The sequence below is a fragment of the Alligator mississippiensis genome, chromosome 1 (assembly GCF_030867095.1).
Source record: "Alligator mississippiensis isolate rAllMis1 chromosome 1, rAllMis1, whole genome shotgun sequence".
NCBI lineage: Eukaryota > Metazoa > Chordata > Crocodylia > Alligatoridae > Alligator > Alligator mississippiensis.
Window position 1 is genome coordinate 175942709 of NC_081824.1, and position 144179 is coordinate 176086887.

The 144179-nt window shown below is 45.5% G+C and overlaps 1 protein-coding gene across 1 annotated transcript; it reads left to right on the forward strand.

Annotated features, from left to right (window-relative positions):
- The first annotated feature begins 4630 nt into the window (after positions 1-4630).
- PLB1 (phospholipase B1) lies at positions 4631-101603 on the forward strand. Its single transcript, XM_014597985.3, has 47 exons — positions 4631-4704; positions 5387-5491; positions 7168-7263; positions 13868-13936; positions 15464-15544; positions 17213-17279; positions 21227-21285; positions 24009-24082; positions 26026-26069; positions 27120-27228; positions 29012-29063; positions 31712-31792; positions 33368-33433; positions 34191-34291; positions 37393-37474; positions 38371-38475; positions 42024-42119; positions 43486-43557; positions 44351-44455; positions 44805-44865; positions 45562-45620; positions 47513-47586; positions 48569-48612; positions 50500-50608; positions 56347-56398; positions 56542-56622; positions 57469-57534; positions 57898-57998; positions 60727-60808; positions 61311-61415; positions 62471-62566; positions 63771-63842; positions 66914-66970; positions 69016-69076; positions 69763-69821; positions 77247-77314; positions 78424-78467; positions 79834-79933; positions 80733-80784; positions 83300-83380; positions 84788-84853; positions 85928-86019; positions 91879-91960; positions 93607-93711; positions 95702-95797; positions 99220-99294; positions 99824-101603. Exons 3-47 carry the CDS (start codon positions 7180-7182, stop codon positions 100037-100039), a joined length of 3603 nt encoding a protein of 1200 aa, XP_014453471.2. The 5' UTR covers positions 4631-4704; positions 5387-5491; positions 7168-7179; the 3' UTR covers positions 100040-101603.
- The last annotated feature ends 42576 nt before the right edge of the window (positions 101604-144179 follow it).

Sequence of the window (144179 nt, forward strand, 5' to 3'; positions counted from 1 at the left end):
AGCAGGGGAGGGGGAGCAGGGAGGGGAGGGAGCTTCAAGCTGCTGAATAGCCAGAGCTGGGGGGGCGTGGAATAGGCCCCCTTGTCTTTTACCCTGGCTGGGGTACTGGGGGAGCCAGAGGGGGCCTGTGATATGAAGGAACTGAGTTCCACTCTGCCCTCCCCCCAGCTCTGGCCATTCAGCAGCCCAGAGCAAAATGCTGTCTGCTCCTGGAGGTGGCGGTGGGGGGCTTCGCCTTGGGGGCCTGACCTAGCTACCCCCAATACTTCAGGTGAGGTAGCTGGGGGGGCGCATAAGGCTAGGGGGGGCCATCCCCTCACCCTCCACCCCCCCCCGGGTCTGGCCATTCAGCAGCTGGGAGGTCCCTGAAAGCCTGGGGGATGGGGATGGGTACCACTCTGAAGGGAGCACAAGTGTCCTAAAAAGTTCTGCTTTTGAGCACCTTAATGTAATACCTGATTTAACCAGGGTTAATTTTTCGTGTGATCAGCTGTTTTAAAAGCACTTTGTAGCTGTACACATGTGTTATGACAGGTGTGGAGCTCTTACAGGGGCTAGATTGCTTGAAAAATGTCACTTCTGTCTGCACCCAATAAGACCAAGGATGGTGTAATGTGTTTGTTTCATTTCTAAGTCTCTAGAGTCTATTTCCATTTGTTTGAGTCTATGCTTTCCCATGTTTAAATTGGCTAATCATAGCCAGATAAATCAAAGTATTGGTTCCTTGATTCCTTTTGCCCCTAAGTGCTGGATCATGCTGAATCCAGAATGTGGCTATCACTGGCAGCATCTAGTATATTGGCTCAATAAGTGGAGCCAGTCATGGCAAACATTACTTTCTGTTCTCCTATGGGTTTAATGGATGCTTGAATTTTCTTTCCAGTTCCAAGAGATGTGCACATGTGCCTTTTCACACCCACTTTCTAAACTATTTTTTATTTATTTTTTTTTAACAGGGGACTCGCTCACTGGACAGTATGGAAAGACTTAAAGGAATTTTGGATTTTTTATATGAAGAAGTAAGAACTATTCATTGACTTTAAGCAGGACCTAATTCCAGCACAAGTTTCATTGTCTTTAATAGGAAGTTGTTCTAAATAACTAGATGCTTTTGCAAATGCAACCCATTGTCCTTAAGTGCTTTATTTGCGTATTTTCAGATTTTATAGATGAAAAGACATTTTAAAATGGTGACATAAGCAAATCAAAACCCCTTTTCATTTTCATCCTAAAACCTTTTGATTTCCTAAGGGCTTTTTATTGCCTGAGCTATGGACTATCAACTGATCATTATCTCTGGGAGATGTCCCATTTCCTGGACCTTATTGCTGTATTGCTTACGTAGAATTTATTGGCATGTATCGATGGTAAAACAGGCCCTTTCTCCTATATTTGTTTATCTTATCTAAGGAATGTCAATAGCATGAATCAAGGACTTTTTTCCTGTAATTACTTGCTGAAATTCCATTATTTTGAATGCACTGGGCCAAATCCTGAATTCTTAACTCATTTTTTTTCCCTTCAAATCTTATTCCAAATCTCACCTCTCATCAGTCTCAGTGAGCATTTTGCATGAATAAAGTCTCATTAACTCATTTTGTTTGGAGTTTTCCCATTCCTGCAAGCCTTCTTTTGTTTCTGTACACACACACACACACACACACACACACACACACCCGTAACCCCAGTGCAGATGCAGTAGGAAGGCTGCATCCTGATTTAGAAGTAGGAAACATATGAGGCTGGAACTACAACTTGCATCACTACATAAATAGCAGACCACCTGTTCAGTTCCAGTTCAAGTCAATAGTCAATGACAGGTATTATTGCATGGTGGCTAGATAGTGATATATGCAAAATGAGTTCAGGGGTCACTGCTCTGGACTCCATGCCATAACTGTCCTTCATGAGCTACTGCTAACATAACACTGGGTGGCGGTCTCAAAAATAGGGTCATGGATGAAGTTAGCTAGGACTGAGGTGACTGATTCTTTGAGGTGGTCCTTCCAGCTCAAGGATGATGCCCCTGTTCAGTAGATTAACAGAAATCTTCACTTGCCAATATCAGTCAAAAAGTACTATTTAAATCAATGAATAAAAAATGTATAGTATTTGCAATGTGAGTTTTATTTTTTGCTGTTATCACTGTAGCTCCCGAAAGCCTTTGTGAACCTGGTGGATTCCACTGAGCTCATGATCTCCTCTCTTGTACATGGAACTCAGAATAAAACAAGGTAAAAAGATGTTCTTGTATCTGAGAAATGAGCATTAGTCTCCTTCTAGTAGTCCAGAGACATATGAATGATAGCCTAACTCTCCATACATTAGGGTTTTATGAGCAGGGAGTTTTAAAAAATTTTAGCATTTTGTTTCTGATAGAACATCTCTCCCATCAATAGCACATCATAGCTTAAAATACTCTGACTGGAGGCATGGATGGGTTCCTTGCCCCAGTGAACAAGAGGGGAAAACTTCAACTCATTCTCCTTGCAGTTACTCAGAGGCAGGGCATGAGAAGAGTGGCTACTTAGGAAGCAGAGTGGGGGGAATGGTATTAGCAAGGCTGTGTACTGCATGCTGTAGCTCATTGGAGCGGGTTGGAATACTAGCTGTGGGGTTTTCAATTTATAATTTTGCTGTCTAGTTTTTTGCTTTCTAGTTGTCAGCAACATGATGTAGCTCTGTTTTTCCTGCTGAATCATTCCACTGATTTACAAGCTACTCCCACTCCTCCCTTCTTTTTGGAGCTTTGTTCACTTGCTGTGGTATTCATCTACACTTTGAGTTGAGTGAGATTTTCATAGCACAATGTGTCCACAAAACACAGGTGCAAGCAGAAGTTTATAGAGATGATTATAGGTCTGGACTAAAGAGGTGTAGAGATATCTACACCTGCAACCCTCCAGCAGTGCTCAGCCTGGCTGAGTGAAACTGACTCCTGCTTCTGTTGATATTGCTGCCCACAACAACCCAGGAAGAAAGGGCCTTAGTCCTCATGTCAAATTCAGGAATATGTAGCATGCATATCCAATCACCCACTGGGAAACTCAGCTGGTTAGTTAAGTCTCCTCTTATATCTGGCTACTCCTTGGCAGACACCAGCTTTGAGGCTCCCATTCAGGTCTCTAGCTTAAGGGCTCCTCCAGTTATTAAGGCAAAAGTTCCTGTGGAAATGATTGCAACAGAGTTCAGTTTTCCCAAGTGACTGTGGAGATAGAGGTAATTGATTGGGTGTGCAAAACAGACCCTATTTGATTCGGATTCGGCCCGAATCAGGGGCCGTGATTCGATTAATCGATTCAGATCACTGTCCCCAATTCGATTTGGCTGAATCCGAATCCGAAAATGCGATACTGATTTGGAGAATCAGCGATTCAGACATAGACACAGCTTTGAATGTTTTTTCTACATACCTCAAGGTACCAGGCAGCTTGTGAATGCTGTGATGCTGGGGTGGATGGAGTGTCCCACGGGAGCATAGCGGGAGGGAGGGGCCGCGTGCTAGGTGGCTTACCGGGAAGTGGACCAGAAGTACTTCTGGTCCACTTCTGGGTCTACAGGGGAGCATGCTGCCCCCCCCCCCCCCCAGCACTTCCCCAGCTCAGTGATCAGCCGTGAGGGGACCCCAGGTGGCCCCCCAGACCCTGGAGGCACCACTTGCTGAGCTGGGGGGGCACAGGGGGGCCCCCTGGTGTGCTCTCTGGCAGACCCAAAAGTGGACCAGAAGTGCTTCAGGTCCACTTCTGAGTTTGCTGCTGAGCATGCTGGGGAGCCCCCCTGCGCTTCTGTGGGAAACTCTGTGTACCCCAGAATTGCAGCACTCATGAGCCCCTGCTACCTAGAGGTATGTAGAAAAAAATATTTAAAGCTGTGTCTATGTCCAAATTGCTGAATCTTTCCAAATCTCTCTGAATCGATTCGGAGAGATAAAGGGTCCTCTGATTCAATTTGGATTCGGAGATTCAGCCACCGAGTTGGGCCGAATCTCCACCAAATCAAATCAGGGACTGAAGCTTTGCACAGCCCTAGTAATTGAAAACTAATGCTAAATTATCTGAGACAATCGTTTTGAGTAGGAGAATGCTGCTGCTTTGTATGACCCTGAACTATATGAAGCCGGCTGTATTTGCCAGCTTTGAAAGCCAAGAAGCTGCCCAGTGTATGGGACATGGAAACTGATATCGTTCTGTGATTAAATGGAAGATCCAAGTGCTACATGTGGTTTCTGGTCCTTGTCAATATATACAAAATTTTTCATTAGTGATTTGTGGATCTTCAGACATGTCCTAATACAGAGGTGGCCAACCTGCAGCACAGGTGCCACAAGTTTCTAAGTAACCCAGCAGATTGGGAAGGGGACTAGAAAGCAAAGCACACAGGGAGCATCAGGGCTGAGAGCAAAAAGCAGAGCAGCAGATCAGGCAGGGGAAAGGGATGGGAGTGGCCCTTAGGGAGGGTGCGGGGTAATTTGTGGCATGCCTGCTAGAAAGGTTGCCCTTCACTATCTTAAAGCATGACTGTTAATTGCTTATTAAAATGCCATCCACATCTTAATAAAGCACAGATTATTACTTGAAACGTTTCTAATTTTTTTCTGGTTATTTTTGTGTTGTTTTATTCAGTAGTGATACATCCAGGAAGCAATGCAGCTGTTCCAATGAACATTCCAGACTTGATGATGTCATATTGAGATGGTCCTATCGGGTACGGCTAATCTCATATTTTGTTTTTGTCCTAGGGCAATAAGGGTAGTGCTGTACTTGTGTGCACAGTTAAGCATAGGTAAGGTGCTAGCTATCTAATACAGATAACTGTCTTACCCAAGATCACAGCTTCTCTACATTCATCCTGGCATCAGGAACACATGAGATTAAATCCACTGTGTAATTTAGCACTCTCAGCACCTGCTGTAGATGTTAACAATGGTATTGCTCTTAGCAACACAGGGTTTGCCACTTCTAGTCAGAGCACTGTTCGGTCTACTCCAGTATTCTGCCTCTGGTACTAACTAATGCTGGAGGAGTTAGGAGAAGGCAGAAATTAGCTAAATTGTAAGTGTCCAGTTGTGCTGTGATTCCTTCCCAAAGCTACGAAGCACCAATTTGCATCCTTAAGTGTGAGGTTTGATTACATTGCCTCACTGTTACTCCTTCTGAGAATATGGTGTTAATTGAATGTTCTCTAATAGCCACAGGGACATTAGGAATTATTGCAGAAAATGGCTTCATTAAATTACTACTTTTGTCTTTGTTTATGGAATTTGATTATGGTGGTATACTAGGGGTGAGGATGAGCTTAAATTCATCCAAGCTGTAGATAAACTGGACATATATTATGCTCTCTGTGTGACCGATTCAATCTCATTAAATGAGTATCTATCATTCAGGATGCCTGGAAAAAGCTGCTGGAGTCAAGGAGATATGATGTGAGGGATGATTTCACTGTTGTTCTTCAGCCCTTCCTGCAAGACATAAATCTGCCATTTAGAACAGTGAGTGAACATCAAGCTTTCCATGATTTCTGGATTACTCTTGGTGACACAAAGTGCAATGTTCAGCTGGTTCTTTTCTCTTCTGAGCTGCTTAGCTCCTCTTCAAGTCAATAGGAGTCAGGCATGCCTCTGAATCAGTTGCTAAGGGCCAGATGGTTAATCTCCCTTAAAACAGTTGTTCCTCTGCAGTAACCCTGCTCTGCTCAGTGGTGGGTGATATTACTGTAAGTGAGGCAAAAGTTGGCTCAGAATGGCCCTACAGATGTGGTTGTCCAGAGGTGCTGGGCACCATTGCTCCTATGGAGGGAGGCAAGTCATGGCATTTTTGCAAATTAGGCCATAGGCATCTGAAAACAGGGCAGGTGGCTTGGCATATACTTGTTTTGCATTTATGTGCTGACATCCCTTGCTGATCCCTGATTGCACCCATGAGTGTTGCTAATTAGAACTAAGGGGGGAAATATGATTAATTATTTTTTTAAAATGGGGAACAGAGATATAGAATGGGCAGTAAGTGTTGAAATCTTAAAAATAGGGTTGGGAGGCAGAATTATGAGATGAATACAGTCTGGGTCCCTCAGAACAAATATTGTCTTGATGTTTTAATCCCACAGAGCCACTGGGATAAATAAATATAGGTTTTAGATCCATGAGCTTACAAAGTGTATGAGTAGAATTTAACCCTTTGTGATTGTAAAGTAAGCTTTAGAAGGGCTAGAAGGCTCACTGGGAAAGGTAATAGGAAATGAAAATGTTACTTCCTAGGTAACTGGTCTGAAAATAACTCAGATCAAGTGCACAAAATCTATTAACACCTCATTTTTGTTTGTTGGCTACTGTAAAATGAGTTGATGGGTCTTAGTAGTTTAGGGTATCACCAAGCTTCCAAAACAAGCACTACCTTCATTGTTACTGTGTGAGCACAGCTAGCAAAAATTGAACAGAATCGAGAAAAAGAAATTGTCCTATATCCCATGTCAGTGCTAATGTGTGTTAGTAGAGGGGCCCCCTTCCACTGCTGTGGCATATGATATGCTCATTTTGTTGATAAATAATTTATATATATTGTGAATTTCAGTTTTCAGGACTGTCAGGCCTGGTTTTTCATTCATGTTAAAATAACTATTTCTGGTTGTCCACATAAAACTGTCTTGTGCTCGGGTGGTTCTTGGATACAACAGAGCTGTTAAGAGTGACTTGCAGGGTGAATGCTACTAAGCTCTTTCATGTGCTGTCATTTTTATTAAAAAAGTGTGTATTCTATGAACTTCCAAACAGGTATGATCAAGTTCTTCAAGCCAGCATTTTTCAAATGCTTTTAAATGGCAGCTAAAGCAAGGCATCCTTATTCCTAATGGGGTTTTTAATCCCATCTGTTATATTCCTCTTCAGCCTACTCCTGTAACAGTTGTTGTTACTGATCTCCATGCCATGTAATAGAAATGTTGCATCTTCACTGTTGCCCCACAGAATATGCTACAGCAGTCACTTCTCTATGTGGTACCTAAGTTGAGGCCATTCATGAGTGGGTTTATGGGTTACTTGTGCAGATCAGTTTACAAATGGGTCTTTCCAGCGCTGACTAGCTCTTCTGAAAAGCACTTGTTCATGGGCTTATGCATAAATGACACAAGACCATTCCACACTGTTGTGCTCTAAAATGCTTTCTCTTCCAGGGCAAACAAGTTATGGGCAGTTCCATATCCAAGATGCAGGTGGAACTCACTGAAGGGGAACATGCTGCCTTGGGTGTGATCCTCTGGAACAACATGGTGAGATGGACTAGAGGTGTTATGCTGCGCAGACTGAACACAAATGCCTGGCACATCCAAGCAAGATAGTCCTTTAGTAGACTGGGTTCTCTTATTAGCTGTCCTATCAAGAAATGAAAGGAGCAAGGAGTGGGAAAAAATGTTTCATAGCTTGCCTCTTCAGACAGATAGGGAGACATCTGTGTACACTTAAAAGAGCATTGTGCAGCCCTGAATTATGCATCTTTATGATCACAGAGTTATGGACACTGTAGTAGGTCCCCAGATAGTCTCCATTCAACAACAGCATCTCCCAAACAAAGAGCAGGGAAAAAACATCTTATGAATCAGAAAATGAAGCTAAGCTCTTTTTCCTTTAGTCAAGCTTGCTCCTCTTGCAGGGTGACAGCTCAACAATACAGAACAACCCTCAGGCAAACTCATCAGGATCTTGGCCATATCCTAAACTGAGGTTATAACACTTATAGTACAGGGCTTTGTTGGGTAAACAGCAAACCATGAGTAATACTGCTGGTAACTACTACATTATTACTCTAGCTTATTTTCACTGAATTGCTCCTATTATGATTGTGTCAGGTCAGGTTCACCTGCTACCATAATTTACAGTAGATGTCAACACTGTGACTGTGAACACTGAGTGTTGGGTGGCAGTTAAATAACCTGGTAACCTCTAGGGTACCAATGGCTTCAGGCAGAAGCGGGTACTAATCTTACCTGTGATGGAGGAGATGCCACCAAGAAGTTGTGGAAATAAAGAAGTCTACTCCATGACAGGGTAGACTGGGGTCTTTAATCCTGGATGGTAGCCAGTTTAGGAGTGGAGCCCTGCTAGACCAGTGGCTTTCAACCTTTTTTTCATTTGTGGACCCCTAAAAAATTTTTAATGGAAGTGTGGACACCTTTGGAAATTTCAGATGGAGGTACAGTTTTTTAAATTGTAAATATGGGTATTCACTAGGGTTGTGGAAAGCTTCGAGTGGTGATTCAATTCGGAGGAAATTCGGCCTGATTCGGTGGCCAGATCTCCAAATCCAAATCAAATCAGGGGACCAATTTAAAGGTCTGAATAGATTCAAAGCTATCCGAATCTTCGGCAAAGATATGGAGAGCTTTGATTCAGGCAGTCCCCAGTGGTTGCATCAGGGAGCTGCAGCCACTCCGAGCTGGTAAGTACTAGGGGCGGGGGAGGGAGAGCCTGGGGGAGGGGACCATGGGGGACCCCTGCCAGCCCCCTGACTACTCCCCCAGCCCTGCCATGGCTGCCCCGCCTGCCAGGGCTCTGGCCCTTTAAGGAAAAAAAAAAGCCGAGAAAAGCCCTAAGACTCACTGCTCCTGGTGCAGCCCCGCGGTTTTGGGGGCTCCTGCAGAGCCCCCCACGTGGTGTGGGGCAATGGGGATCACCCCCACCGGCAGCAGCGGTGCGTCCTGGGGTTTCTTCAGGTTTCTTTTTCTTAAAGGGCTCAGGTGGGGTGCCCATGGGGGAGCAGGGGGGTGGGGAGGGGGTTGGGGGCTTGTGCAGAGCCCCCAATGCAGCTGGGGCAGTGGGGGGCAGCGGGGATTGCCCCACGCCTGGCAGCACCTGCTGAGCTGGGGCTTTTTTTTCTCTGAAGTGCTGGGAGCTGGGGCAGCCATTGCTGGGCTGGGAGAGGGGCGGGGGATGGGCCTGGCCTGGCTGATTCAGAGATTCGGCTGTTGCTGAATCTCCAAATCAGATTCGGTCAAATAGAATCAGGACAGTGATTCGAATCACCAAATCGAATCACTGTCCCCCAAATCGGCTGAATCCGCTTCTGAAGCAAATACTAGCCATTTCACACAGGCCTATTCACATACTTTGGATTGATCCTGGTCATCTTTTGCAGACCCTAGGTTGAAAACCACTGTGCTAGATGGACAAATGGATGTTCCTCTTTGTTCTGGGTGTTCCTGCAGCCAAGCTCTTTCCAAATGTACTGGCAACTGCCTTTCCCTTGGGTTAAACAAGCAGTGTCTCTCCTCTCCCCCTCCCCCCAGGTATATGGGGGATGAACAGGGTGGAGGTCCTCCATTTCTGTATCAGAAGCTGTGCCATAGATCTAGGACAGAATCCTCCTTCCCATCTGAGCAGGGCTGAAAATGGCATCCCCTGGGACTGATACTTCAAAATATGAACTGTCCTACTTGCAGGACAAAAGACAAGTTTTTAAAAAGGGAGCCTTTTTCTCTGCTGCCCACACATTTGTGTGAACACACATGGCCAGCTCAAGGTACCTGTACCTCTTAATATCAGATAGTAGGTTCAAAAACATGAGCTGGGGGAGGTCAAAGCACTCCAATTTGCAGCTGCAGTTAAATTTGTTGTAAAAATGCAGGCGTAATTTTTGCTCTTGTCCAGAGAGATGCTAATGGGAAGTCAGTACTTTGTGTGTGCAGTACCGGGGGGGATGGGACATGCTCTGTTATCAGAGTTTCAGATTCAGAAATTTATCTTTTTTCTTTTTGAATTTAGAAATCTACACCTTGCCACTGATTTTATTGTTTTTGTTTCATTGGCAGCTACATTTCAAAACATGGTTAAAGAAAAGCAATTAATTAAAAAAAAAAAGTGAAGCGATCTTAAAAAAAAGCAGTTTTGTTCTTGTTTGAGACAAATATTTACAGTTGCTTTCCCTTTATCAAGGCACTTGTCCTTTACCTTTCAGGGCAGACAAAAAAGTTAACACACTTAACAAAAATCTATGCCCAGCAGCACTCTAATGAAAAATGATAATAAAAATATCCACACACGTTTCTATTCTTTGTAACCAGAAGGTTACAAAACTGATCCTCAATCCAAACTGTAACCTTGGGACAAAAGAGCTGAATCCGGTTATTTTGATCTTACTCTCTGTTATCAATGTACACTCCTAAAGATAATTTCAAAGTTCATGTCTGGGTTCTCCTTTTACAGGCATGGCAGATGCCATGATAAGATACATTTGTTCCTTTGTCATTGCTTTCAGCTCTGTGACCCTATATGAGGTAGGGACTAAGAACCAGGGGCTCTTGAACTCTAGTATAAGCTTCCCCTTTCTTTGAGCTCTCTGCAAAATCTGCAAGTCACTTAAATTGCCTGTGCCTCCGTTTCCCACTCTAGAAATCAGGGTGATAATTTTTGGTTTGCAAAACTGTTACCACTGTCAATAAATGATTTGTAAAATATTTTGAAGAAGGAAGGTAGGTAGGCAACGTTTTTTGGCCGGAGTGCTGAAAACCCCATGATGCCTACCTTGGAAGGTGCCTGAGTGCCGGCATGCCAAAAAAACAAAATGAGGGCAGGGGGTATATGGCAGGATGCCCTGCCCCCTACCCCTGCTGCTCCTTGCCCCTCACCCAAAGCCCCTGCCCCTCAGCCCAGGCTCTGTGGCTGTCAGCAGCTCCCCAGAACATGGGCCAGCTGCAAACATCTGCTGCCTCTCCGCCCCAGACCCAGGCCCGGGCTCCAGTGAGGCAACACAGACTGGCAGTGCTCCCTGCTGTGCTGCCCTCACCGTTGCTGCAAAGCTGCGTTGGAACCTGGCGCGGCAGGAAACAGCAGGGGCCGCAGAAAGCTGCCTGCTCCCAGCTCCCCTGTCACACTTCCCCTGCAGGTGGGGGCAGTAGCGAGGGGCATAACCCTGCGCTGCTGCCCATGCTGCTCCCGTGCACATAGGGGAAATGCGGCAGGTCAGCGGGGAGCTGGGAGCAGGCAGCTTTCTGCAGTCCTCGCTGTGCCAGGTTCCAATGCTGCTTTGCAGAAGCGGCGAGGGCAGCACAGCAGGGAGCATTGCCGGTCTGTGCTTCCTCCTGGGCCGGGGCGGAGAGGCAGCAGATGTTTGCAGCTGGCGCAGGTTCTGGGTAGCTGCTGATAGCCACGAAGCCTGGCTTGCAGCAGGGCTTCCATGGGAGCACCTCGGTCTCCGTGGCTGTCAGCAGCTATCCAGAGCCAGGCCTGGCTGCAGCTGGGAAGCTAGAAACAGCTGCTCCCGCCCTGGCCCAGGGCTCCGGGAAGGCAGCAGGTGCTGGCACTGCGCCCATTGGGGCTGGGGCTAGGGGCCAGGGGTGGGGAGGCAGCAGCTGTTTGTAGCTCTTGGCTGCAGCCGGCCCTGGCTCTGGATAGCTGCTGATAGCCACGAAGCCTCGGCTGCTCCCAGCAGGACTTGCAGTGTCCCAGCTGCCTGCTGGGAGCAGCAGCTCCCTAGAGCTGGACCCAGCTGCAGCCTGGAGGCTGCAAACATCTGCTGCCTCCCTGGCCCCAATGCATGCGGAGAAAAATGGCCTTGTGTGCCATGCTTGGCACGCATGCCAGGGGTTGCCAACCCCTGCTTTAGATGCTAGACATTATTAACCTGACTGTTTAAAAGTAGAACTTCTGATTTCAGTCGTACAATTGTAAAAGGATCCAATTTAGGGCAGAAATCTCTTTCCAGCTGCTAAGCACAGTTACTTTTCAATTGAAACCTCTATGGAAATGATGCATTATTTCACCTGATGCAGATAGTGAATTTTCTGGTATTTGAGAAGGAGCAAAATTTTGCTGATTTTGCCACCAAAAGTTGCACATTGCTAGCAGAAGGCATAAGTTGGGGATATAACTCTGGGAGCATCGTGAGAAAACTGTGTGAATGTATGAGACGCTAAGCAAAATGAAATTTTACTGTCAAAGACTGAACTTTCTCAGGATGGGCTAATGGTGATGATACTCCTTACCTTTTTTGGAAATGCCAAAGAACTGACCTAAGGAGGAAAAATAATACTTGATTTGTCTTTTGTATTATTTTGTCATTATCTCTTTGCTTGCCATCTGCATGTTGCTCTTCTCTTTCTCAGCTGCATTTTCTTAGAGCCAGAGGTTCTCAGAAAGCTATCTCTGAGTATATTTCTTTATCTGTATTGTGACGGCATGCAATTGTGCAAGACCAGATGATAGGCAAGATACTTTGGAGTTTAAAAGACATGGGAAGATTGCATTATCTGATCCAAATCTTTGGCAAAGGAAAGCTCCTGCTCTCACCACAATAACACCCAGCAATATCTGCTAATTTAATAAATCCTTAATATGGGTAGTTGATATGAGATTTAGATACTGGTGACTGAAGCAAGAAACACTGAGCAGAATTAGAAGGTACCCACACTCTTGTGTGGAAAATATTTCACTTCTGTTTGTTGCATAAATTCCAGCAGTATATTGCTGGTTAAGAGGTCATCTTTGTTTTTTGCCTTTTTTTTTTTTTTTTTTTTTTTTTTTTTTTGCTTTTCTTTTCTGGATTGTTTTTGCTTTGCTTTTTGCCTGCCCACTGACCAAAGAGAAACTTTAAAGATGTCAATAGTACAGTATTAGCAAGTAATATTAAACTTCTGTCTGGTTGGGTAGAAGATGAAGTGGCAAAAAAGGATTCGGAAGCTTTACAAAATATTTCATTGTAGGTTGGGGCCAAGATTTCCATATTTAGAGAATTATCTGTTAAAAAACAGTAGCTAGTTGAGGGAGGCAATACATGGTTATGTACATACTTATACTGTTTTGGTATTTAACCAGAATGATTTGATTAATTTTGACAAGTGCTTGCAACTGTCTCTGGAAATATACCCAGGGACCAAGTGCGTTTTGTTTGTATTAAAGAAATTAGACAGATGCTTTTGCCATTGTTTTCAGCTGTTTCCAGTGTAACAAAAAGTGCACAAAAATCCAGTACCACAAAGCACAGGAAAAACAGAGCAGAAGGATGAGAACTCTAACAGATACAAAACCCACAGGGGGACATATTGTATGTGTATTATTCATTAAATGGTTCTCATTAGCTTAGGAACATCGGAAATGTCATGTAGGACCAGATCCATTCATCTAGTCCAATATTCTGTCTCCAGCAATGTCCACTACTAGAACAAATGAAGAAAATGTTGTCATGTGCTATAAGGAATTATTTGCACAGTGGAGACATTTCTTATCCTTCATCAGTGAGGGGTTAGCTTGTCTCCTAGGGACTGGGAGACTTGAGCAGTTGTGAACTGGATCAGTCTTCTAAGGGAGACATATTTTTGGTCATGCGGCCACATGAGCATACACAGATCATAGGAGAAATAAGATCTGAGCCTTTGTATCCTATGAATTTTTGGTCCTTCAAACTTGTACAGTTTTCTGGCACTTACTTCCCCAAATATTAGCCAGTGTGATTTTCACAGTTATGTGAATAGGTAGTGTGAGAGAGTTGAAGACTAGGGCACTGATGGCTGTTTATGGACAGAGGGAGTATGAGGAAGGCAAGGTGGAAGCCTGGCATTTTTAAGGAACAGATTCCAGGTTGTGTTGTGTGGTGGTAGTTTTTTCTGATGGTGAAGTATTTGTCACTAGGTGAAAGAGTAAAAGGTAGATCATATGACATGCTTTGTTTTCATTTCCTTTCTTTTGTAGTTTTATATAAAGTATGTACCAATGCAATATATAAGGTATGTATCTTATACCCAATGCAACCTTAAGTCACCCACAAATTCAATTTTTGCATAGCAATACGCAATACTTATGGATCTGAAATAAACTTTAAATACTAACACCACTGAGCTACTGTTCCTTCTGTACAAGTGGTGCTTATATTCTTTTTCCTTCTAGATGGAACCAGTTGGGCAAAAGGAACCTGATCAGTTCACAGAAATGCTTCAAGCACGGTGCCCATCTCAGGTAACAGGACTTCTTTTCAATCAATACGAGATTTTTAGCTACTCCTCACAGAGTTTCCAAACTATTTCATTGTCTACATACATGTGCGTCCACTTTCAAATACTGTTGCTTAAATGTAAGAGAATGCTGACTTCCCAGGAGATTTTTCCCCATAAAGATTTAGATTACAAACTGCTTCTCAAACTCTCTTTCTAAGGTTCTTTAAGAAAAAGTGCTGAAACCACTGAACATTTTTGTCTGAAAATGGAATTCTTGATTGTGTTTAGTTACACTTCCATTTTTTAATTTTCTGGCTGGGGATCCAGTTAATCTGAATTATCGTATTTTCGCGCATATAGCCCGCCCATGGGGATAAGCCGCACCCACGTATAACCTGCGGAAAATTGTATTTTTGTAAATTAGTCTGTGTATACGCCGCACCCATGTATTCCCTGTGGCGGCGTATACATGGGTAGGCAGTGCAGCCGAGCCCGCCCAGGCCCCAGCCCCCGCGGCAGTGGCAGTGGCGGCGCAGCCCAGCCCGCCCAGGCCCAGCAGGGAGGCAGTGTAGCCTGCCCTGGTCCCGGCCCCCGCAGCAGCGGTGGCACAGCCCGGCCTGCCCAGGCCCAGTGGGAAGGCGGTTCAGCCTGCCCCGGCCCCGGCCCTCACGGCAGTGGCAGCGGCAGCGGCAGCGCAGCCCGGCCTGCCTGGGCCCAGCGGGGAGGTGGCGCAGCCCACCCTGGCCCCCATGGTGGCGGTGCAGCCTGGCTTGCCCCGGCCCTGCGGGGGAAAAGAGTCCGTCGATAGTCCGCACCCCCGTATAGCCTGCAGCCATCCATTTTTTTGGTAAAATCGTGCATACCCCATGGGATATGTGCGCAAAAATATGGTAAATAATAATGAATTATTGTTTAAAGAGAGAGCACTATCTGCATCGAAATTATTATATCTATGTTATATATATATCTATCTATTATATATGAAATAATGTATTTTTAGCTTCTTTCCAAGCTAAACTTTCCAAGTCCAACTTCTAGCGGGCAATAAAATATCATGTGATTTCTACCTGGGTCTCCCATCTCAGACTGTCACAATAATTCTTTTTTCAACATTCCAGTCATCCCACATGGTTAAGAAAGTGTAAGAAGTCTTAAAAGGAGTGGGGATGGCTTCTGGGATTGGTATTAGCCTCTTAAGCCTTTTGCATCTAGACCACCATTTTTGGTCTGACCCCAGTTCTCAGTGACCAAAAGTTCTTAACATCTGAAGACTCTTCAGTGAGCATTAATTGAAAGCAGCATCAAAACTGAACTATCCTCTATTCTTTAATCAAGCCTCTTTCCCTGTTAGTGCCTCTGCAGTTGCAGACAAACAGGATATCAGTATTCAGGCTGTTCGATGTGGCATATGTCGTTAGCTTTGTTTTCATTAAATACTTGGAGTGTTGTAATGTTTTTTCTCCCTCTTAGAAAATCTACCCAGCTGATTTCAACATCAGCTAATTGTCTTTTTGTTACTGACAGTAAATGTACTCTCTTATCTCTGCAGGAGCATCCCTATTTTTTCACGTACAAGAATAGTAACTACTTGTCTTTTCCTGTGACCTCACATACTGAAGTATTGTCTCAGGTACAGAAAGCCTTAGTGTACCATATATGTGAATATGTGTGCTTAGCGGGGGGGGCTAAGGCTGGTATAGGAGAGCCTTAATCTCATGAATATTATTGTATGTGGGAAAAACGTGAACCCAGAATATTAACACCTTTTCCTTCTGATGCTTGTATTGCTGCCACACCTTTTCCTGAGTGGACCTTGTGAAGTGTGAACCAAAGTTTGCTTCTTTTCATTCACTTTGTCTTCACTGCCCAAAAGGGAGTGATTACTTCTTTTTATATTGAGGTGTCTAATGACCACAAGATGTCCCAAGATTAAATTATGGTAGAGGCAAAGCACTTTCTTTTTTTGTGAAGCAAACTGGTTGAGGCCACCACTATATCATTGTCTTGGGTTGACCTGACCTCATCTCATGGTAAAAACAGCAAATGCCACATCTTTGCTGTATGTTTACTTCAGATCACAAGTCCTTAGTTATTCTGAGGTTAAAAAGTAGCTTTTTAGCAATGAAGATGAAGCCTGAATGTGGAGTTGTTGGACAGTGTACTATAGCCCCGAACAATAAAGAATCATGATACCCATCTTGGAGCAAGGGTAGTGTGTCTGTCTACCTAGGGTATAAGAGTACCCCTTGTGGCCCTCTTGCTGTTTAAGATAACACTTCATTCTCTGGGTCTGATTTTCATCTCATTTGCATTAGTGTAACTCCATTCATTTCATTAGTTAGTCTTGATTTATGCTTATATAATGGGCAACAGAATGAGGCTGCTCACTTGTCAGATTTTCAGGAAGGGCTGTGCTGTGATGGTGGGGCAGGAACAGTATGTTAGGATGAAAAGGAAACCTGGAATTGAGCAATAGGCCCGTTCACAGGACCAGTGTCTTCCCTTTCAAAATAGATAATTTCTCCTTGGTCACTGGCTTGAAAAGAAGTAGGATAGTGAGGGCCAACCTTTTTGGCAGGTGTGCCACAAATTAGCCCCACACCCTCCTCAAGTGTCACTTCAATCCCCTTCCCCTGTCCAATCTGCTGGTCTGCTTTCTTCTCCCATTCCTGTAGTCCCTGCCTGATCTGCTGCTTCGCTTTCTGCTGTCTGCCATGTCAGCTGCTGTGCTGCCTGTCCTCTCCCTGGTCTGCCATGTGCCTCTCAGAGGCTGCCCGGCTACTTGTGACACCTGTGCCTCAGGCTGGCTACCCCCGATGTAGGCCATACCCATGCTGGTGCTCAGGCAAATGCTCCCATTTAGATGCCAGTGGCCATTCTCTACAGACAATGTAGCTTGGAAATATTTGTGTCAGTATTCTTCTCCTGACGGAGGCCTGGATAACAGTAGCAGCAGCTGGGCCAGTGGTGGCATTTGCAGTGCAAGGGCTAGCAGTGGTGGTGTCCGCTATTCTTGCGCTCCCTCGAAGTCAGAGCCCTGGGTCGGCGCCCCACTTGCCCACCCTAGTTATTGATGTTGCATGGAATTCAGATTTACATTAGGAAACTTACATTATATTACATCTTTCCTTGGGGAGATCTGAGCTTGTTTATAATACACAATCAGATTTGCTATCATCCATTTACCAACCCCCCGTCTCCCCCCCCCCCCCCAAAAGGAAAAGCCAACCCAAACAAACCCCCAAACAAACACCAAAAAAATCGTCTTTGTAATGCACTGTGTTATGAATACTTCCAGGAAAGAAGCTATGGGACAAGCATTCCCTGTCCAGACCACAGACCCTCTAATTCAGTTCCTGTTTCAGGTATGGATATGTCTTTATTGGAGAGGTGTTTCAGTGCATTATAAAGGGGTACTGTCATCTAGTTTTAGGCACAACATTTAAAGTTTTATATTTTGAAAATGTAAAGTTACATTAGTTTGGCACCAAAATGTAAACCTTTCCTTGTGGTGTATAAAGCCATATATGCACCTGTGTTAGACTTACATATGCCTGAAGAGGAAAGCAAAGCTAGCATATGCAGAAAGTTAAACTAATTCATCTAAATAAGCTGTTCAAGTAGAACTACATGCAACAGTAATAAAGCACTACATGTCCATTAGGGGTGTGCAAAATGGGCCATATTTGATTCAAATTTGGATTTGGCCCGAATTGGGGACAGTGATTTGATTTGTTGATTCAGATCACTTTCCCTGATTCGATTCGGCTGAATCTGAAGATTTGATCCTGATTCCAAGAATCAGAGATTTGGACATAGACACAACTTTAATGTTTTTTCTACATAGCTCGAGGTACCAGACACGGCTCAGTGATCAGCCGCAAGGAGACCCTGCACGCTCCCCGCCCCCTGCACGCTTCCCGGCGGACTTGGAAGTGGACCAGAAGTGCTTTTGGTCCACTTGTGGGTCTGCTGCTGAGTGCACTGGGGAGCCCTCTGTGCTTCTGTGGGACGCTCCATTCGCCCCAGCATCACAGCATTCACAAGCTACTTGGTACCTTGAAGTATGTAGAAAAAACATTTAAAGCTGTCTCTATGTCCGAATCTTTCTGAATCTCTCCGAATCGATTCAGAGGGTTCCAATTTGATTCAGAGAGATTAAAGGGTCTCCTGATTCGATTCAGATTTGGAGATTTGGCCACCGAATTGGGCCGAATCTCCACTGAATTGAGTCAGGGACCGAAGCTTCACACAGCCCTAATGTCCACAGCCATGTTCAGTCAATGATTTTGAAGTTCTGTGGGTATGGACAAGTGAACAATTATACCTTTTTAAGGGTGTGCAGTTTAGGTGAATCCACTGTTACTGTTCAGTCTGTCTGCTCCTATTCTGTGTTAAGTAGAAGTTAAACTGGTACATCTTATCCCTGATTTTAACACAATAATGTAACCCTGTTTCACTTTATGTACCTATGAGATGGTCATGGACTGATTTACACTGAGTCTGCTGGTGAGTCCTCACAAGTATTAAGTCTTTCCTTCACATTTTATAACTGTGTTAATTGTTCATTTGTCCATACCCTATAAACAGTAATTAAACCATATGACATGCCAATGATTACCTCATTTAACAGATGTGGAAACTGAGGCATAGGTGATTGAAGGAGAGAACACTACTAGGTCTCTGACAGCCCAGTTGCATTTTAATCCTAAACCCCTACTTCTCCCAAACTTAAACAAAACTGAACACATGATGAAACAGAAAGTTGGATATCTACATATTTTGTCACTTCTAAGCACCCTAAAATAAAGGAAAACCCTGGGGGTGGGGTTTTGGCAATATCTTTTATTTCACCAACTATATAATGTAAAGGAAATGTGTTTGAAATGTCTTCATGCTGGCAGAATCTCTAAATTAAGGAAACAGATTTTTTTCCCACAGAAATATATCCCAAATACAAAAAGCTTTGTGAACAACAGAATACTCTGAGCTTAGCCCTTAACATGTATTCAAGAGTTCCCTTCCAGAAACAAAATTAAACCATATCAGGGCTGGCCCCCAATAAAGTTCAAGGTTAGGGTGGGATTTCTGAAGTGGTGCTTTTAGTTTCCATTTGTTGCTCTCGTTGTATAGAAGACAATTTTCAAGTCTATGCATCAAGTCTTTCGGGTATTTTTTTATGACTGCCAAAGACATTTTGTTTTCTGTAGGACGATAAATCTTCAGGTAAGACTGAATGATTCCTTAGTTAAATTAGCTTACTATCAATCATTAAGTTAGCTTACTATCAATTATTCCTTAGTTAAGTTAGCTTCTTTTTAAACTCATTTTAATGTACTCTTTCCAATGACACAGTTTATAACCACTCCTATGCATTTCATTCTGTAAACTACCTCAGCAAGTGTTGATTATAGATGGCAATATTATCTAATAATTAGTTCTTCTGACCTGGACATTTGCCTCTCTTTCAAAAGTTAGATATTTTCTGAGATTGTAGAGAAGTCTAGAATCAACACCATTTTGAACATATCTGTTTAAGAAGCCTGCAGTGCTTTTCTGAAAATCAGACACTTGCATTCTTGTGGCAATTAAAATTTTATACACACTTTTTCATTACAATATCTTTTAATAGGTAATTTTTCAAAGTAGATCTTTGTTACCAAAGAACTTAACTCAAAAGCGGCTAGATATAGTGAACCAATATACATAGGCTTAAGTAAATAAAGCAATTAGAATTGGTATTTCTTCTCAAAGAGTAAACCTTGTTTGTACAGAACATATCCAGCCGAGCAACATCAAGATACGAGTACTGGAGCAATGCCTTTGCATTCTAATGTGATTGTCTCGTTACTAATGTACTCGCCACGACTTGCAGCGTAGTTTGGATTTCCAGTGGATCAATTTATGAAGTGCTCAGTGCTCACAACTGAAGTTAGGTTTGCAAGAACTCAGTTTTCCTTCAGGCATATAATTATGGGACAGATTTTAAAAGTGCACAATAACTCTTATTGTGATATTTATGGCTAGATTTTCAAAAGAACTGAGTATCAAAATACTGAGGGTTGGTTGGCTGGTTGTTTTGTTTTTAATTTGAGTGGTTACTTCATCTAAACAGCAGCAAAGCTCTTGAAATTTGGACCCCCCACCATCATCTATTTAAAAATGCTCTTCAGACCATAGGAAAAAGTATGTTTATCTGGGTACTCTTGTAAATCAAGTCTGGAACTAAGGACTACATCTAAAGACACTTGTGTGTTCTGTCTCAAGTAAATTTTGGTTTCTTTTAAGAAGTGGTGGCAATACTAAGCATTCTGCTTTTTGCAGTTACCAAAGCAGCCCCCTTGGGCAGCCAAAAGAAGGGAAATGGGTGGGGCCAGAAGGAGCACAACACGTTAGTGTGTGTAGCTCAGTGACTTGGATGCTGCTCAGAATGAGAGAGGACCTAGCCCTTGCTCCCAAAGGGCATGTTTACACAAGATGAGCTGTGGCGATGTAGCTCCTCGCTATGGCGTTACAGTGTTGGCAGGCACGAACTGTGATGCCGATGCTACTGCACAGTAGCTCATTGCTACTGTGCAGTAGGGTCAGAAACAACCCATGTGCTGTAGTGTGCAGCTGCTGAAGCAAGGACAAAATGACTGAGCAGTAACAACTGTACAGTCAGGTGCACGTGTAGACATACCCAAAGGGGCAGAAACTTCTCTAGTGCTCTCTACCCAATGAATGCAAATACAAAGTACTGTGGTCAGATTGAGAAAGAGGGCTAGAGAAGGGGCTAGATGAGGTCTAAATGATGGTCTAAAAGTCAAAGTGCTTTAAAAAGAAGCAGGAGATGTAGATTCAAATGACTTCTGGGTGAGGGGCTCTAAAACCTGAGTCCCCGGCTCCGTCGACAAGTGCCTAACCACTAAGCTATTGGGCTCAAACATGGGAGGGCTCTCTGTTAGTCATGGGTTTATACTTGGCCTTATGCGTGTGCCTGAGTGATCCTCATTCTCCTTGTGCCTGCTAATCATGGGCTTTTTACTCATCCTAATGTGTGTATCTGGGCCATTCTATTTCACCATGCATGTGCATGGCCAGAACGCAACTCTACTGAGCATGCTCAGTGGGTAAGTTCACTTAGACCTGAATTATAGTAATGCCAAAAATTTGCATCTGTGTGGCTGTGCATGTGCCTTTTAGGCACACAGAGTGAAATAGCATTCACCCCAAAGACTCTGGAACCCTATTGTTTGTCCCAGAGAAAAGGTTTCCTTAATAAACAAAGTGATTAGAAATTTCCCTTCTTCCCCAATTTTTCTTTTCCTAGTTCACAATTTGAGGCCTGCAGACATTAAGGTGATTGCCGCCCTGGGAGATTCACTCACAGTAAGTACAGATCACTGAATAACCATTGTAGATATAAGTGATATAAGGACGCTTCTGATTTCTTTTTTTAACTTTAGTTATTAAGGAATCCGACTTATCAAATAACAGATTTAACATTTGAAGATGCATCTAATCCCCTAAAACAGGGGTGCTCAATCCCCAGGCCAGACCTGGCCTGCTGTGCCATGTCATCTGGTCTGCAGGGCTCCCCACAGGTACAAAAATATGGCAGCTGGGGAGCAGTGACACTGGACCTGTAGGGAGCCCTGGGCCCTCTGTGCTAGATCAGGTGCCCGATCCCAGAACAGAGGATTGGGCAGGGGTGGGCCTTCAGGCATGCTTTGGCCTGTGGACCAGCCCCATGCCACTCATCTGGTCTGTGGGGCCAAAAGGTTGAACACCACTGTGCTATAATATACATAAAGACAGATACTTATCTCTCATCAGCAGTGCTCTCTTAACCTAGACACTTCTGATTTCTAATGAGGGAGAGAGCAGTACAAACACTGATGTGCTCCCTTGGGTCAGTCATATTCTTGATACTGTCTTCTACCATGGTTCAACTATGACCAGGAATGATCCAACTTTAATGAGCTTAAGTTTGATCTTTGTGTTTGCATTACTTCAGTTTATATCAATGTGAGTGCAGCACCCAGAGGCTCTGTGGGATTGGACTGTGGATCAGATAGAAAACTGCCAGCATAAATTTAAAAGAATTGTAAATTCTCATTGATCGTAGCCATTCTCCCTAGATACTTGCCTTTATAGCCGTTGTAAGTAACATAAGCAAAATGCATCAGATCTTCAGCTAATGCAAACTGGTACAGTTTCACTAACGTCTATAATACTGTGGCCATTTATGCCAGCTGAATATTTGACTCACAGGCGGCAGAGCCAAACTGATGTGTATCATTAAATATTGTATATACTGCCCATCTAGAGAACTAGTTTCCCTACAGAGGTCAACTCTATGCTAGCTGTGATTTCCCCTGATCTGTGAGTAGTGTTCATAGAATCAGAGAAAATTAGGGTTGGAAGGGACCTCAGGAAGTCATCTAGTCCAACCGCTATGTTGCCCTGTTAATACTATGATTTAGCATGTCCTGTATGTCCTGAACTAGTTATTACATGAACCCTTACTGGGGGATGATGCAGCATAATGTATCATGAGATGTAACAGTGTAACATAATAGATTTTGAATACCTTTAACCAACAAAGGGCAAATTTCTCTCTAAAAATGCTCCTGTTTTTCAATCAGCCTTTCCTTAAAAGTCAGCTGGCCAAATGGGGGATACATCTTTGCATTATACAAGCAAAAAATAGGATGGCAATGATTTGCTAGAAAAGAAATCATACCTTCAGCCTTTAAATGTTTTAAGAACAAGGATTTGGAGTCTCTTGGGGAACTGTTGTCGCTTGGTCTATGAGCATCCTTTTCTAATCGTTTTTATTAGGATCAGTCAGGCTAGGGACAGAAACTACACATAAACCAATATAAGTGATTGGAAACCAGTTCAAATCTGTAGCACAATAGAAGTTCATGGTCAGGTCATGGCTGACTTGGGGCTCTGCCTCCCTTATACCCAGTCCACTCGCCAACCATTGATGTCAATACATTACGGCCTGTGGTAGCTGCTTCAGCTCTCCGGCCCCGCTCATCCATCACTGACTGGATCTCTGTCATCCAAACCCTCATTGGGCAAACTCAGGGTACAGTGAGGGTGTACCTGGCATCCTCTTTGCCACCTACCCTCACCCTAATCCCAGGGCTCCCTGTTCTGGGCTTTCCCCTCCCGGGAGAGAGCTTTTACTTCTTGACCCAATGGGTCCTTAAAAAAAAATAAACAAGGTCAAAAAGGAAAAGAAAACAAGAAAAGGGCTGCCTATGGGAGGCTCAGACAAACCCCATCAAGCTACCTCCCTTCTAAGTCTCCCTTTTTGGTAGTAGGAAGGTTGCTGAGGGAGGGTAGGGAGTCAGAGAGTAGCTCACTGTCTTCTCCTGGCCCTATATCAGTGGGGACCTAGCAGCTTGGGTGCCCCAGAGCGGTGTTCCCCATACATGGGCTCAATCTGCTCAGTGTCGGGTCCCTGCCCCCTTCCTCCCTCTTTGGCACCATCTGTGCCTTCTAAATTTCCCATGGTGGTGCCTGTGGCTGATTGACAGTGAGCTCAAAAAGAGGTGCTGTAGCACCATATGTTATACTGGTCCAGGCTCACTCCCCCTTGCTGGTGAGTGGCCCTAATCCCCGATGCTCCCTGCCCTTTCCCCTCAGGGTTAGGCAGGGCTCTCAGGGGTTTGGGCAGGTGTACGTGGTCTTTGCTGCCACACTGTTCCAGATCCCCTCCAGATTCAAGTTGACTCAGAGTCCCCCAGCATCCCAGGATGCTTTGCATCTACCCCACAAACTCCCCCTTGTAGGGTGGGCAGGCTAGCCTTGGCCTAAGCTGTTTGCTCCAGCTGAGAACGGAGGCATGTTCTGGTGCCTCCCAGCTTTGGGCCTGGGCCACTGCAAGCATGTGGCTCCATTTCCAGAATCAAAAGTGAATGTCTGTTCACTTGCTTATCAGTTCAATCTGTGCAGCTTAGACTAACCTGCAAAGACTGAATTGATTCAGCCTCTGGCTTTTTGACTGTCTGTACTTGGCTTTAGGGAGCAAGTTATGGTAGAAAGTGTTATGTGGAAGGTGCCTTTAACTTCTGTCCTCTCTCCCTTGATCTCAGGCAGGTAGTGGGGCAGCAGCCAAACCCAATGATGTTCTAGATGTTCTTACTCAGTACCGAGGTCTTTCTTGGAGGTGAGTGCCACAATTTTATTTTACCTGACTGTGCACTTTGTCCCATGGACATTGGCCCCTAGGGCTGCTGTAGAAGCACACTCAACTTTATTGTCCTGCCTCAAATTCCAGTGACTTTATGACCTAAATACAAAGGAAGAAAGCATTGCTTTCTAGAGAAGATATAATGGGAGGCTTGAGTGCACTTGAGACTTATCCCAACTTGGGGAGAAGATTTAAGCTAAACTTCAAGTTCTTATTCATTTCATTGTTAATCAAGCCAGACTTCAGGAGAGGGCAAATTAGACTTTTAGGCTTTATAGAAAGCAAGATAGAGGTGCACCTTATACTTATAGAATAACTGAAGATGCATAAACTTTTGTGACTTCACATTAACATGGCTAACTTCCTCTCTGCTCTTTAGACTTTGGGTTAAGTTTACTGTAGAATAGGTTGGAAAAGGTCCCTGTTCACATTGGGATTTTCAATACAGAGTCCCTTCAACATGATGTAAACCCAGATTAAGGAAGGCTTCAACCCCCATTCTCTAATGCCAGTCTGAACTGCTCCTTTCCGATCCTGCGGTTCTTGCATGTTTGTCGATAGGAGTTCTCCTGACAGAAGGGCTGCAGAATGAGGCTGTTTTAGTTTCTATCTTCCCATCCAGCTGTACTCTCCTGATCCTCTTCCTATCTTAGTTATATTGTACAAGGCCATCAGCAGCTACAAATCAGTACACACCTAGACTTTAAATCTGGCAATAATATTTACTGTACAGGTAAAGAGAGTCGATATAAAAGGAAGTAACGATCATTATTTTTTTCTGTAACTACAGACAACTTTGTTATTTAACTGTAACTTTATCAAGTTGATTCCACACCCACCCCATTATGCGCTATTTCTCATGCATGTGGATTGTTATTAGAAACTTCAACCATATAGAGTTTTAAAGAGGAATCATAATGCCTCAGATTAAATGAGCACTGTAAAAAAGGAGGAAAGAACCAACCCTGAGGCTTTGCTTTTTTGTTTAAAGAGGGCTTTCAAAAGGAAGGCTTTACAAAAATTTAAGAAGATTAAGCATGTCTTTAATATATTTTTCTAGTGCAAATGCTTTTTAATAATGTAATGTTCTACTTATGTTATTAGAAGCACAGTTACATGATAATTACTCTAGTACCAAAGAAAGGGTAAGTGGAAATTAATCAGCCTAGTTCCAGTCTTTGTATTGCAGAAAGAAAAACAAATATATTTGTTACACCTTAATCTTTATAATTGCATCTATTTCCTAATTAGCATAACTAGTGTATGACTACAGGGAATCCTGTAAATATAATGACCACCTTAATTACACAGGATGGGTAATGATAAAAATGTTAATAGGGACAGAATAGCAGATAAGATAGAAACTATGCTTAGTCATTAAAAAAAACCCTCTAATTTGTTACACCTCACTTCTTAATATATGCCAAAGCATAAAACCACGCAATGGAGTTAAACTACAAGGTAGAACTGGGATGTACAGCCATTACACTATGGGACAGGGGAAAGAAGGAAGGTTTTTACTGGGATTGTGTTGATTTTGATAATGTCTCTTTGAATATGATACCTGTGGCACTGGAATGCAGATGTGTAAAAAGGCATCTGGGTGCTCAGGGCAACACGGTGCACAGAGACAGTGGCAACTTCTGGCTCCTGCTACGCTGCTGGTGTGACTGTATGGCTGTTATGGCAGCAGATATTTCCCCTCACCACCACATCCAATCCTAGTTATGCTACTGAAGCAATGGGAAGTAGAAACACAGCTTGCCTTTACTTCACTAACATCCATCAGGAAGAACATTCCATAATTAATGAGCATCTGTGTAGAAACACCATTAGAGGGAGCTCTATTACTTATTCCCATACCTTATGAAGTAAATGTCAATTTGAAATACTTTTGCTTGTTTGTCTCCATTTAACAGTATTGGAGGAAATGAAAACATAAGCACAGTCACCACTCTATCAAGTAAGTGCCTTTTCTACCCCAAACTTGTCATATTTCTAGAGCAGTTTAATAATTTATAGAAGAGACGTGAAGAAAGGTTTGCAAATTGCAGAATGGCAGACTGATCATGTTGTATTCAGTATCCAGTACTGAATAGAAGGTTTTTAATAGTTTATGCTGTAATTTGCTGTGCATGACTTAACGGTGTGTTTTATAATTCCCCAGGGTTTGGGTTGATTTGCTATTCTTCTTGGTTTTTTATTCTAAGATGCATTCAAATGGATAAATGAAATGTAGGTACTTAATAGGAATTAGGTGCAATTAGGGCATCTAATTTGAAAAGAAGCCATCCATGTCAAACCCTATTTTAGCAGCCACAGAACTGTTCAGACCCCTAGATTCTTAAGTGCTTCCTGTCAGCCCCAAAACTCCCTAGATGTCTAAATACAGGCCTCTGTACATGCTCAGAAATGATCCAGATCAAATTCCTAGGTTCCACTTAGGTGATCCAGATCAGAACTGGGAGGCAACTAAACTTCACCTAATTCCCCAGTCTGCTAAGCATCCACAGAGCACAATTAATGCCTGATTGACACCAACATCAGGTCAGTGCAAAATGTAGCATGGACAGCCACTTTCACTACTGAACATGGCTACCTTCTGTACAATAGCCTAGGGATCAGAGTAGTTGCCCAGAAAGCTGGAGACCTGGATTTTAGGCTCTCAGCTTGAGGAGACTCAAACTGTATTGTCCCCTTCCCAGGAGAGTGCTCTAACCACCAGGCAATGGATAGGCTGTGTGAGAATGCTCTCTGCCTTTCATGTTGAGACAGGGCCACTCTGCAGTCAACAGTACAAGGAGTACAGCAAATAAGAAGGAGCTTGATTCTAGCCCAGTGAAGAGGGCCTCTCTGGATGAGAGATTTGGTACAAATCCACCTCAAATTTTATTGTGAATACACATGAGTTTGCCACTTGACTTTGCAAACCGACTAAAATAACGTTGTCAGGCCAGCTGCTTATTGCTCACTGCAAACCAGTTGCATTTCATGGGTGCTTCTTCTTTTTCAGATATTCTTCGTGAATTCAATCCTTCCCTTCAAGGGTACTCCACTGGCTCTGGTGGGCCGAATACACCGAATGCATTCCTCAACCAGGCTGTGATAGGAGATCGTGCAGAGTGAGTGAGGACAGATTGGAGAGCAGGGAGGGGTTGTTTCTAATGTGGAGCAGATTGTTTTAATTATGTTCCAGTTAAAGATGGACCAGACCTGGATCAGGGTGGGGGGCTACCAAGTCTGCGGGGGATTCCTGAATCTATAGGAAGGTGGGAGGGGAGGAATAAAAATAGCCCACTCAGGGTCAGTGTGGGAACAATGCAGCCCTAGGGCTGGGATGAGCAGCTAGGCTTTCCCAGCACAGGGCATGTACTGTGAAAGTGGTATGGCATTCAGGAGATGGTGTTAACTCTTTCCTAGATAGGGTTAACCCAATCTTGATCTAAATTAGTGCACTTCCTCAGGTGACCTAACTTAGATTGGGCATGCCATTTTTTGCCTGCACAAATGGGCACTTAGGGTGCAGGCAGAAGTGTAGCTCCCCACTGTGACTGAGAAGGCTTTGCAGGAAGTGTTCTGAGTTACAACGATCTCTTGGAACAAACAGAAGTTCACTGTTGGTTCCAGGGGACGGGGAATCTACCTGCTGGCTTCAGCCTACAATCAGTTGCAATGGCTCCTCCACCCTGCTAAGTGCAAAGTTTTCAGAATGGGAGGAGGGAAAGGAGCAGAGGAAACTCATTCTAGGGGTTCCCCAGCCAGCACTGGAGGGTGGGGTGAGTGAATTGGAGTCCCCCGCCTTGGGGGGGGGCAGGGCTCCAATACACTTAACCCACCCTCCAATGGGGGCTGAAAAAAACTCCCAGACTGAACTCCCTCTGCTCCCTTTCCCCCCTCCTGCTCTGAAAACAGCTTGAGGCTGGCAGGCAGCGCAGACAGAAGTTACAGTAGATGAACTGTTTTGAAATGTCTTCATCTGACCCCTCAAGCAATAAGGGGTCAGATCCATTTTTGTAGCTGTCTGCAGCTGTGCACTTGTGTTTGGTCATGGCTATAAACTGCTTTCCTTGGCCAGATCGGGTGAAAATTGTCCCTTCTGTCTGAGTCCTCTGTTTAGCAGCTTTGCTTCCTGCCATCTCTTCACAGCATCTGATGATGTAAGCCCTCTTCTTATGAAAACTTATGCTATACATCTCTGATTTAGATGGCTCATAAAGGTGCATATCTATCCTGACCTTTGCCAAAATGATGAAATCCTGGCTCTGTTGAAATCACTAAGGTTCTTGTCTAGTTGGCAGTGGGAACAAGATTTCATGCAGAAGCTGAGATAGACAAGGCCAGAAGCTGCTTAAAGTTAGTCAGTGGACCACATTCAGTCATCAATGAAATGCATGTCAGCCTTTCTTGTGCAAACATATCAGTGCTACTGTGCTTTACCAGGTTGATGCCATGCAATATCTTATATAATAACACTAATCTAGTAAGGATAGGGAGAGGTCTTTATGACAGTTATCACTGCTCTGAGAGAGATTATCCTGATAAGCTGCATCCTTTCAATTGTTTATACTGTGATACAAATAAAACAACAAGTGAAAAGAGATGATTGTTTTCTAAAGCATAATTACACGTAAAAATCTGCTGTGTTTGTGTGTGATTCATTGGCAGACCCATATTTCCCCTGAAGCCTGCACTGCATTGATTCCTCATTCTATTGTAAAGGTCCAGTTCCATCTCTAGATGTGGCCTATTTCTGGAACCATATTTTTAGGAGCTGAAAACTGAAGTTTTCCATTTTTTACCATATTCTTTTAAGGGCTTCCATAAAGTCTGCTTGTTCATCTGCTTTCCTTAATGTCCCATTTCCCATGGAGTGTTACAGATGTGCCCCTCTCTTTCAATGTTTAGGGATGTCCCTGCACAGGTTCGGAAACTAGTGGACCTGATGAAGAATGATGTGGTGAGTCTCAGCCGACAATGAATATCTTTTAAGTAAGATATGGTAGTGTTGACGTGTTGTTGTGGCTAGGATAGCCCAGGAATTATGAGAGGCAAACATTTCTGCAGGCGTTATCTCTTATTGGACCAACTGTATGGTTGGGATAGACTTAGACAAGTTTTTGAATGCAAGGCAGAAAATTATGGGTAGGGCAGTGGTGAATTAGATGGAGTACAGCATCTGCTGGTGAAGAGTCTGGTTCAGCATGCAGTCATTTGGGCTTTCTCTTACTGCTGAAAAGATAGGAGTTTTACAAAGGTGTGATAGTTATCTCACGGTTAAACCCCAGTGGAGATGAGCTTGCTGTAGTTTTTACTGCAAGGTAGCTAGACAAGTCCAGTACAATATCCCCAGCCTGTAACTGGCCTTGCCTCATTTACCTGAAAATCAAAATACAGAACCTTGTTTCCACTAGGATTTTACTGTGGCATATCTAAAATTGTTAATTTATCCTCGTGTTCAACATAATTTATCCTATGTTGAACATGCATCTTTTGTCAGCAAGCAGAGTCACTTGACCATGTTGAAGACAATAGTTGCACCCAATGACACTCATTTCCTGTTTAGTGAATTTCTGAAGCAGGGTAAGGGTGATCTATGTCATATTTTTAACCAAGTAGTCACTATTTTTGTTTGTAAATTAACCATAAATTATTATTGACTTTTTACACGTTTGTTGTTCAGAATTATCTCATTAATGGTTTGTGAAACTTATCTACTTATAGGTCACATGTCAGCTCACAAACTTTTCACCTCAGCTATTGCTTTGAAAGTTTGTCATTTGTAATTCAATAAGTGTGCCTCTGAGATCAGTAACCTAAGTCACATGATGCTATTTTGGCTTCCCAACTGTGAATCCGAGAGGCATCCAAACAGCTTTCAAGATAATTACATGACATGTCCAATGTAAACCCGCTGGTGAATACATATTTGCAAAAATATTTATCGTGCCTTCTTTCTCTGTGCACTTTCTTGTAAACAAAATTTTGTTTCACAGATGTTTCTGAAACATGATTAAAAGGGATTGCAGTTAACAATGAAATAATGTGACTGGTTTTATTCAAACTAGTGTTTGCCATCGCATCTAATCAGTATTCTCCCACCCCTGTGAATTTCCTGTTATACCTATTGACTTGGCAACATTACACAAGGCAAACAATTGCAAATACTTTTTTCTATGAATACTTAAACAGGAAGCAGCATATTTTTATCAGGCTTCAGAGGCAATTCAATTCTAGAGTTCCCTTTTCTTTTACTTAAACCTTCTTTTAAGATAACTATTTAGAACGTGGAGGGACTTTTCTGATCAAACTGTGTCAATTTTGAGACCAAACCATGTGGCAGTATCTAAAGCAGAATCTCTCATTTCCCAGTCACTAGAGATGAACTGGCAAATTTCATAACTCCCTGTTAACCAGTTGCTGCTTATCTGCCATCCTGCCTTCTTTATTGCACTAATATTGAACTGTTAGGCCATTTATAGACATGCTGTTTTCTAATCCATGTTAATTGATTCACATCACACAGTTCGAATTAAATTTAAATTTGAATTAAGGGTTAATGGATGATCATTGGTCATTAGGGAGGTTTTTCTGCACTTCTCCACTTCTGCAGTAGAGATGGCAGGGAGCGGGACACTGCCCACCACTCACAATCAGGGTCACAAAACTGTGCTCACTTGCTACACCTGGTGGTGGGTACAAGCAAGAGCAAGCCCTAGATACCTGCCATATATACGTATTAATTGATACAGTTTAAATTGCCTAATTTGGACTGCCCTAGTCTGCATTAACTTTAATCATTATTCAATGAGAATTATTTAATTCAGACTGGAGCCAATTTAAATTCAGACTACAGACGCCTAGCTGTATATAGTGATGGCTATAGTCCAAATGAAACCTAAAAAAACATAACGCCTATAAATGGCCTTAGTATTCACCTGTGGACCAGGTCTATTTGACTAAGGCATGTCTGAACCCTGTATCTTCCCTGCCAGAAAGCTGTATTTTCACTAACTAACACGCCTTACCTTTCCCAATGTAAAAATCCTAATAGAGAAAATACACCATATTTTTTTTACTATGGCATAATGAAATGAGGTTAGCAAAATATCCTATTTCCAGTTGACTTTGCCTACTTTTACCTTATGGTAAAAACTCAAGTGCCTTGTCTCCACTAGGATTCTACAGCAGGTCAGCTACAATAGCTTTTATCTTTCCCACTATTAAAAAACCGTAACAAAACATCTCTTATTGCAATGAAGACATAGCCTCAGAGCTCCTGGAACAGTCAATCTAATTTTTATTGATTTATAATGAACGAAGTCATCAATGGAGCTTCAGCAAGAGCTCTCTGAAGCGTCTGAGAGATATCACTGAAATGGTAAACCTGTAATTATAATTGTATTTATACTGTGATGGGACCTAAAGCCTTGCAGTTGTGACTGGAACATCTTATTGCTATACAGACACAGGAAAGGATGTAGCCCATGCACCAAAGAAATATTTATTTCCTGTTAGCTTATGGTTGATCCATTTCTTCTTTCATGTTTATCATTCTCTCTCTCTCTCTCTCTCTCGTTGGTTTTTTGTTTTTTTTTCTGAATGCAGAGAATAAATTTCCAGGGAGACTGGAAGCTCGTAACACTTTTTATAGGAGGAAATGACCTGTGCAAATTCTGCAATGATCCTGTAAGTCACCAGGGATCTTAGAGCTGCCTGCAGCATGAGCAGACAATGGCATTGCTGTTTGGTACTGTCTGCATTCCAGAGAGTGGGGTACTGGAGTTCAGCTGGGCATATATGGTGAACTAAACCTCAAGTGGCTGCATGAGTGTTGTTCCCCGCCCACCTCTGAGACCTGGAGGTCGTTCAACCTCAGCTTTAGATAAAGCGAAACAGTATCTTTAAGAACAAGCGTGAGCTATGAGATTGGGGCTAATTTATTTTGCGATAAAGTATGATTAACTTTCTCTTGATCTAATCAGATCTTTCTGTACATAGGCAAAATAAACTGCCAAAGGATTCTTCTGTCTCCTTCCATCCCTCAGATTGCCAGCATCCAGTATGGCGTGTCTGCTATAGCTACAAGAGCATGGGTGTGGTTCCATCCATCATGCCAATGCTGTCAAACCACCTGATAGCAAGCTTGCATTCTACACGTGTCCTGTAATGTCACATCTCCCTCATGAACTTTTCACACAGTGATAGCACCTTGTTGCCTTCCCCACATACAAATAGCCCAACATATACTTTTTATTCTAGATTTCTGATTCTCTGTAAAAAACAAAAAACAAACAAAAAACAGCAAAGAAAGAGCCATTACAAAGTCCCCATGAGAGAGCTAGAGAGTATGCAAGAGCAACTCAGTCCAACCCTCTGAACCTAGGAGAATTGGCACGAATTGAGGCAAGAATTATGGATGAACTTCAAGGCAAGAAACATTTCTAATGCTGAGGTCTATTTGACCATAGAATATTCTCATAAACGAAGGGGGGAAAGGCTAGTTATGTAAGATAATTATAGCTACAATATAAACCACTCAGATATACTGTAGGGAAAGCCCTTGCCATGTACAAAAGGATCGTATCCCAAATAAATTCCTCAGTTCCTATGAGGAGTATAAGTTGCAGCCATGTTGGTCTAAGGACATAGGCAGACAAGGTTCTTTGGGTAAACCTATCTTTTATTAGACCAATTCAAATAGTTGGAAAAATTCTTTGCAAGCTTTCGGGTACAAATACCCTTTGTGAAGCTGAGGAAGCAACTGCGGTTGGTCTGTTCTCTTCCTGATACATTTCTTTACATGGGGCGTGCTTTGTAATGCAATATTCATGGGAGGCATGTTACTAATAGTCCTCACACCTCGGTTAGAATTACAAATTTACTTTTTTATATTGGATTATCTGTGAATGTTTTTCTTCAGACTGATCTCTCTTGATGGCAATCCTGGTTAGTGATAGGACTGCTTTGCTTTTCATACTGACTGTAAACAAGAATGAAGAGTCGGGGAAGCTGGACATCTGATAATTCCAGCAGAAGGTACTCCATTAGTGGCATCCTGTGGTTGCCAAGCCCTATGGAGATTACACCCATAGAAATTGCTGAGGCAACCAGAGATCTCCAAAACAACTGATGTGGCAGATGCACTTAAATCAAGAGTTAGGAGTTCAGCTGCTGTTGTTTGAGACCCTAACAAGCAGCTACCATGCCTCCCTGACTAAACTACAATGAACACACTGAAATTCAACCTTTTTGCTTCAACAGATAACTTTTTCTCCTGAGAACTTTACCAGAAACATACAAACAGCTTTGGATATGCTTCATAAAGAGGTAAAAAGCAAAATTTTCTATTAATCTACCTGGGGAAACCCAAAATCTAGAACTTCAAAAATTAGTTCTAAAGTGGTGATGTATCATCATAATAAGCTTCCTGCTGGAATATGGGCAGAATTGCTGTGCCCCTGTGCATGCATATAATAATCTGTGAGACACGTAGAACCTATTTTAGAAAAGCATTTCATAGTGAGAGAGGTGAGGAAATGGACTACAATCAAATCATGGAAAGAGATTTTAACAATTGGGACAAATATATAGTATTTAATAGCCAGACAATTGCAATGCCTGGAAGTCATTTCTTTGCTCATTCATTAAACAGCACAACACCATCCCTATTTTTAATAATTATTAAGTAAAATAGTCTGATATCCCACTTCATGCTGAAATCAATTAGATTAATCAAAGGTTTAAAGAGCTTCTGAACACTGGGAAGAGAATCAGACTCTTGTAATCAAGAAGGAGACTCAGGATCTTTTTAGAATCATTAGCTTCAGTAGCCAAAACTGTATTTGATAGGACAAGGCAGCAGTACCACAATTTAGGATCTCTTGGGGTTGAGGTTAGCCACTCAGACAGCCTTTTGAACACTGTGGATAACAAAGCCTGTTTGGACCTGTAAACTAAGATGTTTGTTATAGTAGCAATAGGATGATGTGGCTAATTCCAGGTCTGCTTGGCTGCCCTGGAAAGAGCAGAGGTAGCACTCTTGGTCTCAGTAAGCTTGCTTTGGATTTGTCTATTCTCTTGGCAGGTACCTCGGACATTTGTGAATCTGGTGACAGTGCTTCGCATAATAACCCTACGCGAGCTGTATCAGGAGGCGAGCATTAATTGTCCAAGGGCGCTCATGAGGTTTGAAAATGGTTATTATAGCGCTCACCATGGTCGAGGAAAAGGAGCAAAGTTGTCTTCTTTAAGGGATAGGGCTTCAATAGTTCAGAGAGTTAAACACTACTCTCTCACTCTCTCTGTGTATGAATGCATCCCTTTGCAGAATACATTCTAACTTCACTTCTGGATTTAGAAACATCTGTCTGTCTTTCCCCTTCCTGCTCTCTTTTTCTGCTGAATCATTGTAATGATTCCTCAGTAAAGTGGATCTCCAACTGTGAAACAGATTAACACACAGCAGATAGAGCTCAGCATTGCCTCATTTGATAAAGGCACCACAGAGTTTCAACAGTATTAAGGTACTGATTTTTTTTTTTTTTGGGGGGGGGGGGGGGGGACTAATCAAATTAATCCAGTTATATTTACATCTTAGAACATTCCTATTCATAGCTTTAAAGTCTCTTGATTTTCCCCATATATTCCCTAATAGGTATCATCTGTCTCGCCAGCTGGTGGTTAGTAGCTGGGTTGTTAATTAGTCTTTCAATTAGTTTGGCAGGATGTTTAGTCACCTCCCTGTTGCTTTTTAGCTGCATGTGTTTCATCATGGCACCACGTGTGACTCCTGGACAATACACAGGTCCACGCTGTGTTCATCTTGAACCTCATGCAGAGTCAGTGCAGTCTGAAATGTCAGTAGGCTACCCATGCTGTCTGGGACAGAGGATGCAGTATAAGCAACTCTGGTCTGACTGACACTGTGGCAGCTTTCTTTTTCCCAACAGCAGGTAGGAAAGGTGAGAGTGAAGGACTGAGTAATATCTTCCTCCCTTCCATCTGTAGGAGGAAGAAGTGAGAGATCTCTCCATTTTCCCATACGCAGAGCAACCTTTGTAATCATTTTTATTAGCACACAAGCCAGGAGCTGGGGAAATCCTGTAGTAGGCAGCACAGACTGTGATGATTAGCTTGGACTTGGGGACATAGGGGAGAACCACAAAGTCTCTTCTGGGCTCAGCAGCCTCAATAAAAATCCATGTTGCATTCCTCACAGCTAGATCCTGTATCTCTTCTGTTGTGAGGGACACTGGAGACTGCATGGCAGTCTGACAGTAGCCATGGGTGGGAGAGGGGATGCATGGAAGACCTGGAGGGCCCTATTGTTGAATGCACAGAGGGAGCAAGTACAAGGCAGACCTTTTGCTGTGATTTAGTTGCTCTCTGTTACTTATCAGTAGGAAAGCAGTTCTTCCTCTCCCAAAGGCAGGGCACTCCAGGCTTAGAATATCTTCTGTATTTTGCTGCAGTTTCCCTTTAATACAGGTCACTTGTTGTACAGCTGCAAACTTATCCCAAGATTTTAATCACCAAACAGGGGCAGGATGAAAGCCTGTGAGATTAGAAATGAATTTCTCTGCTCCTTTTAGAAACATGATTATCTCACGCTATCTGTAACCTTTGCCATCCTTTTCAAATGCTCTGCTGTAGTCATTTTATATATACACGCACACGTGTATGTGCCAGAGACAGAGAAACTGTAGCGTTTATGTCAACAAGGGGATGAATTGCTCTAGCAATTTGAACAAGCACTGCATGGAAGGATAATGAACAGCATGTTACTGACACACAGTTCAAAATACAGCATAGCTCTGTACACAAATGGCATGCAGAGGTAAATTTCTCTGACATAGCTGCTCAGTAGGCCTGTGCAAAGCGGCTAGTATTTGCTTCAGATTCGGCCAATTCGGGGGACAGTGATTTGATTAGGTGATTTGAATCACTGTCCTGAATCAATTTGGCCAAATCTAATTAGGAGCTGAATCTCCAAATCAGCCAGGTCCATCCTCCTCAGCCCTGCAATGGCTGCCCCACCTGCCCCAGCTCTTTGCACTTGGGAAAAAAAAAGAAAAGCCCTGGCTCACCGGGTGCTGCTGGGTGGGGGGCGATCCCAGCTGCCCTCCACTATCCCACACTGCATGGGAGGCTCTGCACGAGCCCCTCTCCCCTTCTTCCCCCTCCCCCCCATCCCAGCCTGCCCTGTGGCTGCCCTGCCCACCACAGCTCCAGCTGCCCCAGGCTGCATGGGGGGCTCTGCACGAGCCCCTCTTCCCTCCTTCCCCCCCTGCCCCCCAGCCTCCCCATAGCTGCCCTGCCCACCGTGGCTCCAGCCCTTTAAGAAAAAAAAAACTGAGAAAAGCCCTGAGACTCACCATTCCTGCAGCAACCTTGGAGCTTCAGGGGCAGAGCCCCCCACATGGCACAGGGCAGTAGGGGGCAGCGGGTATCCCCCCTGCAGGGCAGGAATGGTGAGTCCAAGGGGTTTTCTCGGGGGTTTTTTGTTTTTCTTAAAGGACCGGAGCTGTGGTGGGGGGTGCTAGGTTGGGGCGGGGAGGGTTGGGGGGGCGGGAGGCTCTGCACAAGCCCCCATGCAGCATGGGGCAGTGTGGGGCAGCAGGAATCGCCCCCTGCCCGGCAGCATCTGCTGAGTCAGGGCTTTTTCTTTCAAACAGCTGGGAGCTGGGGCAGGCGGAGCAGCCATTGCCGGGCTGGGGGGGATGGGCCTGGCTGATTCAGAGATTTGGAAGCAGCTGAATCTCTGAGTCAAATTTGGCTGAATTGATTCGGGACAGTGATTCAAATCACCGAATCGAATCTAAGTCCCCTGAATCGTCTGAATTTGAATCCAAAGCGAATATTATCTGCTTCGCACCGGACTAAACGAGAAGGTTTTCACCCCAACTGAGATGAGGGAAACTGGTGCCAGCCTGTGGAAATTGTGTTTAATTACACCTGCACTTTCCCACTAAAGTGAATTATGCTGCATGATGTGCCCAAGAATGCTGACTGCAGTGGTTTATCTTCTACGGTAACCATTTCCTCACCTTACATTAACAACTTTGCCCATAATAACTGTGATTAACTTTCAGTGTAGCCATATTCGTTGTGCAAAATACAGAAAAGGGAGATCTGCGTTATTATAGATGAGCCTTTTGGTAAAACCTACCTTTTGAGAAGCCTAAAGCTCTGTGGGCTTTTCAATCAGTTTTTGTATGTCTGGGTGTGAAAGAAAAAGGTCCAGCAGAAATTCAGCAGAAAGATATAGGATTTTTTTCATCCCACAGGAGTCTGTGTCCTTGTCTATTGAAGTATGATGCCAATTCCACTGAAACTGAGATGCTAAAGTCCTTTAATAGAAGATATCAGGTAAGGCAAAGGGAAATATTAAGAGAGTTAGTGTGAATTGCTTAATAATCCTTCTGTGCTTTTCTCCTAGCAGTAGTCTCATTTAGCTCTGCAGGGAATAATAAGCAGATGGTTCTCACAATGATACTGCTCAAAGTGACTGACCAAGGCATTAGTTAATGTCTAATGTCTAGTAAAGATGGTGGAACAATCCTGTTGTCACATACTATAGGATACGTTGGTTTATTGAAGTCACCCTGAATTGGTCTGGCAGGGGCACAAGTGAGGACAAGGAAAGGGATGTAGGGAAATACATTTCTGGAGGGCGCTAAAAATGCAATTCAGAAAGTCACTGAGCCAAAGGAGGAAAATAAAATTTGAGCGTACCATGGAAACTGGCATTATTTCACAGAACCAGTGGAAGCCACAACCCTGGTTACCTCTCTCACTAAGAATCAGATTAAATCAGGGAGCCCTGGTAATTCAATAATGAACCCCCATGATGGGAAGGCAGCGTAATTTACAGCATTTCAGTAGGTCCAGGAGAATCTCTGCTACCTCTTGCTGTGTGAACTTTAACTAATGAAAGTGAGGCCCTACATAGCTGAATGGATTGATTGATTTTTTTTTTTTTTTTTTTTTTTTTTTTTTTTGCCCAAGAGGTCATCTGCAGGCCACACAGTATTTTTTTTTTTTCTGCTAAGGAATATGAAATAATTGCTCTCTAACCTGTGTTTTTGCAAAGCAGTTCTTCATGAAGCCCATGTACTTTTTGCTTTGCATAGCACAAGATGGGTAACATACTTAGTTTAGGCTTTCATTTAGAATAAAGAGACTAGAGGAGATGGAGGCTGGCATGTGGCTTAATATACAGAATGGAAGAAAAGGACCAGTCATTACTTTTCTTGCTTCTTCAGGAGGGAACCCACCAACTAGTTGAAAGTGGAAGGTATGACACAAAGGAAGACTTCACAGTGGTTGTGCAGCCATTTCTGGAAAAAGTGTCAATGCCCAAGACCAAGGTAAGAATAACAAACCAAACTCAGACCTGGTGAACCTTTGCTGAATCACTAGAATTGCATCTTGCTTATATTTCATAGATTTCATAGACATTAGGGCTGGAAGGGACCTCAGAAGATCATCGAGTCCAGCCCCCTGCCCAAAGGGCAGGAAATCAGCCGGGTTCATAGGATCCCAGCAAGATAAGCATCCACTTTGCTCTTGAAGGTGTTTGATGTGGGCGCTTGAACCACCTCTGGTGGCAGGCTGTTCCAGACCTTGGGGGCTCGGACAGTAAAGAAATTCTTCCTTATGTCCAGCCTGAAACGGTCTTGTAGTAGTTTATGACCATTCGACCTAGTCATCCCTTGGGGCGCTCTGGTGAACAAACGTTCCCCCAGATACTGGTGGTCACCCCTGATAAACTTATAGGTGGCCATCAGATCACCCCTGAGCCTGCACTTTTCCAGGCTAAAGAGCCCCGGGGCTCTCAGCCTGTCATCGTAGGGTCTGCTTCCCTGACCTCTGATCATGCGCGTGGCTCTTCTCTGGACTCTCTCAAGCTTCTCCACATCCTTTTTGAATTGTGGAGCCCAAAAATGGACGCAGTACTCCAGCTGCGGCCTCACTAAGGCCGAGTACAGGGGGAGAACGATGTCCCGGGATTTGCTTGAGAAGCATTTATGGATGCAAGCCAGCGTTTTGGTCGCTTTACTAGCCGCAGCATCGCACTGCAGGCTCATGTTCATCTTGTGATCAATGATGACCCCCAAGTCTCTTTCTTGCATAGTGTTGGCCAGCATAGCACTGCCGAGCCTATAAGGATGCTGCGGGTTTTTCTTCCCAAGGTGGAGAACCTTGCATTTATCAGCGTTGAACACCATCAGATTCTCGTCCGCCCACTTGCTGAGCCTGTCCAGGTCAGCCTGGATCATCCGCCTGTCTTCTGGTGTGGATGCTTTTCCCCAAAGTTTGGTGTCATCAGTGAACTTGGCCAGTCCGCTTCTGACTCCAGTGTCCACATCATTAATGAAGATGTTGAACAGTATGGGTCCAAGGACAGAGCCTTGGGGGACCCCACTGGTCACAGGACACCACGATGAGTGACTTCCATCAATTACTACCCTCTGGGTCTGACCCCGGAGCCAGTTTTCCAGCCAGTGGATCGTGGAGGACCCAAGGTGACAAATGGCCAGTTTCTCTAAGAGGTGATTATGGGAAACCAGGTCAAAGGCTTTTTTGAAGTCAAGATATATGACATCAATCTCTTCTCCCTTGGCCAGGTGATAGGTCACCTGGTCGTAGAAGGAAATGAGATTGGTCAAGCAAGACCTACCTGCAACAAACCCGTGCTGGCTATCCCTTAAGATGTTGGCGTCGGCCAGTCCATTAAGGATGGCCTCTTTGATAAACTTTTCTAAGATCTTCCCCGGGATAGAAGTCAGGCTAATGGGCCTATAGTTAGCCGGATCCACTTTCCTCCCTTTCTTGAAGATAGGCACCACGTTGGCCTTCTTCCAGTCTTTGGGCACTACACCAGAGCGCCAAGAGTTTTCAAAGATCCGCGCTAGAGGCTGGGCTATCATGCTCGCCAGCTCCTTGAGTACCCTGGGTTGAAGATTGTCAGGGCCAGCTGACTTGAAGGTATCCAGCTTCTCAAGATGTTCCTTCACGAAGTCAGCATCAATGGAGGGCAGGGGATCACCCTCATCCGGACTTCCCGGCCCTGTAGCGGGCACGGGCGTCCCATGGGGCTGATGAAAGACCGACGCAAAGTACCTATTTAATAGGTTGGCTTTTTCCTGGGCGTCAGTTGTCAGTTGCCCCATCTGGTTCAGCAGGGGTCCAACGTTGCCCCTGCTTTTCCTCCGGCTCCCCACATATCTGAAAAAGGACTTTTTATTGTCCTTGATGCTCAAAGCTAGTTGGAGTTCAGTTGCAGCCTTGGCTTTCCTGGTCTGCTCCCTACAGGACCGGACCAGTGCAGAATAATCCTCCTTGGAGGTGACTCCCATCCTCCATCCTTTGTAGGCCTTTCTTTTTAGCCTCAGGAGGTCTGCTAGGTCCCTGGAGAGCCAGGGGGGCTGCTGTGCCCTCTTGCTGCCTTTCCTCCGAGATGGAATAGACTTAGTTTGTGCATTGAGGATCGCTCCCTTGAGGAGCAACCACTCTTCTTGAACTCCCCTCTCCCCATGGTCATGGTCCCTTAGGGCCTCACTGACAAGCCTCCTGAGCTTGTCAAAGTCGGCTTTCCTGAAGTCAAGGACTTCCGTGTTGCTGACTGACTTGCCAGCTTTTCGGCGGATGGTGAAGGTGATCAGCTTGTGGTCGCTGTCACCCAGCTTCCCATCGATCACTAGGTCGCCGACTAGGCCATCCCCAGTAGCCAGCACCAGGTCGAGCAGCGCTTTGCCTCTCGTTGGCCCATAGACTTCTTGAGTCAGGTAGAGGTCATCCACGCACGAGAGGTAGCTCTGCGACTGCTCAGATTTTGCTGAGCGATCCTCCCACGAGATGTCCGGGTAATTGAAGTCACCCATGACAACCATGGTCCTGGAGCATGCGGCCTCAGCCAGTTCCCGGGCAAACTCCTGGTCAAGCTCAGGACTTTAGGTGGGAGGTCTGTAGTAGACTCCCACCATTGTGTCCCCTGTGCCGTGTTCCCCACAGATTGTAACCCAGAGGGTCTCCAGCCGTCCACCCTGGTCACCAATATTGGCTTGCAGGGATGTGTAGCTTTCCTTAACATAGAGAGCTACACCCCCGCCCCTTTTCTCTACATGATCCCTCCTGTACAGGGTATAGCCATCTATCCCCGTGGTCCAGTCATGGGTGGAGTCTCACCAGGTCTCCGTTATCCCTATGACATCGTAATTGTTTGCACTGAGCAGGAGGATGAGTTCCTCCTGCTTATTCCCCAAGCTCCTGGCATTTGTGTACAGGCAGGCAAGTGCCCCCTGGGGGGCTCCTTCCTTGCCCACAGATTTTGCCAGGGCTGGGGCAGGGGTGGGCTCCTGCTGAAGCAGCAGCTCTGGTTACCTGTCCTGGGAAATCAGATAGAGTCAAAGAGCCCTGGTAATTCAAGAGCAAACCCCAATGACAGGAGGTCAGTGTAACAGAAAGGATTCCAGTGCTTTAGGGAGAGTCTCTGGTGTCTCTTGCACTGGGAACTTTGGCCATCAGGACTCCGCTATGTTAATTTGTCCAACATTTAAGCTTCAATTGATCCTAGATCTAGAGTGACCAGAAATGCTTTTGAAGCGGGGAGAGATCATGGGTAATATTACTGAGGGCCTACCTAACCCTGGTCAGTGACTCAGCAAATGGGATAAATCATAAGGCTGTAAATCATATTTCTAAAAACTCCACACACCTTTTCATTCCCTAGGTAAGCAGCTTGATCTGATCTATGTTTGTAACAGTGTTGGTTTTGGAGGCCTTCCTGGCTGCTTTTAAATTCTAGGGTAACTGGGAGTTTTATTTGGGAGAGGAATGTGATAATGCGTTGTTGTGCCAATGTTTTTGGTCCTATTCTTACCCCTCTTGTGACAGCAGGTGTCTCTTTCCTTAGGAAGGATTGCCTGATGCCTCATTTTTTGCCCCAGACTGTTTCCACTTCCACCAAAAGGCTCATTCTCAGGCTGCCCGTGCCCTGTGGAACAACATGGTAAGACCATGGAAAGCACATCAGTCCCTATCCTGTCCTTTAGCAGCAAAGCACAATGAGCCACCACGAAGACAGTTCTAGCTCTGCTGAAAATGGAACTGGGTTCTAAAGGGGAAACAATGTTTATTTAAAGTAAATCTACCTGAACACAAACCAACTCTATTAAAAGATTGTATCCCAGGATCTGTTAAGGCTGAGTATATTCAGAAGATAATCAAAGTGCCAGGTTTTGCATTATTCTCACCACTCGCCTTACACATATCATAGAAATTCATCACTTTATATGTAAACTGTAATTTAAAGCAGTGATTCTCAACCAGGATGCTGCAGGTACCTTGAGATCTTTTCAAGGGTGCCTCATGGTGCTATGCAATGTTATCACTGTTAGGTTTTCAAACAGGATTCATAAGATAAACCCAGAGATTTCAAGTAGGAATACATATACAGGCAGTCCTTGACTTACAACATGTCAAGTTACAACATTTCGCACTTACATTTATAAATTGACACTCTGTTTCAACTTTCTGACGTCAGTTTCGACTTTACAACACTTGATCTGATGTGATGCCATGCCAGCGAAGAAGTTCGCTGTGTCACTCATCTCCTTGGAGAACATCTGTCCAAACTTCCTTGGACGTTTTCTTTAAGAAAGCAGACAAGACTCCAGAAAAACCTACAGCCAAGACTCCTGAGAAGACTCCAGCCAAGATCCCTTCAAAAAGTCCAACCAAGAGCACTTAAAAAGTCCAGTAAAGTGACCTCAAAGAAGTCCTTCCAAATCAATATGATTGCTATTTACAATATAAACACATTTATGTAGCTATATTACTCATCTATAATTGATCAAGTACAAAATCCTGGGGTATTTTTCATGAAAACAGGGTATCCGGCCTTGGTTCAGAAACCAATCCCCCATTTATAACATTGTTTCTTATGAGAAAATTGGTTCTGAGTTACAATGTTTCAGCTTAAGATGTGGTTTTCAGGAACCAATTGTGTCGTAAGTCCGAGGACTGCCTATAATGTTAAATACATTCTGACCTGTTGTGGGTTTTCTGAGTTCTTTGCAGCAGAAAAATGGCTCTAATATTTTTCCATAGTCAAAACATGAGTGAAAACTAAGCGCTAGCATTTTCTGAGCGGTGCCTGGAATCTAAGTGTTGAGAAACACTGCTTTAAAGGCAAGATTCTTTAGATGGATGTTTCTGTGGGTAAAAAGGGTGATTAATATACATGCAATGCACAGCAACGTTCCTGGAGTTCTTATGGGGATAGTTCATGAAAGCTGATAATAAACAGCTCCTTGTGCTTTTCCATATCAGCACTCATCATTTCCTTTGTCCCCTTCTTCCTTTCTGGTGTGCAGCTAGAATCCCATGGAGAGAAGACGGATGCACAGGCTCTTGAAGAAGTGATAACCCTCAAATGTCCAAGCCAGGTATATGTGCAACATTACATTACTGTGGTTTGTGTAACAGAGCATTGTTGTGGTTTGCATCCCCACAAGGTGGTCTGGTACAGTGAATGATAAAGTGGTATTTCTGCTACCTCCAGATACTTACCAGATACTCCATGTCCTTTCCCCTTCCCTACCTTTTTGTTTATAGTTAGCACCAACAGGGATGTGCATAATTCCCAGTGATATTCTGGCTGGCCTCTTCTCAGGACTGCAAGAAGGAGGAAACCTCCTTGCTTATTTGCCTTGTATCCCTACACACAAGGCCTGGTTCTAGTACAGCTGGGAATTGGGCCTGCATAGCCAGACCAGCTTAGTTTCAGTCTCCAAACTGAGTGAAATATGAAACACAAACAGCATCAATGGAGAGTGAAAAATGAAAGGCCAGTGCTTAGGTTGGTAAGAGTCAGTATAACTCTGCTGAATTCAGTAGAGCTTCTTTGATGATTGCTAGCTGAGGATAGTCACCAGCTGTTCAATGCCTTTGGCCCAAATAATCAGAGATGCTATTAGTCAAACAGGTAAAGACACTGAAAGTGTCCTCTAGCTGTTTACTTTATGAAGATGGTACTAGAGCATTGCTTGGATATTTTAGATGTTTGGATTTTAGATTTGCATGCTGCAAAGCTTGTTGGAGAGCAGCAGGGCCCCTTGAAGTTCTTGAGAATAAGTGATTGCTTTCAATTTTTATGTGACTGGATTGAGGCCTAGTGAATGGAAAGCTCCAAACATTCTTCTGCAGCTTTGCATTGACTCAGATTTCCATATTGCATAGGCTCAGCCATTTCTGAAGACCTACAAGAACAGTAATATTACATACTCCAATGAAACGACACCACCACTGCCTTCAGCTGCTCCCCCAGGGCAGAGACCAGATGAGGTACAGTTTGCACAATATATGAAATTGGTCACTGGAGGAGCCTCCTAAGTTGGCAACCAGTTTAGGAGGCTGTGAGCTGTACATTGCAAAAAAATCTCTCAAACTTTCCACAATGCTTGCATAATAAACTGCAGTTGCATATATTTTGCAATGCTGCTGTCAAGACCAAGAATCATTTTTATGTGTGTGACAAATTGATTTTCATGGCCAAGGTCTGTCTGATGTATTACAGGCTAACAGGGATATGTTTTACTCTGCTTGCCTCCTCCTGGAGGACAGCTAATTGACTTTTCTACATGTCTGTGGCTAAGATTATTCAGGTTCTTTCACCTTTCCTCTATTCCTTTAGAATCATGGAAGCCAGCTGCTATGTGAGGGCCAGGCTCCTTCCATCTCGTATCCCACTTCAGGTAGGCTGACCTGTTTGGTCTCAGAGACTTTTTCTTTCAACTGCACTTTAAGGGAAGTTTTATTTTTTTGTATTTAAGTAATTCCTGAAATGTGAAAAGGTTTACATCCAGCAAAGTTATCACTTTCTATTAAGGAAGTGATGCCAAAACCATGCTTGTAGGTAATCTTCCAAGAGAGCCTAAATTCCTGCAATATCTAAAATTTCCAGGATGTGGAAACCCTTAAATGGTATCATCTGTGCCTGAGGACAATGGGTTGGGAGCCTGGCCTTCTCTGGGTTCTACTCGAATACCTAGTAGTGTTTACTTGTCAATGAACACATGCTCTTTTTTGCAATCCTGTTCTTGCAGCATTTAGTACCATCATTCCTGCTCTGTAATAATATATTGTTCATTTTGGTCTTTCTAAGGTTAGAGATGTGCTGTTTGTTTTGGGCAACATGGGGGATATTTGCTTTTGCTTCGTGTGTTTTTTGCTAACTGTCTTAAGCAGTAAGAACTTTTGACTAACACACATGTATTTTTGAACCTATGCTACTGCTAACCTATAGTAAGATGAGCTGGAGAGAGTTTTTTGTTTCATTGCTTAAGCACTGTAACATGGGTGCTGCTCAGTGCAGAAATGCACATCTCATAACCCTGTGAAGGCCTAGTTCTTCCTCCTCTGCAGGCTTAACTGCATCTCTTGTCTTACAGTGCATGCCTTGAAACCAGCTGATGTGCGAGTGATAGCAGCCCTTGGGGATTCTTTGACTGTAAGCAGCTTTGTGCTTTTACTGTTGATTTCTTTGGTGGACCAGTATCACATTTGATTGCTCAGGTGGAGCTGAGTTCTTGTGCCTGACAGTGAAAGTGTCATTCATGGGAAGGGAACAGAGGTCTAACAGCTTAGAACAGGAGACAAGGTCTCTGGTCTCCTGGATTCTAGTTCCCAAAGTTGCCTTGGATTTTGGCAAATCACTCAAGCACGTGCTTAAATGGTTTGCTGAACTAGGGGAGTAAGTACCACTGACCTCGGTGAAACTTAAGTGCATGTCTGAAGTGAGCCACATGCTTAAGGCTTGTGCAGAATCTGACTTCTGTGCTTCAGTTCTTCCATGGTTAAAATATGGCTGATAATTGGAGGAAAAGAGAAATGGGTAGTGGACAGGTAGGTTGTGGATTGGGCTAGTTATGTGAAATGTTGTTTGCCATTTTTAAGATATTAATGTGCAAAGAAAGAAAACCCTCTGGCTTTACCCTTTTCAGAAAATACTCAAACTCTTTACTATGCTTGGTGAAGTCCTAACAAGTTCCTTTATCAAGATATAGTCCTCACTGAGGATGGTGTCCTTCCCTTTGAAATGTTAAAAGGAGTTTGATTCCTAAATAATAAAACCATAAGAACATATTGTATGTACATAATGCACAACTTCCTGGTAGGTCTGGTGTAGATTTCTGTATAGAGGCACCCATTGCAACAAATAGATTTGCAATGAATATTTGATTAAAAATATACTGTACTGATTAAAATCAGCTATTCAGCATACAATTATAATAGTTGCCATATGATAGTATCTGTGATACTGCTGTTGTTTCCTGTTATGAATACAGTGTTATATTAGTATCTCAGATACCACTGCTTAAGGAACTGTGGATATATTCTGTCGTCTTAGAAATACCAGCTGTGTGTACATATCTGAGGGCAAAACTGGGCCCAGTGCATAGTTAGCGGAATGCTCTGTTGACCTTGTATTTGACAGTACTCACATACAGGCAACTATGCAGTGCTGGGGTTTTATTGGCTTGAGCTGGAGGTCTGTATTACTTCAGAAGCCCCAAATGAACTGTACAGTTTGTCCAGGGTTGTTTCAATAAAACCTCTATGCAGTCTGCCAAACAATTGTATATTTTGTCTACCACATCCAGAATTAATTTCTTAGAGCAGGGATGTGGAACTCACCTTATGCCCTGGGCTGGATCCAGGCTGCAGGGCTCCTTGTGAGCTGGATCCATCTTGGGGCATGAGGAAGCTGTGGTGGTGGTGGTGGCAACAGCTTCTCTCTGACATGGAGCATGCAGCAGCAGCTCCAGCTCCAACCTGGGACACATGGCAGTGACTCTAGGCCCCACTGTGTGCCCCATGCTGGACCTGGAGCTGCCCCGCTGCGTGTTGTGTGCCGTGGTGGCAGCTCCAGCATAGGAAATGCAGCAGGGGCTAGTGGCTGGGGAGGCAAGGCCACAGGAGTGCAGATGGGTGAAGTGGCTGGAGGGCAACTGGGGCTTTATCAACCCTCACTTGCCCTCCTGCTGCTGATCACCATGTCCACTGAGCCCCAAGGTCTCCAGACTCTGTGGCAGGCCCCTCAACCCAGTGTAGTTTGGTGGGCTGGATGGATTGGTCCATGGGCCAAATCCAGCCCTCAGTTGAGGTGTTTGACACCCCTATCTTTGAGTTTAAAAAATGGCTTGAGTTTTGAAGCTCTTGCTCATAACCCTCTTCCTGAAAAGCTGTGCGCCAAAGAATCACAAGCTTAAACGGGACAGACTGTTGAGGAAAGACTGCCTAGAAAATAAACAACATCACCACATTATATATGAATGACCAAATTGTTAATGGTTCAGTGTTACACCTCCCATTTGTGTGTGTGTGGGTTTTTTTGGCAAGGCTGGTAATGGAATTGCCTCTGGACCAAACAACCTCTCCGATGTGGATACAGAATATCGGGGGCTGTCCTGGAGGTAAGTCACAAGTAAAGATGGTGAGAAAATGTGTTCCATTTCTCATGGGAAGACTTTGGTTTTCTTCTCAACTTTCTTTTTTGGTGGTGGTTGGGGAGAGAGGGGGAGTTGATTTCAATCTTCAGTCTGTGACATTCCATTTTGGGTTTGGTAGTTTTTGTGACAGCTTCTGGTTTTGTAACAGTTTTCATGGAAAATATTATCAGCCATGCATTTTTAACCAGCTCTCCCCTCCTTGAAGAAGTTACTTGATACTAGCCAGCTTCCCAGCATCTTTATTTTTCTGCAGTTCTACAGCTAATTATTTCAACCCATGCTCTCAGCTACAAGACCTCCTCATGAGCCCTTGTGACAGATGTCTCCAGTGGTGGCACATAGGGGGTGCACAGGGGTGCACGTGCACCCCCTGACTGGCCACACTCGCCACTTAGGCGACAGGCAGAGGGGGCAGGCGGGACACTGGTGCCCCCCTGCAAGTGCCAGCTGGGGAGTGGAGTACCAAGGTGCTCCCAGAAGTGGCCTCAGCCACTTCCAGAAGCAGCTGCAGCCACAGCGATCAGCCATCCCATCTTGTGATTGGCCATAGGGAATTTTCTGCCCCCCCCGGTCGATGGAATCGGCTGTGGGGGACCCCTCCCTCCCCCAATGAAATGGGCTGAGGGGGGACCTGACTAAGGTGGCACCAGTTGCCCATGGATGCCTCTGTTGCCAAAACTTCAGTCAAGCTCCTAAATGAGTCCTTTCATTCCTGACCCTTCTACTTGATTGTAAATACGCATAGCTTCCAAGCATCATCCATCCTTCCTACTTTCCAGGCAAAGAGAAAAGAATCTGAGTGGTTTGTCACCAATTGTCTTACTAAGCAGAAGGCAGGGTAGAGATGCAGCTTGTGGACTAACTAAATCAGAAATGCGTAAGCTTTCATGAGCCTGAGCTTATTAGAGGCCACTGACTTCGTCTTTGTTTCCCCATCTTATTGCAGTGTTGGAGGGGATGCCTCATTAGGAAGTGTGACAACTCTGCCGAGTAAGTAGGTGTTTTGCTGGCCTGTCTAATCACCAACATGTGTGAGAGAGAGAAATGATGCATGACAGTGGTGATTTGGGCAGTGTGTTTACCATGAAGTTTTCCTATGCTTTTAAAAAAATCTTGGGATAATTCACAAGACTTGCCTTTCAAAGAAAGAGTATATATTTTATTTTAATTTAATTTCATACAATCAGTGAAGCTGGGGACAGACAGGAAAAAAATCACTCCCTTCTTGCAAATGAGCTTGCTGTGACTGCTTTGTGACTTGATTTGTGTTTGCTTTTAGCAAGTAGTCAATAAGTCCCTTTCTGTATCAGACTGTTTACCAAGACTAGATATCTTAGGTGAATATTGCTAAGTATTTTCTCATGTATGCATTAGGAATTGCTAACATTTCCTTTTGATCAAAATCCAGACTAATGATATTGCCATCCACTACAAAATTTCAGCATATTTTTGAGTCACATTTTTTATATTTGGATACTATTACAATAATTAACCCTTTTTAAAAATATATATTAATCAGTTATTGATTTTGTATGAACTGTTTTATAATTGGAACTATATATATAACCATACATATAAAGTATAACATTGCTTTCCGTAGCAACATACTTTCTTCTCTCTGAGAGATGCAAAATGTAAAATCATTTTTTTTTGCCTCATTTTGAGCATCTGTGCTAAGATAATGAGTGAAGAGGGGCTGGAAATAATTCACTGCTATGCATCTAAGCTCTGACAGAAGTGGCATTTACCACATAATTGACCCCCTGAAAGTGCTCTACACCCATGCCATGACATATGTATATGGCTGCAGGACACTTTAAAAGTGGCCAATTGCATGAAAAATTAACTTAATCTAATAAGGAATCAGATGAAGGCACTCCAAAGTGGAGCACCTTAGGGAACTTGTGTTTCCTAGGGTCAGTCTGTCAGTGTGATACAGGGCTGGGCTGATGCAGCCGAGCCCCATCCCTAGTGCAAAGGAAGGGGGAGGAGTGGGGGGAGAGAGCTGCAGGCTGGGATTTGCCCAGCCTGAGCTGGAGGTGGGGTGGATAGATTTTGGGGCCCACCCCAGCCCCCTCCGCCTCCAGCTCAGGTTGGGCAAACCCCAACCCACAGCTCCCTCCTCCTTCCTTCCTACAGACAGCACAGGAGCTGGGAGGAGAGGGGTAGGACTGCAGGGGGAGAGGCTACACACAGGCTCCTCCTCTGGATTGGCTCCAAAGTGGAGCTCAGTTTTCTCTCCCCCTGCCCAATCCAACAGGTAAACATCTGTTGGGTTGTGGGGCTTGCTTTAACTTATGGCACTCTATGTGAAGTGCTGTGAGTTAGAGTGGAGACCTGCATGTCTGTCAGTGCCCTGAATGTACAGATCTGCGATCAGTATGTGATGCATACTTATTAGATAAACGCACAGCACTTCCAGCTAAGGGAAACTTGTCACAGCTCCTCCCAGACCAGTCAAGCTGAGATCTCTTCTGGATCTCCTGATGGTCACTGCCAGTTGAGCATGAGAGTTCTCATTCAAGCTTTAGCTGCTGTATTATGAAGGAGGATCACAAACCATGATCCTTACTGTGCTCAACATCTTAACTGTGGCTTTTCTTGAAACCAGTGAGATTGTACAGTGTGTGAATTGGAGCAAGAAATTTTACCCAGGTCTGTCTAAGTCTCTACTAACTGGTTAAACTATTTGTTTGGTGTTTGGCACTACTTGTCATGCACAGAAGTGCCCAAAATAATGCTTCCCCTGAGTGCATGTAGGTGAGTGGAGAATGCCAATAACCTAGGAGTAGAGGGTGTGTACAGTGCATTGGTCTTCTCCCTTTGGTGGGAAACAGGTACAGTCACTTCCCTTTCATTTTCCTCTTCATTTTTCAGATATCTTTCGTGAGTTCAATGTTAACCTCACGGGTTACTCGACTGGCATTGGGAATGCAAGTGAGCCAAACGCCTTTCTCAATCAGGCCATTCCTGGAGCAGAGGCTAAGTATGTTGGGTTTTTTTCCCTCCCCAATTAGATTGTAGGGATGTATGCTGATGTGGCTGCTTCAGATGGTTTCTTTTTTGCCCTCTCATGCTGTTTTAACTGTGTTAAAAATGAGCAAAACTAGGCCAGTGGATGCTTGACCTTTGCACCCAAATTGGGCTGCCAGGGCTTATGCTCTGTTCAGTCTATAGTTTCAAGCTCCACTTGAATTTTAGAATGAAACCAGGATATGTTAGTATGTGCCCAAGGAGTGAGGAAGCACAGAGATTGTTTTCCTTTATGTGAGTTACAACTTGAAGCACAAGGGGCTTTCAGAAAAATGGATAGCATGGGTTACAAAATGAAAGTGTGGGGGGTTTGCACAGATCAGCCAGGAAGGAATAGCTGAATTCTTCCATGAAGGAAGTTTTACACATTTGGAAGTGTTGGGAAGAGTATTTGAAAGAGAAAATAAAAAAATAGTTGGAGACCTGTGATGTCCTATGTAGTATTGTTATTGGCCAGACAAACTTTGTACCAATTTCAGACCTGGGGGGACATGACTGTAACTTCACTAACTGAATGGTGGTTACAGTAGCTTGCACTGGGTTTGAATATGGTTCTTTAGCTTCAGCCCTGTGTGGGAAAGACAGCTTAACACTGGAAAGACTTAATAGATTAATCCCTTGTGTGGTTCCCTTTTGGAAGAGATTCCAGGTGGTTCTTGTCCTAAAAGTACCAGGCTTTTTAGTAAAAGATGCTGTCAGTGGGAGTGGCCTGTCTAAATAAAAAAAACCAAACAGCTAGCTACTGAGTTAGTTGGGAGTAGCCACAGTTTGGTCAGGAGTTCTGGTTGATTTGTGCTTGTTGGTGGTTAGAAATGCTATGTTAAGAAAAAGCCCTCTAGTTCAATCTCTCTCTCATTTAAAAAATTCCTCATTATTTCCCCAGCAGCTTCACCTGGCAGCTGAATCTGGAAGCCAGGAGAGCTCTTTGCATTCACTGTGACTGAGCAATGATAGCTAGGGTTTTATCAGAGGTTGTTTATTACTCTCCTGCAGGCTTTGACTCGTTTCTGACTCATCCTAGTATTTTCAGTAAATTCCTGGTTTTCCTTGAGATGACTGAGCGTCATCTGTTAGCTAGATGCTGTGAAATACTGCTTTCCACCCCACCTCCCCATACTCTCCCTCTCCCAAGAAAGGGAAGCATTCTCATTTTGTAGTAAAGACTGAATTAATTTGTGTTTCCATGGGAAGCAACTCCTCACATGAGCAGCAAAATGCAAGCAGGGGTTAGGGGCACTAAAAATGTCCTACACTGACTCAATCATACAGTGAGCCTAATTTTGGCACATGTATGATAGAGTATGTGACTATATTAACTTCCTTCTGTTTGCTTCAGTAAGAATGACCACTAAAACTGTTACCTCAGTCTTATTTACTGTAAAATGCATGACAGATTGACTAGGCACCGCAGTGTTACTGATACAACCCCACCTGAAATTGTCAACCCCACTGTGTCAAAAATTGAGAGACAAAATCTTAAAAATCAAGAGATTTGGAATGTAAATCATGAGATGCTATTTTTGAAGTGTGTGCATGCAGTTCCTGGGGCAAAGGCAGCAGGGCACATAGCCTCAGCCCACAGCAGGCAGCCTGCCTTTGCCTGATGCACAAATCTGTGGGGCATGTGCCCCCATGTCTCCCCCAGCCCTGGGGCCCTATTCACCCCAGCCCCTACCCCACTCCTTCCCTCACTGTGGGGGCCTCTATCTGCCTGCCACTGCCCCTTCTCCTCCACAGACTTACAAGCTTAGCGCTCTCTAATTGTGTCTGAAGAAAAAAATCCCGAGATCAGATCTCTCTATCAGGAGATCATGAGTCAGAGTTAATCTGACTTGGAAATCGGGAGTCTCATGATTTTTTCATGAGAGTTGGCATTACTGCAGCAAAACTCATTGCTCTTAGATTGCTATTTGGTAGCCCATCTGAACTGAGCTGATGGGTGTCAGCGTAAACCCTATGAGACAATTATCCAGATGACAAAACAGAGGTAGTTAGCCATGGTAGTCCAAAGTCAGGCAGAAGGCCAAGTAAATTATATCATTCTCTAGTTTAGTTAGTCTATTAGGTGCAAATCTGCCTGCCTTTTTCCAGATGACAAAAGCCAAGAGTCTTCTCTCACCATCTCTGAGGACCTGGTTTGGACAGACACAAGGAAAAGGAGCTGTTCTACTTTCCTCAGCAATGTTATTTTGTGAATATTCAGCAGTGTGGGAAAGAACACAGTGCCAACCCCTTGTGGAAAGGCCAATAAAACTAATAGAAAGCACTCCATGGGCACACGTGTGTTTCCCTGGGGACAAATAGTAGCAGCACATAGTTGTGCTGCTGCTACTTGTCCCGGGGGAACACCCCTGCACGCTTGCTCTGGTGCATGGCAAATACACCCAAGTGGGGTAGGGTACGCTGAGGCCCACACTTGGGCTGGCTCCAGCAGCTTTACTTGGAGTCTGGCGGGGGGGGGGGGGAGGCCTCCTAGGGCTCCAGCACCAGTGATCCAGGAACACCGAGCCTGGCCAGCAGCTGAAGATGTGGCTGCTTGAAATAGTTGGGCAGTTCATGCTGCAGCCATATACACTGCCTGGCTCTTTTTTTCATGTTTTTTTTTAGATACCAGGATTCCCCAGTATCTAATTTTGGCTCCATGCTGCAAATATGCAGAGTGGAGAACATTTTGATGTGCACCGCATGTGTTTTGCAGCACCTCAAAAGCCTTTGAGGTGCCACAAAGTGCACGTTCCTGGTCATCTGGACATGCCCCATGAGTTTTTTTCCATCTAAGCAGATACTGTGGTAATGTCCCTGAACTCTTTGCTCCCTTCCTCAAGTTCATTTCTGTCACAGGATATTTATAGTCTTATCTGAGGAGATAAACTTATCTCTGTGTGGTTCTTGAATTTCAAGGCACCATGGGGAGGGAGGAACTGTTTCTCTTAGTTCAGATGTTTGGCTCTGTATCAGTATGCTATCAAGAGTTCATTCTTTATGAGACAAAGAAATCCCTCTTCGTTTTACCCAGATGATAAAAATATAGTCTATAAGTGAAAGCTGAGGCCAATGTTTTCAAAACTGATCTATTTGGCATGTCTCTGTTTTGATTGCTCAGGTCAAGACTGTGTACCTAGTGGTATTAAATACAGTTATAGGTGCTCACAGTGTTTTCTCAAGCCATTTATGAAATGTTGGGTTTGGGGTTTAAGGACCCGTTGGATATATGGGAGTCGAAATAATTTGTAGTCCTTCAGCTGGCAAAGCTTTTAAGCATGAGCCTCACTGTGAGCACATTTTGAAGGACATGCCTGGTCACCCACAACATATAAATGTGTGCCTATAGTAAATCCTATGCCTAAAGCTATGGACAAATGTAACTTTTTAAGTGCTTTAAATTGATAGCTGCCCCTTAGGAGTCACATCAGCTGCCATAATGCAATTATGTCTGTGTGCTGCTGTGTAACTTTAGCTCTGAATAAAACAAGTCTATAAGTTGTGATGTTTTTTCTACACTTTTACCACTATAGCAGGATATGGAGGTGATAGTTCTGTGGTAACAGCTTATGTTGGTATCATAAAAACTTTAAGAAGAATCAAGGCAAGGATGGGAAAGAGCTGACGTAATGAGTTATGTCTCTCACCCAACTAGCCCATTTCTGAAGAATTTAAATTGAAATCTGCCTTGGAAACAAAAAAAGGAAATGTGTGTAGTCGGTTTTTCTTCAGCTGCAATCTGGTCTGATCTTTTCAACCAGGCTGGCTCAGGTTGGATAAATACTTGAAAGGCTCTACAGGAAATCCAGGTTGTTGCAAAAAGGGGCATAGGTGAGATTTAATAGGTAGTTCCTTTCTAAGTCAACATTAAAGCCTATATGCCTTGCTTGATGGTAGCAGGTGCTAGGTGAATGGAAGTGCCATCTTCCAAAATGAGACAAAAAAAAAATAAATCCTGACCCTTTGATTACAAACAGACATTGCATTTGTCTGGAGAGAAATCATTTTACCCCAGGACAAAGTGGGATTGTTTAGACATCCATATCTGTTGTCCCAGGACAAACCCTAAAAAGTTTCACATGGCCAGTAGCATTAACAGTTTGTCCCAGGCCTTTGGAAAGTGCATCTGAACAGTTGTCCCAGGATTGCATTATTTAATCAATCAAAGATAAGTTGTAGTGCATTTAGCCACTTGCTACACCCTGATTGGAAGGGTGATGTGTGTACACACCAATCCCAGGACATTTCTGTTCCAGGACAAACACACACACAACTTGTCCTGGGACTAATGCAATGTTTGTTCCAAGGGTAAAAATGGGAGGTGTATAAGCTGCTTGTGGCATTGGTCAAGATTAACCAGAAGCAGATAGGAGAAAAATCTTATATGCTTATAAGAACATTTGCCTCACAAATAAATGCAGAGCAAGGCAATTCTCAAGTGAATATATTTGTGTTAATATTTGGCCTGTTTGCTGATAGGGAGGTGAGGGCAAATTCCTCCTTCAGTGGCTTATTTAGCACAGCACAGGGTAGCAAAGCTTTTGTTTCCATACAAACCATAAGCATGTTGGGCTCATTAATGTCAGTAGATGTACTCCATGAAATGATGTCAGTGATTGTTTTTCTAAAAAAGACCCAGAGGGAAATACAGTTCAGTCCAAAACTAGAGAGCTGCCTAGAAGGGCAAAACTTTCCATTCAAATTATCTTTTTCAGAGGATGTCAGGGCAGCTGAACAGTGGTGATCAGTTTAGTCTAAGTAACTTGGAATCCATGACAAAGATTGTATGGCATTTGCCAGACATACAGAAAGCAAGCCGGTCTGTTTAGTCTCTGTCAGAGTGATCTGATAAGTAGCTTCAGTTTTCATTTGCCTGAAGATCTTTGCAAAAATCTCTTTGCTGTAATTGAGAGTGAAGTGCTAACTCTGAGCAGTAGCCCCAGGAATGTAAGCAGTTTGTTTCAATATTTGCTGGGCACATTTCCTTAGAGTCACGGCAGGTTTGAAAATATTCAGTGTACACAGAGATGTTGATTAAAGGGATTATTTAGAGCCTGAGATTTGAAGCTTCATTGCAGTTTCAGTAGATTTATTCCCCAGTTCTAATCATGCTGTTTGCTAACAAGGATTTTGCTGTATCTGGCATTCTAAAAACTGTAAGGTTATTCTATGTATTTATTTTTTCCTCTGTTCTAGGAATTATACAGCAAAGGAGGATTAAGGCATGGGACAGATCTGAGATCCTGTCTATGACATTGATTCCCCATGCAAACTTAGATAAGTCACTTGGCTTCCCTGTTAAATGGGGAAGGCTGTGTTGCCATACACCCCAAGAGTGAGACGTACAATGGCAAAGTGATTAAGGTGTCTCTCTCTCCATTTCAGAGAAATTAGTTCTAGCCTTATTCCAGACTTGTGCTACTGGTGCCCTCAGGGAACATGGCTGTAACTGGACACATGGTCATTCAGGCTGGATAGCCAAGGGCATGTTGCTGGTCACATTGTTCTCCCATGTGCTGTTCTCTGCAGAACTTAGTAAGCCTTAGCCCTTTGAGTTGCCAAACTCAGGAAGGCCTTTGACTTTGTGACAGTAGCATGGATTTGAGAAGGTTAGGAGTCATGTAGGTAACTGAATAAACATTCTCTCCATGGATGCTCATATTCTGCAAGGTAGTATTTCCATTGCTCATGGATTGTCCTCTTCCACAGGGGATTACCAAACCAAGCAAGAACTCTGGTGAGACTAATGAAAAATGATCCGGTAAGTTGTCTGGGACTTTGTTCCTTTTCATGCTGCAAGATTAAACAACGTCACTTCACATAACAGATGTGCCTTCCAGGACACAGGGTGCACATCAGTCAGGAGTGTAGTCAACTTGAACTTCTCTTTTCTTTGTTATACAGAGAATTAACTTTAATGTCGACTGGAAGATCATCACTGTGTTAATTGGAGCCAATGATCTGTGCAACTATTGCAAAGACCCTGTGAGTAAAGGGATTGATTTTAACACATGTTGCAGTGAGCAGCAGTATGGCTGTTTAAAAAAAAAACAAAAAAAAACTGATTTAAAAGGACGACCAGAGTAGAAGTGTATGAGAGAGGCTACCTCTTCTGTCTTTCTGAGAGAGAGAGAGATTCTTTTCTCTGCAGTCTGGTGACATGTAGGTGCCACAGAAGCCCTATAACTGCCAGCCAGTGAAGATGTATACTGCATTGAGCCACCATTAGAAAACCTATGCAGCTCACCCTGCCATCCCCCACAGGTCCTGGAGCAGGAAGGTTCTTAGAAGCAGGGTTGTAGGCTGCTTTAGACTGGAGGAAAACCTTCAGAAAGCTGCTCTGAGGAGAGCTTGGGGGAAGGGGTTAGAGGCCTCCAGTTTTAAACCCAACCCCGAATCTCTTGATTCTTACATACATACACCTCTACTGTGTTCACTACCATGAGCACCTTGAGTTCATCTGCACCCAGTATGCAGCAGAGAGGTAGAATCCTAGTGGTATGATAACTTAACTGCTCTTAAACAGGCCTAGCCAAGCTCCTGTGGGGCTGGCCAGGGCTAGCACGCTTTTGCCTAACAATGATTTCAACTATTAGCAGCAGGACAAGGCATGAATGAAATGGGTTTTCAGGCTAACCCATTTAGCACACAGTCACATAGAGTTCCTTCCAAGGTGGCTTATGTAGAGCTGAAAAGAGCAGGATCATCCACTGAAAGCAGCTGAGCAGCAAGGTAGAAGGAAGGGGAAGGGAATGAATGCAGCATCTCTTCTTCTGACGCCACTTGTGACCTTCCATTGATGGCAATTCCATTCTCTTCTATGTCTCCTAGAATCACTATTCAGCTGTAAATTTCACTAGGCACATTCAAGAAGCCCTTGACATTTTGCATGCAGAGGTAAGTGGTGTTATTTTGTCAATGCACTGGCCTGTGTTAGGGCATAAATCAGTGGTATGCAATTTTTTCTCCTCCATAAGTTCTGGTTGCAAATGTCTCCTACTGTTGTATAACACATCCTGTTATTTCTTTAATTTCAAACAATGAGGTATGGCCTGGAATGACAGGCACCAATGTAGTCATAGACAGAAAAAGGGAAAAGTCAAGGCAAATGAGATGGGGGAAGGAGCAAGAACAGCAATTGGGAATTCATGGTTAAGTCAGTAACAAGAAATGAATGAACAGCTGGACACTGTCTTTAAATAAATATATTGCTGTCTTATGACCCACTCCTGCTAAACCATGCTCTGACTTTCTTTTCAGGTTCCCAGAGCCTTTGTGAATCTGGTTGAAGTAATGGACCTCATCCCTTTGAGGCAGATGTTTCAGGATAGCCAAGGACAGTGCCCCACACATCTAGAAGAGTAAGGCAGTTTTGGCCTCCTCTGGCGTCCACACTGACTGTTAATGATGATAATGCACGATTTCTTTTCCATAATTCCCCACAGAGGCAACCTGGTATCCACTGACCACATTAGATCCCAGTAGACACCATGTGCAGTGTTCACATTGAACTCTTCTGCCTGATGAGGCTATCTAGTGGTGGCTTTGCTATAGTACAGTAAAGGGATTACAAGAGCAAGTGTCCCAAGTCTTCAGTTATCCCCAAGCAGCTACCTGGTCCTGGGTTATAGTTACAGAAGAAAGATTTGACCCTTGCCAAGTTAGTGCTGGGATTGCTGGGAGTCCCTTTGCGAATCTGTGGTTATACATGGTTAAGCACATGATCTTAAACCACAACCCCAGTCCTCGTGTACCTAATGATTACCTATACAAGAGCTCCTATACAAGGATTACCTATACAAGAGCTCTCAGGAAAACTAATCCAAATTAACTAAAGGTGTGAAATTCATGTGGATTAATTAAACCACATTAATTCTGAAGCGAATTCAAACAAACTGAATAAAAGCCACTTTAATTCAGAATAAGAGAGCTTCCAAGAGGTGGACTGCTGTGTTTTATCTAATCTACCTTAAATACACATCTTTAGTTAGTGGATTTAGCAGTGGATTCCACTGCTTACTTTACTCGAAACAGGAGAACACTCCCAGACTTGACCCAAATCCTACACTAGTAATAGACTTAGATTCGGATTAGGTTTGGCAGGGCTCAGCAGACAAAGCTTCAGGTGAGTGTAGGCAGAGCTCACTGTTATTAGGGTTGGGAGTGCCAGAAGTCATTGGATTAGTGTTATGACTGGAAGGGCTGGTTGGGCAAAGGGATAAAGTTGGGGCAGCTGGGTTAGCAATAGATTTGGAGTGGGCAGGCTTTCTGGAGCAAGTGAAGCTCAGCAGATTTGGCTTAGGACTGGGACAGAGGGTTCATTGGATAGGCTTGGGTTAGGAACAGACAAGGCTTGCCTGGCTAGAGTCAGGGTTAAGGCTGGTGGGGATTGCTGGGTCAGGGTGATGGCTGAGTCAAGTGGGACTCTGAGCTAGGGTTATGGTTGGTGCTGGTAGAGATCATTGGGATAAAGAAAACATTGAAGCTGATGGCACTTGTGAAATAATAGACTTGGAGTAAGGATGGACAGGACTAATTGGGTTTGGCTAGGATTGAGGCATGTTAGCATTATGGCTGGTTTGGGCTGAGGTTGCTGGTTAAATAAGAGTTGGGCCTGGCAGAACCCTCCAGGCCATGGTGACCACTGAGGCAAGTTAGGGCTAGTATTGTTATGGACAGAGATCACTTAGCTAAGATTAGGATTAGGATGAGCAGGACTCCCTATCTAAGAAGAAGGTTTGGGCTGTTATGCTTCCCCAGGCTAAGGTTATAGGGCTATGAGAGCTGTTATGTTTTGCTATTTGAGGCATAGTGTGTGGCTGTGACTGGGCCTGGGAAAGGCAGACTTCACCCAGCCTGGTTACAGATGGGTATAATAGTGTGCTCGAGAACCTTTGGGAGCCTTCTTAGTCAAGCTTAGCTGTGAAGGTAGGGCTGATAGGACCAATAGGTTAGGGTTAGGCTCACAGATGGTTTGATTCTCTGGGTGTGAGTTAAGGCAAGGACTGGTAGAGCACTCAAAGCCAGGGTGAGGGTTGGGACAGATGAGGCCTGCCAGACAGGATTATTTTAGAGATAAGCAAGGACTGCTAGATCAGGATTCAACTAACTGGAGCCTCACAGTTGGGGCTGGGCCTGAGGGGGCTCACTGGACTGGCTAGATTCAACTCCATCAATCTAAGGTTGAGATTTGTAGGGTGCAGGGATTAAGGGTTAGGGTAAAAAATGAGACTTAGGTTTCCTGTTGTACAGTTAGGATAAGCAGGAGTTGGGTGATCCAGTCCAGAGATGCATCAGTGGAAATTCTGCCTCTTGGTGTTGGGGTTATCCTGGGGGCTGCTAGGCCTCCCCAGGCCAGGTTTATAGTGTGGTCGGATTTTCTAGGTTAGGAGTAGGGTAATGGAATATTAGGTTCCTCAGGCTCTAGTTAGGGAAACAGACAGCTGTGTCTCTGGGCTCAGATGGGGCCAGCAGAGCAGTCCATTCTTGGGCTGTGGTAACAGACAGGTATGAGCTCCAGGCAGTGGTTAGTGTAGCACATTTGGGCTTCTGTTACTGCTCTGACTTCATCCTGTAGCTCCAAGAGGGCTAAATGTTAAAAGGCCTAATCATTAGGCTCTGATTTCTAGATTCTCCTAAGGCTTAAGTGGGACTGAGGTGATCCACCGTCTCTGCACTGACCCTTTGCATAGAGGCAAATTCCATCTTGTGACAATGCATTGTCTTGTTGGGTATGAGGGTATATTTGTTGTCAGTTACCTGTGGCCTAGTAAATTTCAAAGCATACCTCCTTGAAATGCAACTTGTGTGCAGTACAACTCAACAGTCTTTTAGGTGACTGAGTCATGGGACATAACTTGACAGAGAGTAGTGCATGTTGCCTTGATATGCTTCAAGAAGTAGCCAAGCCGATAAGAGATTTTGACCCATCCATAAGGCAAAGGACAGATAATAAAATTGATACTTAAGATTGTGAAAGAAGGCAGGGGCCTTCAGGCATTCTCACAGATAGGGAATAATAGGTGATTGCCTCCACAGTCTTCTATCTGATCCCTCATATATCTCCCACCTCTTTAACCTCTTCTTCAGCAATCTGTGTGGCTGTGTTCTCCCAGTGAAGGAAGGCTCACAGCAACTGGTGATGGTGACAGAAGCTACAAGAGCCTACAAGGTATCTTTATTGGAATCGGTGCATTCACTTTGCCTATTGCTGAGGTAGGGGATTGGGTTATCCAGTGATATGTCAGTTTTTATTATACTCCATAACTCACGGTATCCTATATCTCCCTCTCCCTCTTCCTTTCCCCCTCCCTAAAAAGAGTCCATTTCTATTGCTCCAGACGCAACTGCTTTGGGTCACATTGCTATTTTGAATATCAAAACTGCTCCAGACATGACTGCTTTGAGTCTCATTGTTATTTTGAATATCAAAACCAGGAGCAAGCCCTCAGAGAACTCCCTCAGAATCAGTTTGCCCCATTACACTCTAACCTTATTAGCTGCTCAGGCAAAAAAGAGGCTTTGCAGTTTTCTTCTGATACCATCACTCCCTGACTTCCTCAGCTTAAGGAAGGAAGGACCCATCTGCTCTTGATACACATGTACCCTGAAATACTAATTAAGGATGACCAAAAGTTTCAATGGTTGATGATGGTCCTTTTCCTCACTTGTAGGAAAGTGTTCAGGTGTTAACAGAGTCTGGCAAGTATGATACCCATGAGAATTTCACTGTGGTGGTGCAGCCTTTCTTTCGAAATACCAAGATTCCTCTTCTTCAGGTATGGTCTGAGGTCACTCTCTACATGGGGTGGGTGAGTGCATGGCATATAATCCATCTAGGATAATAAAAAGTAAAGCATCAGCGTCTGCTATGCACTCTTGAAATCATATTGTTCCTGAATACGGATATTGTTGATTTTGGTATATTATTAACGGTCCTTGTATGATTTTCAGTGGCCAATGGTTTAATGGTCAATACTTTAGTCTGACCCAAAATCCTAGTTACAGACTTTGAAGAAGATCAGAAATGGATCCCAATTCAGCAGTAGGCCCCCACCCCTCTAAGCAGCCATCCCAAACCTCTGGATCAAAACATATTCAAACTTTGAGGAAGTTCAGCTCTGGATTGAAAGCTGTTGGCCTTGGTTCATGTATAACCCAGCCTTTCCTAACCAGCCCTAAATATCCCACAAGCAAACCTAGCTTTTAAAACTTTCAAACCTAAATTGCTTCAGGTACTGCTCTGAAGGTACAGTTCTGCTCTGAAAACTGACTATCATATCTGTTAATTTTAGTGACAAAAACATTCTTTTTGTTCTTTTTTTAACCTGTTAGTCTTGCAGTCCTAATGCAGCTACAAGAGCAGGAACTAGATTCTGCTCCTTCATTTGCATCACTAATGGATTTATTAGTGATGCACTTCCAACAGCTATCATCTATGTAAGCACATTGAAGTGTGCAATGTGATTTGCAGATCCAGTACAGCTGGTGATAATTCATTAAGAAGGAGAGTGCGGAGTTTGATTCTCTGAGATTTGCATCCCTGAGTGAAAGTCCTGGACACAAAAACCATGGAATTCAGTGATCCCATTTTTAGTTCCTTCTTGGTGTAGATCTGTTTGTTACACATCATAATTTTATTTAGGAGTTGGCTCGTTGTAGTACTTGGTTAGCCTGCTGAGTAGTACCTCATTTCTTCCCCCTAGACAACCGACCGGCCTTGTGTATGGAAGGGCAAATAATATACAGCCTCGGTTCTAAAGTTATCAAAGTACACTAACAAAACATTAAGGATTCTCTTGCCCTCAAATGTCCTTCATGCTCTCACCCTTAGGATGGACGTTCAGATCTCTCCTACTTTGCACCTGACTGCTTCCATCTGAATCAGAAATCCCACTCTCAGCTCTCCCGGGTACTCTGGAACACCATGGTAGGATGGCATGCATTTGTACACAATTTAAAATGTTCATCAGCCAGCATGGCTCAAAACACCTTTGCAACCATTTTCTTTGTGTAATATTTGTTAAAATGGGGCAGTGGTGTTTACTCCTGACTGGCTCAGAACTATGCAAGCAGTCACTTGTAACCAACAAGCTGCATCATACAGATCTCTAGCTGAATTGTGGCAAAAATACTTCAGTTCAAAAGAAAAAACTGCAGTGCCTTAGTTAAAATTTGCATGGTCCATCAGGGGAATGTGCTTTCAAAGTGATAAGCCTCTCCAGTGCTTACTAAATTTATGTTTATAGTTACAAACAAATGACTTCCCCACAGACAGCCTCAGGTAACAAGTTGAAGAGCCACTTGTCTGGGTATGCTTGTATTTGGAAGACTAGACAGCTCGGGCCACAGCTGGTGGGACCAAGAAAGTTTCACTACCAGTCAGTGTTGATGAAAGTCAGTTATTGACTAGGTGGTGAAATAGGAGTTTGGAGATTGAGTCCCAGTGGTGTAACACATCAGCAGTAGGCTTGTCTACACAGGGACACTCATAAAAATTAATCTAAATTAACTAAAGAGGTATATTTAAGGTAGATTACATGAAACACATTAGTCCACCTCTTGGAAGATCTCTTATTCTGAATTAAAGTGGCTTTTATATTCAGTTTATTTGGATTCACTTCAGAATTAATGTGGTTTAATTAATCCACTTGAATTTCACACCTTTAGTTAATTTGGATTAGTTTTCCTTAGAGCTCTTGTATAGGTAATTCCTTTGTTAGACATACCATTTTTCCAATGAGGCAGAAAAATTCAAGTCCTCATTAACAGCCTCACAACCTTTTTTTGGAAAAGGAAGAAGTTTAAGCCCTGATATTTTGGCAAATTTCCTTTACAGCTACTTCTGCCATCCTAAACCTTGCAGTTTGAACTAAATGTAGTATGTGTCTTCAGTTCCCATTCGAAACTGCTGTCTATTGTCATTCTGCTCAGTTACACAGTCATCAAGTCATCTGTCTGAGAAATGGTTACATTTCAACTGCAAACAAATCAAGATCTATAGGCACAGGCAGTTTATCACCACTTGGTAAAGCATTTTTGGGTTCTTGGAATTAAAACTGCACTAGAAATATGAAGTGAGAGAACACAAGTATAAAATAAATTGATTGAAGCTCTTTTTTCCTCCCCACAAGCTTCAGCCTATAGGAGAGAAAATGGAATCCATTGACTTTACAGCTAATATTGCCCTGAGCTGTCCAACTGCAGTAAGTACAGCACCATTGTAGAAGCAGGGTGTTGGGGTAGCCCAGCTTTTGCTCTTTCTGTGGAAAGGACTGACTCTTCCTAAAACAAGTCTGTTAAAATTCTGCTTCTCTGTTAATCTATGTGTGAACAGTCTCTCATCAGAATTACTTCAGTGCTTCTGGGCCTTACGCTACCAAACAAAAACGAAATAACAGTGTGATTAACTTGTGTATTTTAACATATTTGCTCAGGCTTTTAGAAGTACTTTGACACCTGAAGAAATAAATATATGTCTAGTGGCATTTGTCATAGGGTTCAGAACGGATTTTCCCAGTAAAATTGATAGGTGTTAGACAACTGGGCACTTCTAAAAAACCCACTAGGCAACTGCCTGTATCTTTAAGCATCAAATACCTTAAAAAATGTGGCCTCTAGTGACTGCTTTTAAAGAGTGGGTATATATGCCATATAATTCATTTTATTTCCCCCCCCTCCACTGGATCTATGGAGCTTTATGTAGCCTTCAGCCTCCAACATGTGCATTTCCTTATACCACCACAACAGTTGTTTCACTGTTTGTAACCTCTAACTTCTATTTGTTGGTGAGCCATGGCTGTATGAGTTGCTATATATCAGTGAGGGATGTCCTACTTTTTCTACCTTGTTCCTGCACAAAAATTATCCATCTCCAAATTTCTAATGTGCCCAGCATCATGGTCTGTGTGCATCCCCTGCCTTCATGATATGCATTTGAGCATTCAGCTACCAGATAATGTTAACACCTCTGTGAAAAGATTACAAGTGCAACTCATGGTTTGGAACGTCAGATGAACAGCCACAGCAGATCAGACTACCAGTCCATCTGGTCCTGTATTCCGGGCCTTGACATGACCAATAAGCGGTGCCTCAGAAGAAGTTGACTGAATGCAATGAGAGGACAAGGAGGAAGATTCTTTCTGTACCTGTAGAATGAGGAGCTTATCCTGCATCATAAGAGCTAATTACTTCTGCAATCTGACATGTATTGCTACAAATACTTGTGGTCAAAACTTATCCATTCCTTTTTTTAAACCAGCTCTGTGGTGTTTTTGTCTTGATAGTCTTCTAAAGCAATGGGTTCCACAGACTTACTGGGCTATTTGAAATGTTCCATGTTTACCTGGTATTAATTTTACTGGTCCAACTGCTCTAGTATCATGCAACATAGTAAAAATGAACACTGGATTAGTTATCCCTGTATCTTTTTCATAATCTCAGATTCAAAACTCCTCAGAAACTACCTGTCCTTCACAGGACAAGCTCATAAAGTTTCAGGGTAGTTCTTGGAAGTCAGGCATCAAGAACACGGAAATGTTATCACAGATGGTTCTGATTGGCACTTCTCCTGGTGATCTCAGCAGAGAGACTAAGGACTCAGCAGCCTGTGGAGACCTGAGCTCCAGTGTCATCCTGGAAGATGGTCTCCTTGCGTCAGAATTGATCCATGTCAATGAGGGAAAGCTTGCACTATTGCAGTCTATTCTGGACCCTATTCTATAGATATGCAGGATTTTGGTCACTTGGACTGTTAATCAGCACCTTTCCCTGGTTCTCCAGTTCACTTAAATTACTACTTCTTCAGCCTGCCCATTAATGGATTCTCTTAAAAATATTCCTGTTCAGACCAAACATGATTTGTACTTATACTACTTTCCCTGCACATACCCTGGCTAGAAGACATTACTTTTGTAGGAGGGATGTGAAATATTTGGTACTCACTGGGCACATCTACATGTTCGTTAATGCACCTTGGATACTGCACATGTAGTTTAATACTTGCTTAATAAAGTACTAACTAGATGTGCAGTAACTAGAGTTACTGCTCAGTAGCACCAGTGCACAGTTTTTTGTGACGCTTACTGTGCATTATAACACTGCACAGTAAGCTATTAGCACAATTTTTAACCACCACACTACGGCACAGTGGTATTAAGCTACTGTGCAGTAAGCGTCTCATGTAGACATGTCCACTGTAAGGAATGTATACTCGTTACTTCCAAAAATGAGGTTAGAACATGGCAAGTCTGAAACACTTTGAAGAAGTCCTAGTAGATGCTTACAGCAGCTCTTTTCTTACTTAGAAAGCTCTGATTTGAAGGCTTTCAGCTAAGTACCTAAGTAAAATGGAAGACTGTTTCTAGGGAATTCCATCTGTTGTTTAGTGTATCTGTTATTACATAAAATGTCTTCAGTTTCAGATGTCCACGCGCTCCATCTGTTCTGTCCCTTTGTTTCTCTAACTTGACACAATTCCAAACATACCATGCATGTGTGCATGTAATTTTTGAAGTAGGCTGTAGGGACCCTAAAGTCCAAAGCAAACAGTTTATAAGCGCAATGGGCCAATTCAAAGACAAACAAATATCTCCAATTAATGCCTGAAGAGGGGACAAGGGGATTTTTAATCAAATTATACACATGCTTTCTGATTTAAACAGTTTGGAATAACTCTGCTTTGCTTTGCAGTAGGAAGGTCTCTTTAACCTGCTGCATTTAGGCCTGGGTTCATGTGCTGTTCTCGTTAGGGAGCAGCAAGCATCTTAATAGGATCTCTGATTTGCATGAACTGGGTGTCCCCATGTGTCCATGTTATATGCGGTTGGAGCTAAGGACAGAGATCACCACTGTGTTTGTACAGTGCTTGTGGGAAAAGGTTGTCATGGTTGCCAGGGCTCAAGCTTTCACTCCTCACTACTGAGGCAGGCAGAACCATCTAGACTTCCCATCTCTTACAGCAACAGGGCTCTTCAAAGCATCATGGATCCAAAAACCCCTAAATATATTTTGGACAGGGCTGGGGAGGGGAAAGAGTTAAAATTCTAACCCAGATCTGAATTTCTCATTGGTTCTCTTTGCAATGTCTAAACCAAAACCCTATATTTGAATGCTGAGAATGGGGGTGGCTTCAACATCCATATCCACATTTTATGGCTTAAGCCATTTCTACTTGCATTATCTTTCAGTGTCATAAATCCTGACATCACTTGGCCTTTTGCTTTGCCATTTGTTTGTGGCCTGGTCTTACATTTCTCTCTCTCTCTTCATTCATCAGCATAAGCCCTTCCTGGGAACATACAGGAACAAAAACTCCAGTAATGGGTCAATTCAGGTAACTGCTGTATTGCTTGCTGTATATTATATATGTACATAAGACACAACATTGCTCCTCTCTAGTGGGCACATTTTCACATCACTGTGAATTTACAGACAAGGAAGCTTACTCTGAGCCTTTGAATCCACAGCTACATTTCCCTTCCGTGACCAGGCATTTCAATTTTTCATTTTAAAATGGTTCTTGCAAACAGTTGTATCAGTTAGTGCAGAGTGGGAACACTTCACTGAAACATTAACACTGAGTCACAGGAGATACCTCACTACGTTAGATGATCTAAATGTGCCAAGTACTGGGGAGAGAAACCAATTACCACTGGCCCCAAAATGCAAGTCTAAGGCAGGTTTATAGCCTCTCAAACCACTAGAGGCAACATTTCCATGTACTTCAGCAACTCTAGCCAACAGAAGTGGGAATACTGTCAGAAAATATGCTGAATATTGTAACTTGCCTTGTGCTCCAGATGTACCAATAGCTCTTAAAGGAAGGCTTTCACTTTCTGTTAGATCAGAGGAGATAAAAACAACTTTTGGAGACTTGATTCAGGCAGAGAAGGAACCCAAATAAAGGAGGTGATAACCATCTCTTGCTAAGCATCTTGAAGGGTACACCAGCTTCCTAGTGTCATGCAATTCAGCTGATATGAGCACAGTTGGGGAAAGGTGATCACCTAAAGCCATGCTCTGATTGGCTAGTGGAGTCCTTTTAATGAAGTCCTTGCTTGTTGACCTGTGCTCCGTGGTGCACATTTGAGGACCTCATTTCCACATGCAATTGTAAAAATCCCTCCATTCCTTGTAGGTTGCAAAGGGTGGCAGGGGCTATTTCGTAGAACTGTTTCAGGTGGGAATTGAAAGGGAAATAGCCATTCACCTTCCTTGACTGTTGCTCCTAAGTATGATTTTACTGTGGAGTGCCAAATAGGTAGTTGGGTTGTTAGTTTCCTTGCTCATGATGCTTACATTTTTAAAGATTGTTGACCAGATCCAGTGGCCTGGGGAAAAAATAAGAGATGGTAGAAGCAGAGGAAAGAGTAGAAACTGCCTTTTCTCCTTTCACTCCAGAAAATGAATGTAGCTGCCCTTTCTCATAATAGCTTCTAATCAGATTGTAACACCTATGATCTGCAGGTGTTATGTTAAATATAAGGGCAGCTACAAGGGGCTTGATTTTTCTGCTAATCAGGTGAGGACCTCATATTCTCATGGATTAATGTGGTCTTTGTATAGTCAAAGTGTGGAAACCCCTGATCTTATAGAAATTGCCAGCTAAAAAAATTTCCTGCCTCACTGCCTTCTCAGCAGATCTGGTTGCTGTCCCAGGGAGGTGGTGCAGGTAGCACAGGACTGTAACTTGGGTATTCCCAGGCTTGCTTCCTGACTTTTGCTAAACAGACACACTTTGCAACTGACAGTTTTCTTATCTGCAAAATAAGGATAACACCTATTGGTAGGTCTTGCAGGTGTGGTAAGGTTTGATGGTTAGACCTGACTGGAGGATGACAGTTCTGTATCACAGTACCTTTCAAGGTGTCAAAATTTGATTTCATTTCACAGTGCAATGAAAATGCCCCGCTCCGAATTGTTTCATGGAGCAGTAGGTCACTGGCCTGGGATATAGGGGAACCAAGGGCAAGTCTATGCTCTAGCTGATCTGGAGCAGAATTTTTCATATGAAGAAATGCTCAGGCAGGCAGAGGAGGCTCTCAAACCTGAGTTTCCCATATCTCAGGCTTAATGTTGCACCGGCATCAGGGAGGCAGGGGCGGGGCTGGATGATTTGGCTCTGCTGGTGGGATCTGGCATACAGACTGAATCTTTGCCACCCCAGACCTAGATGAAATTGCACCAATGATATTCTGACCCACTTAACTGCTTGATGTTAGACAGTATTTCAAGGTGACTTACTGAGCTTAGGCAACTAATAATTAGAACTTATTTTTCTTTGGCTTTTGATTTGTTGGCACAGTTAGCTCAGCATATTCCAGTGCACGCTCATATCTTCTAACCACAAAGTGACTTCTTGTTGTTTTATCATTTAAGAATTGGGGCAGTGACCTGCTGTGTCCTGAACAGAAAGTATCTAAAAGTGTCCCAACATCAGGTGAGAGAGCACTTAGTTTCATTACTTACACTAAACCACCTAGGAAAAGGTTTCAATTTTGCTTGCAAAAACAAAAAAACTCCATTACTGCAAATGATCACTAGAAAGAAAACTACCATATTAGGCATAGAATATTTAGCAGCACGTTGTACCTTGCAATACCTGGCATGTTCAGCAAACATAATATTCAGGAACATATGGGGAGCATAGCAGCAGCATGACAGCTGGAGTCTACTCAGGTTGATTAGAAGCCCAGCAGATTTGATCTACCTGGACAAGCCTGCTATGCGCTGCAGTACAGTAAGTACATTGTGTATGGACTTAGCACAAATACTTTATAGATGAGCAGTGAGTGAAAATATAGATCTACAGCCAAAACAGAACAAGTATATCAACTTTTAAATCTAATCAACTTCAGTCTTTTTGTGACATGTGAAAGGCTGCTTTAATCTTTATTTACTTCCCTGTTATTCAACCAAATGATTTGGAACAAGCTGGGCACAGACACAAATTGCTAGTGTTTACTCCTTATTCTAGTTTAATGCCTGATTTTGTGTAGAACTTTGCATCTAAGTCAGTAAATAATATTTGTTGACTGCACTGGAAGCAAGAGCAGGACCTTAATCAATGATAAGACTCTTCAGTAATCATGATTAACCCTGCTTGTTTTCCTCACTCCTGTCTAGTTCATGAACTACGGCCAGTTGACATCAAAGTCATAGCAGCACTGGGAGATTCCCTGACAGTGAGTACCAATATATCCAAGGGCCTAACACAGAAAGGACTGATCTGGTGTCTCTCTGAATGTTTTTAGTGTTGTATGCCATCAGAATCAAAAGCAAACTTTTGTAATTCAGAAGAACCAAATTCATCCCATTGTGTCCCTTTGCAGAACTAATGTTTTGAATGAATTTGGCAATTGTGAAGCCAAGTAATGGACTGCTGAGACTGACATTAGAAATGGGACCTTGTGTTGTAAACGGTGGAATAGAATTAGTCAAACTTTTTTGGATAATTTTGAAATTTGTTTCCATGTGTTAACATTTTGTTCTTGAGTTTTGATTTCAATGGACATGCCTTCTGTGGCTCAAACTCTCCAAAATGTTTCACTTATTAGAAGAATGAAAGTAAAGAAGAAAACAAATTTTAAAGCAGGTAGGCTTTAGAGAACTGAGAAATGAAACAACAAGGGATCCTGTAGGTCAGGACTGAGGTTCTGACAAAGTTACAATGCTACAAGAGTGATGCATCAATCCTAAGTTATTCTGAATCAGAACAAAAGCACATTTTGAAATATCAGAAATGTCTCATGGAACAAATTCCAAGGTTTGACCACCTCTAGGGTTGAGTATTTGTCTGTGGGAACTGTGGAGACTGAGTATCTCAGATGGACAGGCTTACAGTACAGGAAAGGGATGTATGTGTTTTCAGTGTTCTGATGGCTCTGTCCATCTATCTCCATCTAGACCTGCACTAATTTCATAGATTTCATAGATTTCATAGACATTAGGGCTGGAAGGGACCTCGGAAGATCATCGAGTCCAGCCCCGCGCCCAAAGGGCAGGACGTCAGCTGGGGTCATAGGATCCCAGCAAGATAAGCATCCAGTTTCATCTTGAAGGTGTTCAATGAAGGCACTTGAACAACCTCTGGTGGCAGGCTGTTCCAGACCTTGGGGGCTCGGACAGTAAAGAAATTCTTCCTTATGTCCAGCCTGAAACGGTCTTGTCGTAGTTTGTGACCATTCGTCCTCGTCATCCCTTGGGGCGCTCTGGTGAACAAACGTTCCCCTAGATACTGATGGTCACCCCTGATAAACTTGTAGGTGGCCATCAGATCACCCCTGAGCCTGCGCTTTTCCAGGCTAAAGAGCCCCAGGGCTCTCAGCCTGTCATCGTAGGGTCTGCTTCCCTGACCTCTGATCATGCGCGTGGCTCTTCTCTGGACTCTCTCAAGCTTCTCCACATCCTTTTTGAATTGTGGAGCCCAAAACTGGACGCAGTACTCCAGCTGCGGCCTCACTAAGGCCGAGTACAGGGGGAGAATGACGTCCCGGGATTTGCTTGAGAAGCATCTATGGATGCAAGCCAGCGTTTTGGTCGCTATACTAGCCGCAGCATCGCATTGCAGGCTCATGTTCATCTTGTGGTCAATGATGACCCCCAAGTCTCTTTCTTCCATAGTGCTAACCAACATAGCACTGCCGAGCCTATAAGGATGCTGCGGGTTTTTTTTCCCCAAGGTGGAGAACCTTGCATTTATCGGCGTTGAACACCATCAGATTCTCATCCGCCCACTTGCTGAGCCTGTCCAGGTCAGCCTGGATCATCCGCCTGTCTTCTGGTGTGGATGCTTTGCCCCAAAGTTTGGTGTCATCGGCGAACTTGGCCAGTCCGCTTCTGACTCCAGTGTCCACATCATTAATGAAGATGTTGAACAGTATGGGTCCAAGGACAGAGCCCTGGGGGACGCTACTGGTCACAGGACACCACGATGAGTGACTTCCATCAATTACTACCCTCTGGGTCCGACCCCAGAGCCAATTTTCCAGCCAGTGGATCATGGGGGACCCAAGGCGACAATTGGCCAGTTTCTCCAAGAGACGAACATGGGACACCAGATCGAAGGCTTTTTTGAAGTCAAGATATATGACATCAATCTCATCTCCCTTGTCCAGGTGATAGGTCACCTGGTCATAGAAGGAAATGAGATTGGTCAAGCAAGACCTACCCGCAACAAACCCGTGCTGGCTATCCCTTAAGATGTTGGCGTCGGCCAGTCCATTAAGGATGGCCTCCTTAATAAACTTTTCTAAGATCTTCCCCGGAATAGAAGTCAGGCTGATGGGCCTATAGTTAGCCGGATCCACTTTCCTCCCTTTCTTGAAGATAGGCACCACACTGGCCTTCTTCCAGTCTTCGGGCACTACACCAGAGCGCCAAGAGTTTTCAAAGATCCGCGCTAGAGGCTGGGCTATGATGCTCGCCAGCTCCTTGAGTACCCTGGGGTGAAGATTGTCAGGGCCGGCTGACTTGAAGGTATCCAGCTTCTCAAGATGTTCCTTCACAAAGTCAGCATTAATGGAGGGCAGGGGATCACCCTCACCCGGACTTCCCGGCCCTGTAGCGGGCACGGGCGTCCCATGGGGCTGATGAAAGACCGACGCAAAGTACCTATTTAATAGGCTGACTTTTTCCTGGGCGTCAGTTGTCAGTTGCCCCATCTGGTTCAGCAGGGGTCCAACGTTGCCCCTGCTTTTCCTCCGGCTCCCCACATATTTGAAAAAGGACTTTTTATTGTCCTTGATGCTCAAAGCTAGCTGGAGTTCAGTTGCAGCCTTGGCTTTCCTGGTCTGCTCCCTACAGGACCGGACCAGTGCAGAATAATCCTCCTTGGAGGTGACTCCCATCCTCCATCCTTTGTAGGCCTTTCTTTTTAGCCTCAGGAGGTCTGCTAGGTCCCTGGAGAGCCAGGGGGGCTGCTGTGCCCTCTTGCTGCCTTTCCTCCGAGATGGAATAGACTTAGTTTGTGCATTGAGAATCGCTCCCTTGAGGAGCAACCACTCTTCTTGAACTCCCCTCTCCTTGCGGTCACAGTCCCTTAGGGCCTCACTGACAAGCCTCCTGAGCTTGTCAAAGTCGGCTTTCCTGAAGTCAAGGACTTCCGTGTTGCTGACTGACTTGCCAGCTTTTCGGCGGATGGTGAAGGTGATCAGCTTGTGGTCGCTGTCACCCAGCTTCCCATCGATCACTAGGTCGCCGACTAGGTCCTCCCCAGTAGCCAGCACCAGGTCGAGCAGCGCTTTGCCTCTCGTTGGCCCATAGACTTCTTGAGTCAGGTAGAGGTCATCCACGCACGAGAGGAAGCTCTGCGACCGCTCAGATTTTGCTGAGCGATCCTCCCACAAGATGTCCGGGTAATTGAAGTCACCCATGACAACCATGGTCCTGGAGCAAGCTGCCTCAGTCAGTTCCTGGGCAAACTCCTGGTCTAGCTCAGGACTTTGGGTGGGAGGTCTGTAATAGACTCCCACCATTGTGTCCCCTGTGCCGTGTTCCCCACGGATTTTAACCCAGAGGGTCTCCAGCCGTCCACCCTGGTCGCCAATATCGGCTTGCAGGGACGCGTAGCTTTCCTTAACATAGAGAGCTACACCCCCGCCCCTTTTCTCTACACGATCCCTCCTGTACAGGGTATAGCCATCTATCCCCGTGGTCCAGTCATGGGTGGAGTCCCACCAGGTCTCCGTTATCCCTATGACATGGTAATTGTTTGCACTGAGCAGGAGGATGAGCTCCTCCTGCTTATTCCCCAAGCTCCTGGCATTTGTGTACAGGCAGGCAAGTGCCCCCTGGGGGGCTCCTTCCTTGCCCACAGATTGTACCAGGGCTGGGGCTGGGGTGGGCTCCTTTGAGTGCCGTGATCCGCCGGTTTTGCAAGGATTGTTCAGTGGGCCAGCAGTGGCGGTAGTCCCCCCGTCCCCCAGCGGGCTTAGTTTAAAGCCCGGTGGAGCAGGTCAGCCAGTGTGGCTGAGAAGAGCCTCCTCCCTAGGGGAGAGAGGTGGAGACCATCTCTTCCCAGCAGCTCGCTGCCTCTCTCGCCAAAGAGCGGGCTGTGGTCATGAAAGCCAAAGCCTTCCCGATGACACCAGCGCTGCAGTCTTTGGTTGACCACATAGATCCTCCTGTCCCTTCTCAGCCCATAGCCTGAGACTGGGAGGATTGACGAGAACACTACCTGTGTGCCCAGACCCTTAAGCCCCGCTCCCAAATCCCTGTAGCGCCTCATGACCCGGCTGGGAGTGCTCCGAGCCGTGTCATTGGTGCCCACATGAATAAGGAGCATGGGATAGTGGTCTGTGGGTTTGAGGAGCTTGGGGATCCTCTCCGCAATGTCCCGGATGCGGGCCCCTGGGAAGCAGCAGACTTGCCGGGCTAAGGGGTCGGGGTGGCAGATTGGCCCCTCCGTCCCCCTCAGGAGGGAGTCTCCTACAACAAACACCTTACGTTTTGTCTTGGGGAGAGCAGGGGTGGGAGTTGCCGGCCCCCACAGGCAACATGGGCCTAACTGCAACTCAGCAGGCTCTGCTGGGGCAGCAAGAGGTGTGTACCTGTTGCTCAGTTCTGGTGGGGGAGGGGCCTTGGTGCAGCGGGCCTTAGGGCCCTTGACCACCTTGCTCCATGCCCCTGGCTGGACACAGCAGGAGGTCCCAGAGTCCTCCTCTGGCCTGGAGGGAGACTGTGATCTACTCTCTGCCTCCCGGGGGAGAAGGGCCTGGCAGTAGGAGTCTATCTCCTGCTCGCAGTCCCTGATGGCACGCAGTCTGTGGACTGTGGCCTGGAGCTCCTCCAGCTGGCGTGCCAGAGACCCCAAAAGGGAGCAGACCCCGCAAGGGGAGGTCGCCATGCTCCCAGGCCCCAGAGCCTGAAAAAGGGACAGGCAGCCCCCGCAGCCGAGAGCCAGGGGCTCCGTCTGCATGGAGCCCGGAACCAGGGGCTCCGTCTGGGTGGCCGTCTCTGAGGTGCCGGGGGGGGGGCCGCGGAGCCCGAGGGGACCCTCGGGGTGCGGCGCGTGCCCATCCGTGTCATGCCTCAGGTAGGCTGGCTACGGCTGGGACTTTCTACCCTGGGGGGTGCGCAGGCAGGGTCCGGCGCCCTCCCGCACGCCCCCCCGCGCGAACTCCGCGCTAACTCACGCGCCGGCAGAGAAGCGCGCCTGTTTGAGCAGCCTGTTTGTGCGGCTCCGGTCGCGTGGCTCCCTGGGGGGCTGGGCGAAGTAGGGGCCTGGGCGGGGCTTGACCCGGCCCGGCTCCACTCAGCTGCCGCCTCCCACACACACACACTAAGGGGGTTAGCCCCTTCTCTCCACGGGCCCCGCTTACCCCGGCTGCGCTGGGGGTCAGCGGGGGGCTCCGCGGCTACTGGAGGGTTTCTGGGGGGCTTCGGGGGAGCGGGGGCACAGCGAGCTTTCACCCGCGCGTCTCTCGCCGCTCCCGCGTCTAATCCTGGCTCCTGCCCTGCTGAGTCTGGAGCTTACCTCAAAGTACCTCATCCATGACCTGCAGCATTCTGCCAAGCTGTGCTGAGGGCCCCATGATAGCTACATGCTTGCATTTTCCCAGGATATTTTCATTTTTTCCTTTGTCCTCTTGATATGTGAAACATTTTCTGAGACATCTATCCCCAAGGACCACTGTCTCTGACGTTTGACATACCATAACAATACGATAGCTTTGTCATACCAGGTCATAGGCAGCCAGGTAGGAAGGTCATCCAGGGTCAGAAGAAACCACTAAGATCTGTGTCAGACAGGCTGAGGCCCTGGGTTCAAGGCCACAGACTGAAAAGCCTAAGTGTGACCTCTTTGCTTCTCCCTCTTTTGATAACAGTCATGCTTTCACCTCTAGCTTCCTTTACCTCCAGGGTCAAATGTTGTTTTTGTTAAGAGTTGCTGATGAAAGTAGTGCTGGTGTAAGGAGTCAGCCAGGAAGCTGGGGAAAATGAAGTCTTCTGTTTATACCCCAAACAAGGATAGCCAACAGTCTGATTGTGCTACCCTACCAATAATGTGTCATTCCCAATATAGACAAGCCACCAGCAGGAATGAGAGAGTGGAGTTTATCCCCTTGGGTTCAGCCCCCTGGGCACATTAAGTCATTGGTTCTTCTGCTGATATTACCAGTAAGGCCCTAAGTAGTCCTCATGGCTGTATTTGGTAATGTGCTTTCTTGAACAGCAGAACTAGACTGTTGCTACTAACTAACTCCTTTTTTTCAAAAATGTACCAAGTATCCCAGCAGATATGACCCACTTTTGGTGACTTCTCACCTGATCAAGTCCCAGAGTAGTGACCTTGTCAGAGGTGAAAAGCTCCTTATCCCACTGCCAATAATCTCCTGCGCTCCCCTCACCCCTCACCACCTTTTTGTGTTGATGACTTTTCTTACGCTGTCAAAGCATAATTATGTTCATGCTGCAGGAAGGCTGTTCTCCAACTGGGCATTGTCTCAGATTAATGAACCACCAACCAATTTATTCTTTTTAAATGATAAAATGGTGTCCATCATTGTTCCCTCAGCACATAAAGCAATAGTTAATCTAATACATTTATCAGTCACCTGAACAAATCACCTCCACTTCAACCAGCTTGTCAGGTTAGAAGACTGAATTGGGCAGTGACCTTGGGGTAAAGCAGTGCTGCACCAAAGATTAGTTTTCTTGCCTGATTAATAACAGCATTTATTTGTATCTCCTAAAATAGATCACATCTTTCACATTTACTTAATAAAACTAGAGCTCTATGGTAATTTCCTATCAGTGGTTTTTGATGGAAAATGTGGTCTTTGCAAAATTGAAATCATTTACAGGAAACTGTTGGTTTTGCTGCTTTCTATTTTTCTATTGGGAGACAGCCAGAAAATGTAAAAGTTTTTGGTGTCAAGACATTTGAACAAACACGGGTCTGCATTCCCCTTGAGGTGATGCAGGCAGAACCTTATGAGAGTTATCATTCTGGAGGCATCTGCTCCTATAGTTCCTTCCTGTCTGGCTGGATAGCTGGACCACATCTCCCATCAAGCATCATAGCCTCCTATCTAGTTGAGTCACTACAGGGCATCACAGAAGTGCCATGATCATGGAGCATCATGGTAAATGTGGGGCTGCCAGGAGTCTAGTTCATATGGAGAAATGGGAGGAGCTATTGGTCACCAGAACTACAGTTCCTATGAGCCACTGCACAGAGTAATGTTTGACCCAAACCAAAATTTTCAACATTTCCAAATATTTAAAATTGTATCTATTTCAATTTTTTGTTCGTAGTTGTTTAACTGTAGATCAAGTACAGCAAGGTCAAGAGCAATGCCAGCTTTCTTAGTGCTGCTTCATCAGTAATGCTTCATCCCTAACATGGAGGAACGTCTAACTATGTCATTAGTTTGTCTGCTGATGTTGCCAACAAGAGCCCCAAGTAACATCAGAGACAAATGAGAAAAGACTGGAAATTCCAGTGGTCAGCCAGCTCTGCTGAGTACACTTGGCAAATGCTTTAAAGACCAGACTGAATTAATGGAATATGTTGGTAGCCCCTGGAGAGCAAAGCCCATCTTGCTCAACGTGCTTTGCCCCTCTTGTTCTTTGATTTTGTTAATGACTTTTAACATCCCTTCTAGACTGCTGTAGGAGCGCAAGCAACCAGCTGGAATGACTTGGACACAGCCTGGAGAGGACTTTCCTGGAGGTGAATCTCAATTTTCTCTCTAGAAGTTATGTTTCATTCCAGTCAGAGCTCTGGGGACAACTAGTTCAGGAGTTCATACCCGTAGTGGTATTGAAATTTATACAACCTCATGTAAAAGCTCCATCCTCACCGTGTGTATTTAGCACTTAAGAACCATCAAGTTCTTTCAAGCTCAGCCCTATCCCTGCACTACCTCAGGCTTACCCCTGCTCCTATCCCTGGCTTAATCCATTGGAATATATCTGATATTAGGACCATGTAAAGTCATTAAATTTATGCATACACATGAGAATGTTTTGCAAGTAATTCTGTATTAGTATAGTTTATGCAATCATGTGTACACATGCATGTACGTATAAGCAGGTTGGGCTTATATACATAAGTGCCACTGATTGGATTCATATCTGCACAACTGAGTGCAGACAATAAATGTTTTTACAGATGGGTACGCCTGAGTGTCCATGCTGGAGTGGAAGGAACAAGATGATTCTTATATGCATATAAGAACTATATCCCTGCATTTTTGGATGGAAACATCTGTGCATGTACTCATAACAGTGGAAGCTGCTGAAGGATGTGTGTGGAGACACAGTTGTGCACAGAAACATGTTCTGAGTGGCAGATATGGAGACACTTTTCTGTAGCCTGCATCAGAAAAATCCAGATGCCTGGTTAATAGGCATCGCTGCAGTCAGTGCACCTTGAATAATTGACTGTAAATGCAGCATGTTGTCAAGGTTAGCCTGAGCAGGTTTGATGAGGTGATGTGCCTCCTCATGGCTGGCATCACCAGCAGATCTGCATGAAGAAGAATTTCCTCATAGTGCTCAGTCAGTAAATCTTCAGGTTCTGTCTTCGCTGTATCCCTGTTGGATTTTTCTGAAATCTCCGTCCTTTGACACTTTTTCCCTGAATTTGTACTTGTCTTGTCTTGTATTTTATCTTTGATCTGGTTGAACCTTATCTTTTTAAGAAACAAAACAAAACAAAAAACAAAAACTTAGCAAACTCTGAGCTCATACACCAATAATGTATAGTGACTACAGGAGAGGTGGTTGGTGCTTACAATATGAACTTTGCTGAGTGACTCTTTTCATTCTTCTTTGTAGCATTGGAGGTGATGGAACCCTGGAAACTCATACAACGTTACCTAGTGAGTATCTTGGCAGACATTAAATAGGAAATCGAGAAGCTATCTTTCTTCCGAGACCAAACTAAACATGTGCTGGAAAGCTTGTGTAGGTCTCCCAGCTTTCTTAGATCGATCCCTAAAGGATGTCCATTCTTAAAGGATCTAAGTCATTCATTCACACTGCAGATACATCCTGGGGAAGATTCCTCACTCTACAAGGTTTATTTAGTTCCTCCATGAACTGGATCTGGATGGGGCTATAGCATCTACTTGGCTGGATTGGTGAAGGTGGAAGAAATGATGAAGATAACAAAAATCCATGGCAGATGTGTTCCTTCTCATATTTTCCCCTGCACCCTCCCATGACAAATAGAAAACCTGGAGGAGCTGAGGCCACTTTTTATAGTCTGCACAGCAACTGGTGGTCAATAATGTACTGGCTGTTCGCATACGGCATGCTAGTGGCTCCTCCTGCTCATTTGTTCTGAAAGGCACTGAAAATACATGAAGTATTTTCCCTAGTACTATTGTTCCATGTAAGCAATTACTGCAGTTGCTATGGAGACTGCAAGTGGTCCATGTGACCATGAGGTGGAGGAGACTCCAATGTGATCTGTGCTGTGTAACAGTTTGACAGCTCCTTGAACAGTGTGTAGGATTTTATTTATGCTTTAAAGAGAAGTAAGAAACACATTGCAAGGCATTGTAGATATGACACTCACCACAAAGGGGCTTTGAACTATTAGCGGCACTGTCACAGAAACAATAACAATAATTTGCGTATGTAATGCCTTCCTGCTGAGGTTCTTGGTGAATTCCACAAACATTCGTAAAGCCTCATGTCACCTCTAGGAGGCAGATGTTTTTACCTCGAATGGATGGTGGCAAAATTGAGGCTTAAGCCTAAATTCACATTGAATCAGTAGCAGAACTAAGATTAGGATCCCCATCTCCTAACTCTCAGCTTCCCTCCTGACTCCCAGAATCTATCATTGACAAGATAAACCCTGTCCACTTACTCCCACTTGAGCACCCCAGAGATAGACTGTCAGGTAAAGCAGACCACTTAGTAACAGAGCAGCTTGGAGCGTGCCCCCTGCTTCTGAGCACCAAACTTCTGACGAAAGCCTGAGCACAGCCTGGGGGCACACTTTCAGAGCCACTCAAAGCCATCTATGCAGCTTCATTGCCAGGCTCTGGTGCATCCAGCTGGAACGAGTGGATGGACTACTTTTGTCAGCCTTGAAGCTAATATCAGGGGGGAAGCCATACAGATTTGCCCTCGGTCCTTCACCTCGAGCATAAGGGCAGTCTTGTGGGAATTGTCGTAGGTCCTTGCTGGCAGTGAGGCAGGTTAACCAGAGCATCCTCTTCTCCTCTCTTCAAGATATTTTGAAGAAGTTTAATCCAAATATTTTTGGCTTCTCTACTGGCACCAAGAAGGAAATGGCTGGGTTCAACGTAGCTGCAGCTGGAGCCAAAGCACTGTAAGCACAACTGTAAGCTATGCAGGCAGGGGGATTGTGGGCTGTGGAGCTGATGAATCAGCAGCTTAAATGTAAATTGCATGCCAAGGTTGAATGGTGGCTCTTGAGTTAATACTAATTAGCAAACCTGTTACTATTTGATTACTGATCCCACCTATTTATATCATGCAAGTCACATGGTCTAATCTTTATTTAGAATAGCTGGGGGATTGAGTAGGTGCTTGTGATTTTTCCAGCATGGGAGGGACTTCTCTTAATCCAACCTCTTCCATCCAGATCTTCCAATATCTGGTCCACTGTCTTGTGCAGAAGCTCCCAATTCTAACAATGAATTTTCCTACAAGCCTTTTACATGCTGGTCACCCATGTCAGCATCAGAGAAGGTTTGTCATGATCCAAAAATCAGTACTACCCTGCAGCTATTTACTGACTTCTGGGAAGCAAGCTGCTGTGTCTCATTTGATGTCTAGTGAATGCCACCATAACTGGCAATACAAACTGTGCTTGCTGGCATCATTACTCTGCAGGGCCCATGGTAACCAAATTGTCACAGAGCAGAGTTTTCGGGGAGAGACAGAGGTGGCATTCTGCCACACAGGGGGTGCCTTGTTTAGTCTTCCTCTGTCTGTTCCCACTCATGAGCTGTCACTTTCCCTGGGCAGCCCCTCTTAGCCCTGAAGTTCCATAAAACTATGAAAGGGGGAGCAAGGAAGAGAAATCACAGCGTTTGCAAGCTGCTTCCTTGTGCTTCTCATTTCAGAGCAGGGGACTGAATACTCTTTTTTTCCTTTTTCCATAGCAATATGTCAACCCAGGCCCGTACACTGGTGGAGCTAATGAGAAACAGTTTGGTAAGTATCTGACTTCATAGATAACTAGAGAGCTAGCAATTATTCAGGTCATCCCTAACTATTCTTTCCATTGGTCTCTCCCTAACCCAGTGGGGATCAACTTGGTAGGCAGCCCTGCCACAAATTAATCCTGGGACCCCTGATCCCCTTCCCCTGCCTGATCTGTGGTTCTGCTTTCTTCTTACTGCCCTATCTGTTACTGCACTTCCTGTGCCTTCCTCCATATGCCGCATGCCACACACACAGGTTACCTGTGCCACATGTGCTGTGTGTTGGCCACCCTGGCCCTAACCTCTTAACCTCCTCTCATCCTGTGCAGTGCATATGAATGGTGATAGTGGACTGTTCACAGCTGGAAGACTCATCAAGGATTTGTCCCAGGGATTTTTCTTGTGTATGTGCAGAGGGTTAGTCATACCTGCCAGGAGATTACTATTATTAATACATTAGTACCCAGAGACCTGGGTTTCCCATTGGGCTGGATGTTGTACCTACACATAAGAAGACATTGATTCCCTTCCCTGAAGAACTAAGAACCTAAAATTAAGACAATAGGTAACCAATAAGCTAGCAAAGACTAGGAAGGAGGGTGAAGGTGATGACCAGAAGGTTATACAGGTGGGCAATAATCACAGTTTACTGAACCATTTAAGAGTTGATGTGAGCAAGGCTGGGAAGCATCCACGTAGGTTGAGAGAAGGAAGGGACAGGACCAGGAGATGAATATGACTGGTGGCTAGGGGGCAAGAATAAGGAATGTAGGGGCAGAAGGAAGAGCAGGGGTACAAATGTAGATTGGTAACAGGCTGAGGCAGTGGTGACAAAAAACAAATAAACTAAGCTAAGCACAAGAGTGAGCCGGGTGTCTGATGGAACAGGGTGAGAGGGCCTGCCCAGAGCTTCTGCTCCAAAGAGATGATGGTGCTGTGCCGGTGAGGGGTGATTACTTGGCTCTAGCCTTCCCTGTAGGTCAGAACTTTTGAAGCCTTGCATCTGGGCAGGTAAAGGATTTGTGACTGGCTGTGGAAAGGGTGAATCCTGATGGTGTCCAATGGGAGTGTAAGGGGACCACTGCTCACCATCTACTGGGGGCTAGGGAGGGAACTAGGGTTCCCTGGCTTTTACTAGCACTATAACTGCTGTATTTCTGGTGTGTATGTACGTCTACCCACATATGCACACGTATATGGGGGTGAGGGGAAGGAGAGGGTGAAGACAGCCTAATGGTTAGTGAAGCCTGTGTGAGAGACAGGATGTTTTGAAGTAGCTTGTTGGGCCTGGGATAGGGAAGGGATGCCTGGTGCTCCCTGGTTTCTGTCAAACAGTGAGTAAGGATACTGCAGAAAGCTGACTCCTCCAAAGCATGTGTGCCTGTGTAACTGCATGCTTGACAGATACCTTGGACACGGTTCATTCTTTTGGCAGTAAGGGGAAGTGAGAAAGGAAAATCCCTCCTTCTCTCTCTTTCTCCCCCCTCCTTCCTTTCTCTCTTACAGAGCAGCTGACTATGTAGCTCTCGTGTTCAGTGCAATGTGTTTCCTTTTGTTCATCTCTCTAAAAACTGGGGGGAGGCCTCTGCCCTGCCTTGCACACTGGCAGAAGCTGGTGTGGACAAAATGTCAGGCTAGGAGGAGACTCCAGGCTGGTAGGTGGTTCCCAGGCCCCTTCTCTATCCGTGGGTTAGATTCACAGATGTTGTTATGTAAACGCTCTGCTCCAAAAATAGATGACTCGGATTCCTTTCTTTGTACTACATGTTACAAAATGTTTTCACTGAGTTCCAGCTCTCAGCAGCCCCTATTGTTGGTTGGTGGTGACGTATGCTTAGCAGCTGCCCTTATATGAGCTCAGTGAAGTCACCAGGCTCCTGGACTCTTCTGTTTGAATCCAGCTGTCTGTCCTCTGGGGCGCAGCCCTCTCCCATTTTGGCTTGCCTGCACAGGGCTCACTCTACTGACAGGGCTTCTCAAGGACTCTGAAATCCACTGAAGTGGCATTAGTGCATTGTTTTCTAATCCTCCCTCTCTCTCTTTCCCTCCCCATTTGCTGCACCCAGTTGGTACTCATTGGTGAGTCTCTCCATCGCAGCCCCCACAGCCAAAATCCATTTGTTACTGTGATCTCCCAGTGATGCATGCAGTGGCAACCCTGACGATGTACCAAGGAGCTGCTGATTCCCTTTTCTGAAGGGAATTTCATAACAAAAATCAGGATGTGTGTTAGCTTGACTAAGAAATATACTCTCTTCCAGCCCCTGCCTTTCTCTCTTTCTCTTTCTCTCTTGCTGTCTCTCTCTCTCTCTCTCTTGCACTCTTTCTCCCCCCCTCTCTTACACACACACACACACACACACACACACACACACACTTTCTTATCTTCACACTGTCAAAGCAGAAAAGTTTGTTTTCATTTTTTGACACTCTCTCTCACCCCACATCTCACCTCTGCAACCCTAAGCAATTCTGAGCTGTCTGAACAGCTCAGATTTTGCACTGTTCCTTTTATGTGCCATTAGAAAATGAACTTCAAGTTGGACTGGAAACTGATCACAATCTTCATTGGAGGCAATGACCTGTGCCAGTACTGCTTGGACCCGGTAAGTGTTTGTAAACTGGGCACACAGCTCTGGGTGCTTGGCAAGAGAACTGTATCAGTCTGGTCCTTTCCTCTTTTTCAGACCACCAAAGCCATTAGATTAAAAGCCATTAGAACTGGTGTTCTATACACGTGTCTTATTTGAAAGGATTATGCTGCTTTCAGAGTGTAGAATCATAGCTCCTGACCAGGACTTCCTTAGTATTATTCATTATTTAAGGGCTAGTGTTCTGTTCAGTATTGTACAAAACAGAAGATACATGGCCTCTGGCTGGAAGAGCTTGTGATCTAACTACACAAAGCAAGCTGGACAATGAGATGCCACATGTACATTGTTACCAAGATGCTCAGGGAGGCTGTGTACTGGAAGCTGACTCCATAAAAATGCCACCAGTGGGCTCCACGATTATTGCCTGCCAGTTGCACCAGATGAAATACTATCAGTTTACAGCTGTTGGCTTTTTCCAGCTGCCAACTCTCCAAGCTCCCCATCCTGATCTGAAAACTCTTTTTTCTTTTCATACATCATCCCCTCTGGTGAATGTTTTGCAACACATTCTGCGGGCCTGAACCGGCACTCACTGCAATCAGTGGGAGTCAATCCATTGCCTTGCCAGTCCACTGACTCTAGATTGCCCCGGTAACACAATTCCAATTGTATAGGCAATTGTATTGTGTAGGCCTCTCTCAGGCCTAACTTGGTTTGCAGAGCCAAATAGTTCTGGAGGTTCCTGGAGATGTTTAAGGGAAGAACACAGTTTGCCTCCTAAGTCTTAGGCTAACTTTCTACAGCAGGCTGTTAGAAAATACATACATATATATTCTAACAGCCTGCCCTAGAAAGTCAGCCTTGGACTTCATATATACTGTATAGCCATGTTCTGGCTCCAGTCCATCTCTGTATAGTATGGTATAGTATAGCATAGTGTAGAAAACATAAAACACACAGCACAGCACAATGCAATGCAATGCAATGCAACACAACGCAACAGTCTGTGGGTAAAAAGGAGCATGCCAGAGTCCATGAAAGATAATGTGGAGCCCTGCAGTGTGATTTATGCAGGTGCTCGCCAGAGTCAACATTCACGTTAAAATAACTCTGTCAAGGACTTGCATAAAGCAGGGGATTTTGAATTGGGATTAAGGGAATGTATTAGTCACATGAAAACAGTACAGCAACTAGATAAGCTACACACAGGAGGCAATAGGAATAACACCCAATAACACTCTGATCCAAAAGTACAATCAGGTAGGAAAGCATTTGGTCAGGAGTGTGTGTGTGTGTTTGGAGACCTCCTTAGGAGCTGAAGGTTCTGTAATGGACCTTTTTGTTTTTCTTTTAAACGATAGTGTCTTGAACACTGGAGAAATAACTGATCGGGGTTTCTCTTTTATTTTCCCCCCACAGGAGACCTATTCAGTAGAAAAGTATGTCAAACACCTCCAGGACACTCTGGACATTCTTTACAAGGAGGTAAAGTCTGAAGTTACTCTTGCAAGCAAAGCTCTTGGCAAGCACAATTGGGTATTTCTCCTCTCTGACGCAGTATCTGTGATCATGTTTCAATAGAGGTCTTCTTCCAGATAGCTACAGCCATAAAGCTAATGCTGAAACATCATCCAGTGACTATATTAGAAAAGGGCAGGAAAGTGAAAGCTTTAGCTTTGCTTTTTACAGGTTCCTCCCATGAAACAAACATGTAGCACAGCTCTACTCACAATCTTGACTCCTAAATCAAGCAGGCAATTTACTCTAGATCAATGGCTGCCAACCTCTACAAGCCATGGGCAGAACAACTCAGCTCTGGTCCAGCAAGGGCCAGGGAGCTTTGGTGACATGTCAGCGGCAGAAAGCTTTGCCTGCCCCCATACCAGGGCCAGGCAGCTGGGAACTGTTCCTGTACTGCTTCTCTCCAGTTCCCCCGTTGCCCGGTTGCAGTATGAGTGCAGCTTCCAGCTTGCGGGGAGTTAGGCTGTGACCAGGCAGTTGCTCTCATGATGTCGTCACCATCCCCACCCTTACCCCCAGCTGTGGTGCAAGCACAATTAGAAGCTCGGCCCCAGTGCGGCTCCTCATTGACTGGAAGTTGTGCCCGTGCTGCAGCCTTGTGGGGAGGGAGTGGGGAGGTAGGGAAAAGCAGAAGTTGTGGGTGCAGCTTCCTGTTACCTGGCCCCAGCACAGCTCTTTATTAGCCTGGGCATGGGTGAAGGCACAGGCAAATCCTTCCACATCTGTGGGCTGGATACATGGTTCCACAGGCCAGGTCCAGCCTAGGAGCTATATGTTGCTGACCCTTCCTCTAGTTCAACCAGAACAGCTATGAGTAAGGGAGGGAGGGAACATGTCACCTAGCCCAAAGTGGCAGCCGTCACTTTGTTGGCTGACATCTACTCTACGTTTCCCCCTTGTGCACTGCTCTTGAATGCTGCCAGTGGCTCTTGGGATGGTATGTACTCACACGCTGACCTACAAGCTACCTCTCTGTCTGATTTTGTAACTGCTACCTGTTCTGTGCATTAGCATAACCAGTTTCCATGATCCCTGCAGCTCCCTCGAGCCTTTGTCAACTTGGTGGAGATAATGGAGATCTCAGGTCTGCGTCAGATAGAAAGAGATGCCTCAGGTGTGCCCGAAGGGAGGTAAGTGAGCAAATCAAACATCCATCTCACTGAACGTTATTTTTAAGGGTAATCTATACAGGTCAGTCGCATCCTACGTGCATTTAACTTGCACGAATTCAACTATATGCGGGGTGGGAGGGAGGGCAGGGCTTGAGTTTACCTGGAGGCCCATTATGGTGGTGATGGCCACTGCCTCCAAAACTTCCCGCTGTCGCCATGGAACTGTACCCAGAGCTGTGTGGCCAGCCGCCGGGCTGCAGTGGCAGTGGTGGTGGTGGCCGGGCAGCACGCAGCCATCCCCACCACCACCCCGCGCTGTGCCTCTGCTGCCGGCTGCACAGCTCTAAGCACGGCTCCGCAGTGGCGGCGGGAGGTTTTGGAAGCAGAGGCAGTCACTGCTAGTCAAATCGCTGGCACAGTAATACGCGATTTGACTATACACGATTTTCACCTTACGCACTGACTTCAGAACTTAACCCCCGCGTAAGATGCGACTGACCTGTATTACTATGATCAATGAGGTACCCACACAAGGTTTAAAAGCCTCCTTCCTGTTGGACATTTTTCAATCTGGGAACCATTTTACAGTAAATACCAAGATGCAGCAGTCATAAGGAGGGTACTGAATCCCGTTCTTTAGTCGCTTACATATATGCAACTCCCATTGACGTCAATGAAAGTTGGACCCATCTAAGTGATAGCGGCATAGTTTATTTCTGTTTGTTCATTTATATAATTAGATTTGGGCCTAAGCCACAAAGTATGAAACTATATCCGAACTCCACCGACGTCTAGGAACATTTGGAACTGGAGTTCTGGCTCCAGTCCATTTCCATATAACATTTTATTTTGATAGAAGTTAGTCTCAGTCCAGGAAATCATCCAAGACCTAATGTTGCCTAGCTTTGAGTATCAGGCAGGGTAGCACCTCCAAAACTAACTGGTTCAGAGTGGTGTAGGATTTTATAGGCAACAGCCTACTTTGCCAAATGCTATTATACCACACTGCCCTGCCTTCTGCCTGACTTCAGACTAACGCAGCTAACTACGTCTCTCTTGCAGAATGCGAATAGTCCCACTGATGTCAAGATTACTTCTTGTGCTTAAAATTAAGCATCTGCTTAAATGGATTAGAGATTGAGGAAATGAGACTGTTCAATAACTGTTTATAAAGGCAAAATATGGTAACCGATCTAAAAGTAGGTGTGTCTGACTCATGATCACTAATCTATCCCAGACAGGAACACAGGACTAGAAGAGATTGTTCTGGGTCATGAATCTAATCCCCAGCTAGGATATGCAACCATATTGTGTAACACTTTTCTTAAAATTACTGAGCTCCAGCCTAAAACTAGATTTTTGACCCCACTTCTCCTCTGGGAAGACTGTTCCAGAATATCATTGATCTGATTATTGGAAGGAGTCTCCTCACTTCCAACTTAAATTTATTCATGGTCAATTTATACCTGTGTGCCAGTGCTCTCCCTATAGCTTGAAAAGTTCTTTTCCCTCCCCATTGATATAGTTATAGAGAATAATTGTATTCCCTCTGAGTCCTTATTTTAAGATAAATAAACCAAACTCTTTTAGTCTTCAGTTATATGTTCCCCTGAGTGTCCTAGTCACTGTTTTCTGCACTTGTTACACTTCTAATTCATTCTTCTTGAAAGTGGGTGATAGAATTGTGTAAAGTATGTCAAATGAGGGCCTGTTACTATGTTACACCATGGAATTAATACTTACCTTATCCCCACTGGAAATACATCTCCTAGTACATACTAAGATCTTACTTCCCTTTGTCACAGCTGCGTTATGGTGCCTCATAGTCTTCCCATACTTGACGAGTGGATTCAGGTTTGCTTCCCCCTCACTTCCTTCTAAATGATGAACTTTCAGGTTATAACAGGAATGTCTGTCAGCGGTCTCTAAGCTTTTGATCTTATATTGCTGAATTTTGTCCCACTTCTTGTTCTCCAGTTGGCAAGTTCTTCCTGTATGATACCGTAATCCCCCCTGTGATGTTGAAGCCTCCTTCTTTGTGTCATCTATCAGTTCACTCCTCCTTTTGTGACAGTCATTAATGAAAATATTAAATAAAACCAGTTCCAAGACTGATCCTTGAGGGATGCCTCTAATACAAAGTTCCCAAACTCTGACAGATTGCGTACCACCAACTTAAAACAATACAACCTTAAGTACCACCAGCAAATTTTTGCCATATAAAGTAATTATAATAAATCTCTTAATGTGTACCACCGACAGGGTGTCTGCATACCACTGGTGGTATCCATACCACAGATTGGGAACCGCTGCTCTAATAACTTCCCTTTGGCCCAGCATCAACCCTTTCACCATCACCTGTTATTGTTCTGTTCCCTTTCTCCAGCTCTTTAACCTCTTTAACCTTCCAGTTCTCAAACTGACCCCCTTCTTCATTATAATCATCACCACCTTAACCCATAGTTTCTCATGTGGCCCTGTATCAGATGTATTCCTGATAGATTAGATCTGTACCATTCCTGTGTCTAGATCATCTGCCATCTTTTCACAGAAAAAAATATCAAATTAGGCTGGTACAATCTACCTCTGGTAAATGTGGCATTTTATCTCACTTTCTATTTACCTCCAGGTGTTTAGTTATCTTTGAAGAAAATTCATTTAATGTGGTTGGGTGGGTGGGAAGTGACTCCTAATTTTATCCCCTCTGACATGGCTATTCATGGTAAGCCTTGAATGCTGTTCATATCAGAATGATAGGCCTGTAGTTGTTTGAGTCACTTTTCTTACCCCGTAGCCCTTTCCTAAATTTGGGATACTACACCTGCTATTCTCCAGTCATAGGAACCACTTCCAACTTGATAAACTGATTAAAAAATACTCACTTCCAGACTTGAAATGTCACGTCACTTTTTTAAGAATTCTGGGATGGAGGCTGTCTGGTCGCCCCCACCTTCAGCCTAAACGTGTTAAGCACTTAAGTCTATGGATAAATATGCATTTAAACAGATTTAAAACAGGAGGGAGAGTTCCCATTGTATGTGAGCATTCACTATTACTAAATAACTGTTACAGCTATATGCTCCTATAGAGATATACAAGTGGGCTAAACTGCTGTAATTTTAACCGTGAATGAAACAAGGTCAAAGTTGCATTGGTCTTGCTACACTTCTATGCAGAAGCTTGCAGATGTAGTAATTACATCATAAAAGATTGTAGTAATATTATTTTATTTCAATCTAGTTGTTATATCTGTCTATACCATTAGAATTTTGCTTCCTTCTTGGTTTTGATCATTTCCATTCCATACTCTCCATTCCCATTTGCTTCTGTCATCATGTTCAACATCCCTGTCCTTGTAGCAAACTGAGGCAAAGCATTCATTTACTTAGATCTATCCTGTCTTATCTGCCTGCAGCAGTCTCTTTTTCTTTCCTTGCTTTTGTTTGTTTATAGTGCTACAGAAACATTTACTATTTGTTTTAATATTCTTTGCAAGGTCTAGCTCAGCTTGACTTGGCTCTCTTTATTCCTGCTCTGCTTGCCCTCTAACCCATAGCTTTCATTGCTGATCAGTCCTTTTTTTCCATTCTTTATAGGCACTCTGCCCATTTCTGATGTCCTTCTAGAGGTGGCTATGCATTAGGGATGCACGAAATTTCAATGGCCGTTTTGTTTTGACAATGTTTCGACTCATTTTGAGGTCGAAACAGCAAAATCAAAATGAAACAAAGGCCATCGAAATAGCCTTGAAACAAAACAAGGCTAGTTGAAACGTTTGGACTCCCCACCCCCCTGTGCACTCTATTGCAGGGGATGGTGAGACAGCCCAGCTGGGCTGACTTCCCACCCCTGGCTGGGGTTTCTGTGAAATGGTCGAAACAGGGTCAAAACAGCCTCACTGTTTCAACAAAGTGAAACAGTGAGGCTGTTTCAACTCAAAATTATATTCAGTGCAAAACACTGTTCCTTCCAGACCTTGAAAACTGAAGTTGGAATGGAACAGTGCCATTTCGCACAGCCCTACTATGCATCCAGTTAAAACAGGAGTCCCAAGAAAGACTTTTAAAGCATCGGGAAATCCTGCTTGTGCAAATAGGCACACAGTTGCAGTGCATGAAAGGGCAAAAAATTGTTGCATGTACATGAGCCCTTTGTGACTTACAGCAATTTGAGATCTCCCCTACATTCAAGGTCTAAACTACTCAGTTTCGATGACTTCACTATCCTGTTCCCTTAGCTTATCAAAGCTTCCCCTTTTGAAATTGAGTATTTAAACTGAGTCAGCTTGTGGTCACACTTGATCCAAGGTTATTTTCTATGACTAGTTCTTTTGTAATATCCTCAGTACTTACCAAAACCACATAAAAATAATTTGTTTTACTGGTCTGGTTACTGCTTAGTAAAAAATTCTGTCAGCTATTATACCCAGGAACATCTGGGCCTTACATTATTAGCATAGGAGCATTTGTTCTCCATTCTTTACCTGGGAAGTTAGCCTCCTCTCATTAGGCAATTCCTGGTACTATTTATCTCTCCAGGAACATTACAGAGTTCTCTGTTCATATCCAAATCCAACTCTGGGGCCCACCAGCAAACCTTTAACAATACTCTAGTAGAACTTCTTTAATCATCCTTCCCCAAAGTAATTTTTACTGGAACAGAAGGTGATTGAGAGGACACTTCATTAAAGAGTAAAAGGACCTTCAAAGAAGAAAATACTGGACATGAAAGGAGCTCTTTAGCCTAACAGAGAAAACATTAACAAGAACCAGGGGCTGGAAGTTAAAGCCAAACAAACTCGAATTAAGAATTAAGTACAAATGTATAACAATGAAGGTGATTAACTACTTGGAAAATAATCCTGAAGGAAGTGGTAGATTCTCCATCTCTCAGTGTTTTCAGGTCAAGACTGGATGCCTTTCTGGAAGATGTACTTCAGTCAAGCACAAGTTTTCAGGCTCAATTCAGGGGCAATTGGATGAAAGTGAATGATAGATACAGGAAGTCAGACTATGGCTAAGTATAGGCATTACATTTCTACCGGGAGAATTACCATTCTCCTGGTAGAAATGGCAAGCATACAAGCATTCACTTGATTTCTTCCAGGAGAAACATGCCACTTTTGGGAGAGAGATCTACCAGGTGTCAACCTGGTAGATCTCCCCTGTGAGAGAATCTGCTTTTCAAGAGTGAATGTTTGTATACTCCCTTCCCATTCTGGTCCAGGAGGGGAGTGAAGAAGCAAGGCAATGCTCCCTGTGTTCCCTCAGACTGGGGATTGTCTGGGTGTCCTGTCTGTGGAGAAGCAGGGAGTCTTTCCCTGCTGCTCCATTGCTCTCAAGAACCAGGGACTGGGATCATCCTGGTCTTGTGAAGGTGTGAAAAGCAAGGGGAGAGGGCATGGCTGCAAACTGAATGCCAGTACTCCTCCCTCTTCTGAAAAGATTTATAGTGGTGGAAATTTTGCAGGTAGAAATAAACATTTGTTTGTGGCCTGTATGAGCTTCTGGCCTTAAATTTCATAAGGCAGTGAAATCCCGCATTAAAATATGTTTGTAGATTTTTAAATCTGGCACTGGTCTTTGATATTTTAAACAGTTTGGGCCTGACTTTCAAATGCTCTGAGCCTCTGAAATTACTCCCGACTCCAGCTCAAAATTGTTGAGTATTCAGCAAATGTGAAAATTAAATCAGTGTTCCACAATTTATTTCTTTTCCCTCCAAATTTCTCCTGTTCACCTTTAAGCTAGTCAAGTGATCTACTTTCTGGATCTGAGCAGTTAACTTCTTTTTTGAGCTCTGGGAACAAAGCTGAATTGTTAATGAACTATAGACTGTCTTGGGCTAGTGTTGATTTCAATATCTCTTTCTTTTAAGGAGTGTTTGTCCATGTGTCTTAAACCCCCAGGAAAATTCTCCTGAGTTACAAGAAATGAGAAGAATTAACAGAGATTTTCAGGTAACCCCTGAATTCTGTTACCTTAATTGATCCTCTCTACCTTTACCTCTTGCTTCTCTTTGACATTTTTTTTCTCATCTGCATCATAAAACTCCAGCACATTTTTTAAAAGCACCCGAGATGATAATGAAAGGTGTGCCATAGAGACTGAAGACCTAGCTTACTACTTGGTCAGAGGGAACACAAGTTTCCCCATGCTGCATGACCATTTAACTTCAGCTCTGACCCAGGGCAAGGCTGTCTTAACAGGTGGCTCACAGACCAAATCCAGCCTGTGAGGGATAAATGTGCAACCCAAGGGCTCCTACCTGGCCACCACTCCTGCCCCCTTCCCCCAGCATTGGTTCTACTGCTGTGGAATTTGGGGTCTCTGGGGTAGGGCAGCATGGCAGGAAATTGCAGCCTACACAGTGTCAGCAGGCCCTGGAGGGGTTGCTGATGGCACTAAGGGAGAGGGACTCACGTTGTCCATGTAGTGGTGGCAGCAGTGGGAAGGGGGAAGGCTCACTCTGACCATGCAGTGGGGAACTGCACTGGCTGTGTGACAGGAGGGGGTGGTCCTTCATGGCATGCAACCTATGCAGTGTGCGGCCTGGGGCTCTGCGACCAGTGCAGTGTGCGGCCCCTGGATGTTCAAAAATTGGGCAGCCCTCATCTAAGAGAGAGACACTGGCTCATTCAGTCTCTGACTCCTCTACTTGGTCTGCCAGTGACCAGTTATGATGGTTGTTTTGTGAAATATATGTTAGTCCACTATCGATTTAACTCAGATCTGCTCAGATTTCACATAGGCCACCACATACCTATTGGGTGAAAAGAACTTTCAGTCACTGCTCTGAACATATCAGATCAAACCAGGGGTCTGTGTAGTTCAATGTTCTGCCTCCAACAGTGGGCAATGCCAAATGTTTCTGAGTACAGTGAAATAATCTATATTAAAAAATTACCAATGGGAGAGGATACTCCCTAACACCAAGAAGGATGTTTCTTTATAGGTAGATTGTTTCTTAATTTTCCATTGAGATTCTTTCTTAGTCTAAGGTATATGACTAGAAGCAGGAGAGCTTCTATAAATGTTTATGCATAAATTGTTAGTCTATCTTCTAAGAATAGCAGATATTCACATTATTCATCTTCACATTTATTCCTAGGTTTTTAAAAAATGACTACTGTTTTTGGGTGCCCAAACTGATACCTTTAGATGATCCTGATTTTTTTTTTTTTTAAATACTGAGCCATCTTTTGAAAATTAAGCAACTTTAAGTTCTGTCTAGAAGTCTTACATTCTAATCCATTTTTTTAAAGAATCTTACTAAACGTTAGACCACACTGGTATCCCTTGGCACTGAGTTCAAGAGAGAATTCATGCATTGAGAAATTTTTTATTTTTTTTTAACTTTTAAAAGTGTTTCACTAACGTTAAGCGTGCAGATAAGTGATTCTAATCTGTTTCCACTCTCCTTCTATGGAAGGTCTTCTTGCATTCACTCACATGATTGGCTATTCTCTGGATCCATTATGCCTTTCTTCTGAATTTATACTATTGACCTGAAGTGGTGAAGTGCCCCTGGTTTATAATCAGTGCTTAATAGGCTAAGATGAATCTTACAAATGACCTTGTGTTTTGCATCTCCTGTTCTGTACAGTTGAAAAGCATGCTGATGGTCAACAGTGGCCGTTACGAACAGCGGGAAGATTTCACTGTAGCGGTGCAACCGTTTTTCCGAAATACCATGATGCCATTAAACAATGTAAGTCTCATTGTATTTCCTCTAGCTTTGGAAGTCAACATCACCACTTATTGTCAGCTATAAGAACTCTGGGGCTGGCTTTGTTTGTTTGTTTTTCTATTGCCACCTGCTAGCCCATTGTGGGTACCATAATAAGTGCAAAGGTTAAGGTAGGAAGAAGAGTGTTACATATAAGGTAACTGAAATCTGCAAGCAACATAGTTTTCTGTGTTACAGTGTGGTAGCCAGCTGTGAATGCCCTGCCTTCTACTTGCCTTGTTCACCAAAGTCCACATGGGACAAGGCAGTGCTGTGCAAGGATGCCCCAGGTAGCTGTGCATGTGCTATCTCAGAGCTGTCCAACTGGTGGCCCATGGGTTACATATGACCTACAAGGGGTTAACCTGTGACACCGCCATCCCCGCCCCAGGATCCCACCCGACTGCCACTCCCCCTGTCTCCTGGTTGCAGCAGGGGGCAGTGCGGCATTCTGGAGCCTGCAGCTGGTGACCTGGGGGTGCTGCCTGTGTGTGCTCAGGGGAGCAGCTGCTTGGGTGTGTGGTGGATGAGGGGGGTTGCCTGCTCACTCAGCTGAGCAGTGGAGCACTGTGGGGAAGGGGGGCTTGCCCACCTGTGTGTATGGTGGAGTGATGGGGGATGCTGACTATGCATGCACTGGAGCAGGAAGGGGGCTGCCATGTATGTGCCATGCAGCAGTGGTGGACAGAGCTGCCCACATATGGCATGCAGGGGGTGCGTGGGGCACTGCCCAGGGGAAGGCCTTTGGCTCTCACTATTGCAGCCCATGTGAGGTTCTGGCCCTCCCTGGTGTGGCCCACACTGGGGCAGCCCCAGCCACTGAGCAGCTGGATAGCCCCTGATAGCTTCAGAACTGGAAGCCCTGTGGCTATGTTGGTATGGCACTGTGCCAAGACTAATAAGCATTGCTGGGGCTTTTATGACTTAATGTAAACAGAACAAGTATATGTAGAGCCAGCCTCAGTTTCTCTACATGGCACTGCCTTGTGCCACACAGACATTCCCAAAGTGACTTCTGGAAGCACGGAGCTGGGCAGGCTTTGATTGAAACCACTCTGTGAAGTTAAAGGGCAGTTCTCCTCGTCTCTTTGTATCTTGGAAGTAATGCAATTACTAGTAATGCAAGAACTCAGCATAGAAACACAGCCAAAACAACCCAGTTTTGCATAGTATCCCTCCACCAAACTCCAGAATGTGTTAAGAAGTGAATATGGGTTCTGGTAAAAAGTACTGTGAGGGATGTGGATGTGTAAAATCTGCATGTGTGAATCTAAAGTTACTTTCTGTTGAATCTGCTCATGTCAATGTATGTATAGTTTTATTTTAAGTTTACTATATATACTTTGCCTGCCAATCTGGCAGTACTCTTTTCCATGCTACTGGCTGGAGTTATTTATTTATTAAGGCTCTGGGACAAACATAACAACTACTGTATTAATGGCACTGGAGACTAACAACCAGCTGCTATAGTGGGGAACATGCCCCCCCTCCCCAAACACATAGGTGCTTCAACTTTATGACTTCTCTCTCCTTGATATCCACCTGGAATTCAGTCAGTATTTGCCTTAAAGGTTTACAAGCCTGGGGGCAGGCTTCAAAAATTCAGCAAAGAAAAATAACACATTACATTCTTTCAAACCTTAAATAAGTCAGCATTTGAGTCAATAGCACTTATATGGTGCCTATGTAAAAATCTCAGTAGTTAATAAAACCTAAAGTTACTAGCATGATGTGGAAATTACTATGAAATGATGATATGGGTTATAATATGTTGTCAGTGGCTCTCAAGATGCAGTAGGTGAGCTGAGATTAGCCGCTGTTCTGATTGGTCTGTGGCATCAGAATGAGAATGCATTATCTCTACAAAGACGTAACATTGAGAAGTTGATAGGCCGAGTATCTCTGACCTTTTAGATGTCATGTGCTGAATCTCAGATCCATGAACTGTTGAGCTTTTTTTTTTCTATTGCAGGCTAGGAAGCCAGATCTGAGTTTCTTTGCTGTGGATTGCTTCCATTTTGCTGAGAGAGGCTATGCTGAGATGGCCATGGCTCTCTGGAATAACATGGTAAGGGCTTATACAATAGCTCCATATGTACTTATGGAAGGAGCTCAGAAGAATAGAAAAAGGGCCACAGATACTACAGGGAGAAGTGAAATGGAAAATGGCTAGACTGACTGGGAGGGAAGTACTGCTGTCCAGTAACAACTATGCCTTCCCTGGCCTGCATCCTAATACAACAGTATTGGATAAATCAGTGATTCTCAATCAGAATGCTGTGGCACAAAGATCTTTTTAAGGGTGTTGTGGGGTAGCATGCAGCATTAGCACTGTTAGGTGTACAAGTGCCTACACATGATTCATAAGATAAACCCAGGGATCTCCAATAGGAATCTATAGGATCAAGCCCAGCCTGGTCTGTTGTGGTCTTTCTGAGTCCTTTGCAACAGAAGAATCACTCTACTATCTTTCTGTAGTAAAAAAAAAGTGTGAAAACTAAAAGCTGGCATTTTCCAAGGGGTGCCTTGAATCTAAGAAGGTTGAGAACTACTGGGATCCTTCTTCAGTGCTCCAAATGGAGGTGGGAAATGTTTAAAGATCTGTCTACAAGGAATGTACCTCCTGATTTGGCAACCAACTTGTATTAAAGCAAAAATCAAGATGGGTGAACATATGATCCTGCCTATCTCCAAAGATCATCTTTAATTAATTTTCCCTTTATAATGAACCCAAACAAAACAAAATCCTATTTCTCACGTGGAAGGCAGAGTGGGGCATTTCTTTTCTGCCCCCCTTCAGGGATTTGTTGGGGGAAAGACAACTTTACATTTCTGCCAGAGTCCTGCCAGGGAAATCTGCAGGAGCAATGTGCTGACTCGTGCATTCCCATTTAGCCGAGCCCTCCCACACTGTGAGCCTCCTGGCACTTCTGGGGCTGTGCCATTCCCCAGGGACCCTGGTGTGGGAAGGAGGGCCATGGACACTTTACACTGCTGCAACGTTCTCTCCCTACCCAAAGATGTGGCAGCAGGGGTCCTCCCCCCAGATTTGTGCCAGCAGACTAAAGCAAGGTAGAATGCCTTTTGGTGAAATTAAACAATTGAACTTGGTTCTCTGCTAAGTAAGTGTGCATGAGTCTGTGGATGAAGGTCATAAATCAAGCGTGGGCTTCCATTACCACATCCCAGCTCCTGGAGGGGGGCAGTCCAATTGTTTCCCCTGGCTGTCATTCGTTTCCTGAACCTGAGTGCTCCTTTTCACCGCCAAACTGTGTTCTCTCTGCTGCTTCCCCTTTCCTACGTATACCTAGGAGTGTTGAGGCAAAAACCAGGGATAATGAGGCCTTGTTAGCATTAAAAGATCTGTGAGGGCTAGATCCTGGGCTGCTGTGAAGCAATTCCAGTCACTGCCCCAGAGTTCTGTTATGTCCACTGAGGATCAGACCCATTTTATTTAAAACTAGTGGCTGTCCTCATAGCTCTGCCCTGCTTCCCAGTCTGAGTCCATGTATGGAGAGTCTGTGCTTTGATTGCTAAGAGTGTATTGTTTTTCTGTTCTGCTTTGCTCAGCCCTGTTCTGTTCCCTGAAGCAGCTCAGCAAGCTGCACGCGGAGGGCCAAATAAGATGGTTTTCTTTGATGCACATAAAAGGCCAGATTGTATCTGCTCATTCGTGTGGGCATGCAGGCATGGGGAGGGCACAAAAGAGTCTCTCCCCCACCCTTGTGCTGTCTGTCCCTCCTGCCGAGTGCAAGGGCCAAATGTAGTCCTGACCCTCATGGTTGGATGGATATGCAAAGGGTTGCTGCTTAATAGGGAAATATACCAGCTGAAGTCCAGCCCCTTCCCCCCACCAGCCCACTGATTTGGCCATTGACACAGGAGAGTACAGGCCATGCCCTAACGGTTGGTCCAGTGTGTGTACACTCCCTACATGCTGAGGGACTCTCCTGCAGCACAGGCAGGCCTTGAGGATGCAGTCAAGGCCCTGAGTTCACGGGTTAAAAACTGAGTGGCACATAGATTAAATGAATGCTGCTTGCTGCAGATCTTAGCACACAGCTAGGCCTTCTTCTTGACTTCATGCCAAGCTCTTTCCTGGACACCCTGGCTCAGGAAGCACCAGATTGTACTGAAACCTGAGAGAGCACAGACAAAGCCGTACAGAACCAAGGTCTGTAGATCCAAGGATGTCCATCAGGATGCTTGTTGCCTCCACTATGGTTTAGCAAAAATAACATGCACTTGTAAGAATTCACTAGCAGGCAAGCCAAAGAGTGAAGGCTCTTGTATGACATTGACCTTTACTCAGCAGCAGAATTCCACGACAGTCAGCAACTCTTTGAATCCCATTGTTTTGCTTCTTCTCTCATCTACAGTTGTTTTTGCATATAATTTTCTGTCTTTCTCCTTGTTTCTGTTTTTGTCCTTCATCTCATGCATTTCTAGGCACATCTCCCTTCCATTTCTATTTTTATTTTTGTATGGAAGACCACAGAGCTGGGAAAGTCTCCCCAGTAATTGTACTGAATTGTATGAATCTTGTTCCTAGAAGTAAATTTCCTTCCCTGTCTCAGTTCCATTTTGGGGGTTGTTACAATATTATGCCACCCTATCATGTCCCTTTCTTTTCTGTTCCCCTCACCACATGAGGTCTGTAGATGCATTAGTAGATGTTAAAGAGAGGGAGACACCCACCCTATGCCAGTTTTATCCCTCTGTTTAAGGAACAACTGTGCAGCCATTACTTAGACAGAATTTTTAAGGAGTTTTACCTAAGTGAGTATTGCAGAGATTGGTCCTGTCTTCAGTTTTATGTGGCTTCTCTGATTGCCAGCCCCACTACTGTGGTATTTAAGTACTTTCCAGGAGTGCATTAAGCAAAGGTGACTAACATCTGTCAGATGTTGGCTTCCTCTCTCTCAGAGTCTCCCCCATGGAAGAACTGTGCGCAAAATAAAGTGAAATTTCTTTTAATGCCCATGGCAGTCTGTGCTTAGGATAGAGAAAACAGCTCAAGCTTTTACTTGGAGCAGAAGAGGCTGGGTCCTTGTAATGGTCCTTACTATCTGCGGGAGATGGTTCCATAGGAAGAACAACAGTTCTCCATGAATTTGGCCTGTGAGTTGCAAAATCACTGAAGAATCAGTCATGTGACCCACCATACTCCACAATCCCTTGCTGGTGCATAGCATGGTAGGAGATTGATAGAACACAAACACTGAGGTACCAAATGTCCGGACTTGGTTTGGCCTTTGAATACTGTCTCAATGGTCTGAAGGTGGGGTGGAAGGTCTGGGCAGCTTTCACTGCTCCATACTCCTGCTAGGCATACTCATTGATGCCCCTGGTGACCTCTTGCCAATACACCATGATCCAAAAGGATCAACAGTTGCCTACTCTTGATAGAACGTTGTAACTGTACAAGTGACATGGGTTTAGGAAGCAAAATTGTCTGCTTGCTTATCTGTTCCTCTTCCCTTCCTTCAGCTGGAGCCAGTTGGTAGAAAACAGAGCTATAATAACTTTACTTACAACAGAATGAAACTCAAGTGTCCAAGTTTGGTAAGTAATTACCACGATATATATATTCTCACCCCTAGAGTCACCTTGGTTTTCTTTTTCTTTCCTGCTGGGAATGTAATTTGAGCATGCTAAAAGACTGCATCATTGGCACAGACTGGTTTACAGAGCACACAGACTCTCTAATTTCTTGACAAAAATGGAAGTTTCCAGAGACATCTACTGACTTGGATTTCATGCAAAAATTCAATGCTGCCATTGTAAAAACTTACTTCAACCATGTTTCCATTTGATTATCTGCACTGACTGGCCTCAAAAGCAATGTCAAAACTTCTGTCATATGAAATGTAGGAAAAGAAAAAGAACATGTGTGGGGGTCTGGGGAAAAAAACAATGCTTTTTAAATGTGTTGGGCTAGGGGAGTTTTTGGGAGGCCCCAAATGAAGAAAAGGTCTATATTATTGTAAAGAAATAGGGACATCCCTTCTTCAATAAGGGTGGCTGGCAAGTATGCAGAATACTGCTTCTAAGTGTGCTAAGGCCAATGAAGTCCTCTGTCCTTCCTATGCAGGAGAATCCCTTTCTTTATACATCAAGAAACAGTGGATTGCAAAATACAGTTCCCAGCCCAAAGGAAATAGCAGTGCCTTACTGGGCGGTTATAGTGGCGGCAGCAGCTGGAGTCCTGGCTGGTTCCCTGCTTGTTTGGGCTGTATTGGTAAGAAGATCCAGAAAGCAGCAGAAGAAGAGACAGATTGCAACAGAAATGAAATCAACATTTCTATAAACCAGACTCTCTCAGGGAACTTATATCTGCCTCTGCTGGAATTGGGGTGATGGGAAAGAGCTCTTTTTGATACTCAACTGTTTCATCATCTAAATGGATTGGCCAGTGAATTGGAACTAGATCATCTCGACTGTACATGATAGTAGAGCATTCGCTAACCTGGCAGTGTCTTCTGCACGTAGCCATGCCTAGAAAGGAATCAAAAGTATACATCAAGGCTTCTTCCTTCTAGGTGTACTAATCATCTATGGGATGAAAATTACCCTACATATCAAGTCCTAACATGAAGTGAGAAAACTATTCATGCCTTATCCAGTGCAGGCTCAACTGTTTTCTATTGCATGTTTATATGGAATAAAATGATATATCACAATTATGAAGTTTTAGCTATTCTCCAGTAAGTGGCACAAAAAAAGGAACAGGTATCTAGGTTGTAGCCATATTGGTCTAGAGGAAAAAGCAATCAGTGTTCATAGTAGAGTTGATATCTTTTATTAGACCAACAAGATTTTTGCAGAAAAAATTCTTTAATTGCAAGCTTTCTGGCACAAACACCCTTTATCAGGTGTTGGAGAAAAGACTGTAAATGTTCTCCTGGGTAGAAATGAAAGTTCATATTTCATAGGATTTCACAGAGGAGTCAGTAGATGGAAAACTCCTCTGGGAACAGGACTTTATTTGTTGGATCCAAGTAAAAGCTGTAAGCTTTGAGATACTAAGTCTCAATATAAAGAAAAAAAAAAAGCTTTATTCAATATTTCCAATCTGGCTGGAGGCCTAAAGAGAACTGACTGAACCCTTCTTAAAGGACTTGCCACATCTTATGCAAATTTCATGTCTTCCTGGTCTGCTCTTTCCATAAGTTGTTTCAAAATTCTGATCAAGAACTTGGAATGTGAAGATCACCTTTTTCTTTGTCTGCACTTTCCTGACATTTGGGAGAGGCTTGATGCAGGCTGTAATTTCCTGTATTAACTGTTTTAATTATGATATGTTAATTCTGTTGAAACTGAAGAGAATTTTAACTTGCTACGGGTTTGTGGGGTGTGCTGTGCTCACATTCCAAGAATCATGAATAATAGGGAGGAACTAGATATGAAATGGATCTTGAGCAAGGGCTGTGCTGCCTGGGTTCCTAAACCTGCTCAGCATTCACCCAAAAAATATATTTTCAAGCACACCGAAACTCCTTTGTTTTTCCCTTTCAGTATCCATGGCGCCTTTGTACACACCACAAAATTGGCGTTTAAAGCAGCTTTAATGTCCTTTTGCACCACTTTAACGGAATTGATGTTTGCATGCTCAGCAGCATATTCTGCTTTAAATGACTTTAGTACATAGCAAGATAAAACACCTCCGAGGTGTTTTAGTTTGCTACCTAACAAAGTGCAACAGTGCACAAGGCGCTGGAAGCTGACATGCTCAGGGCTTGGTGGGCCCTGTGAAGCTCAAGGGTTGTGGGACCCAGCAGTAACCCATGCAGGCAGGCTCCACTGAAGGAAAAAAAAAGCGGTGAGCCTGATCCCTTTTTTTTCACCCCAGAGCCTTTCTGCTTGCTTGAGGTGTGCAGGGCCCAGTGCTTCCCTCTTCAGCCGGGGGGGGGTAGTGTTTCCCTTGGGCTACCTGGGCCAGGTGCCAGTAGACAGGTGCTGCCTGTGGGGCCCCCACGCAGCTCAGGGACTGCTTGGCCCACTGGCAGCTCTCCCCTCCCATGCCCCCCGCCACCACCAAAGAGACAGGTAAGGATCAGGCCTCCACCCTTGTGTACATGCCATGGGGTTTTAGTTTGGTTTAATTCCAAACTATAGCAAGGGAGGGAGTGGATCAGAGGCAGGGGCAGAGGCTTGGGTGGGTCATGGGACAATCGAAGCCTTGGGCAGCTCATCCAGTGGTGCAGGGGGGCTCCTGCTGCTGCATTCACCCTTGGGGAGGCATGGGGGGGGCACATGCCCCCCAGATTTGAGCACAGAATGGAGGCAAGCTGCTGCTGTGCGCTGGCCTTTGTGCCCTGCTGCCGCTGTCTTGGAGCCGCACAACGCAATGTACCTGCCACCTCTGCACTGTGCCATGTCCCCAGCCTCCAATGGCAACCCACCTCCACCCCCCACAAATCTGGGGGGTACATGCCCTGCCATGCCTCCCCTGGGGTGTTCACAGTGGCAGGAGCCCTCCCTACACCCTTGGACGAGCTGCCCAGGGTCCGACCATCTCACAACCCGCCCCAGGGCCCCATTCACCCCAGCCCCTTCCCTTGCATCTGCCCTACTCCCTCATTGTGGTAGCCTCAGTCTGCCCCCCACTTCCACCCCTTCCCTTCCCCTTCACAAACTAAGACATGTCTGCCATCCTGGGCAGTGCTCCACAAGCCAGGCTGCAAATGTCTGAGTTGTGCTCGCCCCTTCCCCACCTGCTGCAGCTGCCTGGAATAGACACCTGGGCTGCCCTGTGGTGCTACCTGCTGCCCTGTTTGGGGGCTAAGCCCTGTTAGCCCCAGCCTTCCACCACCTATGGCCCCGCCCAGTTTCTGTTTCATAGATGCTCCTTTTTGCCTATTTCCCACGTAGGCTAAAGTTACTGTAGAATTCCACTGACACTGAAAACTGGAAGTCAGGCAGTTTGCAGCTAGCTGTTCCAAAGGTAAAACTGTTCCCTTGAAAAACTGAATGTGAAACGTCCCCTCTGTGCCTGGTAAGTGGAGCTTGAATGAGTGACAAAATGTTCAGGTCAGGATCTTGGTTTGCCTGCACTTAGCATAGTGTGAAATCAAAGTGTTATCTGTGTCTCCCATTTGGTGACATTTCTCCATGCACTGCGTCTCCTTTATTAATATGTCTTTGGTTTATACTGCCCTATGACATTTTACTTCATTGGACCAGCTAAGTAGAGCAGGCTACTCTAGTGATACAGACTGGGAAGTGAGCCTTCAGGTGGACTTCTGAAATCCAGACAGATGCATAAGAAATGTATTGAGCCAATATTACATGTATATGGTATTGTATCAGCTAATTCTGATTCTTTTAGCCACTGAAATGTGCCTCCTTAGGGCAGTCCATTTTGAATGCTGATCTTATGAAATTATAGAAGACACCTTATATGGATCACTTCCCCTTTGGATGAATCCCAAAGCCCAGGTCTGCATTGGCTGGGAGTATGAGAGATTCTGTGGAATTTCTTAGGGGCACAAAATCTGTTGTCTAAATAAAATTCCAGTTGGAATAATAAATTTATGACAACCCACATTGAGTCTGAATGCTGGTCAGCACTAATTAATAACGCTCAGCAACTCTACACAAAAAGTTGTTTTTGGACAGGAAGTGAACAGGACTTTACTAAATTTAATTATAAGGGCAGTCTCATATGCGAAATGAGGATGAATGAACCTTACCCCACATATTTAGGGTTGTGAGGCCTGGGCAAATATTGTGAAATTGCTATAGTTAGTCAGTGGAAAGACACCTTGATTCTAGGTGCCCTTTTGTGGCTGAAGGCCCTTCCTCATGGAACATTACAATATCTTGCACTGAATCAAATGGTTAAGTGGAGCTGCATCATGAATAAATTTGACACAAAATGTGTATTACATAAGTTTCAGCAAAAGAAATTGGAGGCAAGATTGCTACATTCATAAAGGCTTGAGTTGGCTCAGGGTGGGGCTTGCTAGTGACTGTAGTGACTACAAATTACTTCCAATGACTGCTCAGTGGTCTAAGAATGTGAGAAGCAGGGTGTCTACATGAGATGCAGTAGACTAATCTACTGTGTAGTAAAGCATCACCGTCTACACATGTACAGCATTTCCTTTGCAGTGTATTATTCTATTGTGAGGTTGCCTACTGCCTGTAAATGGGCTGGAGTTGCCCTGCACTAAACTGTTCCCCTTGGGAGCAAATTTGCTGTGGACAGGTGAGCATGTAGACTCCCTGCCAGAGAAAGCTTACTGTGCAGTATTTTACTTACAGAGCATTAATAGCGCATGTAGATATGCCCATATTGTGTTCAAGGCTAGGAATCCTGGGATTGCTTTATGTTATTTCTGAGGGAAGGTACTGAAAAGCCTGTGTTGAGGGCTCAGCAAACGGGGCTTGGGAATCTCAGCACTGAGGCACAATCTATAGATTTCCACAGCTCTATCATCATTTTCTAAATGCCTTCCATAGGCATAGGGAATTCATAATTGCACAATAGTAGGTTGTTCATTTTCTTGCTTTCCAAAGGTAAGCATTTGACCTACTCTCAACCAAGTCTCAGGTAGCTTGGGTTTCCAGTGGGAGAAGAATAAAACAGTTTATGAAGATAATTTACTGGTTACTTAACTGAAACAATGACACATAGGGGCATCTATGAAAGCTCCCCAGCCACAAAACAACCATCAGAGGAACAACACCAACACCTTACGACCTTCCAACCTCAGACTTGATGAAACTGCAAGCAGCAACCAACCCACAAATATTATCAATCTCTCCACACACACGCTTACCAAAACTGAAAAATCTGTCCTTTCTAAAGGCCTAAATTTCTCTCCAGAAAAACACCCTAATAAAATACTTCAATGTGGAGAACTAGAAGAATTCTTCCGACGCCTGCACCTCAAAGAATATTTCCATGACCAAACTGAACCCACTCCCAACAACAACTCATCCTCTGACAACATTCAAGAAAAGACCAATGCCAAAAAACCCCAAAAAAATCAGATTGGACACCTCGCAGTGGACGAAACCCTAACCTTGACTGCTACATTGACTACTTCAGGGAAAGAATGAACAATGAAATAATCAGCAACACACGCCACCACAACAACCTCTCTCTACCAGAGAAAAAGGCCATAGAATCTCTAAGATCTAACCACCAAATAGTAATAAAACCAGCAGATAAAGGAGGAGCCATAGTCATCCTAAACCGTGAGGATTACATAAAGGAAGCCAAGAGACAGCTCTCTGACACCACCTACTACAAAGAACTACAAGAAGATCCTACGCCCCTTTTCACCAAAAAACTCAACAATACCATCAAATCATTTCCACCAAGATTACAAGAAAAACTACAGACCTTGATCCCCCTGCTACCTAACCCAGGGACTTTTTACATGCTCCCTAAAATCCACAAACAAGGGAACCCTGGCAGACTTATCATATCCAACCATGGGACCCTAACTGAGGAAATATCAGGTTTTGTTGAATCCATCCTAAAACCGCTTGTCACCCACAGAGCAAGTTTTCTCCAAGACACCACAGACTTGCTACGGAAACTTAAAAACATAGACCACCTTCCCAGCAACACACTCCTAGCCACCATGGACATTACCAGCCTATACACCAACATCCCACACCAGGATGGCATCCATGCCTGCCTTACATATCTACAGGAACAAGATTACAACCCAGAATATAGACCCAAAGATATCACTGAGCTTATACACTTCATCCTCACACACAACAATTTCACTTTTAATAATCAACACTTCCTCCAGATGATGGGAACAGCTATGGGCACTAAAATGGCCCCACAGTATGCCAACCTTTTTATGAGCCACCTGGAAGAAGACTTCCTCAAGAACTGCACCATCAAACCCTTGCTGTACTTACGATATATCGATGACATCTTCATCATTTGGAGTGAGAACCAGGAATCTCTAATTGAGTTCCACCAGAAATTCAACAGTCACCATCCCTCCATCTGACTTCCTTTAGACTACTCCAGCACCAACATCCCCTTTTTAGACACAAGGATCAGTATCCAGAAGGGTAAAATACAGACCACAGTATACAAGAAACCCACAGACCAACATACATATCTGCACAGAACCAGCAATCACCTGAAACACACCAAAAAAGCTGTGATATACAGCCAAGCCCTCAGATACCACCGCATTTGTACTGAAGAGAACACCCGGGATCGCCACCTCACCAATCTTAAAAAGGCTTTCACCCAACAAGGACACTCCTCCAGAGAGGTAGATCGCACATTTGAAAGAGCCACCTGGATGCCACGTGAAGAACTGCTGCAGTACAGAAGAAAACCCCCCACAAATCGCACACCGCTGGTTATGGCGTATCACCCGTCCCTTGAACCTGTACGGAAAATCCTCAAAAAATTGCAACCCATATTAGAAAAAGACCCTATTCTTAAAAAGATCTTCCCAGAGCCACCCATCCTAGCCTTCAAACAAGCACCGAACCTTGCCAACCTCATCACCAGAAGCAAACTTCCTCAAGCCCAGAACACACCAAAAGGATCCAGACCGTGCCATGACAAGAAATGCAAAACCTGCCCCCACATCTCCACCACCCCCACTATTACTACACCCCACAACAGAGCCATCAGCATCCCAAGATCTTACAGCTGCACCTCCAGGAATGTAGTATACCTCATCCAATGCACCAAATGCTCTGATAAAAGATATGTAGGAGAGACCAGACAACAACTGCACACCAGAATGAATGCACACCGGAAATCCATCAAAGACAGAAACACCCAATTACCGGTGGGGGCACATTTCTCACAGGAGGACCACTCTCTCTCCAATCTCTCAGTCCTGATCCTCAAGGGAAATTTACACAACACTTCCCAGAGACGAGCCTATGAGCTCCATTTCATCAACCTGCTGGATACTAGAGATCAGGGACTAAACATAGACATTGGATTTTTGATACATTACAATCTGCCTGGCAACTGACTCCCCAGCCCAGCCCCTGGCTTCTTTACTTTTCATTCCATCCAGGAAGAGCACGCAGCAACTGCTGCAGCTTCCTTAGCCTGACGAAGGGTTTTTGAACCCAAAAGCTTGCTTAATAACTATTCTCCAGCCATTTGGGTTGGTCTAATAAAAGATATCAAATTCACCCAAGGAACCTTGTCTGCCTATGTCCTTAGACCAACACGGCTACAACCTAAACCCCTGCAACAATACTCCTTACATTTTAACTACTCTTGTCTAGAGTACAGATTCTGCTGATCCAGGGAACTGAGAAGGAACTTGAAATGGCAGCATTCTGTAGTAAAAAAACTGAGGCTAGAATGCATCGGCTTAACACACGAAAGGAAGATACCTGGCAAAAGTCAGCAACTATCACTTCTCACCACTTAACTTTCCTGGATGCCAGATGTTGAACCATCTTTTGCCTGTTTAATTCATGTCTTGGTTCACTGGGCATCTGATACGCTTCAAAAACTACTGACACAATCTTAAAATGCCTGAGGGGAGAGAAGATAGTATTCTTCTTAACCTGTTTAGCAGAACTTCTGAGCACAGAGTAAAAACTGCTCCAATTCCTAATACAGTATCAGACAGGTTAACTGTTTCCCAATTGAAAAAGTGGAGAGTCTGTGGCTTTTGGTAATTTTGAAACTGGAACAAATAAAACACAGAAGAACATCTCTATTAGGAAAACAAAACACTACTGCATTGGTGAGGAGATGGACTAAGGTCTATGATGCATCTTTTTCATGTCTGTTGCCTATGCAGTTCTCTCACCATACAGTAATATCCTGGATCAGGTTTGAGCATTTGTGTAGGGCTACATCAGGACTAGGTTTCTAACACTAAAAGCTCTCTCCACAGTCCAGCTACTTGTTGGTTCTTTGACCTATTCATCCTTTTAATCAAGGGGCCTCAGTAACAGATATGAAATTCCAGTGCATGCGTAAAGTTCACCCCTGCCCTCTACTGGATGGAGCATGAGATCTGCTCATGTCTTTGCCAGTAGGTCAGTGTAACAGGGAACCCTATCCCTGTTACCCGAAGGCATGTCAGCTCCTTTAAGACCAGAACTTTCCAGGCACAGCCTGCTGGCAGGGTAGGAGTTAAAAGCTGAGCCTGGCCAGCTAGTCAGGTGACCAGAAGGGGGCAGGCCAGAAATATAAAAACCCAGGGCTTGGTGGCAGTAAAGGGGCAGCAGCCAAAGGGGATGGAAGTGGTATGTGGGAGAGCCACAGAGAGGCTTGGCTGCTGGTCCAACTGCTGTGAGAAGGGAACTGCTGCTGATCCTCAGAGAAGCAGCAGCAGCGCCACTGGGAGGAGTGTCACAGGCAGCAGGGAAGCAGAAGCACCAAGCCACAAAGAAAAATGTAAGCTGGCATTGCTGCCTTCTTCAATTTCTATTTTTTTGTTGTGGTTAGAACCCACTAACTGACTGTACACACACACACACACACACACACACACACTTTTGGTTGATTGATTACCGGTGGTTTGTGGGCGAGTCTGTAGGGGTGGAGGAGGCCTCATTAGTGCCTTAGGTGCAGTCATAAAAAACCAAGGTGGCCTGGTGCACCAGGTGTGTGGTACTCTTGGGCTGGGCCAGCGGAGGTTCGAGACCACTGCCGAGCTTTGAACTTGTGGCCCCCTGGCTGTGGGGCCAGTGGGTGGGCCCCTGGGCCAGAGAGCCTGGGCTCCATATTGGAGGCAAAAAGGAGGGCCACAAGCCCCAAGATCAAGGAGCTAGAGCCTCAGAGTCAAACCCTATCTGGTGGGTTTAGAATGGGAGGCCTAGCTAGAGAAAGACGGGGCAAGGCCCATGGTGGCTGATAACCCCAACATAGAACTACAATAGGCAGTCTCCTGTTTACAAGAACATCTGTATAATATTTCCAGCAAGACATGGCAGGTGAGTAAAAGTGAGATACGAGAAACATTAAGGGACTTCAAGGGCGCCCCTCATAGGTCACAGGTAACAAGCAAAAAAAATAAAATAAAAATGCCGCTGGGGAGGGCAACCTGTTACAGTTAGGATCTTGCTTGCTCTGGACTTCCAGCTGTTAAAGAAGAGAGATGCTTCTGTCATTCTTTGGGGACACCCGTCCTATGCAAAAGACCGTCCTTCTAATCCCCTCAGGCCAGCAGTTCTGCTGGGATGCAATTTAGCCAGTGCTTATATGGCAATATGATTTGGTGATTAGGACACTGCATTAAGAGTCAGGAGACCTGAATTCTGTTCTCTGCTCTTGACATGTATGACTGGGGCAGGTTATTTCACCTGCCTCCAAAGGTGTCACAGAGAGCTTTCCCACCTTTGTATAGTGTTTAGGGATGTGAGCCATCCTCTGCTAGTGCTGGCCTGGTAGTTTTTTCCTGCCATTGAGTGTGGTGGCTTGAAGTGGTGACTTTGGGGATTCCCTCAGTTAACAATTGCCTGTAAATGCAGGGGATTGAGCTCATAGGCCCAGGAGACTCCTTCCAATCCTCAGCTTCTAGGAAGGATAATGCCACATACCTGCTACACATCAGTACTACAGTTTGCATTCAGGATTGTTAAAAATTCCTTCTGTTGTTTAAAAATAATCATGAAGAGAACCCTTTATTGAACACTTCTACTGATGATGTGCATTTAGAATTCCCAGAGTGCCAACCTACAGCCACTGGCTGACTCTGTTTGGCTTTTAATCTGCAACATAAAAAAATCCACAAAGTACTTGGCCAGTTAGAACAGCAGGTGCCCACACTATCAACTCTCCTTCCATTAAGCATTTGTGGATGAACTCAGAGGACCTCCAAGCCTCTCAGATTTTGGGACACGCTTAGGAACTCTATAGAGAGATGTTATTTTAGAAAAAATACCTGCCACAAGTTAAGACAAAAGTATAATGGCATGCCAAGCCTAATGATCAGCCACCATCATTGCTCAGTTCTGCTGAATCCCATTGCCACTGGGATACGGCAACACTGAATTCAGTGGCACGTACTAGAGCTGTGCGAAATTTCACTGGCTGTTTAGTTTTGATGCTGTTTCGAGTCATTTTGAGCTCAAAACAGTGAAATTGAAACAAAATGAAGGGCTTTGAAACAGCCTCAAAATGAAACGAGGGGAGTCAAAACGTTTTGAAAGTTTTAAAATGTTTAGCTGAAGCTGGACTTGTCTACAGGGAAAGAGAAAGTAAGGAGAGGAAGGGGGAAGAGTGGGGGAGGACTGCTTTCATATTGACTGTGTAGCTGGCCAGTGACTGTCATCCTTCCCTGAGGTCCCTTCCAATCCCAGTCCTCTGGGAGAGGTATGGAAAAACAGCGTAAAAGGCAGCATTGTTTCAACTGGCCTGCTTTCTACCTTGGGTTCTGACAGTTACTGAGCTGTGTCTTCCAGCAGCTCAGGAGTGTTAGACAACAAAGGCTACTACTAAAATTGATTTGAATGATTTCCTACTTGCTAGCCTAGCCTAGCAAGTGGGATTCCATAATACCTTTTGCTTTCTTCTAGACCCTTTTATTTCATTATCATATTCATTGATTTATTCTTTTCAATTTTATAATTATATTGGATATTACTTGATAGAATTTATATAGGAAGGGAGGTACATTTATATTTTATTTCTATACATTTATACCTTGCAACATATACACACCTTACAGAATTTATATAGGAATGCAGACACATTTATATATTTGTATAAAAACAACACACTATGAAACACACCATAAGTGTGGTGGAAAGGCAGGTAGCAAGCCTTCGGGGAGGAACAGAAGAGGGGGTAAAGGGAGAGCTGTAAGTTTTTCCCCCCACCCAACTGAGACACAGCCCCTTTCCTACAACTAGCAGGGATGAGGCTTCCAGAAGCATCAAGGAAAGGGGAGCAATGCCAGTGAGATTGCCTGTGCCTGAGACTGTCTCCCCTCCAAGAGCACCAGCCATAACTCCCCTCCCCCCCCCACACACACACACCATGACAACAAGCAGCAGCACCAGCATGACAGTCTCCTCCACCCCCATTTCACTTCCCATGCTGAGCCTTCCAGTGGCAAAGGAAGAGCTGGAGCTGGAGTTGGATCTGAGTGCCCTAGCACTCAGAAGGAGGGGGAATCATCTGAGTTTGTGCTCCACACCCCTCAAGTTTCCCCTAGAGCCAGGTCTTATTCCCCAGAAGGCACTTCAAAGGAGGCTGAGGTAGAGGGTGCAGAGGCAAGTGGCTCAGCTAAGTTTGCTCCTCCTGTTGCTGTGCCTCTGCCTGTTGAGGGGCGGGAAATTGCAGCATCCACACATGCACCCACACCCCAGAAGCAAGCTGGTAGTGTGGTCTGGGATCATTTTGAGCCAGTGGCGATGCATAGGGGGTGCATGTGCACCACCTGTCAGGTCACGCTCCCTGTTTAGGTGGCGGGAACAGGGGCAGGCAGGAGCGCCGGTGCTCCCCCTGTGAGCACTGGCTGGGGAGTGGCTGCTCTTTGGTGAGTGAAATTCGTTGTCGGGGGACCCTCCCCTCCCAGTCAGTGAGATCAGCCACCAGGGGACCCTCCCCCTGCTGACTGGTGTCGGGGGGGGGCATGTGTCCCTCCCCCGCCCCCAACTCAAGAGGCAGCAGTTGCCCATGTTTTGAGCTGACAGATGATCCTATGTATGCTATCTGCCTGCACTGCCAGGGCAAGGAAACAAAACACATGAGCATCACGGGGATGTTGATGCATCTCCACAGGCACCACTCCTTTGCCCTTGCTCCTCCTCAGCCTGGCACCAGTGGGAATGTGCCCAAAGGGAAGTCCCATTCTTGCTCCAACGCCCCTGTACCCCCAAAGCAGAGGCGGGCCACCCTGGAACAGCGGGGAAAAGGTGGAAAGAAATGGGGGCATGTTGCAAGGGCAAGTGAGATCACCCAGAGCACTGAGGAGATGTTTGCTGTCGATGGCCAGCCCTTCTCCTTAGATGGGTGACCAGGATTCAGGCGGCTCATGGCCCCATTCTACCAAGTGCCTGCATGCACCACCTTCAGCAGGACGGTGGTGCCCTCCCTGTATGAGGCATGCAAGGAGTACTTGAGGGAGGAGCTGTGCAAGGCAGGTCCACAAGTGGCCTTACACTTCACCTCAGACATCTGGAGCAGCTGGGGTGGAGATTGCGCCCACCTCTCCCTCACAGGGCACTGGTGCAACCAGTCAGGCTGTCGGTGGGCTCTCCTTCAAGCTGAGGTGTTGGGTGAGTCCCACATGGTAACAGAGATCATGGGGGCCATGAACTGCTTGGTGCAGGGGTGGCTCATTGGGCAGGGCAAGCTCACCCATGAGTTCATGGTCACCAACAATGGGGCCAATATGGTCAAGGTGGTCCATGATGCCAACCTTGTGTGCCACACAGTGGATGCCAACAAGTTTCACCTCATTGTCAGGGATGCCTTAGAAGGGGACAGGGCTGCCAGTGATGGTACCAGCACCACCAGCAAGCTCATTTCCAAATGCAGGAAGTTGGCAGGCTACTTCCACTGGAGCATCAAAGGGGGCAAGATGCTGTGGGACAAACAAGCAGAACTGGACATCCCATAGCACAAAATCATATAGGATGTGGAGACTCGGTGGAACTCCACATACCTGATGCTCAAGAGGCTGGTGGAGCAACAGAAGACCATCCATGAGATGGCCTTGCTCGGGAAATTGGGATCAGCAGTCCCCTTAACAGAGCTGAGTGGGATACCATCTCCCATATCTTGGTGGTCCTCAAACCCTTCCTCAAGGCCACCAAGACCCTCAGTGCTGGCAATGTCCTCCTTAGCCAGGTGATCCCCATAGTGAGGGAACTTCAGAGCCAAAAAGAGAGCTTCCAGGGGATCAATGTTCCTGGCTGGGGCAAGCCAATGTCACCAGGCATCTAAGCACTGGTGAGGCAGCTGAAGGAGCACATCAGGAAATGGCTTGACCTCTTCCAGTCCAGTATGGTCCACATGCTAGTCACCATATGTGACCTAAGGGTGAAGGGCAGTGTATGCAGCAGCCAAAGCCCAAATCAGTGGATGGAGGTGCTTGTAAAGAGAGTCAGGGAGGCAGAACGGCTGAGGCAAGGGGACGTGGAAAAGGGGGATCCACTGTCCCATGCTAGCATGCTATCTACCAGCCAGTCTTCTCCTCCACCACACATGCTGCCAATGTGGGCCAAGGGTGTGGCTTCCATGGTGGGATCCAGAGGCACCAAACCCCACCATCAAGCAGGTAGCATTCAGGCCTTGGTGGCTATCTATCTTACCAAGGACATGGAGCCACTGCTGTGCAACCCCCTGGCTTCCTGGGCAAGCCACAGCCAGATGTGGCTGGATCTGGCCACAGTTGCCCATGAACACCTGTCCTGTCCACCAATCAGTGTTCCAAGCGAGAGGGAGTTCAGCATTGCTGGGGATGTTTCATAGATTCATAGATTGTAGAGTCAGAAGGGACCACAATGGATCATTGTGTCCGACCCCCTGCCCCTGGCAGGAAAGAGGACCAAGGTCAGATGACCCCAGCCAGGTGACTATCTAGCCTCTTCTTGAAGACCTCCAAGCTAGGTGATAGCACCACCTCTCTTGGAAGCTCATTCCAGATCCTGGCCACCCTTACTATGAAAAAATTCTTCCTAATATCTAACCTAAATACATTCTCAACTAGTTTACACCCATTATTCCTAGTCACTCCCTGGGGTGCCTTAGTAAACAGAGCTTCCCCTGTTCCCTGTTGACCTCCTCTAATAAATTTATAGGCAGCCACAAGATCTCCCCTCAGCCATCTCTTGTGAAGGCTGAAGAGATTCAGCTTTCTCAACCTCCCCCCGTAGGGTCTATTACGAAGGCCACTGATCATGTGAGTGGCCCTCCTCTGGACCCTCTCGAGATTCTCCGCGTCCCTCTTGGAGTGTGGTGCCCAAAACTGGACACAATACTCCAACTGCGGCCTGACCAGTGCCGCATAGAGGGGGAGCATCACCTCCTTTGTTCTATTAGTCATGCACCTGCTAATGCACGACAAGGTGCAATTGGCCTTGTTACACTGCCAGCTCATGTTCATCTTGGAGTCAATTATGACTGCAAGATCCCTCTCTGCCTCCGAGCTGCTGAGAAGGACACACCCCAACCTACAGGTGTGCTGGGGATTCCTCCTTCCCAGGTGGAGTACCTTACATTTATCTTTATTAAATTGCATCCTATTTCTCACTGCCCATTGATCCAACCTGGCCAGGTCAGCCTGAACCTGCTCCTTGCCTTCTGATGTACTAACTCTGCCCCATAACTTGGTATCATCAGCGAACTTGGAGAGGGCGCTTTCCACGCCCTCATCCAAATCGCTGATGAAGATGTTAAATAATATCGGTCCAAGGACTGACCCCTGCGAGACCCACCTCATTCCAGGCCGAGAAGGAACCATCCACCACCACTCTCTGGGTGCGGTCCCTAAGCCAGATGGCCACCCACCTGGCCATGTAGGCATCCACTCCACAGTCTGCTAGCTTCGCAATGAGGATAGGGTGCGAAACTGTGTCAAAGGCCTTCCTAAAGTCCAGGAAGATGACCTCAGCTTTGGCTCCCATGTCGAGGCAGTGTGTGACCTGGTCATAGAAGGCTACAATCTTTGTCAGGCAGGATCTACCTGTGACAAACTCGTGCTGGTTTCCCCTCAGCATTGTTTCCACTGCTGGGCCTGCACAAATGTGTTCTTTGATTATTTTCTCTAGCATTTTCCCAGGAATAGAGGTAAGACTGACTGGTCTAAAGTTACCCGACTCATCCCTTCTCCCTTTCTTGAAAATGGGCACCACATTGGCTGTTCTCTAGTTCTCAGGGACCTGGCCAGAGCACCACGAGTGCTCGAACAGCTGTGCTAGCGGCTCAGCTATAACACCGGCCAATTCTTTCAGCAGCCGTGGATGGAGGTTATCCGGGCCTGCTGACTTGTACCCATCCAGCTCCTCCAGGAGCTCCTTCACTATTTCAGAACTAACCGTAGGCAGACTGGTGCCATGTGGACATCTGTCAATGATCGAGGTGGGGGAATTGGCTTGGTCGGTACTTAGAAATACTGAAGCAAAGAACTCATTGAAGAGCTCTGCTTTTTTCCCCGCGTCAACCACCAACTGTCTTGTTTTGTCCTGCAGGGGCCCTGTGTTGCTCTGAGCTTTCCTTTTCCCCGCTATATTCTTGAAGAAGGACTTTTTATTGTCCTTGGTTGTTGAAGCCAGCCTGAGTTCAAGCCCCGCCTTGGCCTGTCTAACTGATTCCCTGCAATAGCACGTCAGGGAGATATATGCCTCCTTGGTGGCTGCTCCCTGCTTCCATTGCCTATACATCTCTTCCTTTGCCCCCATCTCCTGGAGTTCCCTGTTCAGCCAAGGGGGATTTTTTGCCCCCTTACCTCCCTTCCTACATAATGGGGTAGACTCCATTTGAGCCCCAAGGATCACTCCCTTGAGATACCTCCAACCCTCCTGGACCCCCATTTGCTCTATGTTCTTGAGTTGCATCCCCTCACTAACTAGCCTTCTAAGCTTGCTAAAGTTGGCCCTTCTGAAGTCCAACACCTTAGTCCCACTAGTTACTTTACCCACCCTTTGCTGGATAGTGAACTCAACCAAGTGATGGTCACTATCTCCCAGGCTACCATGAGCTTGCATGTTCCCCACGAGATCATCCCCTGTTGCTAAGACCAGGTCAAGCAAGGTGCTACCCCTGTTGTGACACCCCACCATACCTGCTTGGATCCTGGTTTGGGGGAGCAGCTGGCAGTCCTCAAGGTGAACCTCCTGCTGCTGGGGTTCCCCAAGCTCCAGGTGCAGACAGAATGAATGCCACCCTTCTCACTCCATCTGCACCTATTGCCTTTTTTCCTTTTTAAAAAGCCAGTTAATGCCCTGCTCTCAGAGCTGGAGGGGGAAGTCACTGCATCATCAGCCAGCAGAGGAAGAACATGTCCGTACTGAGCTCCCATGCCAGGACAAACTTAGAGGTATGGGCTGGGGCTATGGGGAAGGAAGAGACCCCAGGTCCTGGGCATGACGACTAAAACTGTACTCTGCCAGGGTCGGGGAGGCCTGGTGGGACTGCAGGCGGCACAGGAGCCCCAGGAAATGCCAGGACTGAGGATCCCACTGGTGAAAGGCAGGTAGGAGGTGCCATAGCCTCCGGCTACCACAGACATGCACACAGTCCTAGCTGGGGAAAGCACAGACTCGTCATGTCCTTGACAGGCCTGGGGCTTGCTGGTTGCAGTACAGTTGTGAGGCTCCAGCTGAGCTCACCTTAGCTGCCTGGGATACCAGCTTTCAGGTTGAAAAAGACTTTGTCAGGCTGAGGTAGCACCTGCAGTTGGTGTGTGTGTGTGTGTGTGTGTGTGTGTGTGTGTGTTGTTGGATGGAAGAAATAGTAAAGAAGCCAGAAGCTGGCATGCAATGCAGGCAAGAGCGCCAGTCAGTGGAAATGGAAATGGAGGTGTCAGGGGCTGAAGGACAGGCTGGGATGCGGGGGAGAAGGAGGATGTAGCAGCACAGGTAAAAGTGGAGAGAGAGGTACCTGGGGAGTCAGACGTCCGGCAGGTTGCAGCGTGTCAGAATTCCACTGTGTATATTGAGTTGATGAGTTTCTGTACCTACTACCTAGGAGGCTAATGAAATGAAGTTCATAGGCCTGGCTGTGAAAAGTGGTTTGTAAATTCCTTTTTAGGATCAGGCCTGAGAGACTGGAGACAGAGTGGGTTTTTTTGTGAGAAATGTGTCCCTGCAGGGAGCTGAGTATTCTTGTCTTTGATAGATTTTGGTGTACAGTTTATGGGGGTACTAGAGATTGTTGGCAGGTTTTGTGTTTTCAGCTGTAGGAAGTTGGCTTCTGGTGATGAGGTGAGGTTAGGTTAGCAAGGTTTGGTGCTTGTTTGAATTTACAAACCACCTTTCACAGCTGGGCCTATAGACTTCAACTCATCAGCCTCCTAGGTACAGAAACTCATGGATTCAATATTGACATTGGATTTATGACACACTACAACCTACCAGATATCTGACTCCCCAGGTACCTGTCCACTTTTACCTGCACTGCTACATCCCCCTCCCCTCCATCCCAACCCCAACCACAGCCTTTCCCTCGCCCCCTGACACCTCCATTTCATTTTCACTGAGTGGCTTTCTTGCCTACATTGCATGCCAGCTTCTGGCTTCTTTACTATTCTTTCCATTCAGGAAGAGTACACATACCAACTGCAGGTGCTTCCTCAGTCTGACAAGGTTTTTCAACCCAAAAGCTTGCTAAGATATATTTCTGTAACTAACTATTCAGTTGGTCTGCCAAAACATACCAGATTAGATTGACCCAAAGCAAAAGACCTTGTCTGCCAGTGCCATGTCCTTAGACCAATAGCCCTAGCACCTGACCGGAAGGATGCAGGGCCCTGGGCACATCTAAACCCCAGGGCTGGGACTGGCAAGGAGAGTTCTCTGGCAGCTGCTGGAGAAGAAGCTCCTGCAGGAAAGGAAAGACAGGCTCTAGTCTGTGACAGTTTGGCTGCCTGAGATGCTGCTGGTGCTACTGTACTGCTTACTAAGTAATTACCTGTTGTCATTTAAAGTGGTGGGCCGGACTGAGGCTGTAGGGGAGGAGGAGCCCTCACTGGGGCACAGTACTGTGTCGTGTAGAGGCCCTAGCACCAGTGAGGCCGCACCTTAACACACACACAGTGTCGCCCCTGTCATGAGTTTTGCTTGTCAGCAGCCTGAGGTGCAGTTTCCCAGAAACCACTGAACCTATCTCCTTGAAAGCTGGCAGCCTCCAGGGCTTTAGCAGGGCCTACCATGCCTGCAGGTTTCACCTTGCTGTGCCTTAATATACACATGACACAAGTTTTGCTTGTCAGCAGCTTGAGGTGCAGTTTCCCAGAAACCCCTGCATCTGTCTTCTTGAAACTTGGCAAGCTTTGTGGCCTCAGAAGGGGCTACCATCCCTGCATGTTTCATCTGAATCAAGCAAGAAATGACAAAGTTATAGATAGTTCATTGTCCCTCATTATAGCCTATGGGCAAAATGTTGAAACAGCATCGAAACAGCGAAACTGGGTCGCGGTTTGAATGTGCATCTGGGACTGTAGCATGTTGAGCCAGGTCGGAGCAGTCCTAGTTGGCAGGGGGCCCAGGGCATCAGCCTGCCAGTCTGGGGCTGCTCCAACTCAGCTCAACATGCTGCAGAAGGGCTGGCTGGGGCACAAGGGTGTTCCACTATGGGCTAGCCAGCTGGCAGCCCCTGCACTGAAGCACCCTCATGCCCCAGCCAGCAGGGGCAGTGTCAACACGGGTGCTGCTGCAGAGTAAAAAAACTCTGCTGCAGGACAGTACTTGTATTTATTAGTATTATCTTGCTTGTATATACAAGTACTTGTATTTAAAAGTACTATTCTGCTGCAGAGATTATTAGCTTCCTGCAGCCTGACAGGGCCGCATATGTGAATGCAAGACGTTCACTGTGGAGCTAATTAGTTGACTGCAGTAAGCATCTCCTTTAGGTGCTCCCCTTAAGTTTCACATACAGTTGCTGCCTCCCTCCCTGTCACCACCACTAGGACAGCCCTTGTCTTTATCCACCAGTCACATGGCCCCAGATCAGCTTTTGCAAGGGAAAGGAAAAACAAACTGTAAAGAAATTAAATGAATCGGGGAGAACATAAGGGAGATATAGGGGAAGATGAGACTGGCAAGTACTTCATATAGATAAAGAGTTTTTTTTAGGTCCTCCAGCATCTTTTTATCTGAGGACTTTGCAGCATTTTGCAAACTTACCAACACTGATTTCCCAACTGTACGGAGGAACCATCAACATTTCATAGATTTCATAGACATTAGGGCTGGATGGGACCTTGTAAGATCATCGGGTACAGCCCCCTGCCCAAAGGGCAGGAAGTTAGCTGGGGTCAGATGACCCCAGCAAGATAAGCATCCAAACGTTTCTTGAAGGTGTCCAAAGTAGGTGCTTGCGCTACTTCTGGGGAGAGTCTATTTGTGACCTTTAGAACTTGTCTTTCCTTGGGGCACCCTGGTGAACAGACGTTCTCCCAGTTCCTGATGCACACCCCTTATGTACTTACAAGCAGCCACCAGGTCCCCCCTGAGCCTTCTCTTCTCCAGACTGAAGAGTCCCATGCCTCTGCCTTTCAGCCTCTCTTCATACAGCCTGCTCTCTTGACCTCTAATCATGCATATGGCTCTCCTCTGGACTCTTCCAAGCTTTTCCATGTCTTTTCTAAAGTGTGAAGCCCAGAACTGGATGCAATACTCCAGCTGCAGCCTCACCAAGGCCAAGTAAAGCAGGAGGATGACTTCTTGGGTCTTGCTTGAGATGCATCAGTAGATGCAAAAAGGAGCTTTATTTGCTTTGCCAGCTGTGGCATCGCATTGGTGGCTCATATTTATCTTGTGATTAATCATGACCCCCAAATCTCTTTTGGTCATGGTGCTAGCAAATGTAGCACTGCTGAGCATATAAGTATGATGTGGGTTCTTTCTCCAAAGTGGAGCACCTTGCATTTCTTTGTTTTGAGTGTCATCTGTTTTTGATCCACCCACCTTGCAAGCTTGTCCAAGTCAGCCTGAATTGTCAGCCTATCCTCTAGTGTGACTGTACTTCCCCATAATTTGGTGCCAACTGTGAACTTAGCCAGTCCACTTCCAACACCCAAATCCAGATCGTTTATGAAAGTATTAAAGAGTACTGGTCTGAGTACTGAGCCCTGTGGGATGCCACTCATCACCACGTGCTATGTTGACTCGGTACTATCAGCTATCATTCTCTGGGTCCGACCACAGAGCTAGTTCTCCAGCCATTGGTTTGTAAGGTTGTTGAGGCCGCAGTTTCTCAATTTAACCATGAGGACATCATGGGAGACCAAGTCAAAGGCTTTTTTGAAATCCAAATATATGACATCAACCTCTTCTCCCTTGTCCAGGTGATGTGTCACCAGGTCATAGAAGGAAATGAGGTTGGTCAGGCAATACCTACCCGCAACAAAACCATGTTGGCTATCTCTCAGAATGTTGCCTTCCATTAGCCTGTTGTTGATGGATTCTTTGACAGTTTTTTCCAAGATCTTTCCAGGGATTGAGGTCAAACTGATTTGGCCTGTAGTTCCTGTCCTTTCTTGAAGATAGGCACCACATTGGCCCTCTTCCAGTCTTCTGGGACCTCTCCTGAGCACCACAAGTTCTCAAATATCCTTTCCATTGGTTGTGCTATGATGTCAGCCAACTCTTTTAGCACTCTTGGGTACACTCCATCTGGCCCAGCTGACTTGTGGATGTCCATCCTCTCATGCTGTTCCCTCACAGGATCTTTGTCAATTATAGGCATATGACTGCCCTTACCCTGGTAGTCCTGGGTCCTGTCAGGCAGGGTGACCCCCTTGGCCTGGGGGAAAACCAATGCAAAGTAATTGTTGAAAAAATTAGTTTTTTCCTGGGTGTCAGTTGTCAGCTGCCCCATTTGGTTCAGCAGGGGTCCAGTGTTGCCCATGTTTTTTCTCCAACTTCCCACATATCTGAAGAAGGACTTTTTATTGTCCCTGATTCCCATAGCCAGTGAGTTTGGTTTCAGCCTTGGCTTTTCTGGTCTGCTCCCTACAGGTGTGGGCCAGTGCTGCATATTCCTCCTTACTGGTATTTCCAGACTTCCATCCCTTATGAGCTTCTCTTATCAGATTCAGGAGGTCTATGAGTTCCCTATTTAGCCAAAGGGGTTTCCCAGACCTTTTGCTACGTTTCCTATGGTCCACAGTGGACTTCACTTGTGCTTTTAGGATCACATCCTTAAGGAGCAACCATTCATCATGGACTCCCCTCCCTGTCAGATCGCAATCTCTCAGGGCCTCAACAACCAACCTTCTGAGCTTGAGAAAGTCAGATTTCCTAAAGTTGAGGATTTCCGCATTGCTGACTGATTTGCCAGCTTTGCGATGGATAGAGAAAGTGATCAACTTGTGATCGCTGTTACCTAGCTTCCCTTCGATTCTCAGGTCGCTCACTAGATCATCCCCTTTGGCCAGGACCAGATCCAGCAGCACCTTACCTCTTGTCAGCCCGTAAACTTCTTGAGTCAGATACAGCTCATCAAAGCAAGTGAATGCCTGTTTCTGAAATGCAGTGGTTTCTACTTCTGGTATGGGACAGCTTCTTAAATTCTGCAGCATAATGACATGATAGGAGATAGGAAGTGTGTAAAAAAAAAAAAAAAAAAAAAAAAAAAGCGCCTCCAAAAATATCCTTTACGCAGCAAAATGTTAGCCCTGTACCCTACCACCAACTAGAGAGAAGAAAGATGGAGTGACTACAACCATCTAAGAAGGTAAAATATTGACAGAGCAAACTGACCACAAGCCTTCAAAATGCATGAAGCCCATGGAATATGTATGCCTCTATTGCCTGAACTACAGTAGTAATTATCAGACATGAATATACAAGCGAGTGTTACCTTTGCTGGGGCCAGCCACTAGAGGAAGTGGTGATCACTCACTGAGCCAGCATACTATACAATGGAAACACCTAGCAAAGCTGCATGGCTATAGCTGACCCTGTAGCCAAGCCAGGCACTTCGGTCCACTTGAAGTTTAGGGGCCTTCTGGGTCAATGCAGCACTGGCAGCAACTTAAAGGTCAGGGTTATAATCAGAGATGTTGCATGATGTCTGAGCAACCTAGGGACAGTGGCTCATGGCCTGGGCAGTGTCATTGGCTGTGCTGCTGCATCTATATTTTTGCCCCCTCCCCAGGGTTTGTGCTCAGTGCTGATGGCCTGGTCCCCACACCTTGTTACACTACTGGCTATAGTTTCCTTCATGCCTGCTGCCAGAAAGGGTGAAAACTCTATCCTGAGATAGGGAGACCTTCATCCATTTGGTGGAGATCTGCAGTCATGAGACCAGCCCTGCCCATGGCTTCAGTCTCACCAAATGTTACCGAAAAAGGACTGATTTCACTAGCTCCTTCTGGCACCTGGCAAGCGCCATTCTGATTCTACTTCTTTGTCCTGATTGTGATGGTCATGGTGAGTAGTCAAAGACCTAAAAGTATGTAAACCTATTTCTCCCTTGCATGCACATGCACCTCCCCTGCAATACTCCCTATCACTCACTTTTTTTTCTCTCTCTCTCACTTCACTTTCCCACTCATCACACTTACCCTGCAGCACGAGCTCAAGAACTGCTGTTGCTCCTGTTGCACCAGTTGAACAACCTCTTTCCCATCTTTCTCTGTACAGCTGTAAAAAATCTGCCATGCTAAGTAAATAAATCAGCCTGGTAATTAGGACATGTACCCAAACTCATTTCCTAGTCTGCCACTTGTTTATATTCAGGAATGAAACACTCTACCCTTCCTTGGTGCCTCTCTTCGAGGGCCTCAAAGCACTTTTAAAATATTAATGATGGTTGTTTATGCAGCCCAACACCCCTGTGATGTAATCTTATTATGCCCATATTACAGGTGATGAAATCGATGTGCCAGGAGCTGAAGAGACATGCCCCAGGCTATATGATGAGTCAGTGACAGAGCAGGAAGTAAAAACTCAGAATCCTGACTCTCCCCCTACACACAATGCAGCTGTGTAACAACTATACAACTAACCGCTCTGTCACAATATAACTAGACTAGTAACAGTGCCAAATTTAAGCAGAATTTCCCTTCACTTTGAACATAAATAGAGCAGAAGATGATTAATCTGAATGAAAGAGGGGGGGAGGGGGAAAAGCAAAGAACTGCAATTTATGAAATATGCAGCTGACTGAGAATCAGGACAGTGCTTATGTCACGCTCCCCCTGAGGGAGCTTTCAGCAATACTTTGGAAGAGGTTCAGCCTGATTACAGTTATTATAGGGTGGGGAATGGGAAGAAAGGAAAGGAGCAGAGAAATTCATTGGCCACCTGTCGTGCTCCCACTTACATAACCCACACCCCAGCAGTTACTTTGCCAGCATCAATCTTCTGTGCACCAACACCAGGCATCCTCAGTGCTTGAGGGATTCATAGATTCATAGATTCATAGATTCATAGATGTTAGGGTCGGAAGGGACCTCAATAGATCATCGAGTCCGACCCCCTGCATAAGCAGGAAAGAGTGCTGGGTCTAGATGACCCCAGCTAGATACTCATCTAAACTCCTCTTGAAGACCCCCAGGGTAGGGGAGAGCACCACCTCCCTTGGGAGCCCGTTCCAGACCTTGGCCACTTGAACAGTGAAGAAGTTCTTCCTAATGTCCAATCTAAATCTGCTCTCTGCTAGCTTGTGGCCATTATTTCTTGTAACCCCCGGGGGCGCCTTAGTGAATAAATACTCACCAATTCCCTTCTGTGCCCCCGTGATGAACTTATAGGCAGCCACAAGGTCACCTCTCAACCTTCTCTTGCGGAGGCTGAAAAGGTCCAGTTTCTCTAGTCTCTCCTCGTAGGGCTTGGTCTGCAAGCCCTTAACCATACGAGTTGCCCTTCTCTGGACCCTCTCCAGGTTATCCGCATCCTTCTTGAAGTGTGGCGCCCAGAATTGCACGCAGTACTCCAACTGCGGTCTGAGCAGCGCCCGATAGAGGGGAAGTATCACCTCCCTGGACCTATTCGTCATGCATCTGCTGATGCACGAAAAAGTGCCGTTGGCTTTTCTGATGGCTTCGTCACACTGCCGACTCATATACATCTTGGAGTCTACTAGGACTCCAACATCCCTTTCCACCTCTGTGCCACCCAGCAGGTCACTCCCTAGGCTGCAGGTGTGCTGGACATTTTTCCTCCCTAGGTGCAGCACTTTGCATTTCTCCTTGTTGAACTGCATCCTGTTGTTTTCTGCCCACTTGTCCAACCTATCCAGGTCTGCCTGCAGCTGTTCCCTGCCCTCCGGTGTGTCCACTTCTCCCCATAGCTTTGTGTCATCTGCAAACTTGGACAGAGTACATTTGACTCCCTCGTCCAAGTCACTGATGAAGACATTAAAGAGTATTGGTCCAAGGACCGAGCCCTGCGGGACCCCACTGCCCACACCCTTCCAGGTCGAGACCAACCCATCCACCACGACTCTTTGGGTGCGACCCTCCAGCCAGTTCGCCACCCACCGGACCGTGTAGTCATCCAAGTCACAGACACTTAACTTGTTCACCAGTATGGGGTGGGATACCGTATCGAAGGCCTTCCTCAAGTCTAAGTATACGACATCCACCCCTCCTCCTGTGTCCAGGCATTTCGTAACCTGGTCATACAAAGAGACTAGATTGGTCAGGCACGATCTGCCCGCCACAAACCCGTGCTGGTTTCCCCTCAGCATAATTTGTCCTGCCGGGCTCTCACAAATGTGAGCCTTGATAATTTTTTCAAAGACTTTGCCAAGGATGGAGGTGAGACTGACTGGCCTATAGTTGCCCAGGTCCTCCTTCCTCCCCTTTTTGAAAATGGGGACCATGTTAGCCCTTTTCCAGTCCTCCGGGACTTGGCCCGTGCGCCACGAGCGTTCGAATATTCCTGCCAGTGGCTCTGCAATGATGTCGGCCAGTGCCTTCAGCACCCTCCAATGGAGCTTATCCGGGCCTGCCGACTTAAAGGCATCCAGTTCTTCCAAGTGCCTCTGCACCATCTCAGGGTCTACGCATGGCAGTCTGGCGCCTTGCTGCTGCCTCTCTACAACCCCAGTGAGAGACTTGTCGTGCCCCTCACTTAGGAACACTGAGGCAAAGAACTTGTTGAGGAGTTCAGCCTTGTCCCCCCTGTCCGTCACAATTGCTTCTGTCCATTTAGCAGGGGTCCTATTCCTCCCTGGGCCTTCCTTTTACTCCCTATATATCTAAAAAACAATTTCTTGTTGTCTTTTACTTGGGTTTCCATCCTCAGCTCCATGGTAGCTTTGGCCCGTCTAACTGCCTCCCTACAAGCACGAGCAGAGGAGGTATATTCATCTTTAGTGACCTCTCCCTGTTTCCACTTTTTATGTGCTCCCCTTTTGGCCCTTAGGCTGCCCTGGATTTCTGTGGCCAGCCAGGGAAGCCTCCTGGCCTCTTTCCCTCTTTTGCCTCGCTCGGGGATTGTCTTGCTTTGTGCCCGAAGGATCGTTTCCTTTAGGCACAACCACCCTTCTTGGGCTCCCATCCCATCAAAACTCCTACTCTGCAGTGCTTCCTTGACTAATCGCCTGAGTGCATTGAGATCAGCTTTCCTAAAGTCTAGCACTTTCACCCTACTAGTTACCTTACCCACTCGCCGTCTTATGTTGAATTCTATTATTAGGTGATCACTGTCTCCCAAATGGCTACCAATCTGGAGGTCCCCTGCCATGTCATCCCCCGTTGTCAATACCAGATCCAGTATGGCATTCCCCCTAGTGGGACCGTGTACCTCCTGTGTCAGGTGGAGGTCCTGTACACAGGTTAGAAACCTGCGTGAACGGTGGGACTTTGCTGTCTGGGACTCCCAGCAGATGTCCGGGTAGTTTAGGTCCCCCATGACTACCGCCTCTTTAGCTTTTATGGTCTCTGAGAGCTGCCTCAGGAGCCCTGAATCTCTTTCTTCCCCTTGATGTGGGGGTCTGTAGCAGACCCCTACCACCAAATCCCTTTCTCCTTGCCCCCCATGTAGCCTAACCCACAATCCTTCTACTTCCTCATCCTTGGATTCTGTCTTGATGAGGGTCAATGTATATTGCTCACTGACATAGAGCGCAACCCCCCCACTTTCTTCCCCGACCTGTCCTTTCTGTACAGCCTATAGCCCTCAATATGTACCGCCCAGTCATGGGATGAATCCCACCAGGTTTCCATTAGCCCCACTAAGTCATAGGTGTTTAGTGCAAGCAGGAGCGCTCGTTCATCCTGCTTGTTCCCCATGCTCCTAGCATTAGTATATAGGCACTTGAGCCCTGCGACTGGTGCCTTTGCTGCCCCCCCGCTCCGAGTCCCAAGAGGCCCTTTGATTCTTACCTTCTCATTCCTTACCTGTGCTGTCGAGCTGGCCTCCCCATGGCTTTCAGGTTCCCAATGCTCTCTTTCTTCAGGCTGGGCTGTCCTTGTGGGTGCCACATGGTTTGGTGGTCCACAGTTTCCCCTGCCCTCGTACTCCCCTCCCTCCGAAGAGCCTAGTTTAAAGCCTGCTGGAGGAGATCCACGAACCTAGAAGAAAACACACACTTACCTTTGGGGGACAGGTGAAGCCCATCCCAGCTGGGCATGTCCCTCGTCGTGATGTGCGGGTCATTGTCCAGGAAGCCGAAGCCTGCCTTGAGACACCACTGCCGAAGCCGCCAGTTGGTTTCTCGGATGCAGTTCTCCTGCCGTTTTCCTCGTCCGGTCATTGGTAGGATGGAAGAGAAAACCACCTGTGCACCGAACTCCTTCAGCACGCCACCCAGAGCACTGTAGTCCGCCATCAGGTGATCGGGGGTTCTCCTGGCCGCATCATTAGTACCCACATGGACTAGGACCATGGGGTAGTAATCGGTGGGCTTGATCCTGACCTGGATTACCTCCGTCACATCCCAAATCTTTGCTCCAGGGAGGCAGCATACCTCTCGTGCTGAGGGGACATGAGCCAAGCTCTGCTCCAAGGCTGAGGCTGATACTAGGCCCAGGCTGGAGATGAGGCTGGGCTCTGCCAATGCTCCTGCTGGCGCCAACCCTGCAGAGTCCTGGCTAGAGGGTCTTGCCCCCGCACTCAGGCTCAGATCAATACTAATATTGGGGGCAAGATAGGATTTATTGGGGTTATGAAGGGATTTTCCCCTCTGCTCAGATTGGTCTGGACTAGGTGGGCTTTGCCTGTCTGTGTAGCAGGGCCACAGCCTCTGCCTGGAATCTCTCGGGTGTATTTTAGCAAATTTTTTCCTGTCCTTGCACTGGCCTATCCTGACAGTGCTCTCATCCACCTGATACACCTGCATCGGCCTCACCAGTACTGCAAACAGAGCTACCATCCTCTGCTTGTGTCTCTTGTCCAAGCTTCACCACCCGCAACATCTGCACTGCTGTTGGACAGCTTGGCAGAGGGACATGGGAGTGACAAGCGGTCTCCAGAGCCTCCCCCCACACCTCCTTGGGGTGGCCAGGTCTCACGTCCACCTGCCTATACCTAGTCACAGTTACACGCAATGAGAAGAGAGATGCTCTCGTCCAGGGCAGGGCACGCGACAGCCAGACCTGTCCAGTTTGCAGAGCAGAGGCTTGCACGTGGGGGAGCTGCACCTGCACATCCTGTACTGGGACTTGAATTAAACTCAACATTTTTGAGAAGTCTGTGTTGTGCTTTCATGGGAAGTGACAGTGCTGGGGCAGGGCGGGGGGGGCAGGTTGTTGGCAGGGTGAGGCCAGCAAAGTGTTTCCCTTTGGTCAGGGAAGGCCCAGATCCAGGCTTGTTCCTGGTTGGATGGGGCAGGCGTGTGGACCCAGCCTGCAGTGTCTGCAAGCTGCAGGGGTCATTGCAGCAGCTGGAGGGCAACCTCCAAGGCAGGCCAGGGAGGGTGCTGGGAGCCTGTTGGGACAGGGACCCCAGAAGGGCTCATGCCTCTGGGTTTGCCTGAGCCTGGGGCAGATCAGGTGTGGCTGAGCCCTAGACTCACAGACAGTGAGGGTTGAAGGGAGCTCAGGTCACATCTAGTCCAGCACCCTGCTCGAAGCAGGACCAGCCCAAAATACATCATCCCACCCAAAATATATCATCCCACCAAGACCCCAGGCCTTGCCGTTAGGCAAAATGTCTCATTGGAGGGGTGTAGCAGAAATGCCACCGTCTGTGTCTCTCTCCAGAAGTCTGTCCCTGTCACCTTGGGACACTGGGGTTGAATTTCTGAGGGAGGGGGGATTTTCCTCCCTACCTACACAACAAAAGCCTGGTGCTGAGGCTGTGGTCCCTCTGGTCACCTGAGTGGGGGAGGGAGAAGCCCCTGCTGCTCTGCCCAGGTAACCAGTGATGCTTTTTAAATGGGTTGGCTAATTGCCAACACTGCTGGCTTCTCTTGGACTGGGCTGCTGAGGCCAGAAAGGTGATATAAGGGCCTGGTCGAAGAAGGGGGGAGAAGCCATTTTACCAGCATGGCCCAAGCATCAGGACACAGGGAGAGAGTCTGATCCAACTGAAATGCTCTCTCCCTGGAAATCTCCGAGCCAGATCTCTACCGTCTTCTGGGTGATACTTGTAAGTGTTCCTAGAGAGTTAGTCAGCTCCCAGTGATGCATTTGCATATCATACGGCTACCTCACCCAGACTGCCTTGCTCAATGGTAATCCCTTGATAGTGCTCTACCTCCTACCGTAGTCTAACCCCACCCCTTGTAACCAACAAAGCTCCCCCCCGCGACCAGCGTAGGAGACCCACCGAGGGCTGGGTCCACCCATGCCTAGGAGGCCCCCCGGGCCAGCGGACCAAGGGAGACTATCCCTTTTGGCCCCTGACTTGGGGAGGAGCCCCAAACGCCTGCACTGGTTTGTGTACCCATAGGACTACCAGGCCTGCGCTTCCCCAAGGACACAGAACCTGGAAGGTCCCCTCTCGGGGTGGTGGCAGCACGTTACCCCCGGACTCCACGGTGGGGTTCGAAAGGGGGTCTGCCAGGGCTTAGGTGCCCCTGGAGAGACACGTGGAGTCCAGCATGGGGATGGGCGTAGTGAGGTGGGAGGCCCAACGCAGGAGCGCCCCATACTGGTCCACCGCATGCTCACCTGGCCGGGGCACTTCTCTTCTGGCTTCACTTCCCCTGGGCCAGGAGCTCCCCAGCCCATCCCGAGGCCGTTGGTGGTTCCCTGATGGGGCAACTGTCCCCTTTGCTGTGGGCCACGGGGCTCAGGGACCTGACACAAGAGGTGATGGGGAAAGCGCCCTCTGTTGCAGGCAGCTTCCTGCTCCTAGCCCCTGTGCCCGGGCAGCCCATCCCTGCAGGCTCGGGGCTCCCTCCACATTGCCCCACTTGCGCTGGGGGCTCTGCCTTGCCCTGGGCCTGGCTGAATTCAGCCGTCAGCAGCTGGCAGAGCCCTTCTTGCCACCAGGGCATGTGGGAAGGGTGCACAGAGCAGCTGCCTGACACCATACAGGGCTGGGGGTGTCCGAAGCAAGTGCTGGGTATTGGGCAACGGGAGAAGGAGAGCCTCACCCTTGGCCGCAGTGCTGGGGTCCTCTGCCATGTCCCCTCCATCCAGTCCCTTTGCTGTCACTGCCTACCTCCCAGTGTGCTCACAGCTGCGACTGGCCCCCCAGGGCTGCTGACCAGGGGTCACCCCTATTTGCTGACACCCGCACTTGTGCTGCCAGGCTGAGCTCAGTCACCCCAGGGCTGCGGGCCTGATCCCGGCTGACACCCGGGGCCAGGAGCACGGGCTCTCCGCAGCAGCAGGGCTTGGGGAGTCTTCCTGCCACAGACTCGAGCCTGGACACAGGTCTGAGCAGACCGAGAAGCAGGGGATGCTGCTGCGTCCTCCCTGCCCGGGACGGGCTGTGCTGTTTGCAGCCCACCTGCCCCGTGCCACGGGTCATGCCTTCGCCCCCACTCCCTCCGGCTCCGCTGTTTCCTTTGCACTGTCACTCTTCTGCAGCGGTGGCTGCTCCACCTCCCATATAACACTCTGGGCATGTCTACACATGCAATTAATGCTCTTGAATAAACTCCCGGGATTATTGCTCCAGTGTTTTTTGCTCCTGGACATGCTGTTTAAACTTGTACCCAGGAGGTAAAAACTCCGGGGCAGAAAGCTCTGGAGTTTATGCATGTGCAGCACATGGAGCCTGATGGCAGCAATCCCAGGTAGTAATAGCCCAGCAGCCCTGGGCAGCTGGTCAGGCCCTGGCGGGGTGCTGAGCCCATGATCTCCAACAGCCAGGCTGCGTGCAGGGGAGGGAAGCAGAGAGCGGGTGTTTTCCCTGTCCAGGGCTCCTTTAGTCCATCAGCATGAACCCAAGTGCCCCCGGGTTGGGCACAGCCTGGGAGAAGTGATCTAGGTGTTGCCTGGGACCGGCCCTACTGGAAGAGACAGAGCAGGGAGCCTGCAAGCCCCATGTGCTGGCCGTTAGCTGAGCCCGGCCCCATTGCACACAGGCCCAGGGCTGTTTCCCAACCTTCACAGTGCCCCTGGGAGGGGCAGGGGCCGAGCTGGGGCATTGTGCAAGGCTCCCCGACTCTGGGGCTGGGTGACAGTATAAAGCCCGGCTAGTGCAGTGCTGGGCACGATGGTGCCATGAACTGGGGCAGCCTTTTGGTGCTGGCGGGGCTCCTTGCCCTCTGGGCCGGTCTGCAGCCTGCGTCTGGGCAGGTCTCTCCAGGTGAGTGCTCCCTGCCCGGCCCCAGCCCCTCTCTCCTGCCTCCCCAGCCCCTGCCCTGGGGACCCTGTGCCCCCTGAGTGTCCTGGTCAGTCCTGTTGGGTGGCATGGGCAATGGGCAGGAGGGTGGGAGCTGCCACGCTGCAAGGGCATTGCCTGGTGGCACTGCATCCCTCTGGACCAGTGGATGTCTGCCCGCTCCCTAGAGACCCCGGCTCTGCAACGTGCACGTCCTATGCTAGTGCCATGAAGCGGGGAGAGCCAGCCAGGGCAGGGCGAGGGGTGCTGCTTCTCACCTCCCATCTCTGCTCTGGGCTGCAGGTGTCTGCAGGCTCCCCCCGGAGACCGGCAACTGTGAGGCGTGTGGCGGGCCAGTAGGGGGCGCTCCCGCGTTGAGCCGCCCACCTCCCCGCGCCCGACCCCCGTCCAGGCTCCAAGTGCCTCCCTTGGGGTGCCTCCCGTCCGGCCGACCCCTTCCCTGGAGCACACCCGCTAGCCTGGGGTTCCCGCTGCCACCATCCAAGGCTCTGGACTCAATTCTGGCTCCGCACACCTTGGAGAACACAGGCCCGGTCGTCCAATGGGTCCTAGACCCAACACAGGCACCTGGGGCACCTCCCCAAGTCAGGGGCTTATTAGGGAAGTCTCCCTCAGTCCGCAGACCCAAGGGGCCTCCCTGGCATAATTTAGACCCACCCCTCAACAAGTCTCCCACACCGGCCACAAAGGAGAACCAGAGATGAGAACTGGGAATTAGAAACATTGAGGGCTTGTGACTTAAGGCAAGGCTTCTCCTCCTACAGAGAACTGAGCGTTCTCATGAGAAAAGCTTCCATTGGAAAATATGATTTTGTCAAAATAGAAATTTCCTATATAAAATCTTGATTTCTCTATTTTTTTTCAGCATTGGTTCAGGAGGCTAGCAATGAAAAGTAGTTTGTTTTTAGATACTGATTTAAAGTGACATTGCAAAGCAAAATTATTTGTTTAAAAATGTATAACATTTCAACACAAATTTTTCTTTTTATGTTTTCAGTCCAAAAAACAATGTTTAGATCTTTCCTATTTGAATCTTTCGGATGTCTTGCCTTCCTTTCCTCATTTGAAAAGGAAACTGATTTTGAAATGTTGAGCTATCCCAGGAATTTAAAAAATTCAAGTTTCCAAGCAGTTCAATGAAAATCTTTTAGATCTTTAGATTTTTAAAACAGTTTGGGTGCATCTTCACTGGGAAGTTAATCACATGACCTGTATTCAGGATACTTCTGTTGTGTTAAGCTAGCATGAATGTGAGTAGACACAGTGCAAAACAATGCTTGAATTGTTGCACCCTGCACCTGCCCTGCTTATGTATTCGCTCACTCGTTGTGCAGAGGCTTTTTGTGGGGGGTGCACCTTGAGTTTCCTAGCACAGCAGCAAATTGAGCGTCTCTCTGAAGTCCGTCACAGTGCATTGTGGGAAAATGTGCCTGTTCTATCTGAGCAGATGGGTGGGGTTAGCTCAGTTATTTCTTAAAGCCAGGGCCAGATACAGGCATGGGCGAACCAGGCGGCCACCCAGGGCCCAGACAGAAAGGAGACCCCAAAATGGTAATTTTAAAATTATTATTATCATTATCTCTAGTGAAGAGGGGGATGATACTAAAAGTTTGCCCAGGGCCACCAGGAGTCTAGGTATGGTGCCAACCAGTTCTGGCTTGGAAGACTCTGGACTTATGTTCATGACCTCCATTCCAATCGGAGACAAGACATGGATCCTACCCTGTACGTGCCCTATGCCAAACACTGTGGCTAATGTGACCCATGCAGTTCTTCATTTGGAAATGGATACAGGGCTCTTCTGAAAGGTATGAAAGTGGCAAGATTTAGGTGTAGGAGGTTGGTGTCATGGATCAAGTATGTTTTCAGATTTTAATTAGATTTAACCCTCCCCAATAACAACCCCCACAATATAATTGTCTCATTTTCAGTATGTACAGGAGATGGCATTACTGGGAAAACATTTCCCAGTGTCTCCTGCAGCAGTCCAGAATAAATAAAAATGTCTTTCCACATAATGCTGAGTTCCAGCTGCCTGTCTCACATCAGGGAGCACCTGGCCTCCTGGCTCTCACCTTCCAACAAGCTACCCTGATGGACCAACTTAGCGATGCCCTGGTTGGAACAGGATCCCACACTGGGGAAGCAGGGAACATTATGCCTTCCATGTGCTGGTCCTGTCAGGGGAAGGGAGGTCTGCTTTAATTGTTGCTGTACGACTGACCCTCACTATCCTTTGACCTGAGTATGACAGCTCAGCCAGGGAATTGTTCTGTGTTTCCTCTAATCTCCCTGTTGGAGCGTGTTTGGCGGAAACCTGACTCTCACATCAAAGATAGGGTGTTGTTTTTTTAGATCAGACTGTAAATGAAGGCATTCATGAGATGGAGTGGAGAGGGGTGACTGGAACCAGGGCTGTCTCTATAAATTACTGAATCCCCGGGCTTGCATTATGCACTGATGTCCTTTCATACAATCATCTTTGGAGCTGTCCCAAGTTCCCATTCGTTAGTACATTCTAATTATAGCTGCGCTTGGCTGCTAGCAGAAGCTGTCTTTGGTTCCTTTTTTAATTGAACTCGGTAATCGAAAGTTAGGTCTCTCTGGAATCTTTTCCCCTCATGAAGCCAGAGGTCCCCAGAAACCTATTGGAAAAGCATTAGCTTCCTCCCTCTCTCTCATTCTCTCCCTCTTTTTTTCCATTGGAGCCCATCCAGATGGAACACAAACAAGGAGAGGATAAATGAGAAGCTCTCTGCTCCCTGAAAGCACGCACTGACGTCAGCTCTCATGAACTGGCACTTTAATCATCACGCAGGGATTGTTTCTTTCCCTCTCTAGCCTCACTTAGAATTTCTCAGTATGTGAACATTAGCATTTATGAAGGGGGAGAGAGGGGCTTCTTTTCTTTATGGCTTGAAGATATAGCAAAAATCTACTACTTTTTAAGTTCCCAGGCTGACAACCCTGGAGGCTCTGACCCCTTTTTTTTGTACACAGGTTGCGTGAAGCATTGGCAACCCCAGAGCAGGATTTTGCCAGGAATAACACACCTCCACCCTGTGAGACGCAGAGAACCCAGCTCAGCCTGCCTTGCTCATAAAGCCTTTCTAGACCAAAAGGGACAAAGCATTAGAGGTAGAGGCCACACCTCCTGCACTTTTCTGCAAGGTAGAGGAGGAGAGAAAAGAAGGCTGGAGAGACCAGAAGACTTAAAAACCCTAATGAGACACAAGCAGCAGCATCTAATCATCAGAGCAGGCACTAGCAGGCTTGGGCCTGGGTCTTCTTCCTGTCTTATCATCACTGAGTGATTTTAGGCAAGTTGCTTTAGCTCTCTGTCTGGGTATGTGTATACTGCCGCCATAGTGATCTCCAGACTGGTGCCAAGAAAAAAGCTCTGCCCACTCGCTCCTGCACTACGTACTGAAAAAATGCCATGTGGTCACCATGGGAGCACTGCCAGGCATATCCAAGATTGGGAACATCCCTGAGAGCCCTCCCAGGGATTACACCATGAACTGACTACCCAACATTTTCTAGCATGTAGCATATGTGGAGCAGGAGTGAGGGGACAGGGCTTGATTCCCAGTAGCAAGTTTAAGATCCTGTGGAGGTGGTATAGCTATGCTCCCCTCCTCTGCTTCAGTTTTCCCATCTGTAAAATGTGGGTAAAATGCTTACCAGGCACATAGAGGCTGAGATTGCAAAGCTTATTTCACTTATGGTTGTAAAGCAGTTGAACAGAGTGTTAGACATGTCTGTTATTGTCACTGCATTTACCTGAATCCAAGACGACTTCGAATGTAAGATTGCCTCCCCTCCCTGCCAGTACTTAGTTTCCACACATGGGAAATGTATACATTTGTTATAATTTTCCATATCTAGAGTCTAACTACTGGGGTGTCATCTTAAAGTCATCCCCCTCACCACTGCAGTGGAGCAAGTATTGGCAGTGGGCAGGTGCCAGGGGATCAATTGGCCTGACCCCTGCCTCCTTCTGTCTTCCCACCAATAACCTCCTCTTCTGCCTGTCTCCTGCGGTGCCTGTGCCACCTGCCCCTGTGGAGCCTGCATGCCCCCCTGCACCTTGCCTCCTGCCAGTTGCACCCCATTTCCTGCCCCCCTGCAGTCTCCTTTTCCACCTGCTGCCCAGTGCCTGTGCCCCCTGGTTCCTGCCCCACCACCACCTTCTCCCCTACTTGGCCCTCCCTGCTGCTGCCCTTCACACCATATCTCCACTGTCTTTCCACTTCTGATACCACCACCACTAATTTTCCCATTGCAGCTCTGGCACAAGCTGGGGTCCCACTGGAGCAACATATGTTTCATCTTCTGTGTCCTGGGGTGGAGCAGGGCCCCATCCAGAGCTGGAGCTGTGATGGAAAGGTAGGTGGTGGTGAAGGGAAGCAGAAGCAGAGGGGGCAGGTGGCGGGAGGTGGAGAGGACAGTGGCTGCAGCTCCGACTCTGACCTTGAGAGTGGAGTTGGAGCCAAAGCTGCTGCCCCCCTCCCCTGCTTGTACTCAAATCCAAGACAAGGGGCTTCCCCCCCCCCCCCATCGTGAATGAGGGAAAAAACCTCATCTTGGATTTGAGTACATACAGTATTTCCATTAGAGCTCAGTCCGGCCCATTTGCTTTGGTATATTTCAGCAGGTTTTTCTTTTTCGTATTTCCCTAATGCAGCAAGTGAGAACTTGGGAAATGAGTGTCTGATGTGGTCCTGGCTGTTTGCCATAGGTGTGCTTGTACATAAACTTCCCTCGTGTTTGCTGGACTTCGTGGTTGCAATGTCGGGCAAGCCGTGACACATCTCAGTGGAGCAATTTAAAGGCAAATTTCAGTCTCTGCGGTGCAGGGTGATTACCTCACTCCAAACATTCAGAAACCTACCAAATGAAAAAACAAATAATAACAGCAGGCTAAAGTCAGGGTAAATGCAGTCAGCTGGCCCCAGCAACAATTTTTATTAGACAGCCTACTTCACAGTAATGGGGCTTCCTAATTACATGTTAAAGCTATGTTCCCAGAGTCATGCGTCATCAGGTATTGCTGCTCCTTTATGGCTGCCGGGGCTCACTGCAGCAGGGATCTGTTCAGCATTAATGCTGTGCTCACCAATGTAATTAAAGCAGGATTAGGGGTGGATTTGTGGCAACTATATTCTTAACTTCCTTGTTTCCCCCCTCTACATGTTGTTGCTGTTGTGGCAGCTGCCTTTTTTTTTAACAAGGCCTGCAGCAACTAAGAACCTTGCGGGCATTTTTAAAAATAGCTCACTTAGTGATGCACTTTAAAAATGCCTGCAACTACTCCGATGTGTATTGTGCGCATGAGAGAGGCAGAGAACTCTCAGAACCTCAGGGTCATTTTCAGACTCAGCTGGGGTCTGTGAAAGGCTTTCCTCCACTCCTCTTTTATACCCATAAGATGAATAATGTTGAGGTCCTTTTAATAGATCCCTCCTCACAACATAGACACCCCCTCCTCCTTCTTGTTCTCCTTGTCAGGACAGATTCCCCTGCTTAGCTCTTTCAGCCGACTTCCCTCATGAAGAAATCTAATCTATTCTAGTAGGCAGACCATCAGCCGTAACATGGCCAACCTAAAGTATTAAAGAAAAGACTTGAATATAATCTCCAAAAAATTAGTTCTCCACCCCTTCCTTATCCTTTGGTTTCTCAGTATTTGGGTTCATGGCTTTAAGATTTCCTCCACAATCATGACAGCAGGATATTTTCCCTTTATTTTTTAAAAGAATATGGTGATTTTTATACAGTTACAGATGTCCAGGGCCTGGGGCTTTAAAAATAATAGTGGATTGTGCAAGATTTAAGAGAGAATGATCAGAGCTGGCAACGTTTCAGCTGTCAGGTCTCAGTTCCACCTTTTTCTTTCTAATAATGGGGCCCAGGCTTACTTCATCTGCCTCCCTAAGGTAGAGCATCACCTCTTACCCTTTAAATAGAAAGATGCTGAACACTGCCCAGCATGCCCTTAACTAACAAGGCCTAATCTATGCTAATAGAGGTTTGCCATTATAAATCTACCCATGCAGCCATACCAGCAATATCTCCTTGTGTGAACTCAGCTTATAGCAGCAAAACCTTCATCTACATTATGCCAGTTTCCCAAGTGAAATAAATTGTACCAACAAAAGCACTCATTTGCCAAAATAAATGCATGATAGTGCAGCTTTTATCACCTTTTAACCCATCTCTCCCACAACTGACACATTATGCACTGTTATATAGATACTAGTATATTGACTGGAACTGGTCAGAAAAACCTTTCTTCTTCAGAAAACATGTTTCCATTGAAATCAAAATGTTTGGAAATGTCATCTGACAAAAAAATTATTTTGGACAAAAACTTGGGGAAAAAAGCTTATCACAAATGCACACAGAGCATTTGGTTAGTTTATATGGTGCAAATCTAGCCTGCTTTCTTCTTCAGAAAAAAAGATTTGACAAGAATGAAAAGACTTGTTTTTACATTTTTGGAATAAAACATTTCAGTCTTTCATTCTGAGCCATCTTTTCATTTTATTTTGTATTATTCTATCAAATCAAATTTTAGAGACAAAATAAAACAAAACAATTTGATTCTGTCAAAACAAGAATCAGTCCAAAATATGTTTTCCCTGGGAATGTTCCTTCATTACAGCTTGCACTATGTTCGCATTTTATTCTGATTCAAAATGAAGGCAAATCTCACTTTCATGAGATGGAATTATCGTCCTCTAACCAACACCAATTTTGACTGAAGTATCTGATATCAACCTGGCCCAAGTAAGCTGCTTGCTGTGTTTGTTAGTAAAAGAAATGGCTGACTTGTGTTGTCTTGCTCTGCTATTTAAGAGCACTGGATGAACTTCAGTATGTTTAGAGGTTCCAGTCAATGAGCTCTTAATATATAGATGCTTATTTAAAATGCTACATCCTGAGATACTTATCTCATGTTCCCATGAGGGAGACATTCAGACCTCATTACCCTACAGCACATGATAACTAGAGAAACTGTCTGGTAGATAACAACATTGGTTCTCACAGAATCCATTTGATCTAAGCAAACCTCAATGCTAATATGGGGAAAAGTGGCTTTTTCAAAGGGGTCTGATGCTTTCTGACTCTAGCTGGGGTAGCAATGCCATGAGAATAGGGTTTCCTATGGCACTTTCTCTCTATGGCATTTCTAGTGCACCTGTTACAACTGTGCCCAAAGGCTGGGGAACTTTCATTTCTAGAAGAAATAAAGGTGTTTGCCTGAGACAGAAGGTTGGTAGGTGAAATGTCCCATTGAAGCTAGGTTCAGAACTATCAGTGCCTAGAACTGAAAGTGTGGAAAAGTCGCTTATCCCTTCTGCTGTAGTGTCTGCCTACTCCTTCCCTAGGCTTCTGGGTATAGGAATGAGAAGGCAACAGGGTCGTTCCAGGAGTTCCAGGGAAGTTGCATGTGCTGGACCTCTGCTTTGGATTCAGTTCCCTGCATATCTGTTTATCTACCCATTCATAGGAACATAAAACTAAAATGGGCCACCTGGTCACTGAATCCATGCCCTCTGTGATTGCAGACAACTACATGCCAGACATGAAGTCTAAAAGGGTTCATACAAATGTTGGTTCTGTGCCCCTCCCACATACCAGGAGCCAGGAAGCACCCCCTAATGCTCCAATTCACACTTAGGATTTTTAATGCAAAACCCCAAAAGACCAAAGGCCCCAGCAAGTGAGACAAGGACACTAACAGTGCCTGGGGCCCCTGCAAGGGCAAGGATAAGATACATAACAGGCCCCAAGAAATAGTCTCTATGCTACAGAAGAAGGTGAATAATTCCTATTGCTCCTCAACCAGTCTGACCTAGTAGAAAATTCCTTCCTGACCCCAGATCTGGCAACCTGAGCATGTGAGTTAGATGCAGCATGGCAGCTGGGAAAGCAGTGGCAGTGGCTGTTGTTTTTACACCTTTCCCACCCCACAAGTCAGTCCCTGGGGCTAGTTCCCCAGTTGCCCTTCTCTGTAGTTATGCTACTGATTACAACTAAGCAGTCTGGCCACGTTTACTTGCATGCACACATAGTTACCTGTATTATAACCTGCAGCACAGCCCTCAAGAAGATGTCAAATTTATCTTAAGAACCTGGAGGTTTTGTGAGCTGATGACCTCAGTGCAAAAACTGCTTCACCTCTCCCTTCCACCAAGAAGCCACATCTCATCCTATCTAAGATGAGATGAGATGAGACCTCCTTACCAATGTGTTGCAAATTTCAGGGACATTTCTCTAGTCACACAGCTGCTGGCTCACTAGTGAGTAAAAGACATCAAATAGAAACCAAATAGCCTTTATCCACTGTCTGTTGGCTGGTCAGTCTGCCTGACCAATGGGAAAAATGCCAGGTTCATACTGAAAACATACATTCTTATAGATTCATAGATTGTAAGACCAGAAGGGACCTTGGAAGATCATCAGGTCCAGCCCTCTGCACCATGCAGGAAAGATAACTGGGGGTCAGGTGTCCCCAGCAAGGTAACCATCTAATCTCTTAAAGATTTCCAGCATAGGTGATTGCACCACCTCTGGAGAGAGCTTATTCCACAGTCTGGACACCCTGACTGTGAAGAAGTTTCATCTTTGACCATCTGATTACAGGCTAACTCATGGATCTATACACAGCTAGATACTATTCCTTTCTCTTGCATATCAGTGTATGACCATTTCAATTCATTTGCCACATTCCTTGGTTGTCTGTCAACTTTCAAGTCACTTGGGAGCTTACACTTTAATTGAGGAGAACCACTTAATACATTGAGGCCTCCCAGCCCTTTCAGAATAGTCAAATCACATCCTTGCTACATTCCAGGATGGGTGTGACAATCAAGACAGTCCCTAAAGGCTTCCCTATCATCCTGATAGCTACCCCAAGGAAGCTAGGCAGGAGCTTCTCTGTGCCTTTTGGGCCTGCTCTCATGCCTCATAGATTCATAGATGTTAGGGCTGGAAGGGACCTCAATAGATCATCAAATCCAACCCCCTGCCATGGCAGGAAAGAGTGCTGGGTTCAGATGACCCCAGCCAGATGCCTATCTAACCTCCTCTTGAAGACCCCCAGGGTAGGGGAGAGCACCACCTCCCTTGGGAGCCCATTCCAGACCTTGGCCACTCGAACTGTGAAGAAGTTCTTCCTAATGTCCAGTCTAAATCTGCTCTCTGATAGCTTATGGCCATTATTTCTTGTGACCCACAGGGGCGCCTTGGTGAGTAGAGCCTCACCAATTCCCTTCTGTGCCCCCATGATGAATTTATAGGCAGCCACAAGGTCGCCTCTCAACCTTCTCTTGCGGAGGCTGAAGAGGTCCAGGTGCCCCAGTCTCTCCTCATAGGGCTTGGCCTCAAAGCCGTTAACCATACGAGTGGCCCTTCTTTGGACCCTCTCCAGGTTATCCACATCCCTCTTGAAGTGTGGCGCCCAAAACTGCACGCAGTACTCCAACTGCGGTCTGACCAGCGCCCGATACAGGGGAAGTATCACCTCCTTGGTTCTGTTTGTCATGCATCTTCTGATGCATGGTAAAGTGCCTCATCCATTCATGTATCAGGGACAGCATTCCTCCAAGTGGCATCTACTATTTCTTTTTTGGAGTGGAAGCTACTGTGTCAGGGTCTCTGTTCAAGGCCTGCTCTGTCCCCTTGCTTTGACACAATGACCTATGCTTCTGTTCATGGTTTATTCTTTGTCCCCTGCAACTAGCTGCATTCTGGGTTCTCTGGTTGCTCTTTGTCTTCTGAGAGGGGAGGGCCTTTGGCCGTTGTTCTGTTGGGCTTTGCCCACTACCAGATCCAGGAATAATTAAATAGGCTGTTCTCCTTCCCAATCAAATCAAAACAAAAAGAAATGGAAACTAGGCTAATTTCCATCAAGGTTTCTGTGCTGAGCCTGCAAATTTTAATCCTTCCATTATCTTTTCTAACTGGATCATTTTATAAAAGGCAGCTGACTGAAATTTGACTTTCTGCAAAATACCCAACATTAAAGGAAAATAAAAGATGAGATTTAATTACAATTAATTGTTCTCTGTACTGCCACACAATGAAAATAGACACAGCTTAAGCTAGAGATGGAGGGCATTTATATACATACATTTGTCTGTGTATTTATACATATACATTTGTCTGGAGATCCGGCACATTGGAGCAGATGCAATTAATCAAGTCTGCTCTGCACGCAAACTGATGCACTTGGCGCTGCATTGCACGCATTTGTATAAATGGTGAAATGCGCATCAACGCTGAGAAAATGGCGGCAGTACACCTTCGAACTAAAATACCCTTTTGAAAGCGCCCAGCACTATGGCGCATGCACATGTACAAATACCCTGAGGTTTTGAGTGGTAAACAAAATGATGCGTAAAACAGATCTCAGGCTTTATGGTGTTTTACATTGTTCTATATCTGTAGGTTAGTGCTAGAGAAAACAAGCAGAAACATTTCTATGCCACATTGTTCTGGGCCTAGGTCCTGTTGTACAGCACTGTTGTAGGAAAGCATAAACCACAAAGTGCTTCTCTTCTTCAAAATGTGTTACAATGTAACCTAATCTTCACAAACATCAGTGATGTGGTAGTAAAGGCTATTAGGCCTACTGTACAGGTAGGGAAACTGAACCCAAGAGGTTAAATGACTCACCTAATGCCTAAGAATCAGAATTAAAGTTAGAGAATTAGAACTTGAGCATGTGCTCCTGTATGCAGGCACCATGCCTATCTCCTTTTTGTCCTATTGATGTATTCCCCTGACTGGCTGCTATAAAATGCTCTCTCTTTGCTGGACTACCATAGATATTCTGCAGCTATTTCAGGCACAGTGGCTAAGAGGAAAGCTGCACTTCTGCAAATATTCTGATGCTCCAGAAAATGCCACCACATCAGAAATGGAAAATGCTGCCTACGGCTCATTTGTTAAGGCCTGTAGTTTACATATGTCTTCTGTTACATCCTGCAGATTTCTTCTAGCTGAAGCTGAACAAAGGGAGCCCAGCTGTAACCAATTATGGTCAGAGATGCATTTAGGTTACAGTTTTAAAATGGTGTCACATTTCAACCATTCACTGGAGCTCAGAGAAACAGCATCCCTAGGCTTTATTGTGACTGGGCCAGTTTTGAACACTTGGGATCTGATCCTGGTCTCACCTAAATCACCTTCATATTGATGTCATACTACTGACCACAGTGGCATTACTCTTGATTTATACAGGACAGATTTTTATCAGGCCAATTCAGTTTAACATAAAAAGGCAATCTGAAGGAACTGAAGCTCACTTACTGTTGCCTCTGGGTAGCAGCAGCTATGAGCAGTGAGGATTGGAGCTGAATCTAGGTCCAGCCCCTCTGAACATATCATGTTTTCTCGCATACCACCCCTCTCCCCCCCTGCCCCAAGATGACAAGGCAAAATGAAGAAAAGAAAAGACTTTTCCAAAGTTACAGCTGCATAGAGCAAGCACAAAACCTAATCTTCAGCTCATTTACACTCCCTTTCCTGATTCCTGCAACCAAAACTGAAACCCTAGCTGCTGCTGAAGACAGGACTCCATGGGTGAATCTATGATTTTGAAAAGAGCTAAAGAGTCTCCAGGGCTGTGAAATGAGAGAAGAGAGACCAGGAGCAGCTAGCAGACAGCAAATTTGCCCCAAGAAAGGTTAGATTGGAACACTACGGCCATTAAAAGGAGAGATGGCCATTAGCATGTGGAGTGAAGAACAATGAGCCATTAAGCCAACTGATTTCTTCAGCTGCTTAAATAGAAATGCAACTTCTGCTGCTGGCTGAAGTAAGAATTAAAGTGGGCTATTTCTACTGAGGGAAGAAAATAAATTTCTTTGCTTAAGACACACACCCTAATTTTGGGGCTGGATTTTTAGCGGATAGGTGCATGTCGTATGCATTTTTTTTCAATGGGACTTCAAAGTCAGCCTCTACAGCTAGGCTTCAATCCTGCAGGTACTTTCTATGAAATGGAGTTTACTTATTATGAGGATCTGTTTCATTTAAATCCATTGCATGCCTCTCAGGCAAGAACCACAGGTTCAGAGATTTTGTAGGGAATAAGCAAAAGGCCTGCTATGGGGTTGCAGAGCTGGTTTTCCCCTTATCCCCTTGGAAAAGCCCCAACATTCTGGACCATGCATTAAGGTCTGTCAAAAGTGGAAGGAGGAGTGACTGGGGAAATACTTTGATGCTGCAATGGTTGCTGGGACAAAAAGGTCTCAAGCTGGGATTGCCATTAATGCTGTAAAGGCTGAGCCAGTCACAGAAAAGAGGAAGCACAAGCTGCTTCATCTTATTCTTTGAGCTAGACTTAAGGCACAGGGATTAATTTTGCCCCATGTTTCTTTCTAAAATTGTGTGCTGCATCAGCATATAAAATGTACAACTAGCTGTGTGTCTGTCAGAAAAGGACACCAGTCTCTTTAAAATGAATGCATTTCTCAAGCATTCTAGTTTCCTAAATAGCCTGCTCTGCCCTTTAAAAAAATGATATGAGATACATGTTGCTTTCCCCCACCCCTCTGTTGATGTTTTTAACATTGTACTTTCAGAAAGACAAAGAGTAGCAAAGTAAGTTGCAATACAGGGGAAACAGGGAAAGTGACCCTACTTAAAGTGCTATCAAATGCACAAAAAAGAGAATGCTAGAAAAATAAAGACAATACCTTTTCCCCACAAAAATTCTCTCTCAGTCATCTTCAGCATCACTTATAATGCACACACCACCTCTCAGCAGAACTGTGATTTTTCAAGATAACAGTGTCTTCATTCCCTTGCTTCAATACCACGAGAACACTAAAAAGTGGGGAAATCAGAGGTTAAAGCAACATTTGCATGCAACACACAATGCCAGTCAGTCTCCAAGCTTTATTAACATCGTAGTGCTCCACTGCAGCAGCTGACTAAGAGCTTAGTCCTATACGGTACTGAGCACGTTGGCCCACTTTAGTTAAGTACTTGAGCCCATGTTTAACCTTAAGCACATGAGTAGTGAGAGATTCATGGATTCTTAAGGTCAGAGGAGACCGTTATAATCATGTAATCTGACCTACAGCATAATATGGGATTGAAAATTGTCCTGAAGCCAGCAGAACTATTCATATGCTTAAGGCCAGAGCTAGATCACTCAGGAACTTACAAAATCAAACCCAAAGACCTGCATAACACATTCACCTTTGCTTCAACAATAACATGTCCCACACTGCATGCATCAAACACTGGCAGGTCCTAGGTGTGCAGAAGGATCATTAGAGGGGTTCTTCCTTTGTCTAGGACAAAGGTGTCAAATTCACTCTGGGCCCTGGACTGTATATAGACCATGGATGCTCCTCCTGGGCCAGAGCCATGGGGCCAGCAAAAGCTGTGGCAGGTCCAATGGTAGCATGGGTCTAGGGTTGGGTGGCAGTGTGCATCTGGTGGTAGCGACAGAAATCAGGTGGCCATAGGGCGAGCTAGGGTTATATCTGCACAGGCCTTGTTTGCTCCCTTTCCACTGATGATCATGACATCCCACTAGCCCCAAGCTGCTAGCCTGATGGTCTACTGAGAAGCCAGATCCAGCCCACAGGCCATGTGTGTGACATCCTTGGTCTAGGAGATACAAGCCATAGATTTCAGCATAATATCATGTGACCTTTTCCATCAGTTTCCCGTGGAAAACAAAACTATGCTGAAAAACAGGATTAACTTTTTTATTTATTTTTTTGAGTGATGGATGTTTTCAAATATGAGATCATGCAGGAGCTGTCATAAAGAATGATACATGCAAGGAACCTGAAATCTGTCCTGTATGTCTCCTGCTGTAGGAAACCTGAAAACTTCAAAAGGGAGAGATTTTTTAATGTATAGAATTAGAAGAATCTTGATTCATTTAAGATAAGAAGTGTATGTACAACATGGAGTGTGGGTCAAAGCTGTAAATCTGGTGATGAAATTTTCTCAATTTTAATGGAAAATTATGAAATTTAAATCCTACTTTAAGTGAAAAACCTAATACTACAAAGGGTCCCTCTGTATGAGTTTTGCAGCTATTGGCTAAATACAGGCAGTCAAAAAGCCTGGGGCTGAATCAATTCAATATTTGCAGGCTAGTCTAAGCTGCGTAGATTGAA

Coding starts and splice junctions, on each gene's coding strand:
- PLB1 (XM_014597985.3), top strand. CDS start 7,180: ATGGGCAGTTCCATATCCAAGATGCAGGTGGAACTCACTGAAGGGGAA. Junction 37,475..38,370: donor CCTTTAATAGAAGATATCAG/GTAAGGCAAAGG, acceptor TTGCTTCTTCAG/GAGGGAACCCACCAACTAGT. Junction 95,798..99,219: donor TGGCTCTCTGGAATAACATG/GTAAGGGCTTAT, acceptor CCCTTCCTTCAG/CTGGAGCCAGTTGGTAGAAA.